This window comes from Lactuca serriola, chromosome 5 (assembly GCF_051521515.1).
Source record: "Lactuca serriola cultivar US96UC23 chromosome 5, Lser_US96UC23_V15, whole genome shotgun sequence".
In the NCBI taxonomy this organism is placed as follows: domain Eukaryota; kingdom Viridiplantae; phylum Streptophyta; class Magnoliopsida; order Asterales; family Asteraceae; genus Lactuca; species Lactuca serriola.
This window is the reverse complement of record NC_136412.1, coordinates 331,461,307-331,605,485: the sequence shown is the minus strand read 5'-3', so window position 1 is coordinate 331,605,485 and position 144,179 is coordinate 331,461,307. Positions and strand designations below refer to the sequence as shown.

At 36.5% G+C, this 144,179-nt stretch overlaps 1 protein-coding gene and 1 long non-coding RNA gene across 7 annotated transcripts; both read right to left on the bottom strand.

Moving 5' to 3' along the window:
* Positions 1-37,971: 37,971 nt before the first annotated feature.
* LOC145055216 (uncharacterized) lies at positions 37,972-39,345 on the bottom strand. Its single transcript, XM_079003517.1, has one exon. The coding sequence runs from the start codon at positions 39,033-39,035 to the stop codon at positions 38,235-38,237; it is 801 nt and encodes a 266-aa protein (XP_078859643.1). The 5' UTR covers positions 39,036-39,345; the 3' UTR covers positions 37,972-38,234.
* A 41,703-nt stretch (positions 39,346-81,048) lies between these two features.
* On the bottom strand, positions 81,049-110,374 carry LOC145055215 (uncharacterized). 6 transcript variants are annotated; one of them, XR_013685103.1, is made up of 5 exons: positions 110,196-110,374; positions 109,643-109,697; positions 109,454-109,520; positions 87,659-87,718; positions 86,771-86,972 (listed from the first exon to the last, which is right to left on the bottom strand). It is a non-coding gene; the product is annotated as an uncharacterized LOC145055215 (long non-coding RNA). The 6 variants fall into 6 exon arrangements; XR_013685102.1 differs by lacking the exons at positions 86,771-86,972; positions 87,659-87,718 and adding an exon at positions 81,049-81,278; XR_013685104.1 differs by lacking the exon at positions 87,659-87,718.
* Between the last annotated feature and the right edge of the window lie 33,805 nt (positions 110,375-144,179).

Genomic DNA, 144,179 nt, shown 5'->3' with positions numbered 1-144,179 from the left:
TGAGATAGTCGTCGAATTCAAGACTTAGGTACTCTCCTCCTCGATCGGATCGAAGCATCTTGATTTTCCTGCCCAATTGATTCTCCACTTCATGTTTGAACTCTTTGAACTTTTCAAACGTTTCTGACTTGTTCTTGATTAAGTAAATATACCCATATCTACTATAATCATCGGTGAAAGTCATGTAGAAGCGGTTCCCATACTTTGTGGTGGATCTAAAGGGCCCACACACGTCAGTGTGTATGAGATCCAATAAACCCTCACCCCTCTCACAAGTTCCAGTGAAGGGTGACTTGGTCATCTTTCCAAGTAAACAAGATTCGCACGTGTCATCTTCCCTAAGGTCGAATGACTCTAACACTCCATCCTTTTGGAGTTGGGCTATGCGCTTCTTGTTGACATGTCCAAGACGACAATGCCACAAGGATGCTCTATCCATACTATTAGAAGAATCCATACACAACACATCATTTCCTAGGTTATCTACAACCATAGCAGTTTCATAAATTCCATTACAAGGCATTGCTTCAAAATATAAAACACCATTTAGATAAGCATAAATCAAACCATTCTCATTATTAAACGAATATCTAAATCCTTGTCTAAATAAACCATGAAAAGAAATTATGTTTCTTGCCATATCTGGCGAGTAGCAACAATTATTTAAATCTAAATTCAATCCCTTACTAAGCACTAAAGAATACACTCCAGTCTTGGTAACAGGCGACGATCTTCTGTTCCCCATGATTAGATTTATTCTTCCAAGCTCCACATCCCTATTTTTTCCTAGTCCCTGCAAATTAGAACAAATGTGGTAACCACACCCTGTATCAAGAACCCAAGAAATAGCATGAGATGAATCATTAGATTTAATTGTGTATATATGATATGGGCATATTTAGTTATAAAATTCATGCATGATCTTAATATTTTATGTTAATTTTATCTTAAATAATGAACCAAAGGTGCTTAATGTTGGGTTTTGAGCATTCTAACACTCCTAAGTGTACATGCAACCCCAAATACCTTGGATCTATGTTTTCTCTATTATACATACAAATATGAACATCCAAGGTATTATCCTAATCTAGCATATAAAATAATGAATATAACAAGATATAATACATACCTCTTTCATGTAGAAAGTCTTTATGAAGCTTGAGTGCCAAGTGCCCCAAGTGTGACACCTCAAATGGTTCACACAACACCAAATACACTTGGAATAACTTGAGAGAATTCTACACTTCATGAAAATCGGCTAGCCCTCTCTAGAATGATACTAGTGGCCGATTTTGTCAAGACATAATCTAATACGAGTCAATTCACTATCCAACTTCTTACTAACTTCTATGGCAGACTCGTAGGCTCTATGAATAACTGTCATATCTGATTGAATCTAAGTTAGATAGGGTTCACAAATAGATAAATCAAAATTATTATCAGTTATCATGGATTTTACCTGCTGGATGATGCTTCTGCCTTATGGATCGTTTATTTCCATGTAGCAAAAGTTTGGCTCAGCATCGTCAGCGTCTTCTTCTGAACCTGAAGACCAGTAGCCTTCATCACACTCAATCCATTGTCTTGCCATAAGACACGTTTATCTTCCATATTTTCCTTCACTCTCATCACTCGAAGACCAGTACCCATCAACATTTCTTAACACTATTGCAACAAACGCCTTTTCGCTTCCAGCAAGTTCTTGTGCTCTATGAGGATAGTAAGCAGCATCTTTTACCTTTGGCTTTTGTGATGTTTCAACCAAAAATCCTTTGCAAAGTGGTTTCCAAGACCATATTTGTGACAAACAATCTTGGGTTTGACTTGTTTCAGAACTTCCTAAGGTTCCGAGGATTGATTCGAAATGTTGGGTCGGTATGCCGGTGAATTTTCTGTGGGTTTAGAGAAAGACTGGGGGTTTCTTTGATAAGGGGCTTGAAGTCGGTTTTGAAAAGGTTTTTGAATAGGATTCCATGGACGTTTGTACTTCATAGACAAAAGTGAACATTCTTGTTGCAAATGAAGTTCGGAATCAGCTAAATTGGGATCGAAGTTTTCTACAAATGACTAGTTCAGCACATGTGGAATAGTTGGAGTAGGAAATGTTGGTTGAGCAGTTGGAACACTTCTAAAAGGATATGAAACAGGTGGGTTCAAAATCAATGGGTTAACAGAACTTACAAAGGTGAGAGGACCTCCTGACAATTCTCTCAACGTTTGAGCAATGTTAGATTCATGGTCGTACAGTTCGTCAAATAGCTGATAAAGCTTCAAATTCTTCAGAGTCCATTAATCTTAAGACACGAAGTAATGTTTCCCCATCCTTTTCCGAGATTGTTGATGAACTTCATAATGTACTCGAGTGGAGTTCGGACTATTCCATGTGCAATCATGTTGTTCACAAAGATATTGTACCTATTTGATGTAGAGGCTACGGATTTACTTGGAGTTGTATTAAAAGAATCAAAGTTGTTAAAGACAGATGGAAAACGCTTATCCTTCTTGTTCTCAGAAACTTCGAACAAATCTTGAAGTGTGTCACAAATCTCGTTAGTAGATTTGCACAAATTAATGTGCTCAAAGAGAGAAGAGGGAACACCAAAGACCATTTCTGAGAATGCAGTCTGATCTACATGAAGCTTTCCGAGATCTGATGCGGTTAGAGGTGTTGGACGTTGATCTTCTTGACCCATGAGAGTAGCAACATCATCATTGACCATTTTTCTTACTAGAACATGAGGCCCTTCTTACACAGACCTCCATATCTCTTCACTTTTTTCTTTACCAAATAAAAATCTCTCCATTATAACTTTCCAGTGATCATACTCTTCAACAACTAGCAATGGGGCACACGTTGGGCAACCCACGCCATTTGCTATTTGCATTGGATACATTTGTTGAGTTGGATTAAGAGAAGCCATTGAAGTTAAAGTATTAAAGCCGAAGTGGTTTATAAAAGAAGTTTTATCCTGGACACAAAAATGATTGAGATACCAAGGTAATCTCAAATAAACTATAATCTGTTCTTATGGATTCAAAGGACAGACACTTAGGCTCTGATACCAATTAAGAGGGCAAGAACAATGCACGGACAAGGTTAGAAAACTCAAACCTTGTATTAAATTTTAAGATCAATGTCTGCTACTAATATTAAGAGTCCAGTCAAGTCTGGTAACCCAGTCTTGAATCAAAATGTAAGATCAACAAAGTATTCAAGAATGAACGAGTGGGTATAAACAAAGTAAAGATAATTTAATAACAATACGAATGAAAGAGAGAATGATTTGACTTGCAAAATACTTAGTATTGATGTGAAAAAGAATGTTCCTCAAGTCATACATTGCATGCAAAATAACTTCTACTTAAATAGAAAAGGAGAGATAAAAGACAAACAACAAGTCTGCATCACTTTGCAAGGCTACCAAGTCAAAAAGATGGCACACAAATTTTCTTGATCCTTTCCTATCAACTTTACAATACAACAAAGACTAAAAGACAATAAACATTAAATGTTGATGTAGACTCAAAATAGCACTAACTACAAGGAGCTTCTCGAACTTAGTCTTCACCTTGGAAGTTGCTTCTATTTCGGAGCACACCAGATCTCTGAATGAACTTGACTTCAGTTTAGGCTTGACATCGGATTGCTAGAGGTTCACTTTCATGTATCAACACAAGTGGGGTATGGGCACCAGCCCATACAAAGCCAAGCTAGCCAAGGGATTTGATTTAATGAAGATTCATAACCCACAAATAGATCAGCCCATCAGGATACACCGACCACGTACATTTGAAATCACCCTAGGAAACTGTAACTCCCGCAAAATCGGTTTCATATGAAGGAGAAATGAATCGTTCATAAATCATAAAAATAAGTGTGCCAAAACATATATATATATATATATATATATATATATATATATATATATATATATATGTGTGTGTGTGTGTGTGTGTGTGTGTATATATATATATATATATTATATTTTGAAAGTATACGACGGCATGATCCCAAAAATATAAATTTTGTACAAATCCGAGTTCATATGAAGGAGATACGGATTTTATAAGGTATAAAAATCAATCGTGTAGTTAAAAATTATTAACATCAAAAGGTACGAAGAGAATAGTTGACTTTTGGATAAAGTCACCAAAATGAAAGTCGTAGTATTCCTTAAGATAAAAAATTTCATAAGAGAAACACCAAAATCAGATTCCGTAGGAGAGAGAGTTATGATTTCTGCAAAGTCATTAAATCATATAAAAATAATGGCTAAAAATAATGTCCAAATTAGATGATGGAGTTTAAAAGAAAGTTGTAAATCTCATCGATAGCTTTCTGGGGATATATAGAACTTCAAAAACGGAGTCTGTATGAAGAAATTATTGAATATATAAAATCTACGATTTGCGCCCCGAGTGAAGTGTGCCAGGTGCACGACGGTGGTGAGACGCACGCTTCTAGAAGGTGAAAACGTGGACCACATGGAGGATGACACATGGCGCAGAGTGGATGGGGAGATGTAGCCTTAAAATGCGCGACGTGCATCCATTTTGCACACCATGCACCCCAAAAATGACTATAAATAGGAGGCCAACCCTCATTCCCTTCCTACACCTCCCAAGATCTTCTCTCTCAAGTTGCTTTTAATTTTAGCCCATTTTCCCTTAGTTTTAGTCTTCGGCGAAGCCCTGTGACCCCTGAAGTAGTAGAAGCTAGCGAGTAGAAACTCTGTCAATGCAATTTCCTAAATTTTGTCAGGATGAACCTCTGTAAGTTAATCTACACTCTAGTCCTTTCAGTCTAGCTTATATTTATTGTTAAAAGTTGTTATTATGAACCTATAAATAAGATTTATCAGTAATTCCATGTCATTATACTCATCAATCTACTTATGGGATAGGTGTCTAGAATGGTCATGTTGGCTTGGTTGTTGGATTTTAGAAAAGCTATTATGCCAAAATGATCCTACCTCCCAACATTCCTGCATGTATGATCCTTACTTGATAGATCTTGATGTAGACATTAGGATTAGTGAGAAATGTAGAGTATTATTATTATAGTCGTCGGGATTATGAAACTAAACTAAGACTTAGTGTTATACATTTAGGTCATTGAAAGTCCTAAGGCGAGGTTCTACCCAAATTCTGCGGAATCCACTGTATCAAGTGAATGCATAGTCCCTTTCATGAACATGATTTTAATACAAGTATTAATTAAAGTATTAAATATATGTTAACAAGTTTATGTGCAACTTATATGCTTATTGCCTAGTTTATGTGTTAGAAATATATTTAAGAATATATGACATGTGAACCAGATATGGTTCTATATATGATAAAAAGGTACATGTCTATTTTCGCATGATAACAACAATAGAAATATCATTAGGGAAACCGAAAAATTACTCTATGCTAAATATATATATATATATATATATATATATATATATATATATATATATATATATATATATATATACACACACACACACTAAGATAGGATAGTGTTATCTAGATAGAGTTGGTATTATAGGTGTGGTAGCTATGCCCGTTAATAATATAAGACTAATTCAGTTAAGTTCGATATTAGATAGTCTCATTTAGGACGTGTATGTAAGTTAGGAACAGATAGTAGAATTCTATTCCTTGATACTTTCAGGTGTTGATGTATGGTAGCTCCGTACGGGAGTATGACATAGTGTTCCCCTTAGGATGACTAGGTATGGTGGGTCCCGATAAGACAATTGTAATGGTATGTATGCATATTCTTGGATAACCAGAAATGGTAGCTCCTGATCAGACAAATGTAAATGTATGTCGGCATATTTCTAAACAGTTCATCAGGCAGGATAATTCCTCCTGGTAATGGTAGACTAGGATTCGTGAGGATCGATTGGGTGCGGGTAGGATTACGTATGAGGGTATGTAGATACACAAATTAGATGTACATCTATATTGTTTTGTAATTATTGGTTTTAAAAAATATTCTTGAAATATATATATATATATATATATATATATATATATATATATATATATATATATATATATATTATAACATTGTGGGATTGAAATCCTTATTTACTTACCAGGTTTCCCAACCTGGCCTACTCGATTTCTTTGTATTACAGGAAGCAGTACAAAGATATTGATATTCGGACTTGATGAGAAATTCAAGGAGATATAGACTATAGAATAATATATGATGTAAGGCCTATGTTTATGTTTATGTTTTGTATCATTTATGACATCCCAAGTTTTGAAAAGATATCAATATCGAACCTTTTTTTTTAAATGTCTACTGTTAATATTAACTCACGTTGAAATAATATTTTTGGGACCAGTTCCACAAGAAAAGAAATATTCTATTTTAAAATAAGCTTATATAAAAGTTTTTAAATGACCGTAAATTTGGGGATGTCACAGTTGGAATCAGATCATTAGTTTAAGCGAACTAGGAATTTTAGCGAATTTCAAGACTTAAACTTAGAATGTTAAGCAATGATCGTGAGGTGTGTGTCCATATTATTTTAGGTATTGTGCCTGAATTAACACAAGCACTAGCTTACCTTAAGATAAGATGCCTAATTTTCTTTTATATGCTAAATGATTTCTTAATTAGACTTAAGATATGTTGCTAACCTAGATATAGGAAATTTTATGTGTTCATGTTTCTAAATGTTTAATTACGGTATTAGAACTGACATATAATTTTTCAGAGTAATAAAGAGGATTACGCGTCTAAACCTTCTCTCTCTATATTCTCATCTCGGTACAGCGAACGTCTGCTTTGGTGTACAGAACGTCATGATAAGAACTTGTAGCAGACTGAGTCAATAAGAAGGCTTATGATAGTGAATGATACCTATCGGAAGATATGAATGATAGAACTTTTGGTGTAACTCTTGAAGTCGTCCCATCATTTGGCGTTTCCATCACCAACCAAGTAGAAGAAGAATCGTGGTTGAAGATACGCGAGGAAGAAACCCTATAAGAGTCTATTTGGACATGTGCTTATTTAGAAACATTAGTATGTGTTAAATTCTTGATGATTTTCGGAATAATACCTTAGTGTACTGCAAGACAAAACTTGGGATGATTTTGAGTAGGTGTGAAAGGTAGTAGAGGCCTATACTACCAAGAATAATAAATAGGAGATAAATTAGGAAGAGAGATTTTCCTACTCTGAACACCATATAAGCAAGCATATTTCATTGATTCAAAAATATATGAGATTACTATCTATCTATCTATCTATCTATATATATATATATATATATATATATATATGTGTGTGTGTGTGTATTATTGTTACTATACAATGACAATGAACTTATAGAAAACAAAATTGTACAATAAAGAAAACATTTAACAATTAATAGAGTACATGCATCCTATAAAGGATCTATGCCATACACCTTGATAACAATATATAATGAACAACTAAACCTAGCATAACCCTAGTGTAATTCGAAATTACTAAGTATAGAGTTACATACCTTTTGATTTATTGTAGTAAACAAATCACTTCAGTCTCCTTGTCATGTAGGTCTTGGAAATCTTAGCACCAAAAGGATGGTACATATAATGGCTCACACCCAAATCCTAAAACTATAAGACAAGAGGAGAGAGGGGAGAGGATATTTTTGGCCAGAGTATTCTCTAGGGAATCTTATGAACGAAAATCATAGGCCTTGGGGTCCTATTTACAGTTTAGGTAACTTAGGGACAAAGCAATAATTGAATGATTAAATAATAGATTTAATCTTAGTTCAAATCTTTTCCTTATTTACTACCAGGAGGCTTCTGGAAACCCTAGAATCTCTCCTAATTCCGTTCACCATCTATATGGGTTCTAGAATCTTTATTCCTTGCTCAATTGCGAACAATTACAATTCAAACCTTGAACCTTTAATTAATTCCAATTAGTCCCTAATTAATTTCAGATTAATTTTAATTAATAATTAAATAATTCTAATTGATTTCATATTAATTTATTAATCATAATACATTAACAAATCAATTTTCTACTTCCAATTAATATATTAATCATATAATATATTTGTTGGGTTATTTGCATAACATCAATCTTATGGTGTACATGCAACCCTAATTGCTTTGATCTAGGTTTTTCTAAGTGAGCATACAACATTGAATACCAAAGAAATAAACCCTAATTGACTAGCATACAAATCTGAAAAACACATATGATTAGGGTTAGAAAGTTTACCTTGATTGTTATGTAGCAATAAAAATCACAAACCTCCTTGATCTTGACTTCTGAAAGCTTAGTGCCCCTATTATGGCACCTCTAATGGAGTCACAAACACCATTAGAAACAAGGATGAACAAGAGAGAGAGGTGAGGCACCAAAACGTCCTAGATGCTCTTAGGAATGCTTAGCCACGTTTTTGGGAGCCTTAGCGATCCTTATAAAGTTGAGGCTACTAGGGTTTTCAACTTGGAAACCCTAATCCAGTTGCTTAGTCCTTAAGCAGCCCAAAGATCCTTCCAGAAGGCCCCTTAGACGATTTCTATATGGACTCCTATATAGAATTCGTCCATTGCTTCCTTATGGATCTTAAGCCCAACTCTGTAACTATCTTATAATTATAGTACCAGTCCCCTTAATTTAATTAATCTCTTTTGACCACAAAATTAATTCTAAATTAATTCTTAATCAATATTAATTAAACAATATGATTTCTCATTTAGTATATTATTCATATAATATATTAATAAATCATAATTAATCCTCTTTATTCATAATTCATCCTATCAGTTGCTATGGTGAAGGCAATTCAAAAGGATCATGCTCATAATCGGGTCAAGTATATACCAAAATAGTTATGGGCTTAGACACCTAATCCAACAATATTAACAAATTATTTCCTCATAATTTCCAATTAGTTTAACAATCATATAATAATCTAATAAATTATCCTCTCTCTATAAATGTCATTCTAACCAAGTGTTAATTATTAGGGCAATCCAAAAAGGACTTTGCTTCTAATTACAAGAATATACCAATTTAGTTACAAGCTTAGACACCTTAATCTAACAGTCAACCATTTGGATAAGTTTGTAACTACAATTGGAAGTATAGACCTTGAACAAAACAACAAATAGTGCTTTCCAAAGCCACTCCCAAACTCATATTCAAATTAAATGTTGGCCCTAAGATAAGTGATCAGCTATTCCTTCATTCTACAAGATATCGTGTGGACATAAGACATGGATTAGAATCAATCTCATAGCCCTAGATTCTATTTCTCAGTTTCTTGATTTATGACGACTGAATTCAGACTACTAACTGAAAACATCAATTTAGTTTGGGATCGGCCAAGCACTTCAGATGTCGGCAACAAATCATTGAGGGGCCCAAGGATATCACTTTTCATGTTAAGGAAAAAAGAAAAAATTACTTTGACTATATAGTCATACATTTTATTAACCAAATCATGCATGGAATTACACTTTATAACACCCATTTACGAGATGTGTTTGGGTAAAACTAATGCACAACTGATTCATAAACTACGAACTATATACATCCACTTAAGAATAGTAGATATTATCTTCTTAGAATTACTCGTGATAAAATCCATGAAGTAATCTCTAACTTTCAATTTATCAAATACTTGAAATTCCTATTTTCAAAATACTTATGAATATTGTAGCAATTCCAATTGCAATGTCTTAACCTAAATCGACAATATACAATCAATTCATGATAGTCTTAATTCAATACTTTCTTCCAAAAGTATGATTGAATGTGGAACCACATTTTGAATACTATTAAAATTACTCAAGGAAGTAAACATGCAAAGTGAAACTCAATAATAAATTGATTAACTAGAGTTTCAAACTTACTAAATATAAATAAGTCCTATTATTTAAGCACCATAGTAATTACAATATTATTCATTGTATAATGTTTCTAGTTAATCAACTAACCACTTGAATTAGATAACATCAGTCATGTCTATGTTATAAACATGCATACTATGCCTCTCTATGATCCTTCGTTTACGAATAGATCCAATAGACACTATTTCAATGATGCACATTTCACAATTCCAAATTCTTATCATTTAACTAAGATGTAGTGGAAATTTCATCTTTACATGCATTGTCTTTCTGTGATGTCAAGACTCTAAAATCACAGATACTGAACCTACGATATTACAGAATATTCCATTGGAACTTGTTATCATAACAATTTTGTGGTAATGAAGTCTCAAATTCAATATACACTTCTTGAATAGTTTCCTTGCATTAATGGTTCCAACTCACATGTAGATTCTATAAGATTCTCCCGTTATGGAAACATTTCCATATTCCAAATGACCAACATTCTGACCAAGAATCATCTCAACCCATAACGTGTCACTACGGTCCATCCTCACAAAAGCATACTCCCACTGTCCACAAGAAACCAATTCTTTGGAAAACCTTATAACGTTCTTGATAGTTGTTTGACAACTTCAGTCACATGCAATTCTAATCTTTTTCACACAATGCTAAAGGCATTTGAAAATTATAATAATAGAATATGCATATGTAATTGATCCTATATATGAATCATATGGGACTCAAACCATTATTACAAGGGTCTAATATATGTTCAATTCCTTGTTATAATATTTCCATATATAGAATCTCCAATGTTGAAACATTTCAACATGTTATTCATATATAACTTTGACTAAGTTAAACTATAAGTTCTAAGCCTCTAGACTCGAAATGAAGTATGAGTGCCCTCTCCCTTATGTCCACTAAAGCGAAACAGTTCCCAAATTTTGCAACTTGCAAAGTAGAGACATTGCTCCCTAGTATTGTTAACATGCAATACCATTCATGAACATGATTTTAATACAAGTATTAATTAAAGTATTAAATATATGTTAGAAATTTTATGTGCGAGTTATATGCTTATTGTATGGTTTATGTGTTAGAAATGTATTTAAGAATATATGACATGCAAACCAGATATGGTTCTATATAAGATAAAAAAAGTATACGTCTATTTTTGCATGATAACAATAATAGAAATATCATTAGGGAAATAGAAAAAACTATAGATTAATACTTAAATTACTCTATGATATATATATATATATATATATATATATATATATATATATATATATATATATATATGTATATACACACATACTAAGATAGGATAGTATTATCTAGACAAAGTTAGTATTAGAGGTTTAGTAGCTATGCACGCTAATAATATAAGACTAATTCAATTAAGTCTAATATCGGGTAGTCTCATTTATGACGTGTGTGTGTGTAATTTAGGAATGCAAAGTAGAATTCTATTCCTTGACACTTTAAGGTGTTGGCATACGATAGCTCCGTACGGGAGTACAATATAGTATTCCCTTTGGGATCGCCATATATGGTGGGTCCCGATCAGACAACTATAATGGTATGTTTGTATATTCTTGGATAACCATAAATGGTAGATCCTGATCAAACAACTGTAATGGTATGTATGCATATTTCTAAACGGTTCATCAGGAAAGATAATCCCTCCTGATAATCATAGACTAGGATCTGTAAAGATCGATTGGGTGCGGGTAGGATAATTAAGGAGGGTATGTAGATATCCAATTTGGATGCACATCGATATTGTTTGGTAATAGTTGGTTTAACAATATTACTAATATATATATATATATATATATATATATATATATATATATATATTGTAACACCTTTCTCGGGTATTATTTAATTTCCTAAGTTTTAGGGTTTTGATGATGGGACTCGACGAGTTGCGAGCCCCAACTTGTCGAGTAGAGAACATTTCAAGGACGCGGGATCTAAACCCTACTCGACGAGTCGGAAGGCCAAGTCGACGAGTAGGTATTGTAAAGGAAAAACCTTAATTTTAGGGTTTACACCCTATATAATCTCCTTAAGAACCTTGAGGTTGACCTTCCATCAGCCTCCAAAACCTAAGAACGTCTGTGCAAAGCCCTAATCCCCATTCTCTTCCATTTTGTGAGCAAGAGTAACTTGTGAAGCTTAAAAAGAAGGATATAGTGAGAAGAAGAAGATCCAGCAAACCAAGCCCTCATTCTTGAGCTTGACCATCTTGTGGACTGTGGTAAGCCTTCAAGATTCGATTTTTACCTTAGAGTATGGCTAGATCTTGAATTTACTCCTTATTCCCTATCATTTCTATTGATTGCATGCATGGGATTCATAAAGTTTTCAACTTTATGGATCTCCAGGGCAAAATAGTCCCAAGGTGGGCTAGATCCAGCTTTTGATCAAGCAAGGATTCCATGAAAAAGCTCTTAGAGCATATTTCCCCCCTTTTTGGCCATTTTGACTTAAAGATATGCATTGGAAGTGCATGTCCATAAAGCCTCCATCTTTGGAACGTTTTGAGGACGAGAAACTCCTCTGGAAAGGAGGGATTCCAGATCCCTAAAGTTTTGGGAATGCATGGCAAGACTTTTGAGCTCTCCAATCTTGGATAAGGACCTTGGAGCATTCGGAGTGGTTATAGAGGGTAAAGTTGGAAACTTTATCCCTCTGGACACCTTAGGGTTTCAGATCTAACCCCTGGAATCCCTGCATTTGGTGAATCGTCATAATAAGCAAACAGGGAGGGGGACTCGACGAGTGGCCCTAGCAACTCGACGAGTCGGATTAGGTTTCCTCGCCTTATGGATATCAAGTGAACTCGTCGAGTTGATGAAGCAACTCGGCGAGTTGGCTAGGGTTTGGTCAGATTTTCTGGACTCCGAAAGAACTCGACGAGTTGCTAGATACACTCGACGAGTTGGGGTCAACATGGATTGTTGACCTTGACTTTGACCAAGGTTGACCATAGTTGACTTTGAGGGTAATTATGGGATTATAAAAAGTTAATCTTATGATGATTATAGGAAGTTGAGTTGCAGCTGTGCGTTGGGAATTATTGGATCTTATCTTGTCAATACAGCATTCGTGAGAGGTGAGTCTTCTCACCATACCAATAGGTCTAAGGCACCAAGGCTGGCCCATTTTATGATATGTGGATTGTCGATTAACTATGTGTTATGTTAGCATGGCAATGTATGGAAGACCCCGAGGGGTTTCCGTGGCAGTAGGGTAAGACCACGTGGGGGTTCCCCTGGCATGTAGTATAAGACCTTGGAGGGTTTCCATGGCATCCTAGTATATTTTGCATGATTAGTTGTATGATATTTGCTTGGTAGAAAGACCATGTGGGGGTTCCCAGGGCAGAAAGGCCATGTGGGGGTTCCTATGGCAGGAAGACCATGTGGGGGTTCCTATGGCAGATAGTAAGACCACGTGAGGGTTCTAGTGGCACTAGGTGTAAGACCCTAGAGGGTTTCCATGGCTTCCATATATGTTTTATGCATGGCTTGTTTGATGATGTAGCTTTTATAGCTAATGTGATATATGTTATGTGGATTTGTGTGTGAGGTATGCTCTGGGGAACTCACTAAGCATTAGGTTACAGTTTGTGGATTTGTTTCAGGTACATCTGAGCCCAAGGGCAAGGGCAAGGCTTGGTGGCGCGACGTGCACTCTCTCAGACATTTTATGGGACACTCTGATGTTTTGAAATAAAATTTTAATTGATATGAACTTTGAAACCAATTGTAGTTGGATTTCGTGGTTATGGAAATATGTGTTTTGACTATTTAAAAATGAAAATTTCTTTTGAAAATTTGGGTCATTACATATATATATATATATATATATATATATATATATATATATATATATGTGTGTGTGTGTGTGTGTGTGTGTGTGTGTGTGTGTACTCACCAGGTTTCCCAACTTGACTTACTCGGATTCTTTGTATCACAGGAAGCAGTACAAAGATATTGATGTTCGGACTTGATGAGAGGTTCGAGGAGATATAGACTATAGAATATAAGTTGATGTAAGGCCTACGTTTATGCTTATGTTTTGTATCAGTTATGACATCCCAAGTTTTGAAAAGATATCAATATCGAACGTTTCTTCGAAAATGTTTAATGTTAATATTATCTCACAATGAAATAATATTTTTGGGCCCAATCACGCAACAAAATAAATATTTTGTTTTAAAATAAGCATAAATAAAAAGTGTTAAAATGACCATAAATTTGGGGATGTCACAGAAACACGGAAAAGGGAAGCTTATTTTATTAAAAGGGTCCTACCCTTGCAACCTTACGATCAAAGCAAGACCTGAAAGGAAAGATCATGAACTGGTCCAAACCTCAGTTATAAGAGGAAGCTCGATCTTTCTGAAAGAAGCAAACAGTTTCTAGCAATCTTACTTAAAATATGACCCTAGTATGACATCTAACTTAGGCATCAGAGAGCAATATCTATTTCCATTCCCCAGTAGGTATTTTTAATCTATTCTTTGTAGCGTGATATATAGAGTGCTCATTAGATGAAAGCTCACAGGGGTGGCGAGCTACGCACATAGAAACAGAACCCATGTTTTCGAAAATGTTGTACTCTGATTTTGGAATTGTTTTAAGTGAGTTTTTAGGATGTTACAAAAATTATACGGTATAAACATGACAAGTAAAATATGTGTTATGCGGCGTGTTCTAAAAGTACCATGCTAATCTATGATAACAAGAACACAAAGCGTATGCACATTACGTTAGATGACTCAGCTAAAGGGAATGTGACGCATACATAATAGCTACACGACACGTAAAATGAACATTCCAGAACACAATATAAGGATAAGGGGTCGGTACTGAGGTTCTATTTTACCATCTAAGCAGCTTCAGAGCTTCTCCATGGTGACTTTTAAGTCTTGAGCCTGAATTCTAGAAGCAAGTACCAATGGAATACAAGATTTGAGCTAGCTAAGTGAATCAAGGTACTTTCTTTGTTTTTTATTGATGTTTTAATGTTCATCCATGGTAGAGCTTAAGAGAATTACTTGAACTTAGTTGAAATGTTTAGAATTGCTTGTATTATCTTTTTTAAAGGTATTTTCTTATGATTCTAAGCTTCTTATGATAAATCAATTAATAAATTCTTGAATTGGATATTGATGGTCATAAACCATAACTGACTGTTTTTTTAGATATATGAAAGTGAGTTAATGTCTTTATGAATTAAGACATTTAGACAAGTTATTCATGGAGTATACTTAGTTCTGATGTTGTTAAAGAATCAACTAAGTTATGTGTAAGGATGGTGAACCCTAACTAAATGAATTGTTAAAATACTTGAGATTAAGCTCATGTCTTAATGACTTAAGACATATAGATAAGATATTCATGGAGCTTAATTAATCTTGAGACAAAAAGTTGAAACATAAAATTTATGTAATCAAGTGAATGATCATTTTTGGATATGGAATTAGATTAAACTCTTTATGGAACAAACTATGTTAATAAGACCTTAATATGCTATTTGAATAGGCTTTAGCAAAGAGATTTGGTCAGGACAATATTGGTTAAGAAACATCAAGTAAAAAACAATGATGATAGTTAGTTTTCACTAACTAGCAATGTGAGTGCATGTGGTTTTTCCAATGGCATACAACCCTTTTTATATACACAAACTAAGAAAATTTATGCACAGTACTCAAAATAAAATTATATAGTTAAAGATTTTAAAAAATAAATATTCCAAATAATAATGTTATTAACATCAACTAAGAATAACTAACTTTTGCACCAAGTTGACTTATAAAATTGTAATTATTTCGAATTATATTGTTATATAAACATCTATTAAAATTATATCATTCAATGGTTTGTACTCGTTGATTGCGTTTTACTAAAAACTAAACCTGGTTCTCGAGCAAGTATTTCTTTTAATTTCGATCACCATGTTTATTTAAAATACTAAACTTTGTTTGTAAAGTAACATAATTAATTTTTTTGTTGTATGTTATTTATAGTTATTATTATTATTCAGTAACTTAGTAACCATTCATTTTAAATTTTCATTTATTGATATTTGTAGTTAAATTGACATTACGATTTAGGTTTTACAATTAAAATATTTAAACAACTTTAACTATTTAAGAAAAATGATCTTTTAATATTTTTAAGTTTATTTGATATTTTAATTTAGGTTTTGAATTTAATATTATATTTAATTTAATAAAATAAGTATATTATATTATGATAATATTTTATATTTGATAATAAAATTAAATTGATAAATTAGATATTTTAGATTGAAAATTTAAGAGTTAAGGTTTCAAATGTTTTATATAATACATGCAATAATCGGATAGAGAAAAGTAAGGAAGAAAGCATACTAATGATGACACATGTGATGAGAGTTGCAAATACTCCTGCGTCCATCCACTAGTTTGCCTCTCAAGTGCCAATAGATTCTCTTTGCTTCTTCCAAATGTTAACAATTTCTGTATTGTGTTGTTTATTTCCTAACCACAAAATGAGTATAAAAGGGATGCATAGTTCAAAATACTTAATGTGATCATCAAGTTCCCACTGAAATTTCGCACCACATCTCCTTGGCAAAAATCTGAAAATTAATTCAAGAGATGGGGAAAAAAACCGAATGTATCTTATCTTCATCTCCCCTTTATCTACCGAATAAAGCTGATTTGAAAACAGATTGAGGAAATAATTAAAACCCATTTGAGTTCAAGTTGAACTTTGCCAGTTTCTAAAAGGAAGAAGCGAACCGAAGATCTCCATCAATTGGTTATTTAGAGTATAGTAAAGTGGTCGTTCTTTAACGCAGATAAAAGGGTATGGTCCTGGGAAAGCTACATGCAGATAATAGAGTAGATAGCTTTCTAAATCCTCACTCACGTAAGCTTCCATTAGTTATCGTACTTCCTTTTCTCACTATACCTTAGTGCATCCAATTTATTGTATTTGTGGAAGAAGACAAAGTGATTTAAGCACCACACAATTTATCATTTGAATATCCTTTTAGCTAGAAAAAGATTATTCAATCGTGCATGCATGTTGTATAATATTGATTGGTATCATGAATAGACTACGTCCAATTGAGGTAGTGGCAAACTGCACCATTGCTTTGTATATAGAAAATTAAGTTATTTCCAAAAAAATAACATCTTTTGGAACGTATATTTTTTATTTTAAATGGTAAATGGCTAATTTGATTCTATTTGTTAACATTATTGTTAATATTTCATGAAGTGTAAATTTTTTTTTAATGATTTTAGTTATTCTTAAACGACGATCATCTATTTTTTTATTTTGAATGACACGCCACCTAATGATGAATCTTGGATTTGAACAGGTTAACTCCAAATACAATGAGTTCATTTATTTTTTAATATTCTTCCCAAAATCATCTTAAATATTTACATCTGGAATTGTTAATTGTCAATTGTGTAAAAGGGTTTGTGATGAATATAGTTGTGATGGGGTTTAAAGTTATTGTATAATGCTAAATGAACACTTCGGCAAGTAAATACGATTAAGATAAAACTGCCAGTAATCCAAAAGTTTAATTTTGTTGTGACTTTGATTCAAAACTTTATGAAAATTCTTAGATTGATGGATTTGTCTTTATAAATTTGTTTTTTATTTTCTTTTTATTACAATAATTAAAAAACAAATATATACCTAAACCCGCTACCATTCTCTCTCTCTCTCTCTCTCTCTCTCTCTCTCTCTCTCTCTCTCTCTCTCTCTCTCTCTCTCTCTCAATACCAACTGCTACTTGATTTTCACAAAGAGAAATAGCACCACCACCACCGGTCGGGGATATAAACCCGCTACCATTGTCGCCAAGTAGAGATATGAGTGTCGTAGACTAGAGATATGAATGTCACAACCACATCGGTCAATACCACCTACAGTAGCTAGAAAGCCCTTGATTTTCCAGCGAAGACCCTCGATTTTCCGGCGGAGAAGACAAAATGAGATGCTATAAGTCGACCAGATCTTCAACGTCGATGATGGTGGCGTTGAAAACCCTTGGGGTTTTTATGTCTCTTGTGACAAAAATCAGGTCTGATTGAATAGGGTTTTATAGCGGTCGCGGTCACGGCTGGAATACAGTTTTCTGGCGACGATGATGTAAGTCAACCACAGAAGGCAACGACTCTAGGTTCCATATCTACACATGAAATCGATCTTACCGGAGAAGACGAACTGAGAAAGAAGATGATGGCTTTGGTGGTCGTTCGACGATAGATTGAGTCAGAGAAGGAGGACTCTGACGGTTTCTTACATTGAAGGGTTTTCAAAGCTGAAGAAGGACGACTCTCAAAGCTGAAGAAGGACGACTCTCGTGGTTTCTAGGTCGTTAGAGTTGGTTTGGATGACTGACAATGGTGATTGGTGGTTTATAAACCATGAATCAACGATTGACGGAGACAAATCCAACGAGTTAACATGTCTGATAACAGAATCTGGCGTAAATAGCGGTGATTTTGGGCAATGGCAGTGGTTTCTGACGATGGTGGCGGTTCCCAACAGTAATGGTCGTGTCGTTCTGATTTTTCCGATCGGTGGCTCTGTACTAGTCCAAACATTTTTAGACCAAAGTGGTAATTTTCAACATACCACAAAGACCATTCTTGCAGTTTTGTATACAATTAAACAAAACTAGTTTTGTTTAATCGAAATCAACTATCGAAAACAAATAAATAATGACGTAAAGATTGTAATCTTGTAAATATTTCCCAAATAGTATTTTATTATTTAAAAACATTAAAATTTTACAGACCCCTTTGTTTCCCTCGTGCATGTTATTCCTTCAATGTTTCCTTCAGCCACATTCTTCCCAGCTTATTGTTAGCCATCGAGTCGCCATCTTCCACCTCGCACTTCGTCTGTCGTGTTCCCTTGACGTAAGCATAATTTCTTCATTACTATATAAAAAAAGACATTTAATAATACTCATTGTGTGCCATAGAAAGGCTATAGATGACACACAAATGTATGTCATTAAAGCTCCAATCATAAATGAAGATGATATACATTTATGTGTCATACTTTTTCAACACATGTGTCGAAATATTTGAGTTTTTAATACATGACATACAATCTATGACAGTTTATGACACATAATTTGTATGTCATAAGTGATTATGTTATTTTTAGGTTTACTAGTTTTTAAAAATGACAATTAATGTCTCAAAATAAAAAAATAAAACATCATATATAGAAAAACAACTTGTTTCGTAGAATAACGTCATATGTCAAATACTTATTAATAAACATTTCAATTAAGTTAACAAAAAATATTGTAGACATGATATGTCAAATACTAACAAACATTTCAAGGTTGCAAAATGTATAGTTTTGTCAAAATATCACATGAGAATAAAGTTTGCCACAAACATCGACCATTCTTCGTGAATTCCACCAATATCAGCATTCACGTATTCATCTTTCGTGACCTTAACCTGAGAAAAAAAATTATTGTGGTGTAAAGAGAGAAGAGCATGCAAAACTAAGGAATATATATACTAACCATCAAGTTGACAAATAAACATAAAATGATCATTCTTTCAATTTTTGTGTACCATTATGCTTTTTTTAATAAAATTAATTTTTTTATAAGTTTAATAGATAAAAAGTATCCACATCCCCCATCCTACCCCTCCCCCCCCCCCCCAACACACGTGCCCCTAAAGTGGTATCTCTCTCTCTTCTCTTACTTATAAATAAACCCTAAAATAAAAAAAGTTGTTGGAGAACCTCCGATTTGCTACCGACAACCTCTTACCAACAATCGGAAAAGGTGTCGGATATCTATATCATCTAACCCTCCTACATCTATATCATCTAACCCTCCTACTCTAAATCCTCCTACATCTAACCCATTATCCCCTTACTATAAAATTCTTTTGAATAAACCCTATATCATGTCACCATCGTCTCCATGGTTGTGTTCGACAAATAGAAACCAGAAACGAGGACGGTTTAAGATCTTGTCACTCTAAAGCCATTGATCGTTGTTGCCTAGATCTCATCATCGTCGATCATTGTTGCCTACTTCTCTTCACCTTTAATCTTGATCGTCATCACAGTAAGGGTGTTTTTGGGTTGTATTGAGAGTTTTATGGGGTTTTAGTAATGGGGAATAGGGTCACCGAAGGTAGGAGAACAAGAGTTTCCCTCCCTATTTCAATTTCCAGGATGGTTAACTTTATGGTAACAATTAGGTAGGGTCCGGGTGAGAAGTAGGAGGCTTTAGAGTGACGAAATCTTGGTTGCGTTTAACTGTGTTTGATTTGCTTGTTTAATTTTTCTGGAATTGCTCTTTTCAGATCCTAAACCTTGAAAAATTTTGTATATATGGCATGTTTGATCATGTATGTGTGCACTTTGTTAATGTTAGAGAAAAAGCATGGTTGTGACGATTTTCCAAGAACAATGTGGGGCCCAATTGTTTTTAGAAATAGTATTAATAAGTGCAAATGAAATTGTAGTTCATCAAACGTAGGCAGTCATGTAGTCAGTTAATACCATATAGGGATAATGACCTGATAGGGTAAGATACTTTTTAAAATGTACACATTTAGTCCTTATTCTTTTTTTCTTGTAAAATAAACCCTTATACTTTATTAATATGTACACATTAGGTCCTTTTCACCGGATTCTACAAGTTTTGCTGACGTGGAAGGGTTTATTTTACAAAAAAGGAATAAGGACTAAATGTGTACATTTCAAAAAGTATCTTACCCTATCAAGTCATTTTCTCTTTCTTTTATTTTGTTGAAATGAAATACCAGGTGACATTCACATATCCACAACAAGATTTTTCCAACTTTTATTCATCATGAAAAAGAGGGAGAACCCCGATCTACGGCGACTCCTTTGTGTGTTCCTATACATCACTGGTAGCAAGGAGGAATGATGACAAAAACAACAAGGACGAAGGGGGAGGCAGGAGGAAGTAGAGACGGTAGTTGGCTGCGAGGAGCTACTCTGGTAGCCCCCTCGTCGATTCTTTCTTCTTTTTCTGGCAACATATCTCAAAGATGGAGGCAAAGAGAGACAAATCAGAGAAACACAATAGGTAAAGGGTGTTTGGCTGTTGTTCGACCGGAAGGAAGAGAGACGAGAAAAAGAAGGGTCGCCACCCTTTTCTTGTTGCTGGAGGATCACCCACCTCCGGTGACTAAGCTAATTAATTGCTATTTAGTGCCACTTGTGCTTCCACATCAGCAAAACCTGTAGAATCCGGTGAAAAGGATCTAATGTGTACATATTAATAAAGTATAAGGGTTTATTTTACAAAAAAAAAGAATAAGGACTAAATGTGTGTATTTCAAAAAGTATCTTAGCCTATCAAGTCATTTTCTCTAAAAGAAAATTTGTATATGACCGGTATATCGGGTATAACCGGTCACAAGGACTGCATTGTTACAAAAAATAAAGTATAAGAGTTTATTTTACAAGAAAAAAAGAATAAGGACTAAATGTGTACATTTCAAAAAGTATCTTACCCTATCAAGTCATTATCTCTACCATATAACTATTCACATGTTCTAAAAATATACATGTGGCATGATGTATTGGTTGTTAGATGTTAAAAGGACTAAAAGAGTATGTCATAATTCACATTATGTTCCCATAAAACCAAAAAATAAGTTCGGAGAACTAAAACCTAAAGGATTGATGGGCTACAACATCTTCCCTCTCACTTATTATTATTATTATTATTATTATTATTATTATATATATTATAATATTATATTTAAATTAAGTTATTAATCATGTTGATGTTGTGATGAAATATGCTTGTATTTGCCTAATATTATAATAAGGAAAAAAAAAATACAAGTCTATAAAAAGTAAAAACTAGAAAGTACGATTTTGCAATTCACCCTATAAAATGATATGATTCACTTGTTTTGTTAATTATCTAATTGTTGGGGTCCATTTTCTTTCTATAAAAAATCATGAGACTGCTGCCTTTTATATATTTATTTTGCATAGTGGAGTCTATTGAGACATGGCAATTACCTTCACATGATATCTTAATTTATAATAATTAGATCTACAATAAAGGTTGTTTACTATCTTTTAATAATTAAATCTGATAATACAGTTAATATGTTAGTACTTTTTGAAAGCACCATTCCTTAGTATAACACTTAAACGAAATTGTACACTAATATGATTGGAATGAACACGATTAAGACCATTATGTATCTAGTTGTTTCATAAAATTGAAAACGTGTAAACAAAGTGGCTTATTTTAATTTGGAATAGCCAACAATCAACATAAACATAGTGACTTGTGGGGTCGAACTGGTCCAACATGGTTCAACTGGAGCCGATAAGGGTTACGTAATTAATGGGACGAGAGAATCATTTTGGTAGTGTGGGCCATCGAAAGGTTTTGTGGGGGATCGAAATATGCATTTATTTTAGATAAAAGTGACAAACACTTGAGTGTAGACTTTTCCCATTCGCTTCAATTTCATCTTGATTCCCTTGGTCGGTCAATTACCTTCGAAAATTAATGTTCCTTCCTGTTTTTTTTAAGGGCCCATTCTACCAAAAAAATATTATTTTACTTTTATAAGTATTTTTTTATTATATATCTATTAGAGTAAATTATATAAATGGTCTTGATGTTATTATGAAAAATCACATTACTCCAATATTCATAATTTTGACGTAGGTACTCCTCATGATTTTCTTCTTCTTGCAATGTTGGTCCGTGTTAAATGATTAGACGACCCAAGACCATATTTTCTGAATATTTTTATAAATAAATGAGAACCGCAAAATTTGGTCCTTTATTTGGTAAAAAAAATTAGTGTTAAAAACTTAGGTACTCTTTTTTCTTTTGTAAAAAAAAAAAAAAAAAAAAAAACTTTCTTCATGTCTCTTATTGCTACACAGCGTAGCATCCGTATAACACTTTTTATCTTACAGTTATTTGTTTTTTAGAAGTCTTCGGAGTAAAAAACATATGTGTGTGTTCTGTTTAGGACAGCATTTGTATTGTCTCTTCCAACATTTTTTTTTCTTGTTGAAATTTTGATGAATCTTAATTATATGTTGCTGAAATTTTGTTAAATTCTTGTTTCATCTATTTTTCGTTTTTTTTTTATTCTTGTTGAATTATTTATTCGTTTTTTTATATTGAATAATGATAATTTTTGCTAAACCATCATTATTTTTTGTTGAAATATCATAAAATCTTGTTGAAATGTCATACATTATTAAATTTTCGGTATATCAAATCAATTTATTTTAATTTTTTAATATCTGCAGCTAGGGCTGTAAACGAACACGAACAAAGGTTTGTTCATGTTCGTTCGTTTAAATTAGCCGAACAAATGAACGAATACGAACGGATAAACGAACGAAGTTTTATTGTTCATGTTCGTTCGTTTAACAAATTGTCTTATTTTGTTTATGTTTGTGAACATGCTAAACGAACATAAACAAACGAACAAAGATAAACAAACACAATTGAACATATATGAACATAAACGAACTATAATATAGTAATGTAATAAAAAACAATTGAAGATATATGAACATAAAAAAAAAATATAAAATAAAAAAAAAAAAGCTTAAACAAACAAACATAAACGAACGTTCATGAACGTAAATGAACGAACGAGATCATTGTTCATGTTCGTTCATTTAACCAAACGAACGAGAATTGATGTTCATGTCCATTCATTTATTAAATAAAACGAATATAAACGAACTTCCCGCCGAACAGTTCATGAACGGTTCGTCGAACGTTCGGTTCGTTTACAGTCTTATCTGCAGTTAGGGGTGCAAACGAGTCAAGCTACTCGTGAGCTACTCGGGATCGGCTCGTTAAAAGCTCGACTCGAAACTGGTTTTAAACGAGCCCGAGCCGAGCTCGAGCTTAATATTAAGCTCGTTTATTAAACGAGCTCAAGCTCAAGCCTATGTCACTAAGCTTGATTAGGCTCGCAATCCTAAACGAGCCTTTATATAATATAATTTATTATTATTTTCGTATATTAAAATAAAAACATATTTGGGAAATTATGGATTTCGGGTATTAGTAAACGAGTTTCTTAACGAGCTTAAGTCGAGCTTAATCTTATTTAGGCACATCAAACGACAAACGAACCGAGCCCGAGCCCGAGCCAAACTTGTATAGTTCTTGACGAGCCCGAGCCGAGCTCAGTAAAAGAAAGCTCGAATCGAGCCGAGCTCAAGCTCGAGCCTCGTATAACTTAAACGAGCTCGAGCCGAGCCTGACCAGGCTCGGGCTTGGCTCGGCTCGTTTGCACCCCTATCTGCAGTAGCATACAGATGTCAAAAAACAAACACGCTTCTTATTACAATCTATAGGAGTTTGGTCCACATATTCTGTTGCAGAGGGTTGCAAAGATGGTCCGCAGACTTTATGAATTTTTTCTTCAAAAAAAAAAAAACAGACCGCACCTTAGAGTCCCTAAAGTTCAATTTTGCTTGGAACATTCTTATGGCCATGTTTCATCGAGGATCAAGTCCATGTCCAAAATTGAAACTACTAGGTTGTTTTTATAAAGAAAATTATCTGTTTATTTGTTTAATAAATTTAATAATTATGTAAGATATTGACCCAACCATCCCAATCCATCTCTATATCTCCCTCCCTATAAGGCTAAGGGGAGTGGTCACCACCAACCCACTAGAAAAATATAGTCACCTATAAGCCACGTCATCTCCACTATCTCTTCACCACCAAACTATTAGCATTTAGAGCATATTGTATGGGCAACTTGAAGTGGTGTTATAACAAGAAGCAACAAGAAGAGGGGGTGGTGTTCATGGTGTTATAACACCATGTTAAGAAGAGAGAGAGAGAGAGAGAGAGAGAGAGAGAGAGAGAGAATTTATGCAACCAATAGAAAATCACGTTTCATCTAATCATGGTCACAATAAAAAGCAACACAACTAGATACAACAAGATGGGGGTGGTGTTGATGCATCTTAACGGCATTGAGGATGCTCCACCTCAGCAACAACGAGATGCAACATGTCTCATACCTTCTACTCTTAGAAATGGTCATCACTCCACAAACGTTCTTCTTTATTTATGTAACCTTCAAAAAAGAAATGAAAATAAGGAATTTTTTATTTTTTATTCTAACCTTCAAAAAAGAAAGGGTCAAAAAAAAGTTTACCCAATTAAAATTTTGTGTCTTCATTCGTCTTCAACACACTTTAGCCTACTCCATAGTCAACCCACCAACCTCTGAGGTGGTGTTCACCAGTGGTTTAGTGTGCCACGTAGGAAACACACGATGGATTAGTGTCCATTTCGAATAGCAAGTGTAAACACCACCACCAAGAACCATTTCTATTTCTACGGATAAAACTCATTTTCCATCCCTTTCTTTTACTCTTTGAGAATATTCTTTTACTCTTTGAGAATATAAATAGATAAAATACTCTAAATTATGAGCTAGGAATTTCAACTATTCAAAATTACTCTATGAAATGCTTTATGTTCTACTACAACTGAAGTGTTTTGATAGATTAAATTTTATGGAAGCACTCGAAATATTAGTCAATGAAAGTGATCAAACAATCTATCTAAATTCAAAATATCTAGAGATTACCTCTAACCTTGTTTTCAACACTAGTTTAAAAAATGGGTTCAAATACGATCTATCACGAACACAAATAAACCAACGAAACCATTGTTCACGTTTGTGTTCGTACATTTAACTAAACGAACGAAAAATTATGTTACTGTTCGTTCATTTATTAGATAACCAAAGTAAACAAATTTTCTGCCAAACCGTTCATGAATAATTTAGTGGATGTTCGGTTGGTTTACAAACCTATATAGAAGGCGTTGTTTCTGTTTCTATGAATAAACTTAATGAATGAATAATGAGTAATGATGTCTTTGATAAAGTGGTGAATACATAATGTCTCTTTGTTTTTAAAACTAAGTAACTTGTCTGAGTTAGACTAAATGACTAATTTACCAAACGATTATCACAATATTCATTGGAAAATAAGAAATGAAAATAGGTAAAAAAAATTAGTGTCTGAATACTAAGCTAAGTTTTTTGGCTCGACCATTAATTCATTTTTTCCAAATTAAGTAAAAAGAAGATAACAATTATAGTTGTCCACATGTTTAACACTTCAAGTTCAATAAATCAAAAATAAACAACCCCTAAGCTTTCGTGGTGCTAACCAAGGTTGTAGAACTCGTTATTCGGTACCTATTCGGCCGACTACCGATTAGCGAGTACTCGGATTACTCGGGGAGTACTCGGATTTGGAAATTTGTGTAGAAATATTTTTAGGGAAATTATATATGTCAAAATCATAAGATAAAATCATAAGTTGACTGAAATATATAACAAAATTGGATACATGTGAATACACAAAAAATGAAAAACACATAATGGTCTCACTTTGTGAATAATTACTGAAAATATAAGATATATATGTAGCAATAATCACATGTGTGTGTGTTAAATAATAAATCATTAAGTATATTATACATATTAATCACCGATTTAACCGAATTTCACAACACTACTCAGTTCGTAAGGGGCTGATCGGGGAGTACTCGGAATTATGTAACTCGCCTCGGCAAGGGGGGGGGGGGGGGGGGGGGGGAGTAGCGAGTACTCGGATGAGTAATCGGCCAACTCGGCGAGTTTTACAACACTGGTGCTAACCAAGAAAGTTGGATAACCAAGTTTATATCTTTTAAATGATATTCGGATGAAGAACAAATTGTTTTAAGACAACAAAGATAAATATGTAGAAACCCCTATAATTATTAAATTTCCCCCCTTCACCACAAATAGGGTTGTAAACGAAACAAATGAACACGAACAAAAGCTTGTTTGTATATAGCCATCATTCCTCTTGCAAAAACATTAGATCAAATATTAAATTAGCCCTTCCATCGACTATAGAAGCATAAAGACTCTATTGTCATACCCCTTCAACTTAAAGTTGGTTTTCAATAAGGGATAAAAACAACAAAATGACCAAAAAGTAGTGCAAATTGGTTATGAATAACAAAATTCTAAAGAACAAACCAATGCTGATAAATAGTTAGCTTCCTCCAAAAGTAGTCCCCATGTCTAACAATTGAAGGCTTTCGACATACAGAACAATGTCATCTAGGTTAGAACCATCATTGATGTTCACTAGTCTTGATTGCACTCATATCTTAAGATTATAAACTTGGTACCCACGAGAGTAAGCGTTGAACATCAAATCACCATTGTTGGTCAGGTGAAGAACTCTCTTAAATACTCTTTCAACTAAATTTAATTTCAATTTAAAAACCACAGTCCAAGAAGCATCTCTCCTCATCCAAATCCGACTATAACCAACTTCAATAGAAATCATAGCTAGAGAACCTTGGATGCTTGTTAGTTCTCGTTTTTCCCAACTCGGTTCTAGCAATCCAATCATGCCAAAAACATGAGTGCTCAAATCGAGTGTCAGTATGTGACGAATGTCGACTAACTCCATTGATTCAGTACGATAATGTTGTATTATCCAATGAATGATTTACTATTTAGTCTTGTCAAGATTTCAACAATCAACCCTTAGCATACATAATTTGAGGTTGTGTAGTCTAATCTTGTGTTTTTCCAAAGAGATGAAAATTTAGTAGTACTCGTGGTGTAATCAAAACCATTGGTTAAATAGAACCAAGCCATTTTCTTAGATTAAAATCAAAGTATCAAACATACTCAATCAAGGTTTTCTAAAGAATCTCAAATCAAATAGCAATTTTCTTAATTTAAAATCAAACATAATCAATCAAGTTCCAACTTGGTTTGCTGTATACCTTATATAAAAAAGTAAATAAAAATATTTATCGATAACGCAATAGTATTCTACAATGTTGCTAAGATTAACAGTTGAAAACTAGATAAACATCTACTATTTTGACCAAATTCTATTGTCGTTGGATATAGTAGCTTTGGAGTTGGCAAAAAAACCTAGAATTCGTCCAATAGGATCTAGTCTATTTGCATAACCTGATTCAGGGAATGGATGCTACATATTTCTTTAAAGGCTTTATCAACTAAAACAACTCGATTTGTTTTTGTTTTAAATCATAATTTCCTTTTGATATTTTAATTCGTAATTAATACTTCTGTAAAAACACTATGCACTTTTGGTCATTCCGTCATTACACGGTTTACTATTGATATTTCTGGAAAAAATTGCCTCCACAAGATTACCGGTAAATCCGTGAAAATGATCAAATCTAAAAAAAATAAAAAATGCAAGGTTTTTGTAAGAAAAAATCAAAATTGATTCCGAAAAAAATAATAAAAAAAAAAAACCTAATATACAAGTTCTTTTAAGTTTTTTTACGATATTAACTCTTTTTATATGTTTTGTACCTTTTAAGTTTAAAATACTTTGGAAAAAAAAAATACACCTAACTGCAAACAATGGGTGGAACACTTAGATGTTGTTTGTTTTTCTTAAAAAACCTCTTCAAAACTCTTATTGATGCGCGGCGCAGCACACGCACAGCACTTTTTATCCCGCATCAGTTTGTTTTTCGGAAGTCTTCGGGGCTTAAAACCTCTGCCCGTGTGCTTCTTGAGGAAGCACTTGTTATACCTCTTCCCACCTCTTTCCACCCCTTCAAACCTAAACTAAAAAAATCCAACCCAAAAAACCATCGATGCTTTTTTTTTTCCAAAAATTGTAATGGTCCTCCATGAAGTATATTTAAATTTACATTTATGGTCCTTTACTTATATATTAAATTTTATTTTCATCCCTTTAACATTTAATACATTAAATTTATATCTCTTTAATTCTTTTCTCCCATTTAATTTACATAAGTTAATTAATTTTAATGTTGTTTTTTAAATAAGTGTCTAGAATTTTATTTTTTTATTTTCGTTTTAAATAAGTGTCTATTATTTTGTTTTAATGGTAATATAAAAAATGAAATGGAAAAACAAATTGTAATAAAACATATAACATATTATATTTTATGATTTCAATGTTTTAAGACTACAATTATTAAATTTTTTGTGTTTAAAAACAATTTTCGGTTTATTAAATTAGTTTATTTTAATTTTTTAATGTCTGCAGCAGTCTGCAGATGTTAATAAAAACAAACACGTTTCTTATTACAGTCTGCAGCCGTTTGGTCCACCTCTTCTGCTGCAGAGGTTTGCAGAGGTGGTCCGCAGACTTTTTGAATTTTTGCTTCGAAAAAACAAACAGCATCTTAATGAATCGGCAACAGTTAATCACCCTTCTCTCCTTCATTCATGTGATCCCATCGTCCCAACATAAAAGATTTAGTGAGATGGATTTTGAATCAACATCATTCGTAAGATTTGCAAAATCTATATAGGATAAGATCTTTGTGCAATTTGTAGCCAACATTTACCAAAAATCCATACGTAAATAATACTAGTAGTTTGGAAATTAAGAGCATTCAAAATCAAGCATCGCCGTTTAACAATGGCATAGCAAGATGATTATGTAATTACATCTCCCTTCTAAAGTTTCATATATTGGGTTGTTATATACCTAAGTTTAGATAAATCAACCATCAAAACCATGTAGGTTTATTTTTATATTATAACTCTTTACCATTTTATATATATATATATATATATATATATATATATATATATATATATATATATATATATATATATATATATATATATATATATATCCCAGTTTCATATATCTACATCGATCTATGCCGTTCTCTTGTAATATAGGAGTGTTACACAACGTTCCTGTTGTTTACAAATTATGTTTCGTAGCAGATAGCATCCGCAACAAAAAGAAAAAGATTGGAGGCAGCAAAATAGAGCATTAAACAAGGATTTAGATACCTATATGTTTTCTGAGGGGAACTAAATCATCTTTATAGGAACTTCATAAATTATTACTAATATAAATAAAGCAAGAAAGCATTTGAATATATATTGCACTAAAAATAATCCAACTGATCGATGTGGAGGTACGTAGATTCCTTTGAGAAGTAACCAGTTCAGTTACGTTTAAAAACTATTACAACGCTAAAAGTAGTCAAAGACACACAATTGAGGTTAGATTACGATATGAATGAGAAAAGCAAGGAGCAAATCAAATATATGAATAAAAAAGGTGAATTAATGATACTAACAAAAGTTTGTAAATGAAAAAAACCAAAGAGAAAATCAAGGCTTTAGAAGATTAGTCGAAATTAATGAGTTGGATAGTCATATTTGATTCAAAAGAACGTAAGTTTTGATATATTCACTTTTCCATATACTTGTAAACCTGACAAAATTTATACAAATAGCTAAACATTACGATCAGAAAAGGAGATATGTAATGATTTATTAGAAGTTGATGACAATCGACAGAAAAACACCGAACGATCGACAGATGAATTACCGCTGAACAATATGTGAAGGATGGACGTAAGTGGAGAGGTTTTGTGGGTTTGGGGTTTAGTTGTATTAATTATTAAATAGGTCATGTCATGATGAGGGTTCAGCCCATTACTCATTTATCTTTATGGGCCCAAGCCCGATTATGATCATCTACCTTTGCTTTTTCTAGTGTTTGGATTTGAGTTTAAATTAAGGTCCACAAAACCCAAACGGTTTCTAAAATAATCCAGAAAAATAAAGGTCCAAACTCCAAACCGGATATTTTACAAACCATTCACAAGAACCCGAACGGTTTTATCCGATCAGGCGGTTTTTGGAAAAATAGGGTATGGGTTTTTTGCATCGATAAATATATTGGCTTTTTACCGTTTTTTATGACCGTTAAAAACAGGAAGAATTCATAGAAAGGGTCATTTGGCCTTTTTTTCTAGCCATTATAAGCCCTAAAATTATCATATTCTCCTCTAAGTGTTGTTTCAGTACACCACAAAAAAACACTATTGGTTCTCCACGGATTCTTGACCTCTTTTATTGAAATTTAAAATTGAAAATGACATCCTTACAAACTTTCACTTCCGCTTCCGTCAATGTCGGTGTAACTTCTAGAAATCATACAAACAATGATACATGAAATCATACGAACAGTGATACATTAGAAATAAAACTCACAACCTATCAAAAAATAAATTTTGAATTCCAAAACACTTAAGTCCCCTTTTTATTTTATTTATAAAGTTATTTAAAAAGATGATCAATTTGTTTAGGTTGTTTGTTCCTAAAATATAAAACATTCCCTCTATTCTTGAAACTCCGGTTTATTAATTTTTAAGTAAATTTTTAAGTAAATAAGTAACTCAACAAGAAATTTGAAACCTGGATGTTTGTTCTAATTTTGATTATTGCACTATGAAATGTTTATCCAAGAAGGCTTGTAACAAACCACATGAAAAGTTTTATATTTTTATAATGCCATCAGAAACACAAGATTGAAGAATCACAAAAGATATGGTGCATGTGCAAAGTGGTGAAACAATCGAATACCGATCTGACGCGAACTATTATCAATCGGATTGGATGATGGTTTATTTATTTACAAAAATGATGGGGTATGAGAAGCAATTGTGAACTTTGTCATCCAAGAAACATTTCTATTCGACAATTTCAACAACTCACAGCATACAAACCATCAAAAGCTTCAACCGTGATATCTCAGAGGAAGGGTTGTTTGGTATGTCTTTTATTGGTCCGGTAAGAGGTTGTGTCTGACTGCAGTTAGATTTAGATTGTTTGATACCACACTTAGATATCTCTTACTTGGTAAGATTGTGGGTTACGTCTCACTCAGTCACTCAGTTAACAACAATCAAACAACCCCTAAGTCGGCTACTATTAAAAAAAGATGCAACTAAACTTTGAAGCAAAGTGAAAACCAAAATAATTGTAGGATTCTCAAAAAAACAATCATTTTGTTTGGCTTGTAACGTTTTGGAATCCCCAACCCTATGTAAATGTCAATTCATATGTAGTTGTTATGGCGCATTGGTTTAACCTCGAAAACTTGGATAATAATGAAACATGAAACAGAATAGTGTTAAAACTGATTGATTATCTACACTTGTGTGAATATATATATATATATATATATATATATATATATATATATGGTAGAGATCGGTTGAGAACTCAAAGTTTCCCGAAAACCCAAGAACTAAAAGTGGAGTGTTTGATCAAAAGTAATTCGTTAAGGACATACCAATCTCATTTAATGTTTAATTTTTTTGTGTTATTTAATATATTAATATAAATGTCTAAAAATTTACATCATAAATCAAATTTTCAGATTTTTTTAAAAATAGTATTTTTCGTTTTTTTTTAAATGCAGATTTTTTATTTTTTTATAGAAAATATGTATTTTACAAAAAAAATATTTTTTTGTAAAAAACTGTATTTTTTTCAAAAAAACTGCACTTTTTTCTAAGAAAACTACATTTTTTTCAAAAAAAAATTGCATTTTTTAATAAAAAAAACTGTAATTTTTTAAAAACAATAATTTAAGAAAAAAGTAATTAAAAAAAAAACTATAGCTTTTTTAACCAAACAATTAACATTTTAGGTGTGTATATGCATATTTCTTATACTATAATATTCATAAGTAAATCATTTAAATAAACCCATTTTTATTACTAAACTATAAACACAATAATACAAACATTTTATTTGATACAAAATAAAATATAAAAAAAAAAAATGCTAGAAATTTTCAAAGTGTTTTCATGTCTTCGTGTAAAGATTTCCATATTTTCTTCAATTCATCACTTTTCGCATCTTCAATATTTTCCACAAATTCTTCTAAATCTATAAGAAAATTAAAAAAAAATGATCAATGCAAGAACACTCACAAAAATGCATATGTATATAAATGTGAAATTTATAACACAGAACATGCATGTGTGAATAAAGACGTAATTCATGATTAACTTGTGATTTACAAGTGAATCACATTTAATTCATGTGTGATTCACTTGTGATTTACATGTGAATTACATGTGATTCACATGTAATTCATATGTGATTAATTTTTGATTTACATGTGAATCACGTGTAATTAATATGTGATTTACATGTGAATCACATATAATTCATGTATGGTTCACTTGTGATTTACATGTGAATTACATGTGATTCATTAATGTGTGATTCACATGTGAATCACATATAATTAATGTGTGATTCACATGTGAATCACATATGATTCATATGTGATGTGATTCACATTTAATTAATTCATATGTTCATTTGTGATGTAGAATGCATTTCCATGCTAAGTTTATATTTGAGTTCAATTAAAAAATCTAAGTTACTAGTTGGAATATGATATTTATTGGTTGAATTAAAGAATCTAAGTTACTTAACTCAAAACTCAAAAGGAAGACTACACTACATATGATGCATCTAGGCTCGTGGGCATAAAGATCGTGATTTTTATGTTTCCCTTCGGTAGCATTGTTGGGATAGACGTATTGTTGAGTTTTGGGTGAGTTGCACTCAGTTATGTTGAATCCAAGGAGTTTAAAAGGGATGCGAGGAGAGATCCTTGGATTTTCCAGCAGGGGTATGACCCTAGAGTATATGTGTAGTGGTATGCCAATCTAGGGTATTCCATCATGAGGATGACCGGACCCTATGATTAATTGGACTGGATGTGTTTGGTATTCCAACCAAAGGGTTGATTGGGCCAAACATGTGTAGGGATACGAGGGTATTCCATCCTAGGGATATGCGGACCCGTCGTGGGCATGCCTGATATTCCAGCCCGAGGTTGATTGAGCCAGGTGTGAGTGTTGGTTTCTGTGAGGCTATTGTTGTATGTACATTTGGGTATGAGTTGAAAGAGAGCAAGTGTTGTCAGAAGCAGAATATGACCCGTGGTTCTGTTTTCGGGTCGGAAACTCAGGTTCCCAGGGATGAGTAGTCCTTTTTGATAGCAATGGGAAGAGGTCAGGTGATGGTTAGTTTGGGCGGCCTATTTTGGAGACGGATCCAATCTAACCTTCCAAGTAAAAAGCATTCCAGAGAGGTGGGTACTTGATACTGGATGGGAATGAGTATGTATCTCTTCGAGTTGGATTTCCAGTGGGGTTAGCCTCCCCTGGGGTTCATCACGCTTTAGGGGCGTGAATGTGCCTTTCGGGATTTTAAGTAGCCAGAATTGGCAATTAGCGATTTCGAGGGCGAAATCAAATTTAAGTGGGGGAGAATTGTAATGCACCATTCTAAAAGTATTTATTTATGGATTCCCGAGATCAAGAGTAAGGGCGTTTCTGTCTTTTATGGGCAATGGGTTTCATTCGAGACGGTTTCAGACCGGGGTGTGTTGCTAGAAGCGTCGGGCTTCTCGCCACCTTTCTGTGGATATAAAGTTCGTCGGGAACGCACTTAGAATAAAGGAGTTATGACACTTTGAAGATATTGACAATTATGAGCCTTAATGGAAAAAGTTGTCGAGGAAGGCCGCGCATGCAACTTGGGACACGCGTGGGTACGCCCAACGTAACAGAGTAATGGTCGCGGGTGCAAGGACGCGTACGCCCAATGTACTAGAAGTACACCCAGAGTACGCTCAGAGTCATTAAACCCTAATTTTAGGGCCAGCCACTATACAAAGAACATAAGGGATCAACCCTAGCCTCCTTATCTACTCTTATCCTCAGAAAAAACCCGAGTAGCCGTTCCATCTCCATTGTTGGGTGTGTTTGGTCTTGTGGAGCTTAGTTTGGCAAAGAAAAGCTTAGAAGAAGAAAGAAGAGGTTGGCAAAGAAGGAACCTTGGTGGTTGGAGCTTGTAGATATGAGATAGCATCACCTTTTGCAACTATTTAAAGGTATAAAGCTTCTTGCTTGACATCTATTTTGTGTAGATCTAAGAGTTGTGAAGTTTTGACACCATTCTTGTCCCAAAAACCCCTAATATGATGCATGGTGTGTTTTGGTTAAGATAAGCTAACCTTTCAGATCATAGGAGAGGTCTTGAGTGAGAAAAATGAGGTCCTAATGGCTTTGGTTGTCCCATGTGTGAAGTAGGAATGCCTTAATGGGTTAAGACCTTGAGTTAAGAGCTTTATGGACGTCAAACAGGATAAAGTTTGAGACTTTATGAGTCCTAGGCCCTTTTTGTCACGAGATCTGGCATATGGACTTAAGTGCTTAAGCCATTAAGCACATGGAAGGATTTTTGGTATGGACGTGCGTACACCCCGCGTACCAGAGGAGTACGCCCCGCATACGCCCTCTGTTGGGTTTTCGAATTTGGACCGTGAAGTATTGGGTTGTTTATGGGCTAGCTGGGCTTGGGCCGTGACTGAACAGTATAGATGGAGTAATTTGGGCCCAATAATTGTTATGGACCTTGGATCTTGGCCCGATTAGAAGGATGGGCCCAATCCAGTAAATTGGGCCAATATTGGGCTTTGCATAAGGACTTGGTTTTGGGACTTGGCTCAATAAAAGGAAAATGGATTTAAGGAGTGGTGTGGGCACTTGGCCTAGAAAGTCATGTTGGATTCTAACTTGGTGATTATCATGTGATAGTTGGGATTTCCGGGGGTCAGCGGTCAGTGATTCACAGGATTTCGGCAGTTGCAAGGTGAGTTATCCTCATTATACCAAGGGTCTACGGCACCAAGGCCGGCCCTTTGAATTGTTATGTGAGTAATTGTTGTTGTGATATGTTAGTTTGGTATTCTGCTAGAATTAATGGATGATTATATGTTATTATGGCTTGTTAGATCGACATCCTGGTAGACTGGATGTGGCTATGCTTAGTGACCTGTAGTTGGTCGGACTGTCTGTATGCTGGTAGGAGATTACCTGTGATATGTGCGCATGTTTGAGTAGTTATAGAGGGTATTCCATCCCGGTAGGATGATAGGGCCCTAGTACGTAGTTTATGTGGACTATTATGTGATTATTTGGTAAGTGCACCTGTTTGTTAGTATGTTGGCATTCCAACCCGATGGTTGTGGTCCAGGAGTATTCCATCCAGGTAGGATGATTAGACTCACAGCATGTTGGCATTCCAACCCGATGGTTGTGGGCCAGGAGTATTCCATCCCGGTAGGATGATTGGACTCGTAGTAGGTTGACATTCCAACCCGACAGTTGAGGGCCTGGGGTATTCCATCTTGAGGGATGATTAGACCCATAGTAGTGGTTGTTGTAGGTGTAGGAGCATGGGCATTCCAACCCGATGGTTGTAAGCCGAGAGTATGCCATCCTGGTAGAATGATTGGACTCGTGGTATGTTGGTATTCCAACCCGACGGTTGAGGGCCAGGGGTATTTCAACCCGACGGTTGTATGGTTATGTGTGTATGAGTATTTTGGGGGAACTCAGTAAGCTTTCGAGCTTACGGTTTCAGTTTATTGTTTCAGGTACATCATGTGATCGTGGCAAGGCAAAGGCGTGATCGTACTGATCCTCATATTTCATGATTTTGTGATTTGGTCCTGGGGATACTCATACTTATTGTATTTTTCAATCTTATTTTATGATAAATCATCGCTTGAAATTAAAACAATAAAACACACAAGCCACAACAGAAGTAGACCAATTATGAAATTGAAGCACAACAAGTGAGCATTAGATTTCTTAGAAAATCGATTCTAATTTTTTAAATTAAAACAATCAATTAATCAATAATATAAAATCAAAGGCCAAAAGCGATTATGAAATTGAATGATGTTATTCGATTTTGAAACTTACAATTTTGATTTATGAATCAGATGATGCATTTATTTTGAATTTAGTTAATCAATAATCAAACACACACATCCTCAATGACTTAGCGAGTTCAAGAGAATGAGTAACGTCATATCGACTTCCGACTTAGATTTGTGTGAATCAAAAGGGGTAGTGACTTTGGCTTGGTAACCATACCTTTGAATTAATTTTGTTTTCGAGCCTGATTTACTAGTCTACTATAATGAATCGTATGTAAAAATTGGGTCTCATCCACGACATGGGTCATGTGCAATCACCCACCTTGCACACCCTCAAACCATGTGTTTTCAAAATAATTATTACACAAAACTACCAAATCTACTATATCTGTAGTTTTTTTTCTTTATAATTGAAAACATATTTCTAAATTCTATATTTTGAATTAGATATTTAACTAAATATTTTATTTAATTGTATGCTGCATTATTCCATTTATTGTGTTTTCTTTAATCAGTGAAATAATATTTAAATTAAAGTGGGAGGGAATTAATGAGAAAACAAACAAACACAAAACCCCACAAGTTTTCCTTTCGAAGAAGCAAAAGAACATGCTTCGTGGTTATCGCCATCATATACCGGTAAGTGTTGTTCAAAATCATTACCATACATGCCAACCACAAAATAATATCCACATTTTTATTAATATCTTATAAATATTATTTATAGAAATAAAACATTTATTTTGTCGCTAACTGTTTTCGGCAAACTCATACAAAATTTTATGATTATTTAATTATTTGTATTATACCAAAATTCCAATCGATTAAACCTGTAAGTGGGCAATATCATCAATTATAACTATTATTATCGATTAAGTGTATCCCACCAAACTGGTCCCTTATTATTATTACTAATGGTTTTAGTCAAAAGAATTGAAGATTTTAAAAGTTTGCTCTTACGTGAACTCATCAATCATAGGACAAACAGATAATTGTGTTTCTTCTATAATAACAATAATATTAATTGATAACATTATTTGTACAAGTAAAACTTAGGGATGGATTTTATAATTTACCCTGTATGAAATATACTTTTTTTTTAACGGAAATTCATTAAACTAACATAGTGCAACATGTATTTAAAGAAAATAATTAAAAAAAATGATAAAAATAACCATAAAATCCAGAATGAGACATTCAACAAAAATATTTTTTCTGATAAAAAATATATTTAAGACATAAAATAAAACATTTTAAAAAACGAAGATACTATATACTTTAAAATGAACATTTCGATGATTAGCAGAAATACTTCATTTAAAAAAAACTCAGGAATTTAGAAAATAGTCTAAGTTGGACATCTTAGAGAAAATGATCATTTCTCAAAAAGTGATTATTTTAAATAGCTCATTAATTTATTTTAAAGCATATGTAAAATTTATATGATCCGTAATCTGATTATTGAAGACTTGAAGTAATCACTTTGAAAACATCTAAGATCTAACTTAATAAACACAGATTCTCTAACTTGTACTTATACATACACGACAACACTAACTCACTAAGAACAAATAAATTAAAAAAAAAAAAAAAAAAAAAAAAAAAAAAAAAAAAAAAATCAAGAAAAAAGAAAGCATCACCCACTTCAAGAACCTGTAGCTGCATGCTCACTGTTTCATGTCAATTTCACTCATTGTTTGATGGCGAAGACGACAATGGAAGCACCTTTGAAGCAGCTGAAATTTGATGACTTTGTTGAATCTTTCCCTTACTTTCGACCAATTTTACAGAGCCATCTTTCTCCACCATTTTCGCAGAAGAATTCGCCTCTTTTTCAGACTCTAATTCCATCAATCTTCTCAAAAGCTTCTCCTCTGCATCTCTCAAGAACTTGAACGTGGGAGGTGGTGAAGATCCGACCTTGTTAATATCAATATCATAAAGCGGATTAAATCCATGGTGATGAAATTGAAAACTTTCCGGATTTAGCAACTGTGACGCCTTCAATGGCGGTGAAGCTTGTGGGGTATCGAAATGAACAAGAAGATCACTCAAACTTCTGGTTCTTGACCCTTTTCTACTCCTCTCTGATTCCAAATCCTCTTTGGTTTCTTCATTAATGGTGGTTAAAAACCTTGGAGGTCCATGGAGATTATGCAGCCTCATGAGTTCAAGATCGAAACTTTCTTCTTCAGAACCCATTAAAACCAGATCTTCCACCAAACCCATCTCTGGATCTTGTTGTTTTTCTTGGGTTTTTGTGGGTTCTGAAGAATTAAGGTTTTTCCAACAGGAAATGTAGGAGGAGAGGTGAGTAGGGGTATAATTGGAAGAACAAGAAGAAAAAGATAGCTTTAGATTTTGGTTTTCAATATCAATTCTTCTTTTCTTCCACCATAGAATATAGTAGAGCTCTGCAGCACAGCCTAAGAGAACACACCCGCATACAAAACTCAAACCAATTTCTAAACCACTAAAAGTTGCCATTTTTACCCTTTTGGGAAACTCAACATCAAATGTCCAAAAGATTGATTTTTTGTTTTGAAGTTCTTTTTGGAATTTTTGCAAGTTGGGAAAGCTTGTAATCAGACTCACTGGGATTGAAAGTCGGCAAAAAAAAGAAAGACAGTTGTTGAAATTACACACAAAGGGTCGAGATTTTCTTGAATTGAAGTACTACTAACTGGAATGAGAATGGAAGATTCTGCTTTTAAATAATTGAGAAATCCCCATTAATTAAATCAAGTGTGTGAAGTTTATAAAAAGCTAGACAACTTCGAAAAGTGCCAATGAAAATGATGGCTTTGTCACATGCGAAGAGAATGCCTAACAGGCGAACTCTACGGTTTTCCAGAGCTCGATTTAACAAATCCAAGGCCTTGCTGCTTTAGTGGTTTGTGGATATTGAATAGAAAGTGGTAAGCTGTTCTGAGTTTGTGGACTACAGCATGCCAAAATTTCATTAGAAAATGGCATCCAACTAAACAGATGTTTTTTATGATTTTTAAATGTAGCTTTTTTTTTTGAAAGGATATATTAAAAAAAACAAGATGCAAGATACAATAGTTTTAAATACATTTAAACAAGGAAGAACTAAACTAATTCGACCAATCTAACGAGACCAGATTTGATCTATGTTTAACCTAGTTGAAAGTAAAAGTTTGAATGTTATCCGTTGTTTTTATAGGAGCTAGTTGTTCTCACCTTTTTAAACAACGATTCATTCCTCTCCTTCCAGATGTGTCACAAAGAAGCTAATCTCAAGAGATTCGACCTTCTGTTTTGACTCGGGGATTGCAGCATCACACGAAGATCATTCAGGTTGCAAGTTTTTTTTTTTTTTTTAATAAAAATAAGTTATCTTATAGATTTTTATCATAATTTAATGTTTGATAAGACAATAAAAATAATTTATTGTAGTTTATAAAGTACATTATAGACTAACATAAGTAAAATTGTGTTTTAGCCGTAACATTCCCATAGGCTTCATTCTATTATATAGGTACAAATACATAGATAAAAATAACGATAAATCTTAAATGATTGGATCTTATTTGTACAACAAATCTAATTATAAGTTATCATAATCTATCTAAGTGTTGGGAGGGTTTGTGGTGGGGATCTGGATACCAACTTGGATCGTGATATCACTTTTCAAACTGATATTTCTATCATATGTCTGGGTTACAAGAAATTCAGCCTTGGATAATCCAAGTGGATTCTAGACACAGAAAACGCAAGCCAATATTTTTTAGGGTTTGACCGAATATGAAGTGATTGACTTTTAGGGTTTGACCGAATGAAAATTTCGGGTTGTCACATCATCCCCCAGTTAAAGGGAATTTCGTCCCGAAATTAAAGTCTAAACAAATAAAGTAGTTACAAATAACTAAGCAAAAAGATGAGGATATTTCAGTTTCATCTGATCCTCACGCTCCCAAGTGAATTCCGGTCCTCGCTTGGCGTTTCAGCGAACCTTCACAATCGGGATGCAGCTTTGCTTCATTTGTTTGACCTCTCGGTCCATGATCTCTACTGGTTCCTCCACGAAGTTGAGGCTCTTGTTGATTTCGATCTCGTCGAGTGGAATAACAAGAGTCTCGTCGGACAAACACTTTTTCAAGTTCAATACGTGGAAGGTAGAATGTACGTTACTGAGCTCGCGCGGTAAGTTAAGCTTGTAAGCTACAGGACTGATTCTTGCGAGAATCTCGAAAGGCCCTATGTACCTTGGATTTAGCTTTCCACGCTTTTCGAAGCGTATCACGCCCTTCCAGGGTGAGACCTTCAATAGAACACGGTCACCCACCTGGAATTCCAACGGTTTCATACGTTTATCAGCGTAGCTTTTCTGTCGGTCTCTAGAGGCTTTCAATCGTTCACGAATCAGAACGATCTTCTCCGTCGTTTCCCATATGATTTCCAGACCTGTGAGAGTGCTTTCAGGGACTCGTCCTTTAGCTAACTGGGTATCACCCAACTCAGCCCAGCACAGAGGAGATCTGCACTTTCGGCCATAGAGGGCCTCGAATGGAGCAGCCTTTATGCTCGTGTGATAACTGTTGTTGTAGGAAAATTCGACAATGGGTAAATGAGTATCCCATGCTTTCCCGAAGTCTATCACACAGGCTCGCAACATATCTTCCAAGGTTTGGATAGTTCTCTCACTTTGCCCGTCGGTCTGCGGATGGTAGGCTGTACTCATGTCCAGCCTAGTTCCTAGGGAACTTTGTAATGACTGCCAGAACCTCGAAGTGAATCTACCGAGATAATGGATAAGGGAACACCGTGCAGTCTTATAATCTCCCTAATGTAAGTTCTTGTAAGTTTCTCCATCTTGTCTGTTTCTTTGATCGGCAGGAAGTGTGCAGACTTGGTCAGTCTATCGACGATGACCCATATGGAATCAAGCCCACCCATCGTCTTGGGTAACTTGGTTATGAAATTCATAGTTATCCGTTCCTACTTCCATTCCGGTATCTCCGGTTGTTGTAGTAGACCGGAGGGTTTCTGGTATTCGACCTTGACCTTTGCGCAAGTAAGGCATTTACTCACAAAGGTAACAATCTCTGCTTTCATGTTAGGCCACCGGTATAACTTTTTGAGGTCCAGATACATCTTATCTGATCCCGGGTGCACGGAATAACGAGTGTTGTGCGCCTCGTTCATGACCAAGTCTCTGAAACCACCTAGTTTTGGGGTCCAGATCCGGTCCATGAAATAATAAGCTCCGCCACCCTTAACCTCCAAGTTCTTATCCATCCATCTTAGGGATTCAACCGCCACATTTTCAAGCTTCAAAGCATCAAGCTGAGCTGCCTTAATTTGTGTGGACAAGTGTGAATGGATAGTCATAGTCAATGATTTGACTCTACGACCAGAATATTCCTTCCGACTCAGGGCGTCTGCTACTACGTTGGCTTTACCCGGATGATAATGAATTTCGCATTCGTAATCACTGAGTAGCTCGACCCACCGTCATTGTCTCATGTTGAGCTCCTTCTGGTCGAAGATGTGTTGTAAGCTCTTGTGATCTGTAAAGATAGTGCTTTTCATCCCGTACAAGTAATGTCTCCAGATCTTCAGAGCAAACACAACTGCTCCTAGTTCAAGATCGTGGTTCGTGTAGTTGACCTCATGTGTCTTTAGCTGTCTCGAGGCATACGCGATGACCTTACCTCGCTGCATCAGAACACATCCGAGTCCTTGATTCGATGCATCACAATAGACAACGAAGTCTTCTATTCATTCGGGAAGGGATAGTATTGGTGCGGTGCACAAGGCTCGTTTGAGCGTTTGAAACGCTCTCTCCTGTTTCTCTTCCCAGTCAAAGGCCACTCCCTTTTGGGTCAGTGTTGTAAGAGGTTTCGCTATGCGAGAGAAGTTCTGAATGAACCTGCGATAATAGCCAGCGAGGCCCAGAAATTGATGGATTTCTGTAGGCGTCTTTGGTGCTGACCAGTTCTCAATGGCCCTGATTTTGGAAGGGTCCACGTGTATACCTTCTTCGCTAACCACGTGCCCTAAGAATTCGACTCGTCGGATCCATAATTCGCATTTCAAGAACTTCGCGTAGAGCTTCTTTGAACGTAATGTTTCGAGGACTTGTCGCAGATGTTGACTATGCTCCTCCTTACTTCGAGAGTAGATAAGTATGTCATCGATGAAGACGATGACGAACTGATCTAACTAAGGACGACACACCATGTTCATTAAGTCCATGAATACAGCTGGTGCGTTTGTCAATCTGAACGGCATCACTACGAATTCGTAGTGTCCATAATGAGTTCGAAAGGCTGTCTTTGGGACATCCTCCCCTAGCACTCGTAGTTGGTGATATCCGGATCTCAAGTCGATTTTTGAAAAGAAGTTCGCCCCTTGGAGTTGGTCAAACAAATCGTCAATCCGAGGCAAAGGATAACGATTTTTGATTGTCAACTTGTTGCGCTCCCTGTAGTCGATGCACATACGAAACGATCCGTCTTTCTTCTTGACGAACAAGACTGGAGCTCCCCAGGGTGAGAAGCTTGGTCTTATAAAGCCCTTGGTGAGCAGTTCGTTAAGTTGACAGGACAATTCTTGCATCTCTGCAGGTGCTAGATGATAGGGCGATTTGGCTACGAGGGTAGCCCCTGGAACTAAGTCGATTCGGAACTCGACTTGACATTGCGGAGGTAATCCTGGAAGTTCTTCTGGAAAGATGTCAGGAAAGTTGCGTACTACTGGAATGTTCTGAATGTCCTTCGTTTCTTGGCTCACATCGACTACATGAGCAAGGAATGATGTACATTCCTTTCGTAAGAATTTCCGAGCTTGGATGCTCGAGATGATACGAAGGTTCGTGCCGGGTTTGTCACCATAAACTATTAAGGTTTCACTAGACGGTAGATTTAGGCGAACAACCTTTTCGTAACACATGATATCGGCACGATGACGACTCAACCAATCCATGCCAATAATGACGTCGAAACTTTTAATTGAGACTGGCATAAGATCGATAGAAAAAGAATGGTTATCTAAAGTTAGGGTACACCCTATGAATATACAGTTAGTGCTCTCTGTCTTCCCATTAGCCATTTCTACAGTGAACGTTTCATTAAGTGCTCGTGATTTTTGCTTAAGTAAATGAGCAAATTTTTGGTTCACGAAACTCCTCTCCGCTCCATTATCAAATAGAATGCATGCATAAGCGTTATCTAGGAGTAACGTACCAGTGACCACTGTGGGGTCAGCAACCGCTTCCTTATGGCCTATGGCCAGAACTCTTGCCGCTCCACCGGCAATCCCTGCCTTTGGGCAGTTCCTTTTGTAGTGGCCTACTTCGCCACATCTGTAGCAAGCTTGGCCCACTCCTGCATCGGGGACTTGGTTGATTGGTTTCGCCGGAGCTTTACAGAAACGGGCAGTGTGCCCCTTCCTGTTGCAGTTCATACATTGCATTTCCCAGCAGGCGCCTACGTGATGGAAGTTGCATTTGTTGCACTTGGGCAAACTTCCAGAATACTGCTTTACCGGAGCAGCAGTGGCAGGTGCTATCGCAGCATGCACTGCCACGACCTGCTGCTTTTTGGCAACCTTAGATTTCTTCTTGTCATCCCAGAACTTCCGCTTGGAGTCAGCGGTTCTTGCAGGTTCTGAGACGGCCAAGGTAGTTGTTGTTGCGGTCGGGGTACGAACCCCATGGTCTATGAGCCGCTGTGCCAATCGCTTGGCACTATCAAATGTACTGGGGTGTGATGCCAAGACATTTCCCTGGTACGGTGGCACCAGTCCCCATATGTAACGCTCAATCTTCTTTCCCTCTGTATGAACCATGTTGGGACAGAGAGCCACCAGTTCGCAGAATCTGGCGGTATAAGCGGTTACGTTGGAGCCCTTCATGGTTAGGCTCCATAGCTCTTCCTCCAGCTTTTGGATCTCGCCCCTTGGGCAGTACTCCTCAATCATGAGGTCTTTCAAAGTATCCCAGCCCATAGCATTAGCCACTATAAGAGATAGTGACTTAACATGGTCTTTCCATCATGTTAAGGCTTTGGTTTCAAAGGTACAAGCAGCGTACTTCACCTTGCTCTCTTCAGAACAAGAGCAGATTTTGAAAATCAATTTGGTTTTCTCGAACCATTGCGAGAGGGCAATGACTCCGCCAGTCCCCTTAAAGGACAAGGGCTTACAGTTCGTGAAGTCCTTATAGGAGCACTCTCTAGAGCGCACAGGAGCTTCAACCTGAACAGACTGAACAGGGGTTCCTCCTCCAACGGAACCAGATGATTGATACTGAGCCATAGTTGTGGCCACAACTGCAGCTACAGCAGCATTTAAGGCTGCAGTGTCGAACTGAGGAGTAGGTGGTTGAGGAGGTAGAGGAGGTGGTGTTTCGTTATTGAGGTTTCTCCGCGGATTTCTGCGAGGCGGCATCTTTGATCTATACTTTATGAAGATGAAAATATTGATAAGAATTTAACGGACGAATTAATGAGAATGACTCATGGACTAACTCTCTATAGCCCAACGATATGATTGAATGGAAATCTAGAACTAATAGATGATCACATTTGGATAATAATCCCCATAAGATTAGGTACCTGTCAATATTACTGGAATTACAGATGTAACAAGTTCGGGAAAAATGGCCAACAGAAATTGGCCTTACATCAACCAAAATGGGAAAATTTTGACAGAATTACAACCTAGCTAAGACCTAACAGGCCTACGATTTACAAAGATAAGGAATTAGACCAGAGTTTTACATAACTAGTTTATATCCAAAAGAGAGAAGTTGAAGAGAATCTATCAGCGACGAGAACTACTAGAGTGAGTTCTTAATCCCGATAGAAGACGTTCTATGTCCCTCATGCGCCTGTCAGCTCTTGCTTGTTGAGCTCGAAGTTCTCTGACTTCAGCTCGCGTTTCAGTGAGTTCCCTCTGAAGAGCTACATTGCGAACTAGATCCCTTTCATGAGCAGACTCTAGCTGGAGAGTGTGGACAGTGTTAACACCAGTGTTGGCATTAATATCCAAGATTCAATTGATAGATGATTGACCCAGTATCGTGTTCCGAGACATCCTACTAACCATGATGGGTAGGACTCTGTCAGCAGAACCTCCATCAGTGAGGTTGTAGAAACTTCTGTCTCCATTGTAGGGAATGGGTTGACCCTGTTCATGGCTCCAGTTATTCAAGTTTGTTGCCCACAGAGGTGTGGGTCCTTGAAATGCAGGTCGGGGGTTGTTATTCGGAGCTTGACCTACTTGAGGTAGGTTGTTGACTTCTGGCTCGGAGTCAGATCCATCCGAGAAGCCTTCAGCTTGATGATCATCCAAAGGGATTTGATGTTCATCATCAGACTCTGCTTCAAGCCATCCCGCATTGCCGTTGGGTGGAAAGTACGGGTCGTCATGATGATGAAATCCAGCCATGATATCTATGCGAGAAAAGGGGTAAGGAAATAATTAATAGACGAGCTAACTAGATAATTATAAGGTGATCTCTATCAGTTACCCCAATACTTGACTTGGGCTTACAAATAAAGACCTTTAGTTCTCAGGTAAATAATCATAGTAACACCGAATACTCTTATAGTATTTTTAAGTTTAATGTTATGTTCTACCGTTCTTATTGTGGTAGTGTTGGTAAGTTTTTAGACTTGTTGCAACCTCACAACCATCCTTAGGCACATGCTAGTCACTTCTCGGATAATGTAGTTAATTAGGCTACATCTTCCCAGGGTTGACCACATGTCTCTAAGTCTACTTGTGTTACCCAACAATCGTAATACTTTTGTACTGTCTTAGTGACATTGATTTTAGTATGAACGCAGGTATGTATACTTAATTAAATATATTAAATATTTAAAGTATAATCTCTTAGTCAGAGTATTTTAATCCCGCTTGTGTTTATAGTTCGTATATCTTTTATGGGTTGATACACTCAATTCACTATAAACAATGCTCTGATACCAATCTGTCTCACCCTAAAACCATGAATGGCGGAAACATTCTGGGGCGGAGAACATCATGTATAGTATCACAACAATTATAACGACCATAAAAATTCAACCAATTTTAACTTTTCAAAAACAACCCATTTTCTTAATGTTATTACAAAAGGTTTTCAATACAATTATTATCAGAGTCTTCCCAGAATCAGATCATAAAACATAATCACGAGGAGCGGTACGATCACGCCTTTGCCTTGCCACAGTCTCCTGAAGAACCTGAAAGCATTAAACCATACCTGTAAGCCTGAAAGCTTAGTGAGATACCCCCAGAATACCAACCACATATACCATACTCGCATATCATGCCATATCATATCAGAACACAGAACAGCCATCCACTTCGGGTCTACTGTGTGACTGGTCCGCCGCACCGGCCAACAGTCCACCTGGTCCACCCTCCGAGTCTAGCCATATACACCGAGTCTGCAGTGTGATTGGTCCGCCCGCTCCGAGCCTTCAATCCACCTGGTCCACTCTTTGAGTCTACAGTATGACTGGTCCGCACGCACCGGGCCTTTAGTCGGCCTGGTCCACTCTCCGAGCCTCGGCACGTCTGGTCCGCCGTCTTGCGGCCTACAGCCTATCCGGACCGCTCGCTGGGCCTTCGGGACAACCGGTTCGCCCTAGGTATCTTGGCCTACAGCACAAAGCAGGACCCGCCTCAACCCAACCCCAGTCCAAATAACCATGTGCACATAAACATACAATCATATAACAAATCACAGTCAACAAGCCGATCTAGCAGATCACATAACATATCATCATCCTAACCAGGATACCGACCTAACCGGTCACTAGCATAGCATCATCCTACATAACAGGATACCGACCTTAACCAGGTCTCTAACATATACCATCCTAGCTACCAGGATGCAAACATATCAAATCAATAACATAACAACAAATACCCGGATCTCAATCCGATAAAGGGCCGACCTTGGTGCCTTAGACCCCGTTGATATAGTGAGGATAAGTCACCTTGCCACTGCCGAAACTCTGAACTGAAGAAGCAGATTCTCAAATCACCAGATAAAAGATGTAATTTGGCTTAATGATTCCCGTAGGAGTATATTGATGTATATATAAGAGTTACAGTTTATAGATCCTTAAACATAGGATCTTGAATATAACAGATAATATGATAACAACTAAACATTATCTATTCATATCTATCTAATCTTATCGGCTTCATTCTGTTTACATTCCCCCTCAATCTTGACTGGTACAAGGTTAAGATTGTATTTCATTTGCTCGAGTTTAGCACGTGTAACCGGCTTGGTAAAACCATCTGCAATCTGATCATTAGAAGATATAAACCTTACATCCAAAGCTCCTCTAGCTACCTTTTCTCTTACAAAATGGAAATCAACTTCAATGTGCTTGGTTCTAGCATGAAAAACTGGGTTTGCTGTAAGATAAGTAGCTCCCAAGTTGTCACACCACAACACCGGTGGTCTAGACTGACATACCCCAAGTTCTTTAAGTAATGATTGTACCCATGTTACTTCAGCTGTGCCATTAGCCAATGCTTTATACTCTGCTTCTGTACTAGAACGAGACACTGTAGGTTGCTTGCATGAGATCCACGAAATCAAGTTTGGACCAAAGAACACTGCAAATCCTCCCGTGGACCTACGATAATCTGGGCAGCCTGCCCGATCTGCATCTGTAAATACACTTAACAATTTTGAATTGGACTTCTTGATGTGTAACCCAGTATTCATCGAACCTTTTATGTATCTGAGTATACGTTTAACCGCTTCCTAATGCATATTAGTGGGTTTTGATAGATATTGACAAACTTTATTCACCGCAAATGATACGTCGGGTCTCGTTAAAGCTAGGTATTGTAATCCTCCAACCATGCTGCGGTACTTAAACGCATCATCTTCATTTAGTAGCTTTCCAGAATTTTGTGCAAGCTTATCAGTGACAGACATAGGAGTTGAGACACTCTTACAATTCTCCATGTGAGCTCTATGAATAAGATCAGATGCATACTCGTGTTGTACAAGAGTTATTCCCCCTGAATTGTGAGTGACTTCAATTCCTAAGAAATAGTTAAGACGACCAAGATCCTTGATAGGAAATGTTGATGAGAGATTCAACTGATCAATAATTGCTTGAGAGGTACCGGTGATGACAATGTCGTCAACATACACCAACATATAAATAGTGTGATTGCCATGATGAAAAACAAAAAGAGAAGAGTCAGCCGTTGATGAACGAAATCCAAGTTGGTGCAATTTGTGACTAAGTCTCGAGACCCAGGAACGCGGAGACTGTTTTAAACCATAAATCGATTTCCTCAACTTGCACACATAATTAGGATAATGAAGGTCTTCAAACCCGGGGGTTGTTTCATGTAGACAACTTCATGTAGGAGACCATGGAGGAATGCATTATTAACATCAATTTGGCGAAGATGCCAATTTTTCGACACAGCGAGAGAGAGAACCAATCGAGCAGTGGTCGGTTTGACGACTGGACTGAAAGTATCATGGTAGTCAATACCATATTGTTGTGTAAAACCCCGAGCAACTAGTCGCGCCTTGTGTTTGTCAAGAGAACCATCAGGATTTTATTTAGTTTTGAATATCCATTTACTTCCCACTATGTTGACATGAGGAGGTTTAGGCACCAAGTCCCACGTGTGATTTTTCTGAAGTGCAGCAAACTCGACCTCCATGGCCTGTCTCTACTGAGGGTCAAGTAAGGCAGCTTTGTGAGAAGTTGGGATAGCCAGGAAGGCTCGCCGATTCGGATTGTAAACAATGGTGCCATCCGTAAAACGTTTCGGACACACAGTGCCTGTCTTTTCTCGAGTAACAATCCCTGGTTGTGAAGAGGGCTGAGCAACAGGAGGCGACGCTGGAGGATGAGACGGCGGAGACGGCTGAGAAGACGTTGTAATGTCGGGTTTATCATGGATAACCTGTGTAACAGGAGTATGAGATGGAGTTGTGACCATGGTAGGAGTTGACTGAACAACCGATGTTGGTGGCACATTCAAGGGTGAGATCCTTGGAATTGGGATGACAGCAGCAGTACATGTGGCTGAGCTGGGAGATTTTGAACTGAACCTGTAGCTGCATGAGAAGAGTTAGCTAATAGTAGAGATAGGTCATATCGTTTCATGTGGTCATTCACAAGGCTAGGTTCGGTTTGTGGGTACGAAACACCTTGAGCTGTGGAAGAAGGTGTTGACTCGATGACGGGTGTGGCAAACGGAAACCTAGACTCATCAAAGACTACATCCCTTGAAATATAAACACGACCAGTTCGTTTATCTAGACACTTGTACCCTTTGTGCATGGATCTGTACCCTAAAAAGACACATAGAGTAGATCGAAAAGCAAGCTTATGAGCATTATATTTACGGAGACTTGGCCAACATGCACAGCCAAAAGTACGCAAAAATGAATAGTCAGGAACAATGTTAAGGAGGCGTGTAATGGGAGTAGAGTTTTTAATGGTACGACTGGGCATTCGATTGATTAAGTAACACGTTGTCAAGAATGCTTCATCCCAATATCGAAGAGGAATGGAAGAATGAGCTAACAGAGCCAAGCCTGTTTCAACAATGTGACGATGTTTGCGTTCAGCCATGCCATTTTTTTGCGATGTATGTGGGCATGATACACGATGAGCAATTCCACATTTTTGAAAATACTGGTGAAGTTTATGATACTCACCACCCCAATCAGATTTAATGGTGCGAATTTTGGCATTAAGAAGGCGTTCAACATGAGTTTGAAAAGTGTAAAAAACTTGTTCAACATCAGATTTACATTTAATAAGATAAATCCATGTGTAACAACTATAATCATCCACAAAACTAACATAATATTTAAAACCACCACTAGACACTTGAGTTGGACCCCAAACATCGGTATGAACAAGCTCAAGTGGGGAAGAAGTGACATGAACAGAATTATTGTAAGCAAGTTGATGACTCTTAGCACGTTGACACGCATCACAAATTGTAGACTCACTACAAGAAAAATCGAATTTATTGGATTTTAAAATAGACTTAACAGTTGCTGAGGTAGGATGACCAAAGCGTTGATGCCACTGAGAAGACGAAACTTTATTGCTTGAACCAACATATCGAGGAGTATGACGAATTGGCACCGGGAAGAGACCTCGTTTGCTTTTACCGATTAGAAGTGTTTTCTTCGTGTGGATGTCCTTAAAAAAGAAAACATTAGGAAATATTTCAATAAATACATTGTTATCATTAACATGTTTAGCAGTTGTCACACCCCAAAACCAAGAACGGCGGAAACGTTCTGGGGCGGAGGACGTCATGTAAGGTAATCACAACACAGTAAATGTAAATAGGCAAACAACATCATCCATTGCATTAAATATATAAATTTAATACATGCGCGTTCTGTACAGTTTTAGACACCAAAAATATAACGTAAATCAAAATAATAAAATGATGAGTCTTGAGTACGCTCCATCATCTCAAAAGTTGGCATCGGTACCTGTCTACTGATGACCTGAGAATACAAGTTATTTTGAAAGAGTTTATCAGCATTAAGCTGGTGAGTTCATAAGTATTTTAGTGTCAATGTTCGTTGTCAAAAACGTTTGAACCTGCCTCAATGTATAAGTTTGTAAAAATGTAAGTAAATGTTTAAAAGTGTTTGCAAAAGTTTGAATCTCTCAGAAAATCCTATATTTTCTATAAAAGTAACCTTCTACCGAGGCTTAAATGTTTTGTAAACTCGTCTGTTGTAAAAGTGTGTAATTACCCAAGTATAACTATCATTTGATAAAATATAGTTCATACATTAATGCTTAAGTGAGATTATCACCAAAATATGTAATGGGTAAATCATTGTAGTACTGTAGTTTTGTATAATAAGAACTACTGTTGTACTAATTACTACTACCTTAAATCGGATTTATATTAAGGTATAATGTGATAATTGCACCATACTATCGACTGATAACAACGACATAAAGAACGGTCGTAATAACAGAATGACGTTTGGCACCCGCAGACCTACAGGTCCGGCTGTAGCTAGCAGCAAGGTGTAGGATAGTCAATCCAATATAGATCTATACGCAAACTCAACGCTCTCCCTCCAAGAGAATTCTGGCTACAACTCGGGCCATGACATTTAAGGCATGCTCCGATACAGTGGATCACATTTGTTATCGTATTCTTGCATATGTGATGAAGTGTTTCTTGTTCTAGTATAGTTGTATATGTTCTCGTAGTATAGTTGTATATATTCTCTTCCTAGTATAGACTCATGAATGAACTGACTCATTGATCTAGCAGTTGTAATAGTATAGTTCTGTGTTACCCCGATGGTAACTTGTTAACGGTGCGTCTAGTACGTATGATTATGAAAGTACTTTTATGTCTATATATGTATATTTGATATGTAATTAACATGGAAACGACCTTCGGATGGTCACCCAAAATCCCACCAGACCACATCCAAATCGAGGAAAAGGAAATAGGGTGGATGGCCTTCCTAAGCCCTTTAAACATTATTTATACGTCTATACATGTATGGGCATGCAATTTATAATATAAAAACATAAATAAGTATTTATAAGACATTTGAAACATAAGTATTATTTTTAAAGAAAGATTGACTTGATGTCAATCTATAAAACAATTTGAAGGCGTAGATTTGATTAAAACAGATTAAGTATAAGGAACATTTGTTTAAATCACAGTTGTAGTGTAAATTCGAAAAGTAAATGGGTTTGGAAAATATTTAGAAGTAAAACAGTTTGATAGATAGTTTGAATAGTGATAAAATCACTGATTTCCCTAGTTATTAATCACATGTGATTAGTGCAATCACATGTGATTGAAACAATAACTATAAGTATTTAACTTGTATTCCCCCCCCCCCCTTTGAAAGCATATAAAAGCATTTAGAATATTTAACAGGTTGATTAAGGGGTATGAAACTCACATGATTGATTGAAGAAAGCGAGATGGAAAACCGGGCAGAGTTTCGTCTCGGAAAACGGATTTTTCTTGGGATTCTCGGGAATCTCGGGAGTAAAATCGACCCTCGGGACTTGAGCAAAAAGACCAGAGCTTCGGGTTATAACGGGCACGGAAAACGAGGCAAGGTTGTGAGAGAGAGAAGAGAAATGAGCAACATTTTTAGAAAGCCTCGCATCCTATTTATAGGAAGGCTGAACTGCCTCCGTACGCGGGGCGTACGCTCGTACGCAACGCGTACGCGTACGTCATGCATGACCGAAGCCTCGACTGCCTCGGTTCGGATGGGACGGGTTGCTGGGTACGCGGGTCGGATGGGACGGCGGGTCGGACGGGACAGCGGGTCGGACGGGTCGGAGCATCGGACGGGTCGGACGGTTTAGAATTCTTCGGATAGTGCGACGTGGACGATCCGAGACCCTCGATCTCAGTACGCGGGGCGTACGAAGGTACGCAGGGCGTACTTCGGTCCAATCCGATGACTCCCCTTCGGATATTACCGGGAATTTATAATTAAATTTATATTTATTATAAATAAACTTCAAAAATTCATATCTCCCTCATACAAACTCCGTTTTTGACGTTCTTTATATCCACGCGAAGGTGAGACCATGATCTACGACTTTCGTTTAGATTCCGTTGGCAAATTCCGAAATTATTTTTATTATTTATTTATTAAAATGACGTGATTAAGGAATTTCTTCAAAAATTCATAACTTCCTCATCCGAAGTCAGATTTGGACGTTCTTTTTATGTACGCAAACCTTGATATGATTCCTACTACTTTATTTAATCCGAACAAGATTTTAGGAAGGTTACATTTTGACCTAAATTTGATCGGTTTTACATTACGTTGACTCGAAATATCGGGTTGTCACATCATCCCCCCGTTAGAAGGAATTTCGTCCCGAAATTAGAATTTTAAGCAAGTTAGAAATTACAAATAACTAAGCAAAAAGGTGAGGGTATTTCAGTTTCATCTGATCCTCACGTTCCCAAGTGAATTCCGGTCCTCGCTTGGCATTCCAGCGAACCTTCACGATAGGGATACGGCTTTGCTTTGTCTGCTTGACCTCACGGTCCATGATCTCTATAGGTTCTTCCACGAAGTTGAGGCTCTCGTTGATTTCGATCTCGTCGAGTGGGATTACAAGAGTCTCGTCGGATAGACACTTTTTCAAGTTAGATACGTGGAATGTAGAATGTACGTTACGAAGTGCGTCTGGTAGTTCGAGTTTGTAAGCTACGGGGCCGACTCTTGCAAGAATCTCGAAAGGCCCTATGTACCTCGGATTAAGCTTTCCACGCTTGCCGAAGCGTATCAAGCCCTTCCAGGGTGAGACTTTGAGGAGGACTCGGTCTCCCACCTGAAATTCCAAAGGTTTCATTCATTTATCAGCGTAGCTCTTCTGTCGGTCTCTAGAGGCTTTCAATCGTTCACGGATCTGAACGATTTTCTCTGTTGTTTCCCGAATGATCTTCGGACCGGTGAGAGTACTGTCGGAAGTTTGCCCCTGGCTAATTGGGTATCACCCACCTCAGCCCAGCACAGAGGGGATCTGCACTTACGGCCGTAGAGAGCTTCAAATGGAGCAGCCTTGATGCTCGTGTGATAACTGTTATTATAGGAAAACTCGATAAGGGGTAAATGAGTATCCCATGCCTTCCCAAAGTCAATCACGCAGGCTCGCAACATATCTTCTAGAGTTTGGATGGTCCTCTCACTCTGTCCGTCGGTCTGAGGATGGTAGGCTGTGCTCATGTCCAGCCTTGTTCCTAGGGAATGTTGTAGTGATTGCCAAAATCTTGAGGTGAACCTACTATCTCTATCGGAGATAATGGACATAGGTACACCATGTAGCCGTACGATTTCCCTAATGTATGTTCTCGTAAGTTTCTCCATCTTGTCGGTTTCTTTGATAGGCAGGAAGTGTGCAGACTTGGTCAATCTATCAACGATGACCCATATGGTGTCAAGTCCACCCGTTGTCTTGGGCAACTTGGTTATGAAATCCATAGTGATCTGCTCCCACTTCCATTCCGGGATCTCTGGTTGTTGCAATAAACCAGAGGGCTTCTGGTACTCGACCTTAACCTTTGCGCAAGTAAGGCATTTACTTACGAAGGTAGCAATCTCTGCTTTCATATTAGGCCACCAATATAGCTTCTTAAGATCCAGATACATCTTATCTGAACCTGGGTGGACGGAATACCGAGTGTTGTGCGCCTCGGTCATGACCAAGTCTCGGAAACCACCATGTTTCGGTGTCCAGATCCGGTTCATGAAATATAAAGCTCCGTCACCCCTGGCTTCTAAATTCTTGTCCATTCCTCTAAGGGATTCATTCGACACATTTTCAGGTTTCATGGCCTCAAGTTGAGCCGCCTGAATTTGCTTAGTCAGGTGTGAATGGATGGTTATCGATAACGACTTGACTTTGCGACCAGAATATTCCTTCCGACTTAGGGCGTCTGCTACTACGTTGGCTTTACCTGGATGATAACGAATATCGCATTCGTAATCACTGAGTAGTTCGACCCATCGTCGTTGTCTCATGTTGAGCTCCTTCTGATCGAAAATGTGTTGTAAACTCTTGTGGTCGGTAAAGATAGTGCTCTTCGTTCCATACAAGTAATGTCTCCAGATCTTCAGAGCAAACACTACTGCTCCTAGTTCAAGATCGTGGGTCGTGTAGTTAACCTCGTGTGTCTTCAATTGTCTCGAGGCGTAGGCGATGACCTTACCTCGCTGCATCAGAACACATCCGAGCCCTTGATTCGATGCATCGCAATAAACTACGAAGTCTTCTATTCCTTCTGGAAGGGATAGTATTGGTGCGGTGCACAAGGCTCGTTTGAGCGTTTGGAACGCTCTTTCTTGTTTCTCTTCCCAGTCAAAGGCCACGCCTTTCTGGGTTAGGGTTGTAAGAGGCTTCGCTATTTGTGAGAAGTTCTGAATGAACCTGCGGTAGTAGCCAGCGAGACCTAGAAATTGACGAATTTCTGTAGGCGTCTTCGGTGCTGACCAGTTCTCAATGGCCTTAATTTTGGATGGGTCCACGTGGATTCCCTCTTCGCTTACCACGTGTCCTAAGAATTCGACTCTTCGGATCCAAAATTCACATTTCGAGAACTTCGCATAAAGTTTCTCTTTTCGTAATGTCCCTAGAACTTGTCGTAGGTGATCGCCATGTTCTTTCTTACTTCGGGAGTAGATTAGGATGTCGTCAATGAAAACGATGACGAACTGATCCAAGTAGGGTCGGCATACTCTATTCATCAGATCCATGAAGACTGCGGGCGCATTGGTCAATCCGAATGGCATCACCACGAACTCGTAATGTCCGTAACGAGTTCGGAAGGCGGTCTTCGGCACATCCTCCTCTAGCACTCGTAACTGGTGATATCCGGATCTCAGATCAATCTTAGAAAAATAGTTCGCCCCTTGCAGTTGGTCGAATAGATCATCTATGCGTGGTAGAGGATAACGATTCTTGACCGTCAGTTTGTTGAGTTCTCTGTAGTCAATACACATACGGAAAGATCCGTCCTTCTTCTTAACGAACAAGACCGGTGCTCCCCAAGGTGAGAAACTTGGCCTTATAAAGCCCTTGCTGAGCAGTTCGTTAAGTTGACCAGAGAGTTCCTGCATCTCAGCTGGTGCTAAACGGTAGGGCGACTTGGCTACTGGGGTAGCTCCTGGGACTAAGTCGATTCTGAACTCGACTTGTCGTTGCGGAGGTAACCTGGGTAGTTCTTCTGGGAAAATGTCGGGGAAGTCGCTCACTACTGGGAGGTTCTTTAGTTCTTTCGTTTCTAGGTTCGTGTCGACGACGTGAGCAAGGAATGCGTGGTATTCCTTACGCAGGTATTTCTGTGCTTGAATACTTGATATGATGCGAAGACTTGCACCGGGTTTGTCGCCATAGACTATAAGAGTTTCGTTAGACGGAAGGTTTAGACGGACTGCTTTCTCGAAGCACATGATGTCTGCACGATGAAGGCTTAACCAGTCCATGCCAATGATGACGTCGAAACTTTTTATTGAGACTGGCATGAGGTCGATTGGAAATGAATGGTTATCTAGAGTTAGGGTACAACCTAAGTATATGCTACTCGTATTTTCAGTTTTTCCATTAGCCATTTCTACTGTGAATAGTTCTTTGAGTGCGTGCGGTGGTTGATTAAGCATGCGAGCAAATTTATGGTTTACGAAGCTTCACTCCGCTCCACTATCGAACAGAATGCATGCATAGGAGTTATCGAGGAGGAACGTACCGGTCACCACTGTCGGGTCAGCAACTGCTTCCCCGTGGCCAATAGCTAGTACCCTCCCTGCTCCTCCCGCATTCCTCGCTTTGGGGCAGTCCCTCTTAAAGTGGCCTGCTTCACCACATCCATAGCAGGTTGGGCTCGCGCCAGAGCCAGGGACTTGGTTGATAGGTTGTGCCGGGAACTTACAGAATCGGACGGTGTGTCCTTTCCTGTTGCAGTTAGAGCACTGCAATTCACGGCAGGGGCCGTTGTGGTGGTAGCTGCATTTGTTGCACTTGGGCGAACTTCCAGCATACCGACTCACCGGAGCAGTAGTAGTAGCAGTAGGGGTTACTGCGGCATGAATTGCCACCAATTGCTGCTTTTTGGCAGCCTGCTGCTTCTTCCTTTCATCCCAGAACTTCCGCTTAGCATCGGCGGGTTTGGAGGGTTCCGGGATGGCTAGGGTGGTTGTGGTTGCAGGGGTTTTGACTCCATGGTCAATGAGTCGTTGTGCCAATCGTTTGGCACTGTCGAAGGTAGCGGGGTTTGACGCTAACACATTCCCCTGATACGGAGGCACTAGCCCCCATATGTACCTCTCGATCTTCTTCCCCTTAGTAGGAACCATATTGGGGCAGAGGGCCACCAGCTCGCTGAAGCGGGCAGTATAAGCGACCACATTGGTGCCCTTCATTGACAGGTTCCAGAGTTCCTGCTCCAGTTTCTGGATCTCGCCCCTCGGGCAGTATTCCTCAGTCATGAGGTCTTTCATTGTTTCCCAGCCCATGTCGTTGGCTACGACGAGAGTTAGGGCTTTGACGTGGCCATTCCACCACGTTAGGGCTTTACCCTCAAAGGCGCATGCGACATATTTCACTTTGCACGCAGCAGGGCATGAACAGATTTCGAAGACTGATTCAGTCTTCTCGAACCATTGTGAGAGAGCAATGACTCCGCCGGTGCCATAGAAAGGCTTCGGCTTGCAGTTTGTAAAATCCTTGTAAGAGCACTCCCTTGAGCGCACAGGGATTTCGATCGGAATAGATTCCACAGGGGTTCCACCTCTGCTGGCATCAGAAGAGTGATACTGAGCCATGGCAGTTGCCACTGCTGCAGCTACGACAGCATTCAGGGCTACAGTATCGATGACCGGAGGCGGAGGTGGTGGTGGAGGTGCAGGATTATTCCTATTCCTGGGAGACTTGCGAGGAGGCATCCTTCAGCTAAAAGTTTATAAAGATAAGAAAGATGGTAAGAATCAATTTGTAAGCAACGTGAGAGTGACACATGGACTAACTAAACATAGTCCAACAGTTGAAAGAGTGCTTGAAACCACAATAAGAAATATTAGAAGGAAGGCATAAGTGTATAGATTTTTCCCAGATAGATAGATCTCAAAAATACTGGCATTACTGATGTAATAAGTTCAGGGAAAATCGACCTAACAGTAGGTCATACATCATACCATATAGAAAAGTTTGACAGTTCTTAGATTTCAAACTTGAGTACGGAAGTTAGAAACATTTTACACGCAAGTGCTACTTGGAGCACAGATGTTAAAGGCTATCCTTTAATTAAAAGACGGAGATGTACTAGACATCAACCAACGGCGATGGGAAAGTCTCGGGCGAGTACTGCGGTCGGATACTTGACGAAACACCTTTTGAATGGGTCGATCCTGAGTCCCTTGACGAGCTCGAAGTTCCAATATTTCAGCTCGTGAGGCAGCCAACTGTTACTGCAGGGTTTTATTTGTCCTCCGGGTCCGTTCCATGTCTTCTTCAAGACGGCGGATGCTGACTGTGTTGATACCTGAGTCGGCATCAATCTCTATGACCCGGTCGACGGCTGCTCCACCTTGCTCGACAATACGAGCTATTCTGCGGATACTGACAAGCAGAGCCCGGTCAGTAGAGCCACCATCGCTGACGTTGTAAAAGGTTCGGTCCCCAAAGTATTGTAAGGGTTGACCCTGATCATTACTCCAGCGGTTCAGGTTGTTGACTTTAGGCTCGGAGTCGGATCCATCTGAAAAACCTTCTGCAAGGTGATCATCCAAAGGGATTGGATGATCAACTTCGGGCTCTTCATCGATCCACCCGGCATTGCCTTCATTAGGAAGGTACGGGTCGCCATGATGGATATCTAGCCATCAAGATCTACGCGAGAATAGAGGTATAAGAATATAGTATACGTGTAACCAGTAGCGCAAAATACTCCTATAGTATTTTAAGTTTAAGTTCTATTGATCTTCTTGTGGTATTGTTGGTAAGTTTTTTTTTTTTTTTTTTTTGACTTGTTAACCTATCACAACCATTCTAAGGCATGTGCTAATCACTCCTAGGATCAGCATAGTTGATCAGGCTATGCCGTTCCCAGGACTGACCATACATCCCCGAGCTCACTTGTGATATTTAACAATCGTAATACTTTTGTTCTTGTCATTGTGACACTTATTTTAGTATGAATGCAGACTAGTATACTTAGTTAAATATTTTATTATTTAAAGTATAGACTCTTGGTCAGAGTTAAATCCCTAATGGGTTTATAGTTTAGTATATCTTTTATGGGTTGATATACTCAATTCACTATAAACAATGCTCTGATACCAATCTGTCACACCCCAAAACCAAGAACGGCGGAAACGTTCTGGGGCGGAGGACGTCATGTAAGGTAATCACAACACAGTAAATGTAAATAGGCAAACAACATCATCCATTGCATTAAATATATAAATTTAATACATGCGTGTTCTGTACAGTTTTAGACACCAAAAATATAACGTAAATCAAAATAATAAAATGATGAGTCTTGAGTACGCTCCATCATCTCAAAAGCTGGCATCGGTACCTGTCTACTGATGACCTGAGAATACAAGTTATTTTGAAAGAGTTTATCAGCATTAAGCTGGTGAGTTCATAAGTATTTTAGTGTCACTGTTCGTTGTCAAAAACGTTTGAACCTGCCTCAATGTATAAGTTTGTAAAAATGTAAGTAAATGTTTAAAAGTGTTTGCAAAAGTTTGAATCTCTCAGAAAATCCTATATTTTCTATAAAAGTAACCTTCTACCGAGGCTTAAATGTTTTGTAAACTCGTCTGTTGTAAAAGTGTGTAATTACCCAAGTATAACTATCATTTGATAAAATATAGTTCATACATTAATGCTTAAGTGAGATTATCACCAAAATATGTAATGGGTAATCATTGTAGTACTGTAGTTTTGTATAATAAGAACTACTGTTGTACTAATTACTACTACCTTAAACCGGATTTATATTAAGGTATAATGTGATAATTGCACCATACTATCGACTGATAACAACGACATAAAGAACGGTCGTAATAACGGAATGACGTTTGGCACCCGCAGACCTACAGGTCCGGCTGTAGCTAGCAGCAAGGTGTAGGATAGTCAATCCAGTATAGATCTATACGCAAACTCAACGCTCTCCCTCCAAGAGAATTCTGGCTACAACTCGGGCCATGACATTTAAGGCATGCTCCGATACAGTGGATCACATTTGTTATCGTATTCTTGCATATGTGATGAAGTGTTTCTTGTTCTAGTATAGTTGTATATGTTCTCGTAGTATAGTTGTATATATTCTCTTCCTAGTATAGACTCATGAATGAACTGACTCATTGATCTAGCAGTTGTAATAGTATAGTTCTGTGTTACCCCGATGGTAACTTGTTAACGGTGCGTCTAGTACGTATGATTATGGAAGTACTTTTATGTCTATATATGTATATTTGATATGTAATTAACATGGAAACGACCTTCGGATGGTCACCCAAAATCCCACCAGACCACATCCAAATCGAGGAAAAGGAAATAGGGTGGATGGCCTTCCTAAGCCCTTTAAACATTATTTATACGTCTATACATGTATGGGCATGCAATTTATAATATAAAAACATAAATAAGTATTTATAAGACATTTGAAACATAAGTATTATTTTTAAAGAAAGATTGACTTGATGTCAATCTATAAAACAATTTGAAGGTGTAGATTTGATTAAAACAGATTAAGTATAAGGAACATTTGTTTAAATCACAGTTGCAGTGTAAATTCGAAAAGTAAATGGGTTTGGAAAATATTTAGAAGTAAAACAGTTTGATAGATAGTTTGAATAGTGATAAAATCACTGATTTCCCTAGTTATTAATCACATGTGATTAGTGCAATCACATGTGATTGAAACAATAACTATAAGTATTTAACTTGTATTCCCCCCCTTTGAAAGCATATAAAAGCATTTAGAATATTTAACAGGTTGATTAAGGGGTATGAAACTCACATGATTGATTGAAGAAAGCGAGATGGAAAACCGGACAGAGTTTCGTCTCGGAAAACGGATTTTTCTCGGGATTCTCGGGAATCTCGGGAGTAAAATCGACCCTCGGGACTTGAGCAAAAAGACCAGAGCTTCGGGTTATAACGGGCACGGAAAACGAGGCAAGGTTGTGAGAGAGAGAAGAGAAATGAGCAACATTTTTAGAAAGCCTCGCATCCTATTTATAGGAAGGCTGAACTGCCTCCGTACGCGGGGCGTACGCTCGTACGCAGCGCGTACACGTACGTCATGCATGACCGAAGCCTCGACTGCCTCGGTTCGGATGGGACGGGTTGCTGGGTACGCGGGTCGGATGGGACGGCGGGTCGGACGGGACAGCGGGTCGGACGGGTCGGACGGTTTAGAATTCTTCGGATAGTGCGACGTGGACGATCCGAGACCCTCGATCTCAGTACGCGGGGCGTACGAAGGTACGCAGGGCGTACTTCGGTCCAATCCGATGACTCCCCTTCGGATATTACCGGGAATTTATAATTAAATTTATATTTATTATAAATAAACTTCAAAAATTCATATCTCCCTCATACGAACTCCGTTTTTGACGTTCTTTATATCCACGCGAATGTGAGACCATGATCTACGACTTTCGTTTAGATTCCGTTGGCAAATTCCGAAATTATTTTTATTATTTATTTATTAAAATGACGTGATTAAGGAATTTCTTCAAAAATTCATAACTTCCTCATCCGAAGTCAGATTTGGACGTTCTTTTTATGTACGCAAACCTTGATATGATTCCTACTACTTTATTTAATCCGAACAAGATTTTAGGAAGGTTACATTTTGACCTAAATTTGATCGGTTTTACATTACGTTGACTCGAAATATCGGGTTGTCACAGCAGTGGAATGAAGATGTTTGTTAATGTAAGGGACACGAAGAACATCTTTAAGAATAAGAGGTCAACCTAAACTATTAATTTTAGAATGACCAACATGAGAGATATGCAAACCTGTGCCATTAGCAACTTGCACTTGATCTTTTCCATGGTATCTTTTTGGAATGGACAGCCGATCCAAGTCATTTGTTAGATGATCCGTAGCACCTGTATCAAGATACCAATTTTGATCATTGGTGTAGTGGCCATGATAGTTTCCATGGATAGCATTGTTTGCACTTCGATAGTCTTCATTCTGGTATGCATGATTAAACCGGTTTCTGCAATTCAAAGCTATATGGCCTGGAATGCCACATACTTGACAGCGTGGGCCCCCACCATATCTTCCTCGACCACGCCCTCTGCCTCGATTCTCATTGTTGCGGAAATTTGATCGAGAATTGCCACTGTTTGGACCATTATAACCATTGTTGGTTTGATTTTTGCGAGGGTTGGTAGTCTCCTGTTTCGTAACAGTGTTTGCGAAAGAAGAAAAATCATTGGGTCCATTTATTGCAGTTGTTTGAGCTTCATGTGCAATAAGGTATGAGTAGAATTCAGACAGCTTTACTTCCTGACTATTATTCAAGACTGTAATAGCTGTGAATAGATCTCCATGGCCTGGACCCAAGTCGGCTAGAATATAGCCAATAACCTCTTCATCAGACATGGGATGACCGATATTGGCCATAGTGTCAGCCAATCCGATCATCTTTTGGTAGTATTCAGATGCACTCATATCACCCTTTTTTGTATTTGAGAGTTGGGTTTGAATCTGAATAGAATTACCTCTGTGTTGAGCCGCAAACATGGTTTGCAACGAGGTCCATAGCTGGTTGGAGGTATCTGTGCAGCACGTAAGCTGTGATAGCACATCTTCAGTCATGGAAGATAGTAAAGCGCCAAGAATTGCTTGGTCTTGAGTGATCCATGCATCATAGGCTGGATTGTCTTCAACTTTCGCAGCCTCTCCTGTTCCAACAGTGATCTTGGCTGTTGGGGTGGCTATGGTTCCATCGAGATAACCAAACAATTTTACTCCACGTAGGATTGGAACAACTTGGGCTTTCCACCGCAGGAAATTTGTACGGGTAAGTTTGCAAGGCACTGTAGTAGCAATTTTGGAAGAATTTATGAAGGTAGTACCAGATGCGGAAGCCATGATGAACCTGATATGAGACGTAAGAGAAGAAATTGAGAAGGAGTAGAATACGAGAAGAGAAATTCACAGCCCTAGGAGTTGGGCTCTGATACCAAGATAAAAGATGTAATTTGGCTTAATGATTCCCGTAGCAGTATATTGATGTATATATATAAGAGTTACAGTTTATAGATCCTTAAACATAGGATCTTGAATATAACAGATAATATGATAACAACTAAACATTATCTCTTCATATCTATCTAATCTTATCGGCTTCATTCTGTTTACATCACCGACTCACCGAAAATCCCGAACTAGCCAACATAGCAAAATAATCATTAGGCTAAGCACAATACCCTTCCAAGGGTAAATTGACCAATTTACCCTTAACTCAATCCGGCCCAACACTGGATAAGCTCTCAAGCCCACTGATGGCCCAAAGACCAAAAGTCCGAAGCAAAGCCCACTATTGACCCAATTTACTAAATTGGGCCCACCTCACCAAATGGGCCTAGACCCATGGTCCATAATAATTAATGGGTCCACAATACTCCATCCATAATGTCCATTCACGGACCAAAATCCAGCAGCCCAATAACAGCCCAATCCCTAAGGCCCAAAATGAAAACCCAACAGAGGGAGTATGCTGGGCGTACCCTCCTTGGTACGCTGGGCGTACACGCTGATTCGCAATTGAGGATTGGGGCACTGACTCGCTACGCGGGGCGTACTCCTCTGTTACGCGGGGCGTAACTTCGCTGCTCATCAAGTCTACATAACTTCTTAATGGCTTAAGCTCTTAAGCCCAAACTTCAGATCCTTAGGCCAAATATGCCTAAGATTCATAAAGTCTCAAACTTTATCACTTGGGACATTAATAAAGCTCTTAATCCAAGGTCTTAATCCATTAAGACCTACTTATCTCACACATGGAACAACCACAATCCTTGGGACCTCATTTTTCTCACTCAAGACCTCTCCTAAGGTCTGAAAGGACAGATAATCTCGACCAACTCAAAACATGCATCAAGATGAGGACTTATGGGACAAGAATGATGTCAAAACTTCACAACACTTAGATCTATGCAATATAAATGTCAAGCAAGAAGCTTTATACCTCATATAGGCTCCAAAGGATGATATATTTCCAGATCTATAAGCTCCATCCACTCAACTCCTTCTTTGACAACTTCCTCTTTCTTCTTCTAGCCTTTCTTTTGCCAAAAAAGCTTTCCAAGGCCAAACACGCCCAACAATGGAGGTGGAACGACTATCTAGGGTTTCTGAGGTTAAGAGAGAGCTTATGGAGGCTAGGGTATGAACCAACATGTTCCTTATATAGTGGTTGACCCTAATTTTAGGGTTTTAGAACTCTAAGAGTATGCTGGGCGTACCTCTAGTACGTTGGGCGTACTCGACCCTGCACCCGCGTCCATTTACTCACTTACGTTGGGCGTACTCGGCGTGTCCCAAATTTTCATATTTAGCCTTCTTTTCCCACTTTTCCCATAAAAGGACCAAAATACTCTTCTTCTTAAATCCCGGGAACTCATAAATAAGTACTTTTAGGAATGGGGGGTTACAATTCTCCCCCACTTAAATTAGGCTTCGCCCTCGAAGCCTGCGGCAACTCGACTCCAGAACTTCTCCCGCAACGCACCACCTGGCATTAACCAAACCAGGTTCCTGAAGACACACACATCGCAATCCGAAACTCAACTTTCCCTTTTCTTGCGGTGTTCTGACCACCGCCTCAAGCCGGCCACCAACTTCACCCTTTGATAACCACACTTATCAGATACTACACTTATCAACCGAGTACCACTCCATGGCACTTTTCTCGATCCTGATCACAACAATCACTTGACTCTTACGAGCTAGATATAACCCTGCACCACCGAGTTCCCGATCCGAGTCCCACTCTATCCATTCCATGCTGACAGAATGACACATTCTTCAGCGTCAGAGCAACTCCCAAGAGTTCTCCTCTTGCGATCGCATGCACATGCTGAACTAGCTCTAGCACCCTCGGGTTGGGAAAACCCGTCACACTTACGACACCTCCAAACATCCCCCAGGATGAATCACCACTACATACACAATTCCTTGATCGGAATCAAACTGGGAATCCAAGACTCCATCCCTGCATCCCTTCTGAGCCTCTTGGCTCTACCCCCGCGGAATTCCTTCCGCAACCTCAGCAGACATCCCATCCGGACGTGATTCCATACAACTGCCGCAATCACGCTGCTCAATGACCATAATTGGATCACTCCGATCATAACTTTGCACTGCCGCTTTCACTTCCGTGAATTTACACTCCCTCTCGGAGCTACATTCCTCTCTCTTTCTTTACCAAGGAAATCCACTTGGCCGCCTTGTCACTACGACAAGTGCCACGGTGCTCGCCCACCGCTACACCACTCCCCTATAGCATAACCGCTATCCATGCAACACACATGCTCTGAATCTGCTTGCAAGGACTCTCGAGTCCATGCACTAACTCCATTAATCGAGATCAATACCCGGGGCCAGACCTTCTAATGTTATCACATCGCGACATACTCGTTCCAAATCCCCAAACAGATCTATCAACACATGCAGAGTCTTCAGCATGACTGGACTACCTTACCAGGCCTTCAACCAATCTGGACCAGTCTCAGAACCTTCAGCAGATCTGGACCGCCCTCCAGGGCCTTCAGTCTGGCTGGACCGTCCTCCGAGCCTTCGGCCTGACTGGTATGCCTACCGGCCTTCAGTCTATCCAGACCGCTCAACTAGCATTCATCATTCCGAGTTATCCTTCCGGGAGACTCCCCCATGCATACTGTTCTAGCCCTCTAGGGGTTCCGAACTCTATCTCCATCCTACATACTCAATCCCGGCCTGATCCCAGGCCCTCCAGAATCGAATACCCTTGGTATGTATCCCGCCCCGCATGCCTGCCACCTACTCATACCAGCCCACGCTCTTGGCTGACAGAGACACTACTGAATCCCAAGCAGCTAAACAACCTCACATGCTCATCGATCTTCCGAAGAATTTTCCCATTCTCCCCCACTTATAGCACTGACTATCAATCACCGGTCGCCATCACCGACCTCCCTCAACAACCTTACACAACACAACACTTACACGCGAACTGATTCCCACTAGCACGAGCAACCTTCACAAAATCACATAACAACACTGATCATCCCGAGCTCGAAAGAAACTCGATCTTCAGCTAACCACTCCTCAGAATGCAGATGCTACCCGACATTCAAACCAGACGCCAGATTTCCACTAATAACCCTCATGAATGATAACCAACGAAATTCTGAATACTAAACCCATAACCATACCATAAACCTCAAAGAACAACGAATACCATACCGAAAACCACACAACGAGACTAGAAGATAAACAATACTCCACAATAATCACAAGATAACAAGACATCAAGAAAGAAACATACTCGCAGCTGCATCTGGCACTTCTCTGACCTCCTCTGTTGTAAGCTGAAAAGCACGACCCTGAGCCCTTGGGGGCTCCGCTCCACCCTGACCCCCACCCGTGATCCTCAAAGTGGCCGGTGCTGGAGCCTGCACCGGTCCTGCAGCAAGCTGTGGATAGTTGACCCTCAAGTGCCCAACCTAATGACAATGATAACAAATCCTCAAATCCCGAACCAGGGCTGAATGCCGACAATCCCTCGCATAGTGCCCCTCTTTTCCGCACTTGCGACATGCACCACCGGACCTACAAACTCCAGTGTAACCTTTCCCACACTTCCCACAAGTGTGGCTGCTCTGATCTCCCACCCTAGAATCAACGGTCTTGGACCGTTTCGGCACCGGCTGCGACTGTACCGGAGCCTGCCTCAGCTCTCGCAACTGCAACTCAATCTCCAACTCACGCCGCCTGACGGCCTCCTGCAACTCCAACAAGGTCTAGCACCTCTGCGTAGACACAAACTGTCTGATATCCTTCTTGAGCATACTCAGATATCGGGACATCTGATCCTGCTCCGAAGCGAACTCAGGGCAAAATATCGCCCTCTCAGTGAACATCCTGGTGATCTCCGTCACCGACTCCGAATCCTGCTTCAGCTCAAGGAACTCCTGAGCCAATCTCTCCCTCTCAACCCGCGGAACATAACGAGTGTTGAACATCTCTCTGAACTGATCCCATGAAACCGCAGCCCTCTGCGCATCCGAATATGACCTCGTGGTCAATCTCCACCAATCCTTCGCCCCGAGCCTCAACAGGTTCAGAGCACACCTCACCCTCTGATCAGCAGGGCATGAACACGTGAAGAAACACCCCTCCACGTCCGACAACCATCTCATAGCAACAATCGGGTCCTACATCCCATCGAAGGTAGGAGGCTTCGTATTATCAAAGTCCTGATACTGAAAACTTCGACTGGCTCCTCCCCCTGCCGCTGCTACAGCCGTTGTAGCCGCCGCGACAGCCATCTCAGTGAGAGCCGCATAGCGCTCATCAAAATACTCAACCATGGCGGTCTTGATCAACCCAAACAGTTCCGAAAGCTCGGCCCAGAACAACGCAGCAACCTCATCATGCAGGATCTCACGAATCCTAGCATCCAACTCATCTGTGCTCATTTGACCAATAACCTCGGGCGGTACCGCCCACCCTGACCGCCCTCTCCGGCTCCTGATCCTAACCCGGATCCGCTCCCAGCATGCCTCTTGACCACCATACTGAAAAACACCACAAAATCTCAGACACTTCCCACTATCCCAGGAACCAACTCTCAACCCAACCCTAGAGGTCATGGTTTCCCTGATACGCGTCTGGGTCCTGTGCTTTTAGTAGTACGGGCCCATACTACCTTCCACACCTACCCATATTTGTATGAAGTACTACCACAACACCCTAGTGAAAAACATACATAACAAACGCTCAATCCTCACTCCTAGAGGAACACCGAACGACCATAAAAATTCAACCAATTTTAACTTTTCAAAAACAACCCATTTTCTTAATGTTATTACAAAAAGGTTTTCAATACAATTATTATCAGAGTTTTCCCAGAATCACATCATAAAACATAATCATGAAGAGCGGTACGATCACGCCTTTGCCTTGCCACGGTCTCCTGAATAACCTGAAAACATTAAACCACACCTGTAAGCCCGAAAGCTTAGTGAGATACCCCCAGAATACCAACCACATATACCATACTCGCATATCATGGCATATCATATCAGAACACAGAACAGCCATACACTTCGGGTCTACTGTGTGACTGGTCCGCCCGCTCCGGGCCTTCAATTCACTCGGTCCACTCTCTGAGTCTACAGTATGACTGGTACGTGCGCACCGGGCCTTCAGTCGGCCTGGTGCACCCTCCGAGCCTCAATCCACCTGTATTATGTTTGTTTCTCATCGCTATGTATTATGACTCATGAATGAACTGACTCTTTGTATGATTCATTGTTCTTGTATTAGTATTAGTAAAACCCTAAACTACGCCTATTGTAGTTTACTAGTAATATAACTTGTACGTATGAATATGGAAGTATACCCTTGCTACCCAAGGGTATTGAATTTGACTGGAAGGACCTTTTATGACTATATATGTATACATGATATATAAATAATATTTAAACGACCTTCGGACGGACACCCGATATCCCACCAGACCACATCTCAAGCGCGAAAAGGAAATAGGGCGGGCAAGCTTTCCTAAGCCTTTTAAACATTGCTTATATAACTATACATACATGGACATGTAATTGATAATAAGTATAACAGAGTTTAAGTAAAAGTATTTGATAAGTAAAAGAGTTTGATAAACAGTTTGAAGCAAAACAGTTTGATAAACAGTTTGAACAGTAAGAAAAATCATTGGTTTTGTAGTTATTAATCACATGTGATTGATGTAATAACTATAAGTACTCAACTTGTATTCCCCTCCCCCCATAAAAGCATTTAAAACATTTAAAAGTATTTCAAAGGTTAGTTAAATGGGTATGAACTCACTTGCAGTGAGTGGATTGGATTGAAGTGTCGGATACGGTGCTAGGTGACAAATGGAGACTTGTACACACGCACAAGCCTAGTTATCATATAATGAACATATATAGAACTAATTAGCCAATTTATAACTAATAAATTAAGTTGGGACACTCTAGAACATGAAAACACTTTGTTTCAAGTGTTAAAGATCACAAGGGTTGCATCCAAGTGTTTGTAGGGCAAAGTTAGAGTGTTTGGAGTTCAAGGGTAAACTCCTCTGGAGTTTACGGTTTTAATGACCATTACCCAAGGAGTATACGGCAGTAAACTCAAGGGTTTACGGTCTTAAACTCTACATTTTATGACCATATGTTGTTTTGAGGTTTTACAAGTCCTTTGAAGCATTTCTACTTGGTGGTTAGGCCTTTGAAAGGATCTAGGGCACCATTTCACTACGGTCCCTTTACCATTTTCCTTTGAGTTTACTACCTTAAACTCATGAGTTTACTACCTTAAACCCATAAGTTTATGGTATTTGGGGTTTTCAAGTCCTTAGCTCAATCATGGCAATAGTCTAGGTTAGATTTAGACATAAGGAATAACCATGGGACTTTTATACACCTTTTGGGGTGTTTACGGTTTTGGGAGATCCCCAAACCGTAAACACATAAAAATGTAAGGTTTTTGGTGCTTTTTGTGTGATAAACTCATCAAGGATGAATCTAGATAAGTCCCTTAGGCATTGTGAAGCATCTAGGCACCCTAAGGCACCACTTTGCACCATATTTGGTGTTTACGGTTTTAGGAGCCTCCCAAAACCGTGAACACCTTGATCTTGGTGTTCTTGGGACTTTTCTTTGATGCTAACATGTAATACAAGCTTAATAAGACTCAAGGATGGAAGTACTTACTATAAGGAAGCTTGAAATGAGCTAAAAGTCCAAGAACACTTAGTGTGTGTTCTTGGTGTTTTTGGAAATCTAATCAAAACACAAAAATGGATGGATGAAAAGATGTACAATCACTAGATTAAGTGTTATACCAACTTGAAATGGCTAGAACACTTACAAGTTTGAAGATCTTGAATTAAATCTTGGATGATACTTGAGGGTGTTTTGAGTTTACTCTTTTAGGGTGAAAATGAAAAGTGTTGCGCTTTGGGGAGTAAACTCATGCTTAAGGCATGAGTTTACGTTTTTTGGGGGTAGTTTATGACCCAAACATAAAAGTTTGGTCGTGAACTTCTAAGCTACGTGGCATTCGCGGTTTAGAAAATTCGAGACCCGAGACGGCACATCCGTTCACCCGTTCGTTTTAAAGATTTATTATTAAAATAAGAAAATGAACTTATTTTTCCTAAAAACAAGTAAAAGTGAACATGACTTATAATATGAAGTGATTGACTTTTAGGGTTTGACCGAATGAAAATTCTGGGTTGTCACAACATAAGCCAATATGCTAGAGAATTCTGTGAAAGTATGATGAAAAACGAGAGCTTAAGATTGTAACCCACTTCTGAAGAGGAAGAGTTGTTTATATATTAAATGAGATTAGGGTTTCATTAGGGTTGGGCCGTCATTAGTTGCTATGGAAGCAAGTCATAACAATCCGGATTTAATGAGGATTTAGGGTTACCAAAACTAACGAGTTTCGTTAGTTTTACCATAATCACCCTTAAGAAATTGAATTTTCCACTATGTTTCGAGCCAGGGGATCTACCCCTTGGACCCCGCTAGGGGTGGGGCGCTGCCCCTTTGGAAACCCTGGACCCAAGGACGCTGCCCCCGGACCCCCGACTAGTCGTCGAACAGACTTCTAATTCGATCTTATACATGCGTGCACTCCACACAATCTCGTACATATATTAGAATACAAATTATGAAGCCCCTTAGCTCACATGTTAGTTCCAGTTACTTAAAATGACATGGTGACACTAAAATCACCAACATTAAGTACCATGTTTACATTCCCTCCAGTCTTAACCGCGATTAGGTCCAAATTGTATCTCAGACAATCTAACATGTTCCAAGTTGCTGGCTTTATGAATCCATCTGATACCTACCATTACTAGAGGCTATAAAACGAACATCAAGAGCGCCCATTACAACTCTCTCTGACAAAATTGGAATTCACTTCTATATGTATCGTACGTGCATGAAACACATAATTGACTGTTAGATAAGTAGCTCCTAGATTATCACACCATAATACTGGTGGTTGTAACTATTGACCTCCCAATTCTTTAAGAAAAGATTGCACCCATGTTGCTTCTGTTGTACCATTTGCAAGATCCTTGTATTCAACTTCTGTACTTTATCTTGATACGATGGGTTCCTTGCAAGAACTCCAAGAAATCAAATTTGGCCCTAGAAATACAGTAAAACCTCCGGTAGACCTGCGATAATCTAGACATCCAGCACAATCAACATTTGTATATAGACTTAGAAGTGTAGTGTTAGATCGTTGAATACCTTTATTATGGCTTCAAAAAAATGTTTACAAACTTACAAATTCAAAAGGGAAAATTAGGTTAAAAAACAGAGGAATACTTGTTGATCAGTTATTGTTGGAAACTAAGGACGTCGTTGTTACATCCCCAAAATTTCAGAACGAATTAAATGTAACATCCCGAGAATTTAGTAGGTATTCCTGAACCCTCTTCTATCATTACCTTGTCATTTATGGTGCTTGGGGTTGGAAGTGAAGAGCCAAGATAAGTTTAAGGATCAAGTTTGCAAACTTGGGCCAAAAAGGAGTACGTTGCGCGTACATAAGAGTACGCTAAGCGTATTAAGGTTTGCCTTAGTACGATGGGCGTACACTTGAGTACGCTGGGTGTACAACTCGTCTCTCTCAAACCCTAGCCTCCCCTTTGTGTGTTAAGCTCATTTTGGTGTGTTCTTGAGTGCCTTAAGAGGAAACCATTGCATCAAAGAGTTGAAGGAAGAAACCAAGCTAGTAAATCTGAAGTTAGCTCGTGCACAAGAAGCCCCAAGAAGCTCTAGAAGGTATAAAGTTCCAAACTTTATGTTTATATGATTAGATCTCTCCATTTTGCTTTAAAAGACCCATTTCTTGTCCCAAAAATCACAAGGTGGTGCATGTTGTGTTTTGAACGAAAAGGACTGTCCTTCTGGACTCTTGAAGGGACCTTGAGTGATAAAAATAAGGTCCCATTAGCTGAAGGTGTCCCATGCATGGAAGGATAAGGTCTTAATGGATTAAGACCAAGCATTTAGAACTTTATGGATGTCCAAAGTGATAAAGTTCACGACTTTATGGATCCTAGGCATGATAGATCTCTGGATCTGAAGTTTGGGCTTAAGTGCTTAAGCCATTAAGCACTTAACAAGGTTTTGGCAAACTGTCCAGTATACCCAGTGTAAATCCAGTACGGCCAGCGTACTGGGTCAACCACCCCGATGGTGGTCAACGTCTGGATGAGTACGCCCCACGTACCAGAGGAGTACGCCCCGCGTACGTCCTCTGTTGGGCCATTGGCAAATGGGCTTCAGGTTTTGGGCTATTTATGGACTAACTGGATTTGGGCCTTTGCTGAACTTTGTAAATAAGATGTTTTGGGCCAATTGGCGGTAGTGGATCATGGGGTTAGGCCCAATAAGGAGGTTGGGCCCAATTTAGTAAATTGGGCCAATATTGGATTTATGTATATGGACTGTCAAGTTAAGGACTTGGTGTTGGGTTTTGGCCCAACAAAAGGGAATGGACTTAATGAGTTATGAGGACACTTAGTCAAGGGAGTAATGTTAGGTATTAACCTGGTATTTATTATTATGTGACAATTCGGGATTCCCGGTGAGACAGCAGCCAGAGATTTGTAGTATTTCAGCACTACTTGCGAGGTGAGTTACCTCACTATACTAAAGGGTCGAAGGCACCAAGGTCGGCCCATGGGATATGATTTCCTACAAGTTGATAGTATGTTGAGTATGAGTTAGTGTTGCATTCTAGTTGTTATGCCAATTAGGTAGATATGTAGGACTACCTATAGTATTACGTGATTATCTGTATGCGTCTTAGTTATGTTATATGTCGACATATTATGTGGGGTGGGTTGAGGTGATATTGCTCCGTGCAGTAACCAACAAACCCGGGAGCATTCCAGATACGAGCTGAGGGCCAGGTGGGGTATGTCAGACTCGTATTGTGGGATCAGGAGCATTCCAGATACGAGCTGAGGGAGACTCGTACTATGGACTCGGTGGCAATCCAGATGTGAGCTATGGGCCCGGAAGGCAATCTAGACTCACATTGTGGGCCCATGGGTAATCCAGTCTGTAGAGTTGTGGACCCAGCACATGCTGTTATTTGTATATGTGTTATGTGAAGTGTATTGATATTTTGGGGGGAACTCACTAAGCCTCTTGCTTACAATTTCAGTTTATTGTTTCAGGTACATCAGGGGATCACAGCAAGGCGAAGGCATGATCGTACAGCTCCTCATGTTTTGTTTATGTTTCTGGGAAAACTCTGATATTAGACTATTCTGAAAATGAATTTGTAATAACTGCTGGTTTTAAATGTTTTGAAAAGTTTTAAATTGGCGTGAATTTTGCAGGTGTTACATTAAAACTTTTTATTTACGCTTTAAGTTATTGTGTTGCGGAAAATCTAAGTTTAATTAAAACATTTTTGAGATAACATAAGTTATTTCATTATATTAAAAATACCAATGATGTCACCATTAATATCCAAACATACGTTACAACATAAATAAGAAGGTCCTAAAATACTAATATAGGTTCATCTCTTATTTTACTCAGCATCATAATTAGTTTCCAGCATCCTTAGTTTCGTTACTTGTGAATTGTGATACATCTAAATTGAGTGGGTCAGGTTTAGGAAACCTAGTGAGATGCATTGGTTTTCAAGCTCGTAATATTTTAATGATAATAATTCATAATAACATTCTTGCAAAAAAAAACATTTGCCAAATAATATAGATGTATATAATCTGATGTAAGATCATCTACCTTGCTCAATCGATTTTCACAAATCCTAATCCGACAGCCATCTAAAAGAATCACCTTACCTGATTAATCATCTGAGCAACTGTTTGACTACACATTAGCAACGTAATTCAATAGACCGCCTAGACTAGTCAAGTATTGTCATCCACTCTGATCGATGACCAAAACGTACCTGTCGGTTGTTTGATCTGGACCAACCATTTCTCGTCATCCAAAAAGAGGAGGACTACTACACTTCACATTGATCTCACACTCTACCCCAGGATGAGACCTATTCGACATTCTGCTTAATTTGAGCTAGGCATCCTTTATAAGCCTTATTTTCATAGCTAAACAAGGCTATAGTTAAAGTCATTCTACTTCCAATACAAATCCTAATCAAGCAGTACTATTATTGTTATACAAATAACACATAGTATAATTATTACAATTAGCATTTAATAAATACTTTTATTAAATTATGCACTTGAAAGTAACTATACACTCACCTGACAAGGGTGGGTGGTTTGAGGTTAGGGCAGCGCTTCACCTATCACCTTATCCTTTCAATAAACCTAGATTTATATAGTGCTAAGTCTTAGTTTAGTTTCACATTTCTTGTGACTATAATAATGATAGTCTAGATTCCTCAAGAATACCGATGTCTATATCAAGATCTATCAAGTAAGGAATAACCAGGTAGGATCATATCAGAGATAGGGCCTGTTTGGTATACAAAGTATACTTTTTGGAAATCTCACTTTAAACACCTCACTAAATCCAGCCTAGACATCACTCCCGTAAGTAGACTTGACAGCGTTTATGTTAGGATTTTCTTCTTGTTCTGATTCGGTACCAGGTTCATTTACTTTGGCTACTTTAAAGTATTGATCAAAAAGTTGTGGCTCTTTTTGATATAGTTCTTCGCATTCTTCAGTTTCCAAGGATGAAAGTTGAATGAGTTTTTGGTCAAGTTTATCATAGTCTTCATACTGAAGATTAAAGAAATATTTCTCGAGTTGCTCGGAGACTTTTTCTTTCATTTTTTCTCCTTCCTAAAGATATCAATCTTCTAGGAGTCTTTTGAGCTACCTAAGTCTGTCTTTTGAGCCACACGCCGGAATACATACAGACTGGGGAATTACATAAACCTTATGTAAGGTCGATAAAGTAACATGCAAGAAGTTCAGAAATGAAACAAGTGCACGACTTAGTTTTGCCACCTTCAATGACGAAGCCAATCAAACCAAAAAACCTCTTCTAAAGCCGAAAGTCCAGAAGATCAAAGAAGAACACAGATACCAAAGAGCTGATATCCCAAATGACGTCGAATATGAAGTCAACAACCCTGCAATCTCCTTTGAAGATTTCAGAACAATCTGGAGTAAAGCTAGAGCGGAAAGACCAAAAGATTTTATCCACAAAAGATTTTTCACAACAGATAAGAAAACCAAAAGTCTTTACAACTTCCTTGAAGGAGCAGATCCAAGATTAATCCAACAAGCCTTTTTGGCAGGATTAATAGACAACATCTATCCAAGCTGCAATTTGCAAGAATTAAAGTTCTTCCCAACCAGTATGATAGAAACCATTAAGAATTTCCGAAAGAAAGTTCTCAAAGCAAGAGATGATCCAATTTACATTAGAGTCATCTCCTCTCTTCCAGATCAATCAGTATCATGATTTGGAATCAATAATAAATCTTATTTATAGGTTCATAATAACGTTTAGAAAATGTTACACTTGAATTAAGATAAGTGCATGCAACTTAACTTATAGAGTTTTCTAATGAGAGTTGGTAATTGCGCAGGGTTAAGTGCAACCTGAGAACTTCTATTTCTCTGGCTCTTTGATATTGCGGGGCCTCGCTAAAGTAGTTGAGAACTAGAAAGTATAGGGACTAGGGGGTGGAAGAGATTCCAGAGGATTGGGGCAGAAAGGAGTGAAGAAATAGGCTGAAAACGACTCCAATGTATAGTTGGGAAAAGGGGCATGTCGTGCACCTTGTCTAGGCATGTCATGCATCTGGTCAGGGGTGTTGGCGTGGTTCTAGTCAGAGGTTGTCACGTGTCAAATTTTGGGTGGGTTGTTAGTGTTCATCGCACACTGTGTCGGCACATGCGATTTTTTTCAAATATTAATATATTCTTTCTACGGGCTCCGTTTTTGACAGTCTTTATATCCACATGTAGCTATCGATAAGCACTACAACTTTCATTTAGAATCCATTAGATAATTCTCAATTTATTTTTAAAGTTATATTTTTAACATGCTTAGACTGTTAAAGTCCACATAAAAATCATAAGTCTCTCTTACGACCTCTGTTCTAGACTGTTTTTAAATCGATGGATTCCTATTCACGAGATCTTCGATTGTCGTTTAGATTGTTTTTCCTAACAATCGTCTAATTTTAATTTTCGTTTCTGTGTCACACACTGTTACGCTGAAACTTCAAAAATTATAATTTGCTCACACGAATTCAGATTTAGGCGTTTTTTATATGCACAAATTTGCTTTTTTTATTACTACAATTTTTTGATCATTTATCTTAAATAATATTTTATTTTTAATTTCTATTTTAGCCTTTTTTCATTTAAGCTTCAAATTAGCGTTTTACATAAATATTATATACATGTAATATCTATATAATTCACATACACACACACACACACACACACACACACATATATATATATATATATATATATATAACTCTCTTTCATTAATTCATAGAGGTTCCAATCGGCGAACAACATATATACAGACTCATAACTATGCTTAGCGAGAAATGCGGACGTTACAATCATTAATGGTTTTGCAATAGTATGGAATCCTAATGTTAAAGCTGACAAAGATGAAATGAATCTCAAGAGTGGATCCATTATTGATACTCATGTGTTGATGAAGAGTAATGGCACTACTCATAATATTTTCCTATATATAGGCACGTGAAGATTATTTTAGACCATAAATTGCCTTCTTTAATTTGCACACATATTGAGGTCGTTGAGAATCTTCAAATCCTGGTGGTTACTGCATATATACTTCTTTATTTAATAACCCATGAAGAAAGGCATTGGTGACATCAATCTCTTGAAGATACCAACCTCGAGAAACTGCCAATAAGAGAATTCAAACGCTAGCAGGTTTCACGAATGGGCTGAGAGTTTCTTGATAATCAATATTATATTGTTGAATGGAACCATAAGCCATTAGACGTGCCTTAAGCTTTTCAATAGTACCGTATAGATGTCTTTAAGATTGAAAATTGTAATATCATGAAGTTGAGGTATTTCCATTTTTAACCCTAAGTATGAGAACTATTTACATTTTAGCCCTTGTGTGAGAAATTGTTACACAATGTCCCAAAGTGGCATTTTTGTAATTTTTTGGGCGGAGCTCGCGTACGTTGGGCGTACGTGCCGCCAGAACCTCAAACCATAACATCTCTGGTTTGGACCCTATACAAACATCATTAACTCACCAAGGCTCATTCCCTCATCAGCCTCCATCCCTCATTTCGTCCATAGCAAACCCAAATCTCTTGTGTGTTCATTTGAAGCTTGAAAGTGTGGGTTTTGTTGTCTTTGAAGCCGAGTAAAGATTAAAGAACCACCTTGGATGATCAATATCACTTAGATCCTGAAACACCTCACCTCCAAGTTTCATTTTGAGGTATAAAGTTCTGAACTTGATGATCATACCCCTAGATCTAGATATTTTAGATGTTTATGCTTATTAGCCCCATAATCTTGGTCCATTTGGGTATGAGCCACCCTGACCAAATGAGTTGTCCTTTGTACGTTTTTGGGTAGTTTTAGTGATAAAATGTGATCTTGGACCTCCTTCCCTCCACACAAGTATTGAAATGTCTTAATGGGATAAGAAGTTAGGGTTTTAGCTTTGAGGCCTTGTCTAGCCATGGAGGGTCATAAAGGTGGAAACTTTATGACTAATAGCATTGTTTTAAGCCTAGATCTGTGTTTGGAAGGAAGAGTATTAATGGATTAAGCCCGTCAAAAAGGGAAAAGTTGGCTGCGGAGTACGTTGGGCGTACTTCAGAGTACATTGTGCGTACTCCCTTAAGCCCTCGATGCTGGATAATGAGTACATTGGGCATAATAGTTGAGACATCGGGACAACTCAGCTTGAGTCAAATCGGTTTACTTTTTGACTCTTTGACCTTGAACAGGGTTTGACTAAGTCTGACCTAAGGGTATTGTGGGTATTTTTAGTGGTATTTGAGATTGGTCATTATTTGATGATTAGGTGACCGGTTGAACTAACATTTAGATTTATATCCTGTTCAACGCTCTTTTCAGAATGAGAGGTGAGTTTCCTCACTATACTTGTGGGTCGAAGGCACCGATGCCTGCCCACTAAGTTATGAATGCCTGCCCACTAAGTTATGTATACTGGTTTTGAGGATGTTGGTATGTTATATTAATCTTATAGAACTAAGTCCTAGTATATAGGATGTAGTTATGAGGTCATGATTTGTAGATCCGCCTGTGAGTCTATTGATTGATTATATGATTATCTGTTCATTGAATATATGTTATATGTCGACATAATATGGTTGGTTTGAGACCTAAGCAGTTATCGCGGTTGAAATTTCAATAGCGGTCACATGCCGCTATTTGAAATCGCGGTTATCGTGGTGGTATAGCAGTGGTATAGCGGTTTCTTAATTTTATGTATATTTTATATTATATATTTATAAAAACTTTATATATTAGATTATGAATACTATATAGAATTAATATCATAAAAATCATATAAAAACATAACATATTCTATATATAATATTCTAATATACTAATATGGAAACTAGAAAGTGTCAAAATGTCATCGCAGCTTAAGTCATTCGTGGTTTCTAGGTACTGAAAAAGATGAGAAAGGGAAGTTGTCATTTGTTGCTTTGTAGTTTGTAATTAATTATATTCATTATTTGGACTTATTAAGAAAAAAAGTTTAGTGAACTAGTTAAAAAAAATAAAGATTTAATATTGAAATAACACACAATCGTTTTTTTTCTTTGTCAATGTAGCCCAATATGTACGAAAATGTAAAAGCAGTTGTAACGCCGCTATAGCGCTGATGAGATTCGCGGTAAATAGCGGTCAATATCGCCGCTAATAGCGTCACCGCTATTCGTAAACGCTCTTTCAAAATAGCGGTTCAGTAACACCGCAAAAACGTTATAGCGCTGCTATAGCACCGCTATAACGCGCTATTTATAGCATAGGTTGAGACTGTACTTCATTGTGCGGTTATTTATCAAACCCGAGGCAATCCAATCGGGAGGTTATGGGCTAGGGAAATCCAACCGGGAGCTTGTGAGGCAAGATAATCCAATCGGGAGGTTGTGGAACTAGTACATTATATATACAACACAATCCAACCGGAAGTTGTGGGCCAGGTCAAGCCAATTGGGAGATTGTGGACCCAACATGCATTATATATATATATATATATATATATATATATATATATATATATATATATATATATATATATATATATGTTTAGTTGTGTTATGTGGTACTTTAGGGGAACTCACTAAGCTTTGGCTTATAGTTTCAGTTTATTGTTTCAGGTACTTCAAATGATCGTGGCAAGGCAAAGGTGTGATCGTACGCATCCTTCGAAGATACATTTTGGGAGATTTTATGATGTTCTGATCTTGGGGACTATTTGTATTTGACATTTGATTTGATATAGTTATGGGTTGAAAGCAATGGTTTCTTTTAAATTAACTTGAAAAAATTTATCATGATTTTTAGATGTTACAAAAACCTATTTATAACTAACCAAATTAACACCAAGTGGTCAAGGAACAAGAGCCTATGTGTTATCTTCCTGGAGTGCATCAAATTCAGCCTCCCTGGATTTATAACATGCTAGCTTAGAGAGGGCTTGCCGATACGAAGTTATTAACAACAAAAAAGTGCATCTATTAGGATCATAGGAGATGGTTCCATCATTGAAATTTTGAGGAAAAAAATTCATGCACAAACATGCATTGTGATGACTGATGGAGACGGAGTGGATACATTTGGGGAGACGTCATTAACGAAAGCAGATGTGGCATCACCTACAACATCTGTTGTGGTGTCATCATTAGTAGTGGTTCTTGTGGTATGAGTGGGTACAACTTTGTTTGTGGTTATGGTTGTCGCATCAGTAGAATTGATTTCAAAGTCTTGCTGATTTGGTCCAGGAATCACCTGTATTGGTTGTTTTGCATATAAGCCACCATTGCTAGTTGTGTCAAAAATTCGAATAGGTGCTAACGGTCTACACGTGCATTAGAATTGTTAGACAATAACATAGATAAGTCATAATTTCTCATATGATCATTAAAATTTTTAGTTCAAATTGAGAAAACGACATAACTTTGGATGTAGAAGATGGTAAGGTGTAGGAGGATGAGCTTGCAAATGGGAATAGAGATTCATCAAAAATTACATCTCGTGATATATAGACACGTCTGATACTTTTATCTAAACATTTGTACTCGTTATTCATTGAGCTGTAACCAAGAAAGATACACAATTTTGATCGGAACTCAAGATTATGAGAATTATATTTTTTAAGACTTGGCCAACAAGCACAACCAAAATTGCCCAGAAAGGAGTAACCATGTTTTATTTTTAGAAGACGTGTGATGGGTGTTTAGTTGTCTATAGTACGACTGGGCATGCGATTTATGAGGTAGTAGGCAGTTAAGAAGGCTTCATCCCAAAATCTAAACGGGGGGGGGGGGGGGGGGGGGGGGGGAGGGGATATGCTGATGTTTCCATTCAACCATTATATTATGTTGAGATGTATGAGGACAAGACACACGATGTGAAGTTCCTGTATGTTGAAAGTATTAGTGGAGTTTGTGGTATTCACCTGTGACATCCCCTATTTTCTAGAACCGAAAAAAAAATCTTTATGCTTTTAAAATTCATAACATCTTTATTTTTGGAAATTCTCAGTATATTACAATTCTTTTGAGTACAAATATTTGTCTCAAAATTTATAAAAACTCAAGGGATGTCATAATCGATACACGACATATATTACAACGTAAAGAACTAACGGTCCTGAATATTATTGCAAGTCTTCTCTTCAATCACTCAACATCATATTCAAGTCTTCAACAGTCTTAACACCGCTACCTGTGATGCATATAAATTAACTGGGTCAGGTTAGGAAACCTTGTGAGATACATAGATTTTTCAATCCCAAAATATTTTAATGATAATTAATCATATATCTTGAACCTTCAAAATCAATTGCTATCATCACACACACACACACACACACACATATATATATATATATATATATATATATATATATATATATATATATATATATATATACATATACATATCATATCGATAAGACAATCTACCTCGTCCCGTTGATCCTTACATTTTAATCATATACACAGATCTTACGAGATCTAATCAAATGGATCACTATAAATGACAAATTAACTATATTGCTTTGGGGATTCCCTGGTATCCAACAAGGATCAATTAAGACAATAAATGAGAGGAATGGAGTACCTGAATGAACCAATGTTAATTAACACCACAAGACAGTTAAGTCAGGGGTAGTCATCTATATTCCGATAGATGACTTAGATATGCCTAGCAGTAGTCTGACCCTAAGGTATTATTGAACAAAGTTCTACCCTCATATTCATCCTTTCCAACTATCTAGAAAAGAAGGGGGATACTAATATAGTACTCTGGTATGCTCCTTTACCTCAACACGTAATAGTATCAAAAAGGAATTTGTACATAATCGTATTTATTGAACATCATAGTATCCTGGTACGAGTAGCACCCATACCCTGACACATAATGGTACCTGGTGGTTGTCGAGGCCAACAAAATAAATACCCTAAATATTACACACTAAAACAGTGTATAGTGGCAAAGGGATCGTATCCGCGGAGATTGCATCAATTCTTTGAAGTCTAATTATGCTATTCCAAAGCCTCCAATGATGTTCCAATGCCTCATTAGCCTTCCTTAACTCGAATCCTCACCCAAAGATTAAGTCCAAAGAAAAATAAATAGAATGGATAAAACCGCGGACCTGATCACCGATAGTCAACATGGTCAGAATTGATCTTGCTATTATCTCATTACTTTTTCATCCGATGACAATGGGACCATGAACCACAGCTAGGACAACTCTTATAGGTGAGTAAGGAGGGATGGTCAGTCGCAACCCTAATGGAAGATGCAAACAATGAAGAACATTTGTAGTAGGGAGAAAGCAAGTTGACGGGCTCGTACGGAGCTCTACTTTTTTAAGTGCACACTCTTATTACGAAAGTTGTGTGATCTCACGTTTGGGTTTTATCGCTCGGGAACCGTTGTAGGAATCAGTTCACTTAGTGTTGACCCAAACCTCCCGTAGTATCTGACTCAACAGTCTCTCTAACATCACCAATTTGCGAAAAGAAACAACTCGATCTATATACAATAAGACAAACCTAAATAAATGAATATTAAACGTCGGGTGACCAAAATGTAGGAAAATTTGTTCAGTAATTGAACCAGTCACCTATCTAATATTATTATAGTCTTTTTTTTTAACTAGAATGTAATGCACTAACATATTGAATTTTTGCTTTTATCAAGAAAACTTTTTGACTCAAAACTTGGTTCCCAAAATTATGTAAGTGGAACCGAGGGATTAACAATAATAATCTAAATGGTCTAAGTGTGAAAATGACAATGTGTGGAGCGTAAATATGCAAGCTCTTTTTCAAATTTGTGATTGTTCAAAAATAAAGAAAATGCCTAAATATGGGTTAAAAGACTCTCTAAAATCTTAAGTAAATCGCAAAAAAGAATATGGTGATGTAAAGAGACCGGATATGGATTCTACTTGGGGACAATCACCAGTGCTTCATTCTAACGGTTCAAATATGATCAAGTGTGATCCTCTCGGCGGCATGGATCGCAGGGTTAAGACATCCATTGTTATAGTATATCCTACAGTTATTAGTATTGCATGCATAATTTTTCATGGAACTACCTGGCCATGATCACTTACCCCTTTAAGCTTCCAGCATCTGATCCTAATTATGAAGTCCCAAGTTGCAGCTAGTGAGAATAAACAGATAAAAAAAATGCATAAATGCTAATGCCCTAAGCTAAATGTCATGTAAAAATAAAAAGTGAAAAAAAAGAAAATAAAATCTTTTTGGAGTTTTATAAAAAAAATGAATGCAAATTAAGGCTAAAATGTTATGCAACCTAAGTTACAATGCATGAGAAAGCAAAAAGAAAAAAAAGGAATACCCCACTCCAAGCTTAGAAATAAGCATTGTCCTCAATGTTTGGGGCAAGGCGAAAGTACCTAAACTGAGGGATCAGGAGGAGGATATGGGTATTGGAGGTAAGGGTAGGTAAGGTTGAGGTGGATAAGGGTGAGTGGGTGGAGGGTATGGATAGGGAGGAGGAAGTGGTATGTTCTCAAAGTGGTTTTGTGATTGGTGCCACCCCCACATGTGGTGCATTTGCTGAGACATGATTTGGCTAGAGACACAAAGAGCCTCGAATCGTTCGGCAAAATTAGGGGGAGCGGGTAATATGCGGGAGGTGTTTGGGGATGGGCTTGTCGTGGACCATGGATGGGCTCATCGCCAGGCTCGTCATCCACATGCATCCTGTCATCATCTTGAGCCTAGAGCGCATCCTCATTGACTGACGGAATGATGGTCCTCGCGAGTCTCCACTGAGTGCGATCGTGGAAGGTGAAGTTGGAGACTTGGGGGTCGGGAAGAATAAGATATCCGACCCCTTAAGGACAATACCATGTAAAACTGCTCATGTTCCTACGACGATGTGATGCATGTTTGGGAGAACCCGCTCAGCCAAGAGAATTTTGTTGTCGACGGGCGTATAGTCGTCCGGAATCTCAATGTCAAGACCACGAGCTAAAAGGGTGACAAATCTTCCAATGCAAATATCACCAGTTGTTTTGGTTCTCATGAGTGCACATTTGTGGAAAAAGAACGAGGCAAAATCTGAGATCGGTGGGGGTTTTAACGGCGCGTTATGCACCAAAGGAAGAAGAGCCCATTTTTTGTAACTTGGTCGGCTTCTTTGCGGGAAAAAACAGTGCACACCAAGATACGATGGGCAATGCGAAGGCACGAATGAATGATGGAGGTTGATTTATCGCGACCGGCGCATGAAAAGATCCCCCCGGTGATTTCCGTCCAAAAAGTGTCGTGGTTGAACTCAACAGGCAAGGTATAAAAACTGTGAACGTGTTCGAGGATGGTAAGCTCAAAATGTCATTTATCGTTGCAAAATCAATGTACGCCCAGTCCCCCATAAGTTGGAATGCAACTTTTTTTCTCTCACTGTCTAACCCGCAATCGGCTAAGAACTCTCTAGTAGGGAGCTCGTAAGTGTGTGCTATGAGTTCGAGAAGGTTTTTACATCCGATGTTACGGAACAATTGAGTGACCTCCTCAAGAATTCCTAATGAAATGAGCATGGGTTTACACACAAATTTGGTGGAGGCAACCTTCCTACGCAAACTCTTCTTGTAATTTTCAGTCATCTTTGCGTCTCGAAACCTTGGAATGTCGGGTTTATAATTTTGAGCTCTAGCAGGGGCCTTGCCTCGGGCGGCAGCCGGGCGTTTTTTAGATGTGGACATGATCAACCTACAAGAAAATTAACAACCACACGGACCAACAATACCAACAAATAATATTTCAATGCAAATCACCAATCGACTCCTTGTGGACTTCTAAAATTGTTCAACAATCAAAGCAAGAAATAATTCGTAGACTCATTTGGTGCAATAGCATATAAATTGTTGTTCTAGAATATGCATATTGGTCGATTAAAGTCGAGAAAAGAATGTACCCGTTGACTTTTGAAAGTCGAAAATTTTACGCGCAAAAATTCGTGATTTAAAAATCTTGCAACACTCCACCCCAAGCTTGAAGCTTTGCTCAATTCCCCATGAGAAGTAATTTACTGCGAAAATCCGAGAAATCCGGCAATGGGTCGAGATTCTGGCAAAATTTTCCGTCGAGTTTTGAGGAATATTTTAAGTATGGTTTGTAGCCTCGACCAAAACGAAGACAATGGTGGTGTCAGAATTGCGAGAAGTGGACGGAAAATGCCCAGAAAGTAGCGAAATGGTGGAGGTGGCGCCCGAAATTCAGGCAACAGATCGGAGCGGTTTTTGGGTGAGGTTTGTAGAGCTCGAAAAATGGGAGAGAATGCGGTGGTTTCACATAATTCCGACAAGCGGTTTGATGGGAAATCAAGTATTTGTGTTATAAGTGGGAGGTGTTTTAATGGAGTTTAAGGTAAAGAAGAACTGGGGAAGAAAGGGTCGACTGGGGCATCAGTGGGTTTAATTCATGGTCAAAGCTGGTCAAAACACGGGTCAATGAAAGTCAACACCTCACACGGACGTTTTTCGGAGTACACACAGTCCGCGTGAGATGCCCTGAAATGGTCCATTTGTCCATTCCCTCGTGCGGTCGTTTCCATTGATAACACACAATCTGTTTGTATAACCCATGCGGACTAACCCCAACCACACACAGACCGCGTAAAACGTTCTGTGACCATCCAAAATTAAAGAATGACGCGGTCGAATTTTTGCCCACACACTGTCCATGTTTATAAACCACGTGGACGGCTCTTCGAGTACACGCAGACCGCGTGTCTTGCAAAAACTTTCTAAGCTCTTTTGACATATGGGGCTTAAAATTCAACACTCTCTTGGCTTCAAGGAAGAAGATGAAAGGTGAAATGCAAAAAAGAATTTATCTAAAGCGTTTATGCGGAATTAGAAAATATGAAAACATTAAGTTTTTCAAAAATGCCCTTCTTTAACGTCTTTGGCGAGACATCCTTCCAGCTTGATTCAACACTCGGGACATCCAAATGGATGATTTCAAGGGCATTCGCATTAAAACGAATGGCTTCAAACGATGCCCGTTGACTTTGAAAATTTGTCCCGTTTCTTCACTTTATATTTCAACCGCTCCGTGTTCAAAGACTTTTAGCACAACAAATGGACATATCCATCTTGACCTCAATTTTCTGGGAAATAACTTCAATTGTGAATGGTAAAGCAAAACCCTATGACCCGGTTCAAAATGCTTTCGGGTGATGGACTTGTCGTGGAAGAGCTTCATTTTTTCCTTGTAAATTCTTGAGTTTTCATAAGAGTCATTTCTCAACTCTTCTAACTCTTGAAGTTGAAGCTTCCTTTGTGTTCCCACCTCATCAATATTAAAATTGCATTGCTTTACCACCCAAAAAGCACGGTGCTCCAATTCCACGGGAAGATGATCAAGTGATGACGTCGATAATCAAGTGTTGGCTGAAATACTTAGTGGATCTAGTGAGATTAAAGGATCCAAATGAATTTTCTATTAATCAACACAAGGGGGATTGGTGAAGACTATAAGGTGTCTTGGGTTAGAAGACTAAAATCGACTCATAGCGTATCATTCTTAGCAATTTAGGAAACCCAATTACTTAATGCTGAGAACATTGTTGTTTTGGCATGTTGGGGTTCAGATGATTTTAATTGAATCAACTCATTGGTGAGACCTAATGGTTTATGTCACACCCCGCTAAAGCGGAAACGCAAGATATGACAGCGATAACGGTTTCATTGCAAAAAATAAATATACATCACCATAGCAGTATTTAAAAGTTTACAACCCATAGCTTAAAAAGAAACAAAGTACAAGTTTTCCAAAACAACATTGTTCAAAATATAACTTCATACTAGCTTCAACACGATGCAGCATGCTCTATGATGATGAATCTTTACATCCACTTACTAATTATTTCCTGAAAAAGCATGTAAAACGAGCGTCAACTATGAAAATAGTTGGTGAGTACACAAGTTTATAAAATCGAGCTTGAAATAAGGCTTTTCGTAAATACAAGTACATTGCTTTAATGATAAACAAAGTTGATTGCTATTAATGAATACAAGTTTATTGTTATAACAAGCAACGAGTTTGTATGTATATGAGCAAACAATGAGTCTCAACCAAACCTATGACTGAAGCCCTATCGAGATCTATGTTTATCGTTCCATAGATGAATAAGGTATCATGCACTCCAGCAATAGGGCGAGTGAGGAGTTGTCAATTCCTAATAGCGCTATCCATAATGACCATTGGCTCAAAGAGTTAATGGTTAGAGATAAGGGAAGGGTCTTAGTACGATAAGTTCTCATGTTCCGTGTTGCATAGACATACATAAAGAAACATAGCAATACAATAGCAATCATGTTTGATACAAATCAATTTAAATACAACATGCAAATTATAGTTTTTCTGGACATGCTTTTCCACCCCAAAACATTTAAAAATCGAAAATAGGGGAATGGTGAATACTCACAATGTGCAAAATATAACAGTCAAGTTTATAGGAGTCAATTAAATACAACGAACATAAATAGTTTAGGACATGCTTTTCCACCCCAAAACATATAAAAACCGAAAATAGGGGAGTGCGTGAATACTCACAATGTTTCGTGTAGGTACAAGTAGTGCCTCGGGATGCACCAATATCTTACTACCGGGACCCTATGACATCAAACACACACTAGTGAGTTTCCATGTCGTAATTTAATGCTAATATACTAAACTCTACACATAGTGAAATGCCAATTTATGTTTTAGTATTGGATTTTATATTAATTAGTTACACTTTTTCAAAGTTTTAAGTCTTTATAACAACATAAATTCACGAAAAATAGCATTCAAAGGATAAAAAATTTCAAAATTTTTATTTAACTGTTATTACACAATACTAAGCTGAGAATAATATAAAAATGGATTTCCAAGCTGTTTAATTATATTTTATGATTTTTGAGCATTTATTCCAATAAAAATTGAAATAAATATAAACCAATTTCCAAAATTATCCAAACTTTTTTATTTGACTGTTATTATACATAACTAGGCTGGGAAAAATATAAAAGATATTTTTCAGTGGGTATTTCTATTTTTCCTTGTTTTATTCCTTTAAATAATCATTAATTGAAGAAATAATATTAAACAGTTAAAATAAATTACCAAAAACTTTTCTAACATCATTTACAGTGTAATTAATCTGGAAAAAATACCAAAAGTGGTTTTCATATTGTATAATCCGGTTTTGGGTATTTATGTGTATTTCAGTGTATTTAACCTTAGAAAATAGGAGACAAATAGTTTACAGTAGAGAAAAATCATCAAAATTTGTATGTAACCTCCTACTGTACAACATGGTGTTCTGGTAAATTTTCATGAATTTTGGATAATCAGAACTATTTTTCCTATTTTTAGGCCATTATAATTACCAAAAATCAAGAAAAATAGTAAGGCATGATCAAAAAAATTTTGAAATTTTTTTTCTGAGTCACCCACCACAGGTAAGGGCTGCGAAAATTGTTAGATACAATTTTCACACTCTCTAAAGTGGTTTTGTGATTTATTATACCCAAACAAAAAGAAAATCGGAAATCATACCAAACAACAACAAAAATTGATGAAATTTAGTGAGGGGTCATTATTCACCATAGGGGTCATCCATGAATCTATTCCGGATTTATAGACCTCTGGAAGTATTTTATGTGATTTATGTCCTTGGTTTCTTGCAATAATTTTAATAAATCAAAGAAATGATAAAAGCTCTAGAAATTTTCCAGATTATCATATGCATGTGAGGGCTTTCAAAAGGAAAAATGTTCAAATTTTATTCAGAAGGGAAAATAGGGGTATTGAACCCAAACAAGTTAAGAAATGTTGCACATTATAGTGCATGAGATGTAAATGTGGCTGAAATTCATGAATTTGAGTAGCACATTCTGTGGGGTTTTAAGCCACGAAATTTCAGCCATCGTTCACTGGATATGTTAAGTTTCTAAATTATTTTTCCCCAGATTTATGGTTGGGTTTAAGGCCACTGGTCACGCAAGGCAAAAATGGTGATCACAGAAAAAGAGCTGTTCGCGCAACCATTTTGTAAAAATTGCCAAAAATCCGATATTTAATATTTTACAGTGAGACCAGTTGGGTTTGAAAGTTAACTCGTGAAACTATCCAATACAAAAAGAATATCAGGATTTGGATAAGTAATGACCGAGTTATGGCCGTTCAAAGCTGAACAAAGTAGTCTGGCAGATTGCATGTCTTCCCTGTTTGCTTTGAGTGCATTCTTAGGGCGTTTTGACAAGAACAACATGCATGCTTCTGTTAAGGTCCGATTTATAGCACATGCATGGAGTGAATGAGCATCCAAGATGTACTAGAAATGGTTTAAATGCTTTTGGTCATGCAAGAACACAAAAGAAACGGAGAAGAAGATGTAATACTCGGTTTTGAAGTCACATGAACACATGTGCATCTTTTTCACTCCTTGCATGGGTTTGATCCCAGATTTTCACCATCTCAAACACATGCATTGTGTTATGGTGAGAATCTACAAACCACAAGGGAAAAAGTAAGGATTTCTAGCCATGGAAGGGCATAGAATCCGAAGAGTAGAGAAGAACCATGAAGAAAAGGAAGTAAAATCATGAAACTATCAGGGAGGATTGTGTTGTTTACCTTGGTTTTGATCTTGAGAGAAGCAAGAACACTTCAAGGCCTTCTCTATTTCGAAATTATGGCAGAGAATGAATATTTTCTGATGTGTAGGAGTGGTCTTGGAAGTGGGAGAGTTTTTTGGAGAAGGAGTGAAGAGAGAAGTGGAAGAGTGTAGGGAATGATCTTAATGATTGAATTTTTGGGAAGATGAAAGCATGGGGGAGAGGGGGTGCCGGATTTTTGAGGGTATTAAAGTGCCCTCTCTCTCTCTCTCCTAATTCAAATTAAATAATTTCCCTCTTCAATTTTATAAAACCATAATTTTTATAAAAATGATTTTTTATGTAATTCTCTATTTGTTTAAAGATCTTGTTTTTATCTATTAAATTATGATTAATGTATGATAATTTAAATTTCTATTTCATTGGTATAATCCATAATTTGATTAATAAAAATTTGATATTAGGAAGCTTATAGCCAAATTTTATAAAGTTTTTAAGCTTTAAGATTTATAAATTTGGATTTTTGGCTCTTTAGGGTTTTTGGAATATTGTTTGATATTCACCATCATATTGAAATATAATTAGAATATTTTAATTTATTTTTAGGGTTTTACACCCTTTTTCAATTGTAACAAAGTTTGAAGTTTCATTCTAATTATAGTATTGGCATTTCCTATTGTAGTTAAGCAACTTACTAGAATCGTAAGTGTCAAGTATATTAGTCCTAGATCTTAGTTGGATCCTAGTTTATGCAAGATTTTGACCTAATCTTTACTACTAGGCCATGGCATGTTGTGCATGAATGGTTTTTATAAAGATGCATGAGTCCGAGAATGACCTGAATTGAAAGTTGTCACAGTTATGTGGGTTAGATCTGATCCCACATCGGCTGGGAAGGAGAACTAAACATTCCTTATAAGGGGTGTGGATACCTTCTCTAACACAACGCGTTTTAAAGTCGTGAGGGCAGTAGATCCCATAAGAACTCTGCAGTTAAGCGTGCTCGGGCAGGAGTAGTACCAGGATGGGTGACCCCCTGGGAAGTCCTCTTGTCGAGTGGCCCAAAGCGGACAATATTGTGATACGTGCCAGAGGGGGATGTTACAAATGGTATCAGAGCTAAACTTATAGAGAACATCGGTTTTTCTTTAAGAAAACACAACCTATAACTAAAACTTACAAAGAAATTCTTTTTACATCAAACATATTACTAGTATAATTAGGTCGGGAGTTGTATCATTGGACCTCGATTAAACATAGCCTGATCATCTATGTTTAATTAAGGAAAGATTTATACAAAGCCTGAGCTAATTATAATGGGAATATGTTCAACAAAATTTTTGAGAAAACTTTATTTCAAAAATTCAAAAGGTTAATTTTGGTGTGTATAAGCATTGCATATTATAGGCATGCATTGTCATTTATTTCATATCTCATTGAAACTATGTCTCAGTCCACTATGTCAACATCGTCATCTTCCCGCGCTACCGCCTCAGCCGACGAGTCCGGCTACGTCACTATTATCCCTCGACGTAATCCCCCCGCCTCGGTAGAAGAAGACCCATCGGAGGACATGGAAGATACAGGAAACTTGGTGGAGATCAGCAATGACAACGCCCCGAGTCAACGACGCGAGGCATCACCTGCATCCGTGTTGCCACAGCCACCACTTTATGGACTTCGCATTCAGAGGACGGCGAGGAAGAGTGTTCCTATTCCAGGAAGGATAGCCACCAACACAGCAGGACTTTGAACGACAGGACCTAGCGGGGTAGGACCCAGCGTTGCAGGACCGAGAGCACCCCCACCACAGCGAGTCATAGGGATACCTGTCAGGCAGCCAAGTATGACCCCGGAGGAGTCCCGGAGATTGCAGTCGATGGCAGCGGCCTACGCCACAGTCTCGCTGTGATAGCTGGACATCAGGAGGTATTGGATGAAGTGATGACAAGGATGGAAATCATGTTTCAGCATTCGATGGAGGCTGCTGACACTGCTAGTGCTGCTAGACAAGAGGCAGGTCATGCGATGACCGCATATTATGTGCTTGGAGGGCTATTACTGATTGTGGTGTTGATGTTTCTTGTTGGGATAGCGATTGGCATTTGGTTCTGATTTCAGTATTTTATTTTATTTTGTCATGAAATGAAAACACATGTTGGGTGTCTTTTGGGAAAAACATTTAAAACTTTATGTTGGGATTGATGTATTGATTTGGTTTTAAGATTATTTCAAATGGTAATGAAGAATTTTATTTTATGTTTGAAAACTTTTACAATGAGGTCAAACCCAAGAATTTATTTAGTCAATGGTTTAATAAAAAAAAAAGAATTTTCTTTTTTCTTTCCTTTCTCAAATCTATATGCATAGTATTAATGCAACCCATTAATTTGACAACACTTATCGTTTTCAAAATAGTAGTGAACTAAATATTATACATTATTTTATGTATTTATACGTATTTCTACTCTTGTGTCATAGAACCATGTCAGGAAGGCCTAATCGCGGGCGCCCACAGAACAAAACACCCGATGTTGCTCAAGTTGTAGCCCAACAACTCATGGAAGCAATCCCAAACATTGTTACTCAAGTAACTGCAGGACATAATGCTAACCAAGGAAGTAGTGGAGGAAACCGGGGAAACAATGAAAGAGAATGCAACTACAAGTCCTTTATGACCTGTAAACCTAAGGAGTTCCATGGAAAGGAAGGTGCGGTCGGGTTGCTGAAATGGATTGACAGCATGGAGTCGGTCCTTCACATTAGCAAATGCCTCGAGCGCAACAAAGTTGAGTATGCATCTTGCCTACTCCAAGATAGGGCATTGACCTGGTGGAATACCCTAGTGCAAACCCGAGGCTGTACAGCGGCATATCAACTAACTTGGGAAGACCTAAAGAAGTTGCTGATAGAGGAGTATTGTCCCAAGGATGAACTTCAGGAGCTTGAATCTGAATTCTGGAAGACCTCTTCGTGTTTCTCTTCCCAGAGAAATTTTCTGTCCTTTTGGGTCAAAGATGTTAATGGTGGAGCAATCCTAGAGAAATTTTCAATGAAACGTCTGTAGTACCCAGCTAATCCTAGGAACTGTCGTATTTCTGTCGGGGTTTTGGGGGCTTCCCATTTCTTGATTGCCTTGATCTTAGCTGGATCTACATGAATTCCTCTTTCGCCGATCACATGACCAAGAAAATGTACTTCCCGAATCCAAAATTCACACTTAGTGAACTTGGCATACAATTTATGCTCCTTCAACAGCTCCAACACTAGCTTCAGATGTCTATTGTGATCTTCTTTGGTTTGCGAGTAAACAAGTATGTCATCGATAAATACAATTACAAACTTGTCTAGGTATGGTCTACAGACCCTATTCATCAAATCCATGAAAACAGCGGGTGCGTTTATTAGTCCAAAAGGCATGACTAAGAACTCATAATGTCCATAACGGGTTCTAAATGCTATTTTGTGAATGTCCCCTTCGTGAATTCTTAGTTGATGATACCCTGACCGAAGGTCGATTTTTGAGAAGTAGGAAACGCCCTGCAATTGATCGAACAAGTCATCTATTCGAGGGAGGGGATATCGATTCTTGATTGTCAACTTGTTCAGTTCTCTGTAATCAATACACATTTGGAACGACCCGTCTTTCTTTTTGACGAATAACACTGGGGCTCCCCAAGGTGAAGAGCTTGGTCGAATAAACCCTTTGTCTAGAAGTTCTTGAAGTTGTCTGGATAGTTCTTGCATCTTGGATGGTGCAAGGCGATATGGTGCTTTTGCTACCGGTGCCGCTCCGGGAATTCAGTCTATCCGAAATTCGACCTGTCTGTGAGGGGGTAAACCGGGCAATTCCTCCGGAAACACTTCGGGATAATTTTGAACCACTGGAATCTCCTTGAGTTGCTTAGCTTCAGGTTCTCTTTCTAGCACGTGGGCCATGAATGCAATACAATTCTTCTTCAGGTACTTGTGAATCTTCATGCTTGATACTATGTTTAAACTTCTTCCTGGCTTCTCACCGTGTATGATAAGGGTTTCTCCATTAGGGAGAGGTACTCTAATGACTTTCTCGTAACAACCAATGTCCGCTCTATTTTTGGATAACCAATCCATTCCTACTATCACATCAAAACTACCTAGCTCTATAGGAATTAGGTCAATGCTAAAGAGTTTATCAGCTAAATTCAAAGTACAACCAGGAATTATATCATTAGCCCTAATTTCATACCCATCAGCAAGTTCAATAGCATAAACATTCCTCATCTTTCTCAATTTCAAGCCAATTAATGGTCTAAATGCTAAAGAAACAAAACTCCTATCTGCTCCCGCATCGAATATTACTGATGCAAAATGGTTGTTCAGGAGAAACGTACCTGTTATCACTTCAGGGTTCTGACGAGCTTCTTCTGCACCAATCACAAAGGCTACACCTCTTGGCCGTCCAACTTGATTTCCTTGGAAGTTTTGCCTGGCTTGGCCTTGTCCATTGCTACGAGGCCCTTTGTTCAGTTTGGGACATGCCCTACGGAGATGATCAATCAGTACTCCCGCACTCGTAACATGCCCTTTTTCCCTCCTTATTCAGCTTAAAATACTTCGAGTAATGGCCTGTTTGTTTACAGTTTTAGCACACTGGGCACGCTCCCTTGTGATGGAAGTTACACTTATTGCACTTCGGAAGCGGTCCTGAGTACTGCTTTCTCTCCTGCACTTCCATGACTTCCTGTTCTTGAGTTTTCAATGGTTCTTGCTCCTAGGCTCTTACCATAAAGTTTCTTGAGACTTTCAGCTTCCTCCCTGACTTGCCTCCATACTTCTTCTCTCCCTGATCTGTTGGCTTCCTCTTGCTACTAGAGTTTTCCTTTGTCGATGCACCCATCCTTATCACATCATTGGTTAGTCGATTTGCTAGACTTACTGCACTCTGAATAGTAGATGGATTTGCTGAGGTAACCATTCCCCTAATTTCTGGTGCCAGACCCCAGATGTAACGATCTATCCGTTTCTCCTCAGGAGTAACCATGTGAGGTACCAGTTTTGCTAGCTCATGAAATCGGACTGTGTACTTCTCTATTTGTGTTCCAACCATAGAATGGTTCCAGAATTCAGATTCAAGCTCCTGAAGTTCATCCTTGGGACAATACTCCTCTATCAGCAGCTTCTTTAGGTCTTCCCAAGTTAGTTGATATGCTGCTGTACGGCCTCGGGTTTGCACTAGGGTATTCCACCAGGTCAATGCCCTATCTTGGAGTAGGCAAGATGCATACTCAACTTTGTTGCGCTCGAGGCATTTGCTAATGTGAAGGACCGACTCCATGCTGTCAATCCATTTCAGCAACCCGACCGCACCTTCCTTTCCATGGAACTCCTTAGGTTTACAGGTCATAAAGGACTTGTAGTTGCATTCTCTTTCATTGTTTCCCCGGTTTCCTCCACTACTTCCTTGGTTAGCATTATGTCCTGCAGTTACTTGAGTAACAATGTTTGGGATTGCTTCCATGAGTTGTTGGGCTACAACTTGAGCAACATCGGGTGTTTTGTTCTGTGGGCGCCCGCGATTAGGCCTTCCTGACATGGTTCTATGACACAAGAGTAGAAATACGTATAAATACATAAAATAATGTATAATATTTAGTTCACTACTATTTTGAAAACGATAAGTGTTGTCAAATTAATGGGTTGCATTAATACTATGCATATAGATTTGAGAAAGGAAAGAAAAAAGAAAATTCTTTTTTTTTTATTAAACCATTGACTAAATAAATTCTTGGGTTTGACCTCATTGTAAAAGTTTTCAAACATAAAATAAAATTCTTCATTACCATTTGAAATAATCTTAAAACCAAATCAATACATCAATCCCAACATAAAGTTTTAAATGTTTTTCCCAAAAGACACCCAACATGTGTTTTCATTTCATGACAAAATAAAATAAAATACTGAAATCAGAACCAAATGCCAATCGCTATCCCAACAAGAAACATCAACACCACAATCAGTAATAGCCCTCCAAGCACATAATATGCGGTCATCGCATGACCTGCCTCTTGTCTAGCAGCACTAGCAGTGTCAGCAGCCTCCATCGAATGCTGAAACATGATTTCCATCCTTGTCATCACTTCATCCAATACCTCCTGATGTCCAGCTATCACAGCGAGACTGTGGCGTAGGCCGCTGCCATCGACTGCAATCTCCGGGACTCCTCCGGGGTCATACTTGGCTGCCTGACAGGTATCCCTATGACTCGCTGTGGTGGGGGTGCTCTCGGTCCTGCAACGCTGGGTCCTACCCCGCTAGGTCCTGTCGTTCAAAGTCCTGCTGTGTTGGTGGCTATCCTTCCTGGAATAGGAACACTCTTCCTCGCCGTCCTCTGAATGCGAAGTCCATAAAGTGGTGGCTGTGGCAACACGGATGCAGGTGATGCCTCGCGTCGTTGACTCGGGGCGTTGTCATTGCTGATCTCCACCAAGTTTCCTGTATCTTCCATGTCCTCCGATGGGTCTTCTTCTACCGAGGCGGGGGGATTACGTCGAGGGATAATAGTGACGTAGCCGGACTCGTCGGCTGAGGCGGTAGCGCGGGAAGATGACGATGTTGACATAGTGGACTGAGACATAGTTTCAATGAGATATGAAATAAATGACAATGCATGCCTATAATATGCAATGCTTATACACACCAAAATTAACCTTTTGAATTTTTGAAATAAAGTTTTCTCAAAAATTTTGTTGAACATATTCCCATTATAATTAGCTCAGGCTTTGTATAAATCTTTCCTTAATTAAACATAGATGATCAGGCTATGTTTAATCGAGGTCCAATGATACAACTCCCGACCTAATTATACTAGTAATATGTTTGATGTAAAAAGAATTTCTTTGTAAGTTTTAGTTATAGGTTGTGTTTTCTTAAAGAAAAACCGATGTTCTCTATAAGTTTAGCTCTGATACCATTTGTAACATCCCCCTCTGGCACGTATCACAATATTGTCCGCTTTGGGCCACTCGACAAGAGGACTTCCCAGGGGGTCACCCATCCTGGTACTACTCCTGCCCGAGCACGCTTAACTGCAGAGTTCTTATGGGATCTACTGCCCTCACGACTTTAAAACGCGTTGTGTTAGAGAAGGTATCCACACCCCTTATAAGGAATGTTTAGTTCTCCTTCCCAGCCGATGTGGGATCAGATCTAACCCACATAACTGTGACAACTTTCAATTCAGGTCATTCTCGGACTCATGCATCTTTATAAAAACCATTCATGCACAACATGCCATGGCCTAGTAGTAAAGATTAGGTCAAAATCTTGCATAAACTAGGATCCAACTAAGATCTAGGACTAATATACTTGACACTTACGATTCTAGTAAGTTGCTTAACTACAATAGGAAATGCCAATACTATAATTAGAATGAAACTTCAAACTTTGTTACAATTGAAAAAGGGTGTAAAACCCTAAAAATAAATTAAAATATTCTAATTATATTTCAATATGATGGTGAATATCAAACAATATTCCAAAAACCCTAAAGAGCCAAAAATCCAAATTTATAAATCTTAAAGCTTAAAAACTTTATAAAATTTGGCTATAAGCTTCCTAATATCAAATTTTTATTAATCAAATTATGGATTATACCAATGAAATAGAAATTTAAATTATCATACATTAATCATAATTTAATAGATAAAAACAAGATCTTTAAACAAATAGAGAATTACATAAAAAATCATTTTTATAAAAATTATGGTTTTATAAAATTGAAGAGGGAAATTATTTAATTTGAATTAGGAGAGAGAGAGAGAGGGCACTTTAATACCCTCAAAAATCCGGCACCCCCTCTCCCCCATGCTTTCATCTTCCCAAAAATTCAATCATTAAGATCATTCCCTACACTCTTCCACTTCTCTCTTCACTCCTTCTCCAAAAAACTCTCCCACTTCCAAGACCACTCCTACACATCAGAAAATATTCATTCTCTGCCATAATTTCGAAATAGAGAAGGCCTTGAAGTGTTCTTGCTTCTCTCAAGATCAAAACCAAGGTAAACAACACAATCCTCCCTGATAGTTTCATGATTTTACTTCCTTTTCTTCATGGTTCTTCTCTACTCTTCGGATTCTATGCCCTTCCATGGCTAGAAATCCTTACTTTTTCCCTTGTGGTTTGTAGATTCTCACCATAACACAATGCATGTGTTTGAGATGGTGAAAATCTGGGATCAAACCCATGCAAGGAGTGAAAAAGATGCACATGTGTTCATGTGACTTCAAAACCGAGTATTACATCTTCTTCTCCGTTTCTTTTGTGTTCTTGCATGACCAAAAGCATTTAAACCATTTCTAGTACATCTTGGATGCTCATTCACTCCATGTATGTGCTATAAATCGGACCTTAACAGAAGCATGCATGTTGTTCTTGTCAAAACGCCCTAAGAATGCACTCAAAGCAAACAGGGAAGACATGCAATCTGCCAGACTACTTTGTTCAGCTTTGAACGGCCATAACTCGGTCATTACTTATCCAAATCCTGATATTCTTTTTGTATTGGATAGTTTCACGAGTTAACTTTCAAACCCAACTGGTCTCACTGTAAAATATTAAATATCGGATTTTTGGCAATTTTTACAAAATGGTTGCGCGAACAGCTCTTTTTCTGTGATCACCATTTTTGCCTTGCGTGACCAGTGGCCTTAAACCCAACCATAAATCTGGGGAAAAATAATTTAGAAACTTAACATATCCAGTGAACGATGGCTGAAATTTCGTGGCTTAAAACCCCACAGAATGTGCTACTCAAATTCATGAATTTCAGCCACATTTACATCTCATGCACTATAATGTGCAACATTTCTTAACTTGTTTGGGTTCAATACCCCTATTTTCCCTTCTGAATAAAATTTGAACATTTTTCCTTTTGAAAGCCCTCACATGCATGTGATAATCTGGAAAATTTCTAGAGCTTTTATCATTTCTTTGATTTATTAAAATTATTGCAAGAAACCAAGGACATAAATCACATAAAATACTTCCAGAGGTCTATAAATCCGGAATAGATTCATGGATGACCCCTATGGTGAATAATGACCCCTCACTAAATTTCATCAATTTTTGTTGTTGTTTGGTATGATTTCCGATTTTCTTTTTGTTTGGGTATAATAAATCACAAAACCACTTTAGAGAGTGTGAAAATTGTATCTAACAATTTTCGCAGCCCTTACCTGTGGTGGGTGACTCAGAAAAAAAATTTCAAAATTTTTTTGATCATGCCTTACTATTTTTCTTGATTTTTGGTAATTATAATGGCCTAAAAATAGGAAAAATAGTTCTGATTATCCAAAATTCATGAAAATTTACCAGAACACCATGTTGTACAGTAGGAGGTTACATACAAATTTTGATGATTTTTCTCTACTGTAAACTATTTGTCTCCTATTTTCTAAGGTTAAATACACTGAAATACACATAAATACCCAAAACCGGATTATACAATATGAAAACCACTTTTGGTATTTTTTCCAGATTAATTACACTGTAAATGATGTTAGAAAAGTTTTTGGTAATTTATTTTAACTGTTTAATATTATTTCTTCAATTAATGATTATTTAAAGGAATAAAACAAGGAAAAATAGAAATACCCACTGAAAAATATCTTTTATATTTTTCCCAGCCTAGTTATGTATAATAACAGTCAAATAAAAAAGTTTGGATAATTTTGGAAATTGGTTTATATTTATTTCAATTTTTATTGGAATAAATGCTCAAAAATCATAAAATATAATTAAACAGCTTGGAAATCCATTTTTATATTATTCTCAGCTTAGTATTGTGTAATAACAGTTAAATAAAAATTTTGAAATTTTTTATCCTTTGAATGCTATTTTTCGTGAATTTATGTTGTTATAAAGACTTAAAACTTTGAAAAAGTGTAACTAATTAATATAAAATCCAATACTAAAACATAAATTGGCATTTCACTATGTGTAGAGTTTAGTATATTAGCATTAAATTACGACATGGAAACTCACTAGTGTGTGTTTGATGTCATAGGGTCCCGGTAGTAAGATATTGGTGCATCCCGAGGCACTACTTGTACCTACACGAAACATTGTGAGTATTCACGCACTCCCCTATTTTCGGTTTTTATATGTTTTGGGGTGGAAAAGCATGTCCTAAACTATTTATGTTCGTTGTATTTAATTGACTCGTATAAACTTGACTGTTATATTTTGCACATTATCAGTATTCACCATTCCCCTATTTTCGGTTTTTAAATGTTTTGGGGGTGGAAAAGCATGTCCTAAACTATTTATGTTCGTTGTATTTAATTGACTCATATAAACTTGACTGTTATATTTTGCACATTGTGAGTATTCACGCACTCTCCTATTTTCAGTTTTTATGTTTTGGGGTGGAAAAGCATGTCCAGAAAAACTATAATTTGCATGTTGTATTTAAATTGATTTGTATCAAACATGATTGCTATTGTATTGCTATGTTTCTTTATGTATGTCTATGCAACACGGAACATGAGAACTTATCGTACTAAGGCCCTTCCCTTATTTCTAACCATTAACTCTTTGAGCCAATGGTCATTATGGATAGCGCTATTAGGAATTGACAACTCCTCACTCGCCCTATTGCTTGAGTGCATGATACCATATTCATCTATGGAACGATAAACATAGATCTCGATAGGGCTTCAGTCATAGGTTTGGTTGAGACTCATTGTTTGCTCATATACATACAAACTCGTTTCTCGTTATAGCAATAAACTTGTATTCATTAATAGCAATCAACTTTGTTTATCATTAAAGCAATGTACTTGTATTTACGAAAAGCCTTATTTCAAGCTCGATTTTATAAACTTGTGAACTCACCAACTATTTTCATAGTTGACGCTCGTTTTACATGCTTTTTCAGGAAATAATTAGTAAGTGGATGTAAAGATTCATCATCATAGAACATGCTGCATCGTGTTGAACATCGTGTTGAAGCTATTATGAAGTTATATTTTGAACAATGGTGTTTTGGAAAACTTGTACTTTCTTTCTTTTTAAGCTATGGGTTGTAAACTTTTAAATACTGCTATGGTGATTTATCGCTGTCATATCTTGCATTTCCGCTTTAGCGGGGTGTGACAAAAGTGGTATCAGAGCCAGGTTACGGGTCGATGTGTTCGACGGGGACGTCAAACCCTATAAAGGGGGTGAAAGTGGGTTAGATCTGATCCTACATCGGCTGGGAAGGAGAACTAAGCATTCCTTATAAGGGGTGTGGATACCTTCCCTAACACAACGCGTTTTAAAGCCGTGAGGGCAGCAGATCCCATAAGAACTCTGCAGTTAAGCGTGCTCGGGCGGGAGTAGTACCAGGATGGGTGACCCCCTGGGAAGTCCTCGTGCCGAGTGGCCCAAAACGGACAATATTGTGATACGTGCCAGAGGGGGATGTTACAGTTTACTTAACGTTTTGGACAGAAACATGTTCACTTCTAATGAGGTTATTTCCACTAGACACTAGTTAATTAACATAGGACTCCGGAATGGCATTCGAGATACCTGTGATCTTTGCTAATGTGTATGGGCCTCAATCTACATCTGATAAAGCAACATTGTGGAAGGTGTTAATTGACGGTAATAAATAAATAAATAAATAAATAAATAAAAACTCGAAGTCTGGTATTTGGATTGCGATGGGAGACTTCAATGTCATGCGGATAAAATAGGAGAGAATCAACTTGATTTTAAGCTCAAGAAATGGTAGACTTTAATAATTTCATACATTAGACAGGGCTTAGAGAAATCAAAATGAGGGGTTATCGGTTCACATGCTTCCGCAATGCAGATCTTAAACTCATTAAACTTGAGCGATTTCTCGTTTATCCCACTTTTCTCAACCTTAACCCTCATGTTTCAGTTAACAACTCTTCCTAGAGAACTTTCGGACCACTATCTTTTTCTCAAGTCCTCCTCTCGTCATGATTTTGGCCTGTCTCCATTCGGGTTCTTCAATTCCTGGATGTTGAGGGATAGGTTCAAGAAGGGTTTTATATCCAATGGAATAATTCTGTTGGATATCGTACACCTAATATGTATTTGGCAGCCAAGCTCAAACATATCTAGATAGAAACAATGTAGAGCTACTGGCTAGTCAAAGGAGGAGAAAGAACTCTTGCAATTCAAGAAATTGATGGACCATCTTGATTTTGAAGCTAAATCAAGACTGTTAACTGATAAAGAAATTGAGACTAGAATTACAGGATACAAATCGATCATTGAGATGGAAAAAAAATAAAATTCTTGATATCAAACAAAAATCCCGGATCAAATGGTTGGTTGATAGGGACGAAAACACGAGATTCTTTCACGAGCACATAAAAAAAAGCGTAAAACATAAGGTATTTTCATTTTTTGTAGATAAAACTTGATCCAATTGCCAACTCTTTTTAACAAGCAAGTGTGAACGGATATTCTTCTAACAAGAGGTGTCGTATCCCAGATCTTGAATCATAGGTCGCAGTTCCCAATCCATGATCTATTCACAAACGGTGATGAGAAACCCTATTGAGCTCAGACCTCATATGTCGGCTTAGAACCCTATCCCTTCCACTCAAATCATCGATTACAACACCACAGATTAGTGAAACCAAGGCTACTACAAATATTAGGGCAATGATTGGCTTTAAGATTGACGTCAATAATCAAGTGTTGGCTGAAATACTTAATGAATTTTCTATCAATCAACACAAGGGGGATTGGTGAAGACTATAAGGTGACATTAAAGGGTTAGAAGATTAAAATCGACTCATAGGGTATCATTGTTGTTTTGGCATGTTGGGGTTCAGATGATTTTAATTGAATCACCTCACAAGAAAAACCACTTTAAACAACATAATTTTATAAAAATCGAAACCCTAGAGTTTATGCCAAGGTTAAAAATCGGGTTTTTCAACTAAATCAACTGACATAATTTTATAAAAATCAACTGACAAGGCTTTGTGGCGGATGTCGTGATGGGAGACATTAAGCACTTTCTTTTTAATTGTACCATCACATAGTGATCAGTGTACACAAGGGTAAATGTAATGACCTAATGATTTTGAAACTATTTAGGACATCTCCAACAGGAAAAAAAAAAAAAAAAAAAAAAGTCAAGTCTTCATTGGTCAAAAATTGGACGATCACACCAAATTTGTTGGTTTTCAAGATGTCTGTCTTAGACATAAGCACCCAATGTGTTTTTCATGTTGGCTCAATCTTCATAAAGAAAGACAATGAAGGCAAAATGTGTGTGATGTATAACTGATGATCACCATACCGAAAACAAAATGGTTGATGATCGACAACCACAATTTCCATCACCCATTATATTGTGTAATGTATGTGATGTATTAGATGAAATATAGAGGAAATTTCCTTCAACAATGAATTATGTCGCATTAGTACTTCCTTGTTCAAGTTAATCTACAAAGTTTATTCGTTCCTCGTTTACGTCTATGTGTTACGAACATTGGTCTATTGGTTCCTCATACTCACCCATGATAAACAAACTATGCTTAGTCATTTCATCGTTTAAGTCCATGAATGATAAAATATACCTTGATGGTTCCTGATTTAAGTCTGAACAACTATATTTGTGAGAAGCTTAACTATTCACTTTTGAGACGTCCACAATTATTTTCCTTAATTGAAGGTTCATTAATCAAATTTTTTTGATGGATCCATCTTTTTTAAATAATTGTAATTGATATGATATGATTGACTGTTGAATATTTTTTTAAACCTTTACATATGATGATCAACACTAAGATCACCATATTCATAGAGATATAGAAGACTCCAAATCAAGCTTTCTCCAAAAAGAATAACATACAAAATATCATAAATTGATTATAACATACATCGCAAGCTTGTGAGCACAAGGTAATCCAAAACATGTTCGCAATTGACGTCGACAATTCTCGAGGGTTGTTGCAAATCTTTAAAGTCACGCCTTCAAATACTAACAATTCTTCGAATGGACAATTATATTTTTTTGTTTGTACATCTTTATTTTTAGATATACCACCATAATCACAACCAAAATACTATTTCAGAGATAAAGTCATTAATTATTACCATGGTTGCAGAAATCGCTAATCGGTGGGCTACCAATTAAGGATTAATTGGCTAAGCAAAGATTAATCGGGAATCATTGATTATTAAGAAAATTATTCAAAAATTTATAAATCTAACTTTAATCCTCCAAAATAAGCGATTAATCGGCAAATCAGGTCTGATTATGTCCGATTAGATCGACTTTGACCTGGATTGACCAAACTAGAATAGGTCCGATTAATTCCGACTTTGACATGCATTGACCAAGCCCGATTATAGTGACCAGTTAGCAATAAATATCATCATTGGAGGTCCAATTAGCGATAATCAGTCAATTTCTGCAACACAGGTTATTAGCTTTTATCATTTAGTGACGATGACGTAACCTTAAGAACATGTCAGATTCTACACCAAAGTCATTAAATCTCCACGAGATCTAAAGACCTAACAATGGAGAGAGAAAAACTCATGTTAACATTGTTTTGTCATTAAATCTCCACCAGATCTAAAGTCATTAAATCTCTACCATCTATAGATCTCGTGTCGTCACTAAACGATCAAAAAATATAATTGTCATTCGAATTGGTAGGAAAGTATTTGAAAGCACATGATGTTTGATGTTTGGACGTTGAGGTTTTGTAACAACTCTAGAGAATTGTGGATGTCAATTGTAGACATGTTTTGGACTACCATATGCTTACAAACTTTATGTCGATATAGGTCTGGTTAATCACTTTATGATGTTTTCTATGTTGACTACAGTTTTGCCTATTCTAGATTCGATTGATTTGGAGCCTTCTATATATCATAAGCAAAAGTTTAAAGAAATATTCAACAATCAACCAAATCATATCAAATATAATTATTTAAGAATGATGGAAGAGATAAGGGATTAAAAAAAAGTGATCAATGAACCTTTAGTTAAAAAAAAACCACGTGCGCCTAAAAGCAAAATGTGTTCAGCATCAAAGTCAAGCTCCTCATAGATACAGTTGTTCAAACTTAAAACAGGAACCTCCAAGGTATAATTCATTATTCATGGACTTGAACGATGAACCGACTGGGCATAGTTCATTTTTCATGGGTTCGTACGAGAAATCAATAGACCAATGTTGATACTACATAGACTTAAACGAAGAGCCAATATGCCAATGATCTTACTAAATTAACTTGAACAAGAAAATTCTAATGGGACATAGTTCATTGTTGGAGGAAAATTTCATTTATGTTTCATCCAGACATCACATATACAAATTGTAATGGGTAATGAAAATTGTGGTTGTCAATCAATAACCGCTGGTCTTGGCTATGGTGAAGATCATCAGCATTACTCTAGTTTTCACATACTTGTAAAAAAAATAGATGCAAATAACAATACAGCAAGTGTTCCCTTTACACGGTTCCTACATCTTTCAAGGGCACTTAAAATTAGAAATTACAATTAAATTATTTAGCACTCACTGAATCAGTCAGAGTTACAAATGTTTTAGACTAAAGAAAGCTTTATAATTTTTTGACTAAATGAAAGCTTTATAATTTTTTTTTCTCTTTGGAAAGTTCCTAAAGAGTTTCAAAATCATTAGGTGCTTACATTTACGTGTGTACACCAATCACTATGTAATTGTATAATTTGAGGGAGAGTACACAATACCTCCCGTTGCGGCATTATGGATTCGCAACAAAGCCCATCAGCAATATATATATATATATATATATATATATATATATATATATATATAAGTCGCGACTAGAATTTTACAAGTAACACAAACTTAGTGAAAGATATTTTATGATTAGTTGTTGCTTATTTATCTTATACAAAAAATAAGTTCAATAATGTTAGTGAAATAATAATAATGTAATAACTAACTAATAAAGTTAGTGAAATAATTAGATTATCATAAAGTAATAAATAAAAGTTAGTCAAATGATTAGGTTGTATAATAAGTTATAGACTAAGATGTATTAGATTAGAGTGGAGTGTCCTTAAGAACAGTACACATAAAAGGGAAAAACAAGGGTCACTCGTAATATGGGCCTAAAATGGGCCGTCTTTTGGGTGAGACAATATATCTTTAAGACCTATGATTAGTAAAGGGAAAACTAGAGTCGGTCATAATATGGGCCTCTGAATTACACTCTAATGCCCTAGGTAGAATATAGAGACTCCAGAAGTGTTTGAGAGTATGTTAAGTCTTACTAACAACTTCCATGTAGGTGTTATTTATATTGTTGTTTTTAGGGATAAAATCTTCCTTTTTGTCTTGAAAAAGTGTTGGTATGATGTGGCTTTGGCAGGTTGTCTGATTTGGTCTATTTAGAGGGTCGATAATCCGATGTTGGTTACAACACTCATGCCAATATTAGGTGTTTGCCTAGGATTGGCCATATGTTGGAAACATTTTAACATGGACTCTTGGAGTCCAATCATTTGATGGGGTACACTACTATATGTGATGTTTTATAAAATCTCACAAGTACCCTTTCAATTTGTATTACAAATGTGTTTTGAGGTAGTAATTCAAGTAGCTAGGGCAGAAAAATGAAAAATGACTGGTCAATTGCAAAACCTGCAAAAGTGTTTTGAATGTTAATTAAAGTTTTAAAATTCAATTTAAATAACACTATGATTTCATTTTCTTGGTCTCCGGTTAATATTAATTAAAATACTGATATATTTTTTCTTTTATTATACAACAATACCAATAACAAAACCTATGTCCATCCCAGATAATATGCTACATGTTAGATGTTAGTCCATACTGAAGAAATAAATTATTAATTAAATAAATATTGGTTAGTGACTAAAAGAAAAATCATACTCATATAATACAGCTGAAAATCCTTAGGCACAAGAACGTGAGCAAATACTAGGTTCGTATTTTTAATTGTTCAAGATCCTAGGAATTTCAAAATATGGAATATCTTGCATATTTATATTCACTTCATCCTCAAAATGGATAAATATGACAAAAATAGTGGCTATTAATAGTTAGAAGCAACTAGGGTTGAGTCGAGTGCAGTTATTTGTCAAAACCAAACAGCAAACCACAAATGCACTTATATTACTTTTGTGAAACTAAATGGTGAAATATATTAAAATCACAATATCTTAATAGGACAAAATGAGAAGTATAAAGCTATTTGGTAACCATAAGAAAAAAAAAATGTCTTAATAGGTTAGATATTCAAAGTGCGATGTCTAACTATAATAGATAATAGAAGTACAACACTATAATTGAAACTATAATATTATAATTGGTTAGATTTTCAAAAAATAATCTCATAATACAAAAAATATAGCATATATTATTATAAACTACAATGTCTTAATCAGAAAAAAGTGAAAGTGTAATCCCACAATTGGTAATATATTTAAAGTTGATATTTTTGCCTGCTGCAAGGAAAAAAAAAGTAAAAGTACGTCTTAACAAGATGGATTTTCAAATAATATTAATAATAAATAATTTTAACTATTATGCTGAACTAAAATAAAGATACATATTAAAAACATAACATCTTAATAGGAAGAATAATGAGAAGCATAACGCTATTTGGTTACCAAAAGTAAACACGTTAAGGTTCCAAAGTGTAATGTATTAATAAGAAAAACAAAAATAATACATTAGATTTATGAAGTGTATAAAAAAACAGATCTACAATGTCTAAAAAGGGATTTTCAAAGTGAAATCTTAAAATGAAAAAATGAGATATTATTTGGTAACTAAAACCAAATAAGATTAGATTTTCAAAGTAATTAGTAGGTCGGTTTTTTAAAATGGAATGTCTGAACTAAATACAGTTGAAAGTAAAATGTCTTATTAAATTGTGTAATGCAATAGTTAATAACAAAAAAAAGATTATGTTGAAAGTGTAATGATACAACTGGCAACCAAAATGGAAAAAATTTCAAAAATTAATGTCTTGATAGGTTGGATAATAATAGTATATATATATATATATATATATATATATATATATATATATATATATATATATATATATATATATATGTTAACTAGTTAATAAAATCAAACAGGTTTAGTTTTATTCAAACAAATATACAATGACTTAATAGGACAAATTATAGTCTTCTTAGTATAATGCCACAATTGGTAACAAAAATTAAAGTTGATCTTTTTAAACTACAATAATAAAAAAAAGAAAAAACAAAAGTACTTCTTGAAAAGTTGCATTCAAAGAATATATTAGAATTGAAAAAAAATAATGTTGCAAATGGTTAGATTTTCAAAGTATGTTTTAATGAGATAAATAATATAAGTATAATGTTTTCATAAAAAAAAAATTGTAAGTATAATGATATAACCACTAACAAAAAAAACAGTATAGATTTTTATAATACAGTCTTATTATAAGTTAGATTCTATAATTGCAAAAGTCTTAACAAGAAAACAATCAACATTACAATGTCTTAATAGGTTAGATTTTGAAAGTATAAAGATACAATTGAAAATATAATTTTACGCAAAGAATAAAAGTACAATGTGTTAATAGAAAAAAAATATATAAATTTAAGACCATAATTGGCACTAAAAATCAACAAAGTGTAAATTTGTAATGTACAATGTCATAACAGGAAAAAAATATAAGGAAAATGTCTAATTAGGAAAAAAAACAATAGGAATTGTAATGTGTTAATAAGAAAATATAGAAGAAAGTACAATGTCATAATTGGTAAACAAAAACAACTTTATATTTTCCAAGTACATGTCTAATAGGAAAAAAAAACTAAAATTTATAAATATGAAAGAATAGATACATACCACCATTAATGGTGACAAAATCAAACAAGTTCAGATTTTTGAAACAGATTAGATTTAAAGTACAATCTCTTAAAGGAAAAAAAAAAACTGAAGTACAACTCAACAAAAATCGAAAGTATAATTCTTCAATTGGTTAGATTTTCAAACTACAATGTCTTTAAAAAAAGAAAATAATTGAAAGTATAATGCTACAACTGATAACCAAAATCAAACAAATTTCAATGTACAATGTTTGAACAGGTTAGTTTTGACTTGTTAGTGTTGAAAATATAATGTTAAAATTTGAAACAAATTAATGGAAAAAATCAATGTCTTAATAGGTTAGTTTTGACTTGTTAAGAAAAAAAGAGTATAATGCTACTTGTGACAAGATTTTCAAAGTAGAGTGTCTTAATAGAAAATAAATTATAGAACATCTTAGCAAGAAAGAGTTTGGAAGTATAATGCCCTAAATGAGACAATGATTCAATAAAAAATTAATGAAATCTTAACATGAAAAAACTAGAAGAAAAATATCTTAATATGTTAGATGGTGAGACTATAAGAATTAAACAATGCAATTGAAGTTAGAATACTATAGTCGACAAGGTTTTCAAAATATAATGTTGTATGCTATAATCGGGTAACCAAAATCAAAAAGTTTCAAATTTCAAAGGACAATATCTTAATAGGCTAAATCTTCATGTACTCTTTATAAGGAAAAAGATAAAAAGTAGAATTTCTTAATAGGTTAATTCTTGAAAACATAACCCTATAATTAAAGGTATAATGCTAAAATTACAAGTAGAATACCTTAATAAAACGAAACTAGTGAGAGTTTAATGCCATGAAAGTTAAGCGTAATAAAGTATAGTTTAGCTTCTTACCTTTGCATCTGCATCGTATAATGGTGAGCTTTTTTTCCAGATTTCTAGGTGCTCCTGTTAAGTTATTCTATCAAATAGCCACAAAAAGAGGATTTGTTAGATGATAATAGCTGAAAAAGGTAGAAATACATAAATGTGGCAGATTATGTGTTGTTATTAGCCAATATTAATCAAGTAAGCAAACCTAACATGTTTAAAACATGAGTAGATCCAAGATTTTGACCAAAAGTTCTTTTATCAGTAACTGCAAAGCAATGGAAGAGAAACAAGAAACACAATAAACATTAAGCAAGATATTAAAGAAAACAATGGATCACATACACACAAAAAGAAAATGGATTTCACTAGAACAAAACCATCTAAACACAACAGACACGCTATATTAGATTTTACAGCAAAACTCCCAATGAAAGGAAAAAGAAGAAAATCCCCAACGAAAAGATCAACAAAGCTAGAGTCTGTACTTTCCTTCCCTTTTAAGATGCAATGAAACTAGTTCAGTTACTTAACCCCAGAAACTCAGTTTTTTTACAGAAATAAAAACGCCATCGAAATAATGGAGAGACGAAGACAAGGTAAAACAAGAAACCCTAATGAGAAGAGAGAGAGAGAGAGAGAGAGAGAGAGAGAGAGAGAGAGAGAGAGAGAGAACTAAGAAAACAGCAATTAACTTTCGATTTTTCTCGTCCCTACATCAATTTTAAACTTACAGCATCTTACTACAGAAACCCCTTAAACTTACATCAATCTTGATGATTCGTGGATTAAAGACATATAGTGGGTCTCCTGCCAAGGATTGGGACTGGGGGTGTTTGGGTCTCCGGGGAGAGGAGTTACAGAGATCGCTCTTAGCCTCCGGCAACCGGCGGTGTTTGGTTCTGTGAGAGCGGACGATTGAAATATATCATGCAACACCGACCCAACCCTTTCGACTTTCTAACGGTTATTTATTTATTTACTTTTATATTTAAAACTTTTCCATAATTAAGACTTCACCCATTAAATCATCTATTTATTAATCTATCAATTAGGGTTTGATTTCTATTTTTTATAAAATAATATATTTATTTACTAAATACTTACACATTTATATAACATCCGGTTCTCGAGTTCAATTTAACGAAACAAATGAAAGGAAATAGATGGAAATGATAATAAAATAAAAGAAATCGGTGTTCCCAAAGGAAGTGGAAAGAAGTGGATGGAAATAAACTTTCCCTCCTAACCTTTCTTCCAATTTGGGAGGATTTGCAAAGAAATAACAAAATGATTCATTTTTCTTCTGTTTCTCTCCAACTCGGAAACAAAAAAAAAATTGTTTTCCTTTCCTTTCCTTTCTCTTCTTTTGTTAAACTCGGGAACGAAGTGTAAGAGATGGCAACACCAATCATAGAACCAAGGCCCCTCTTAGCCATATATCTCCTCATCACACACCGATTCGTTTATGCAATGATGAGAGAATGGAACGATAAATTAAAGGATATACTTTTATTGGGGACGTAAAGTCATTAGATCACCTTGGTCACCTACCGGCGTTGCTATCCATCCACTATGACAAAGGTGTGAAGATCAGGTATGTGGGAGGTATGATGTTCATTATCGAATTTGGTTCCTCGGTCTTGGACAATGAATTTTTGGAGAATAAAAATAACTAGAAGGACATATTTAACTATAAATTTAAACGTGTGGCATGTGTAAGAAACCAGGGCCGGTCCAAACATATATGGGGCCCAGGGCGAAAGGTAAAAAAGGGTCCTTCACAAACAAATATAATAAAGATTAAAAAATATCATTTATTCTTCGGTATTGATGTGTTCAATTAACAATAACAAAGCAAGCCAAATTGTTTATCTTTTGAGTTAATTTGAGTTTGAAACAACTTTACGTCCTAAAAATCATTTAGGTAATAATTATATATATATATATATATATATATATATATATATATATATATATACACACACACACACTACATAGCCCATAACTTTTGGGCCCCCTGGAGACGTGGGCCCTGGGGGGTCGCCCGAGTTACCACCATCTGGACCGTCCCTACTTTAAGAAACATTGGGTTGCCTATCAGGTGCGACTTTAACTACTCCGCCATTGTTAGGAAATTTGGGAAATTCATAATTCCTTTCGACCACATTACAAAAAGAATGGATCTCTCGGTGGTAAAATAAGTATCCTCACAGAAGCAAACAAAAAACTAAATAAAGAAATTAAGGTTGAGGTCGGTGGTAGAATTTTTGAGGGTAGGTTGGTTGAATATGAAGACGAATTGTGGTTCCCTTTCAAGTTTGACAATGTTAAGCTTCCTTTTTAGTCGGAATCATATGACAATTTGATTGTGCAAGGACTGTGGTGGAAACAGACGAAGATCAAGGTGGCCCGGAAGAAGATGAAGATGGTATATCCGACACTTGGATGAACAAGGTGGTAGAAGGAGAAACTGTCGACAACGGGAATGTTGTGCAAAAAGACAAGGATCAAAAAGTCTATAATGGAAAATGTGATGGTGTCGGAGACGACTTTCATGCCGACGACCAGAATGTAGAAACTGTACCGGTGATTCCTTCCTAATCGTCTCCAGAGATCTTGGAATCTCAACGACTTCGCGCGTGCCTTAATAGTGGGGAAGAGGAACCGAATCATGAAAAAAAACGAGGTAATTAATGTAATTGGGAACATTAATTGTACCCATAATGAATGTGGTCGGATCATGGGTAATCCAACTAAACCTACGGGCTGTGAATTGGGTCAATCGATGTTGGGCTCCACTGGGCCCACCGTCGTCCCCTCAAACTTAGCTCAATCTGGGTGCTTCGACCCTTTTCCTTATAATTCGTCAACCCCCATCCAACAGCCCACTCTTCAGGGGTGTTTGGATAGGGAAAAAATAGGTTGCTTATTGCTTATTGCTTAATCCAACCGCAATAAGCAAATTTAAGTGTTTTGATAGGAGTCTATAAAATTAGTTTATTGCGATAGGAATAAGCAAAATAAGTTGATTTTAATAAGCAAGGGGGAATGCTTATTGCTTATTAGTCATTTTACTCATATAAGTTGTTTTGTTTGTCAAACACTTACAATGTTTATTGCTTATTGCTTATTCCCACCACAATAAGCTAATCCAAACACATTTAAAAAAAATGCTTATTCCCACTTCAATAAGCAAATAGTAATAAGCTAATAAGCTAAAAACTATTTATCCAAACACCCCCTTCATAAGACAAGCAAGTGTGAACGGATATTCCTCTAACAAAAGGTGTTGTATCCAAGATCTTTATGTGTTGAATCATATGTCGCAGTTCCCAGTCCATGCTCTATTCACAACGGTGATGAGATCCCTATTGAGCTCATACCTCATATGTCGGCTCGGAACCCTATCCCTCCCACTCAAATCATTGATTACAACACCACATCGAAGATTAGTGAAATAACGGCTACCGTAGATATTGGAGCAATGATTGGCTTTGAGATTGACGCCGATAATCAAGTGTTGATGCCGATAATCAAGTGTTGGCTGAAATACTTGGTGAATCTAGTGAGATTAAAGGGTCCAAATGAATTTTCTATCAATCAACACAAGGGGAATTGGTGAAGGCTATAAGGTGTCTTGGGTTAGAAGACTGAAATCGACTCATAGGGTATCATTCTTAGCAATTTAGGAAACCCAATTACTTGATGTTGAGAACATTGTTGTTTTGGCATGTTGGGGTTTAGATGATTTTGGTGCAAACTGAATCAACTCATTGGGGAGATCTGGTGGTTTACTTAACGTTTTGGAGAAAGACATGTTTACTTCTAAACCTTAAACATGTTCACTTCTAATGAGTTTATTTCATCTAGACACTACCTAATTAACATACGACTCTAGAATGGCATTTGAGTACCTATGATCTTTGCTAATGTGTATGGGCCTAAATCTACATCTGATAAAGCGGCATTACAGAAGGAGTTAATTGACATAAAAAAAAAAAAAAAAAAAAAAAAAAAAAAAAAAAAATCTAAGCATGGTATTTAGATTGTGATGGGAGACTTCAATGTCATGCGAAGAAGATACGAGAGATTCAACTCGATTTTATGCTCAAGAACCGGTAGAGACTTTAATAATTTCATACATGAGGTAGGGCTTAGAGACATCAAAATGAGGGGTTATCGGTTGACCTACTTCCGCAATGCAGATTTTAAACTCAGTAAACTTGATCGGTTCCTCGTTTATCCCAGTTTTCTCAACCTTAACCCTCATGTTTCAGTTACAACTCTTCCTAGAGAACTTTCGGACCACTGTATCCCTCTCTCGTCATGATTTTGGCCCGTCTCCATTATGGTTCTTCAATTCCTAGATGTTGAGGGATGGGTTCAAGAAGGTTTTATATCCAATGGAATAATTCTGTTGGATACGGTACACCCAATATGTATTTGGCATCCAAGTTCAAACATATCAAGGTTGGATTGAAACAATGTAGAGCTACTGGCTAGTCAAAGGAGGAGGAAGAACTCTTGCAATCAGTGGCGGATTCAGGATCAAAGTAGAGGGGTATCCCCAATACGTAAAGGGGTATCCACGATAAAAAAAAATTGCATAATACACAATAAGAAAAATATTTTCGGAAAAAATTGCACTACTAAATTTTTTTAGGGGTATCCCGGGCTACCCCGGGACACATAGTAGATTCGTATATGCTTGCAATTCAAGAAATTGATGGACCATCTTGATTTTGAAGCTGAATTAAGACTGTTAACTGATAAAGAAATTGAGACTAGAATTACAGGATACAAATCGATCATTGAGATGTAAAAATACAAAATTCTTGATATCAAACAAAAATCTCAGATCAAATGGGTGGTTGACGGAGACGAAAACACGAGATTCCTTCACGAGCACATAACACAAAAGCATAAAACATAAGGTATTTTCATTTTTGTAGATAAATTCAAAGAAAAGTGGCCTATTAGAACAAAACTGGTCAGTTGATACTTCAAAAAAAATCTCACTATACGACATGAAATCATTGGAACCGTCCATCTCTGTGGACGAAATCAAGACAACAGTTTTGGCATGTTGAAACGAAAAAGGCCCCTATGCCAGATGGCTTTACGTTTAAATTCATTAATAAGTATTGGGAGATTCTTCTTGGTGACATAGCAGCGATTGTAAAGTACTTCGAAAAGCATGGAAAATTAGACTCCCTGTATAACACCTCTTTTATCTCATTAGTACCTAAAATCAAGGACCATCTTATGATAAGCAATTTTCATACCGATTAGTCTTATCAGGTGCATTTATAAAATTATTTCCAAAAGCCTATCACTCAGAATTAAAAAGTTCATTGGCCACTATATTGATGAAGTGGCCACTATTGATGAAATCATTGGAATCCTACTGTGCGGCGAAGGTAGGAACATACTTGATGGGCCCCTCATGGTAAACGAAATTTCCTCGTGGGCAAAGAAAACCAAAAATAAGATCCTTCTATTCAAGGTGGATTTTGATAAGGCATTCGACTCAATCAATTAGAAATTCCTTGACACGAGTCTTATGAACATGGGGTTCGGTAACAAAATGCGATCGTGGTTAAAAGGTTGTCTTGTTTCCTCCAAATCTTCTAAATTTGTTAATGGAATACCAGCTGAAGAATTCTCGATTTCCAAAGAGGTTAAACAGGGAGACCCACTATCTCTATTCCCTTTCATAGCAACAATGGAAGGCCTAAGTGTTGCGATGAGATCTGTATGTGATCAAGGTGTTTTTCATGGCATAAAAATGCCACACGAAGGCCCATTGATATCTCATATGTTATATGCAGATGATGTTGGATTAGTGTCTAAGTCCATAACTATTTTGGTATGTACTTGACCCGATTATGAGCATGGTCCTTTTGAGTTGCCTTCACCATAGCAATATGTATGATAAATTAAGGAGAGAAAGGATTAATTATGATTTATTAATATATTATGAGAATAGTATATTAAAGGAGAAATCATATTATTTAATTAATATTAGTCAAGAATTAATTAAGAGTTAATTTTGTGGCTAAAAGAGATTAATTAAACTTAGGGGACCGGAATTGTAATTATAAGATAATTGCAATTAGGCTATGGATCACCTTGGAATATATGTTGGACGAAATCTATGGGAAGCCCATATGATTTTCATCCAAGGCTTGTTCCAGAAGGGGTTCATGGGCTGCTTAGGGCTCAAGCAGTCAAATTAGGGTTTCCTTATTAGATAACCCTAATTGCCTACCTATTTAATGGCCCCTTGAGACCCAAAAACGTGAAATATACTTATGAAGGGTTTCCTGGACGTTTTTGGAGTTCCCATTCTCTTCCTTCTTCATCTAGTTGCTTAGTGGTGTTTGTGACTCCATTAGAGGTGCAACACTTAAGGCACTAAGCTTTCTGAAGCCAATCAAATGAAGGAATAGATTGTTATTGCTACATAACAATCAAAGGTATTTTTCTAAACCCTAATTTCAGTTATAGTTTATTAGATCTAGGGTTTATAGCTTTGGATAATCAATTACACGTTTATTAGACAAACTAGATCCAAAGCTATTAGGGTTTGCATGTACACCATATGAATGATGTAGTGCTCAAAACCCATCAGATGATGCCTTATTTGTTCGGGAATGATTGAAACAAAATATCAACAACTTAGCCAGAATTATCCATTGCTTCCACACCTCATCGGGGTTAAGAGTTAACATCAACAAATCAATAGTCTTTGGTGTTGTAGTCGAGACACATGAGGTATCAAACTGGGTCAGACCTCTTGGATATGAACCTTCGTCCCTCCCTTTCACTTATCTTTAGAATCCTAGTTGGAGCCAATATGAATCTGAAAAAAAAATTGGAAACCATTCATTGACAGATTCCAAGCTAAACTATCAAAGTGGAAGTCTAAAACTCTCTTATTCGGATGTAGGTTGACACTCGTCCAATCAGTTTTAGGAAATCTTCTAACCTACTATCGCTCCTTATTCGTGAGCCACGGGGGAGTTATTGAAACACTAGAAAAAGATTCAAAAAAAAAGTTCATTTGTGGTGGTTTGGACAAAAAGAAGACAATCCACTTGATCTCATGGGACAAGGTGACCGCATCCAAAGATTTTGTAAGGTTAGGAGTCGGCACAATCAAATCCTTAAACATATCTCTTATAATGAAAGGGTGGTGGAAATTAAGAACTACACCAGATCTGTTATGGGTTGAAGTCATCACTAGCTTGCATATTCTTCAGTCTAAACCTGATTATTGTTACTCAAAGAAAACTTTAGTATGGGTGTGGAATAATATTGTAGGAGTCAGTAAGGATCTCAAAAAAAAATCCCAGTCACCATTGTTCTTTCCAAACAATCAGTCCCTAATAGGGTTATCCGGAGATGTGGATTAACCCCCGATGGGTCATTCACGATGATAGGCCTTAGACAAAGATGGGATTATTGTCCTCTTCTCACCAATGTTAAATTTTATTGGTTCAAAGCAATCCCCCTGAAGGTTACATAAAGTTTTGGTTTACATTTAATTAAATTAAAAGTATAATTAATTAAATTAGACCACCTAGTATTTTAAAAGTTTAAAATACACCCTATACTATATATATATATATATATATATATGACATTAAAAGTCTAATATTATATATGTATAAGTAAATAGTCAGTCTTACTGATAGTAGGCCTCATTCACAAAGCTGGTCTATAAGGGGTGTTTAAGGAAATCGCCTATAAAATGACGATTGAATGGGTATCCACTCTTACCCACTGCCAGTGTTCTAAAAGGCGCGGCGTCGCCATTACGAAAAGCTTCATAACATTGCTGTTAGGCGTGACGCGTGGCAAGGCGTGATATGGCGTGCCATGGCGCGTTATGGCGTGTTATGGCGCGTGTTTTTTCGTTTGAGACACGTTTTTTTGCTCTTTTTTATACCTTTTCTAATCGGACATACATGTATCGTGTTTTTTATTAACTTTCTTTTATTAGTTGTTGATATAACACTTCTAAAAACTAGGTATATTTGATATAAATTTATATTTGTGCGGTAATATAATTATAAATTAATACAAAATCGCCGCCTTACATCACTCCTTGAAAAACGCCATGGCTCTCCATAACTCGTTAAGCTTGAGGCTTGGCCTTGCCGCCACGCCACACCTCACGCCTTTTAGAACCTTGCCCACCGCACTCTTGACTAGTGGAGGGTCGTTAGCCGAACGGGTAGGATAGGACAGAAACCTTCCATTATAAGTATAATGAAGTACAAAGTAAATACATGCTTTTACAAATTCCCAAAATCATAGTTACTTTAAGCAAAATGTGAAATTATATGCTAATCCATGGAATGACACTTTGTACCCTTGCCGAGACGTTAGTGGAGCGTGTGTGGTTAACCGAACACTAATTTGGGTTTGGCATTGGTAGCGAGGGGTGACTCGATGTTTATCATAGATCAATGGAGCGTGTGTGGATAACCGACACATTGATTAGGTGATAGTAGCATTGAGTGCACCGCATGATTCACATGGTTATTCACACCTTGCTTGTGATCCTCGGCATCCGAGTCGCAAACTGTAGGGCATAATCGAGATTAAACATGCCATTGAAAAGTTCAATGAATCTCAAAAGATATAGGAGTTTCAATTAATTTAAAACTTAAATATCTTTTTCGTTTTTCATGGTGGAAATTGGTAAATCGTCATTTATCTACCTTCAAATATTCTTCAACTAGATTACGACATCCCTCTTCTAGGTTGTAGAGTATTGTGTTGGATCCTAGCCTTGATGTTTCATTTGGGTGTTACATCAAGGATTCTAATCAACTTGACTTGAATTTCTCCCGTTTTGTAGATGTCTGAATCTAACAATGGTCTTCCCAAATCCCATGGAACAAGTTTTCCAAATGAAGATGATATTCCACGATATGATCGAGGAACCAAAGATCATGCTTCATTTCCTCCACCTCCTCCAATTATTCTCCCTGGCCCACAAGTTCGAAGGCTTGAAAAGTTCAAGCTAACTCAAGCCCTTTTGACAAGTAAACACGAAGATGGGAAACTTGTGTGTGCACACGTCTTAGAGATGAAGTCACACATTGACAGGTTAACGATGTTGGGTGTCGAGATTTCAGGTGAGTTGGTTGTTGACTAGGTTCTTCAGTCACTTCCTGAATCATATAGTGAGTTCGTTAGAGAGTACTATATGATGGACCACGACGTGAGCCTCATTGATCTCACCTATTTGCTTCTAGCTGCTGAATCGGCAATGATTTGGCGTGCTGGTCAAGAAAATTTGTCTGGTGAATCAAACTCCCAAACTTCAATGGACACTGGCAACATTGGAAGTCCAGAAAGGACTAAGAATGAGATTGTCCCATGTGATGTGCCAAAGGAGTCCATTTGCTTTTATTGCCAAGAGAAGAGCCATTGGAGACGAAGCTGCCCTAACTACCTGAGAGATCTAAGAGATGGGGGAGTCAAGGCATATGGCTCTACTTCAGATAAAATCCATTATCTAACTCTTTTGAGTTCCTATTTCAGATTCTTAATTCATGATGTGATAAGATTACATTTTAATGTATTGTAGGATCGAAGAAAAGAGAGGAAGCTTAAGGGAAGAAGTGAGTTAAATCTAATCGTGAAGAAAATGGATTTCGATCGCATTGTTTGAAGATTGGATTTTTGAGCTACTACTTGGAGTTAGAATAGATTGATTAGGAATATGTAATAGCATAGTTTTTCAGTTGAATTGCATTATAAGGACAAAGTTTTTCCGCAATAAAATAAAATTTGTTTTTTATCTTATTTATTTATCCTTGCAATGGCATGTATGAAAAAATTGATGTTTGAATATTTCTACTATTAGCAATAATGGATTTGATTCTTAATTGTGTTATTTGTAGAAATGTAGAGAATTTACCAAATAGGGAGAGTTTCTCATCGCCCAAGTTTCAATTGGACAGAAACTTGGAATCAGGCAACCTGCATTGTGTGATGAATGGAAAACTTTCATATTTGGAAATTAGACTAATTCCTTGACAAAGAGTCAAGTGAAGGGCTAGGGATCCCCTAGACTTGGTTGTGTGCTGCTCAAGTTCACCACAAAGAGAGATAGAGTATTCGTCATGATTTACTAAAGTTTAGTAAATATGGTTATACTTATAAGATTAAGTATAATTCTGAGTTGATTGAAAGAGTTTCAATCAATAGCAAAACGAATAAGAAGAATCAAGTAGGCAGAAAGATAAAAGTTTCTCCATTCTAAGAAGAAAGGAGAATACCTTTTATCGTGTTTTATAATAAGTCTTAATGATTAAGAACCATATCTCAATTGATCCTCTAAGTGAATCTTAGTGCATTTGTATGGCTAAGAAGAGGAATCGAGAATTGTGGAAATGGTTAAATCAAGAAGCCAATCATACTGTGTTCCAATATCGAGTCTTAAACTTAAGATTGCGACATTCAGTGACTCATCTTTAGTACATTTGTAACACTTATCAAATGCAGAATAAGGAGAGTTTTCTTGTTTTGTACATTTGAACTTGGTAAGTTGTGATGTCTTGAAGACCAACTATAACCAATTAAGTGAAGTGTTAGTCTTGATAGGTTTTCGCATAACTCTTGAATATTTGTTTTGTCAAGGAAAGTTCCTTGACAAGAGAATCATATATGTCAAGAAGTCAGTGAGAGTCTCAATTGTCTTGAAAAGTTCAAGAACTAATCAAGAATAAACCAATAGTTAATCACTAGCACACAACTTGAGGTTGGCGACCTATCATGTTGACATAATTTTGTTTCTGTGCCATTCCAGATTAAGTCAACTATGCAATATGAGTTCTATGAGTTCTCAATTAGATTGCATAAAGGCAAGGCACCCTGATCAATGGAAAGTACATTGATAAGGAAATGGTGAGCTGCTTAACAACCTGGAAGCAATGGTGGGCATTCATGCTTCCATAAGGCAAGAAATCATGATTGAACAAGTTCAATCCATATGAGTTGGATTTGTCACAAACATTGTCTTATGATTGTTGTTATGATAAATTCACATGGATAGGAACACATACACTTTAAAATCTAAGTGTCATAAGGTTTCTCTCCATCATGAAAATGATTGTGAGGAAATGCTTTCACTAAGAGAGATTTTAAGAAGATTGAAATTGTGAAAATTATATTCTCAAATTCGATTATGATTACGGGATCCCTTTTCATGGTTCGAATTGTGAGATTTGGCAATTGGTCTGAACATTTGGGACTCAGTAACATAAGTTCTAAATTTCTTTAGACACACATGTGAGCTTTCTAAGGCAAAGGTGTATGAGGTTAAGAAGCTTAGATAAAGGCTTATCAAAGCATCAGGTATTTAGAAATATGAACTTAAGGAATTCAATAAGCATTGTTTTCTGGAAGTTCAGATGTTTTTTGAATATATGTCAAAGCTAGTGGGAGCATAAGTGTTATGCTTGTATGGTAATAATCATCGTGTTAGTGGGAGCATGTTATGCTTGTATGGTAATAATCATCGTGTTAGTGGGAGCATGATTATTATTTCAAGTATTGCAAGTTAGCAATATTAATTATAGAAAACAAAGATTCACTTTGCCAAGTTGTAGGGGTTGAAAAGTTGTTTTGCTATAATTAAGGGAGAGAATATTATACTTCATTTCAAATCTAAAGGCTTAGATTGTGGAATTTTAATCAAATTTAGTCAAATATATATGAATGTTGTGTTGGAATGGTTCAACATGAGGAAATTCTATATATGGAAAGGATAATTGTATTCTCAAAATTTGGTTATGATTACGACATCCCTTGTCATAATCAAAATTGTGAGAACATGGCAATTAGCCAATTAGAAATATTATAGCAGAATACTGGTAAAGTATCACGTCTTCATGTGAGACGTTATCAATCGTGTTCTATACGCTTTGGGTATAGGATCGATTGCATATGCCATAATATTCGACCGTTCTAATTTTCCAAATACCTGGGGCATTAAGAGGGAAAAGGATTGGAACCAAGTTTAATTTGAATAAAATAATTAAACAACTATCAAAGGACGATCTGAGGTTCGCTAAGGATTTGTTGCTTGTGAGTAGTTGGAAGTATAGTATTAGATGGACCATGTTGACACTATTTTGAACAAATAATATTCTATTTGGAATGAGTTGTCGTATGGCAAATATGTAAATGTTTCCATATTGGGAGTTGGATATTGAGAGTCTATGTCTAGATTAAAAACTTTTATGCAAGAAGGATGTTCAAAGGAATGTACTTTGAATGTGTTACTTCGCGTCTATGGAATTGTCTTGTAACAATTTCCGATAGAATACCTTGGAATTTCATTAGCCGAGTCTTGGTGACTTTTGTGCTATGACATTATGAAAGGATCATTGCATAAAATATTAGAATCTAACATATTCTATTAGTGGCAAGAATGTTGTGTTCTTACACTAATGATAAGGATTGAGAATTGTGAAATGAGTTTCATTGGAAAGGTTTTCAATTGATCTATTTCACAAAGTAAGGATCCTAGGTAACATAGTGTGCATGCTCGGAGCATGGGACAACTATTATTGTAATTCAAGTAATAAGTTGATTATCGGAAACATTAAATAGTGAATAATTAGTAGTCAATATGGTGTTTAAGTAAAAGTGTTTTATTTACGCTCAAAAGTTTTGGGGCCGTATAGGATTATGTATTATTGTTGTGTTTCATTTTGCATGTTTTGACTTCCAGAATAACTGGGTTATTCGAACCTCCACAGTCGGTCATACGTTGGAAGTAGGTATGAAGGAAGAGTGTCATGAATCTGTCTGTAGATTGTCTAAAGTGTTTAGACATAGCACAAGTTTGTTGCAAAGTTCATGAGTGCTTTGATAAGATTAAAGTATTGGATTAAACCCACGGTCACTTGAATCACTTCATGGATTTATCACGGGTGATTAGTGAGATGATAACATTGTATATTCTTGAAACCGAGACGTGTGAGGTGCTATTTGCTGGTCGGTTGCACATTGGTGATAAGTAAACACACCAGTAAATGGGTGTTATAAAACATATTGTTGTGTGTAGTTTGATGAGTAAGGGAAACTGAGCATTTGAGTCAAAGTTTATCCATTCCTCTTACCCAAAGTGGGATAAAAGCAATATATGTGGGCCCCTCGATGATTTAGTGATGACACCCTAAGCACTTGGCCAAGCCGGGAGTAAGTTGATGTGTTCAATTGTAGTCTGTTGTCAGTCGTCATAAATCAGATGTTGGGAAACAATACATAGACAAAGAGAATGATTTAAATCCATGTCTCGTGTCTATACGATATCTTGAGAATGGAGGAATATATAATCCCTTATCTAAAGGACATGCTATCTGATAAGATCAGAGTTGACGGCGGCTTTTGAAAGCTACGATTGTTGATCAGGTTCTGAAGTTATACAAAATAGTTATTAGACTTATCCAAGTGGGAGACTGTTGGATTAGTGTCTAAGTCCATAACTATTTTGGTATGTACTTGACCCGAGAATGAGCATGGTCCTTTTGGGTTGCCTTCACCATAGCAATATGTAGGATGAATTAAGGAGAGAAATGATTAATTATGGTTTATTAATATATTATGAGAATAATATATTAAAGGAGAAATCATATTATTTAATTAATATTAGTCAAGAATTAATTAAGAATTAATTTTGTGGCAAAAAGAGATTAACTAAACTTAGGGGACTGGAATTGTAATTATAAGATAATTGCAATTGGGCTATGGATCACCTTGGAATATAGGTTGGACGAAGCCCATATGATTTTCGTCCAAGGCATGGGGTTGCTTAGGGCTTAAGCAGTCAAATTAGGGTTTCCTTGTTAGATAACCCTAATTGCCTACCTATTTAAAGGCCCCTTGAGACCCAAAATCGTGAAATATATTTATGAAGGGTTTCCTGGACGTTTTTGGAGTTCCCATTCTCTTCCTTCTTCATCTAGTTTCTTAGTGGTGTTTGTGACTCCATTAGAGGTGCAACACTTGAGGCACTAAGCTTTCTGAAGCCAATCAAATGAAGGAATAGATTGTTATTGCTACATAACAATCAAAGGTATTTTTCTAAACCCTAATTTCAGTTATAGTTTATTAGATCTAGGGTTTATAGCTTTGGATAATCAATTACACGTTTATTAGACAAACTAGATCCAAAGCTATTAGGGTTTGCATGTACACCATATGAATGATGTAGTGCTCAAAACCCATCAGATGATGCCTTATTTGTTCGGGAATGATTGAAACAAAATATCAAAAACTTAGCCAGAATTATCCATTGCTTCCACACCTCATCGGGGTTAAGAGTTAACATCAACAAATCAATAGTCTTTGGTGTTGTAATCGAGACACATGAGGTATCAAACTGGGTCAGACCTCTTGGATATGAACCTTCGTCCCTCCCTTTCACTTATCTTTAGAATCCTAGTTGGAGCCAATATGAATCTGAAAAAAAATTGGAAACCATTCATTGACAGATTCCAAGCTAAACTATCAAAGTGGAAGTCTAAAACTCTCTTATTCGGATGTAGGTTGACACTCGTCCAATCAGTTTTAGGAAATCTTCTAACCTACTATCGCTCCTTATTCGTGAGCCACGGGGGAGTTATTGAAACACTAGAAAAAGATTCAAAAAAAAGTTCATTTGTGGTGGTTTGGACAAAAAGAAGACAATCCACTTGATCTCATGGGACAAGGTGACCGCATCCAAAGATTTTGTAAGGTTAGGAGTCGGCACAATCAAATCCTTAAACATATCTCTTATAATGAAAGGGTGGTGGAAATTAAGAACTACACCAGATCTGTTATGGGTTGAAGTCATCACTAGCTTGCATATTCTTCAGTCTAAACCTGATTATTGTTACTCAAAGAAAACTTTAGTATGGGTGTGGAATAATATTGTAGGAGTCAGTAAGGATCTCAAAAAAAAATCCCAGTCACCACTGTTCTTTCCAAACAATCAGTCCCTAATAGAGTCATCCGGAGATGTGGATTAACCCCCGATGGGTCATTCACGATGATAGACCTTAGACAAAGATGGGATTATTGTCCTCTTCTCACCAATGTTAAATTTTATTGGTTCAAAGCAATCCCCCTGAAGGTTACATGCTTCATATGGAGAGCAAAATGGGAAGAATCCCAACTGCAACGGAGCTTTCAAAAAGAGGGGTATATATGGAATCTTTGACATGTTGAATGTGTGATGAACTAGAAGAATGCGTTGGTCATATTCTAGTAAGATACTCTTATACAAATAAGTTAATGGAATGGATATTACGATGGTGTAACATTCATATGGAAGATTTTCATATGGAGTTTGATGTCTTAGTTTTTGCTGCAAGATAGGGATCATGTCTAAAGAAGAGAAAGTTATTATTGGGAATTTGTTGCGGTACACTATGGAGCATATGGAAAGCAATGTAGTATATAATCTTTAAAAACAATGGGATACAGCCTGTTAAAGTTATAGAAATCACCAAATCAATGACTTTCTTGTTGGTGAAAAACAGGAGTAACAAGAAAGAATTAATCTGGGCAGAATGGTCTCAATGTCCCTTTTTGTGATGTATAATCTACATTTTGTTTCTTTCTTTTCTTATTGTAAACTTTGCATTAGGCTTGCCTCTCGCTTGTGGCTTGCTTCTTTTTCTCCTATTTTTTATTAATATTAATCTTATTGGCCGGTTCCAAAAAAAAAAACTTACACTTTTATATGATTGTTTTAGCTTGGAATTTAATAATGTAAAGTTTTAACATGTACATAATTGATGTTGATTTCGTCTAAATATGGTATATAACTAAATGTATCTTTTATTTTCTTCTAAGGGCGTGTTCGGCACAGAGCGTTTGGGAGCTTCTAGCTTCTAGCATTTGACAAAACGTTCCGTTTAAAACAAAAAGCCTCGTTTGGCACTACAAGATTCTAGCATTTAGTTTAATCAAAACGCTCAAAATCCAAAAGTTACTTCATGTAGCGTTTAACAAAACACTACAAGATACAAGCTACCTGCTACAAGTTACCCGCTACCAGCTAGTTTTGCCAAACACGCCCTAAATCTATAGATTATGATTTGTTTTTCTTCCTCTTAAGTCCCGAATTCATAAATTATATTGAATAGATAGTAATATATGTGTGGATAAAATATTGTTGATAACAATATTGTTGTGTTATGATCGAATACATTGTTTGAATCTGAATAATGATTACTTTTATGTTGAAAAATGTCTACTTTGTCCATACTTAAGTAAATATTGTTGATAAAAATATTGTTGCTTTATGATCGAATACATTGTTTGAATCTGAATAATGATTACTTTTATGTTGAAAAATGTCTACTTTTTCCATACTTAAGTAAAACTAGTAAAGAGGCCCGCGTGTTGCACGAGTCAATTTTTTTGTTGACGTTTGGTGGGTCATATACACGAAAATCGAACACGTTGTAAGGTCGTCCTAATAAACTTCTTTAAATCCATACCACAAACACAAATTTTAGTGAATGCAGTTAAAGATATATTAAAGTATGATGACAAAATATTGAAAAAGTAATTTCAGTTCATGTTACATTTGCAATACTTTACCACTACCTAATGTGTGCATATTTGACATTATATGTATGTTGCATAAGATAATCGGTTGAATTCTTACAATTGCAACCGAGAGGGATTTGGAACTACTAAATTTTAACTGACATTATACGCATCAGACCAGTTCATCTTAATAAAATATCAGCCTCCATGATAATTAATGGTTGTTCAATACCCAATATCCAATTACATATTGCTTCCCTAATCTTGTTAGCAGCATATGTTGTGGATTTGATCTCCCAACATCATCCATAATATCTGATTAATCTTTCTTGATCTGAAACATCAAAGTAAGATACTATTCAGTCACAATAGTATGTAGTAATGTACTACAAAGAAAAGTCAAGTGACCTAAGTTATTAGAAAAATCAAATAATTAGTTGGGTGCTTATTTTAGTGAATTGATTAGGTGGTATAATAACGTATAGACTAAGATGCATAAGATTAGAGTGGGGACCATGACATAAAATATGGCTTAGAGTGGACGTCCTTTTGGGTGTGACTATAACACCCATCTTCTATAATGTATCCTAGAATAGATCAGTGAATGACATAAAGGAGTCAAAGAATTTTTAAGAAAACCATATGTCATGACGTGACGCATAGAGTGTCACGGCGTGGCATGCAAGTTGAAGAACGCTTTTCTCGGATGGGCACTATGACTTGACATGAAAGGTGTTAGGACGTGGCGACTGTTTCGGTCCAAGCCCATGATTTTAGGGTTTCCTCCGCATTTAAGCCTCTAACCTCATAATTACGGCATCATTTTCAGACTCCATCTCCACCCCCCCCCCCTCCAAAAAAAACCTTGAAGCAAACTCCATTCCATTTTCCTCCATATTTGAGCTTACTTTTGGTGATTTGGTACATTTGGAAGGAAGAAGAAGACCCTTGTGGTGTAGAGAACCTTTTGGCAAGCTTAGATATTTCATTTGAGCAACTTCTAAACCTCCATGAGTTTCCTTTTCTTGATCTTGTTGGTTAGCCTCTTCTAACTCTAGATTATTATGCTTCTTCTTCTTCATGTTCATGATGTTTTGTGTGGTTAGATTCAATAAAGTTGGAAACTTATTGGTCATCGAGGTCCCTAGATGGTTAGATGTTTCAGATTTGAAGAGTTGTGTAGTTTTGATCTCATGCATGGGGGTTTTGACCTTATTTCTACCATTTTAACCTAGATAAGAGAGAGAGAGAGAGAGAGAGAGAACGAGAATAAGAGAAAGAGAAAGAGAGAGACGTGCATTGGACATGTATGTCCATAAAGTTTGGATTTTTATGAGCCATTGGAGTCCCTAAAAGCTTTCTAGAAAGTCGTAGTTGAAGGCTTAATGGATTAATGACTCAATCTATTGAGTTGTTCTCAGCCACTATTCACGACGTGACATGAAGGGTTCCATGGCATGGCAATGAGGGACTCATCAACTGTTTTGTCTAGAGTGAGACACGATGTGACTATTGGGTGCCACGATGTGGGGATCAAATTATTTATGGTTGAGCTATTGGATTGGGACTGAGTTTGTTAGCCATGACGTGGCCATGGACTAGCTATGGCATGGAGGTCAGCTGATGATGATTTTAACTGTTGAGTTTGTCTTTGACCGTTAACTTTTGACATAGTTGACTTTTGGTCAATTGGATAGTTTTAGAAGGTGAAATAAGATTTTACCGTGTGTGGTTTATCACTATTTAATATTAAACTTATAAATTCATAACAAAAGTCAATCGCACAAAGTCTCAAATTTCATAAACACATTAGAACCAAATGCATATCAAAGCTATCATTGCAAAGATCCAGAGTTTAGATTTTCCTCTGCTTCGGTGAGTTGTCAATGTCATTTTTACGATCATAGGTGTAGCTTTTAAGGTGGTTTTTCTCGACCTCACACTCAAGTGGGCCTTGAGATGTAAGACTCAAAAAGCCTTTTTAAACCACATATGGGCAACCTCCTAGTTACATTAATGTAATCCTTGATTTCTAAATCATGTTTTTTTACTTAAAAAATCTTTGTATGGTCTTAAACAAGCATTGCAATGATTGATTTAAATGTTTAAGTACTTTTCCGAAGCAACTTAGTTTCAAATGCAGTCAAGTGGATACCTCTTTTCATTTTCAATAATGTACCACTCTTCTCTACTTGCTTGTATGCATGGATGACATAATTTTTTGGGCAACGATTAAAGATTACTAAGGTTTTATTTTTTTTAATAGGTAAAGCATCTGCAGATTGTAGACCACATCTGTAAAGGAAGATGTAGACTAAACAACAACAGTCTGCAAGAAAAAGATTTTGTTTTTTGAAGTCTGTAGATTGCTAAAACTGAATTTTAAATAAATTGATTTTTTTAGTTGAAAATTTTTTTCGATAATTTTAGTTTTACAACACTGAAAATTTATTCATACATCCACCTTAACGAAGTTTGTTTTAAATTCATTCATTCCATATTTTGTATTAACTATTAAATAATTTCAAATAAAAAATGAACCATACATTATTGGTTAGTTGCACTACTATATGCTTTAACCTTGTCTTTAATCATCAACACGCAAATGGTTATTTTGAAGCGACACATTGAGTAAAAAGAATCGTCACTCAAACCTTTTTTTTCATATAATTTTACACATTGTCTAAGGATGATGAATGATGGTTAATGAACATAAGTTGACACAGATGTCTAATGTTGATGATTAATGCCTGGTGGGTAAGGAGTTTAATTAATATTTTATGACAACTGTATTTTCTGAAAGCAATCAATTATTAATTTACTCAATTCTCATGGTTTAAGGAATGTGTCAGTTCATTTAACCATAAGGATATTGAATCCTGGTATTACTCACTAAGCATCTCCAATGTCTAACCTATATATTTTGACATGTATTCATATGAAAGTAATGGCTAAGGATATTAGAGGTCAAAGTTAAACTTGGTCCCTAATTGGTGTATTCAGATGAAAGTAATGGTTAAAGATATTAGAGGTCACAGTCTTAAGGATTGGCCTTCACGACGTCAAAAAAACCCCAAAAATAACCTAAAGTCAAACTTGGTCAAAAAGTCAGCGGTCAAAGTCAACAGTATGAAGTTCTACAGCCAGCCGCCACATCATGACCAAGCTTTTGTCATGTTGTGGTGGCCTTAAGACAAAATAGTCACGGTGACTGCCCTTTTCTCACGTCGTGAATGCCAATCCTTCATGTCACGAGAACTGCTTTGGCCTTCTTAATGCATTAAGTTTTTAATTGTTAAGGTCACTCAACCCTACTTTCTAGAAGGATTTCATACTCCTCGTGCATCATAAAAATCGGTTCTTTATGTAAATGAGTGTAACGCCCGATGATTCCAAGGTATTAATTAATTATTTAATCATTTATTTATTGTTTTAATCATGAAAGTTGTTGTTGGGCTTAGAAGACTTGGGCTTCCATGAATAGGCTTGTTGAGGCAGTACGCTGGGCGTAAGCCTGGTGTACGTGGGGCCTAAGTGAATCATCAAGGACCGCAGAGGCATGCACGTACGCTTAGCGTACGAAGTGGTACGTGCAACGTATGTGGTCAAATCCCAAAAATCCTAATTTTAGGGTGCAAGCCCTATATAATGTCATTAAGTCCCATGTGTTAGCCTCCTTATCAGTCTCTTATGTCCAAAAACCCTAAAATTGAGTCCTATATTCCATTGTTGAGTGTGTGAGCTTTTGGAAAGCTTTTGGTGTTCATCTTGTGCATTTTGAAGGAGTTGAAGAAGCTAGAAGTTTCTTAGCCTGAAGAGGAGGTCTTGGATCCATAAAGTCTACCCATTTTGCAAGAAGTTTGAGGTATCAAGTTCTTATCTTGATTGTTAAATGTTTAGATCTTATTTTTGGTTAAATACTTATGTTTTTAGACATGGTTTGGATGGATGTTGGGATTAGGATGTCCCAAAAGCTTATTCCTCGGATCCAAGGTCTTCATGGACTCCTTTGGCATAAAGGTGCCAACCTTATGGAGTTAGGGGATTCATGCATCCATTAAGTCCTTCATTAGGTCCTTTTTGAGCTTTTAAGCTTCTTATGGTCATGCATGGATGTAAATTTAGCAACTTTGCATGGCATTACAGCTTAGAGAGGTCAAATCTACATGCTGGAGCAATGTCTTAACGAATTAGGAGCTTAATCTCAACGTTGGTTGAATTGGTTGAGTACACTGGGCATACAAGCCCTCGATGTAGTACGCTTTAGCGTACCAGCTGAGTATGCCTAGTATACTTAGTCTGTTGACTTTTCGCTAAGGGACTTTCGGTTGGGCCTTATTTTGGACTTGGCAGGTTAGTGTTAGTTTGGTAGTTTTTGGGCCAAGTATGTTATTGGGCCTTGGGCTAAGGCCTATGTGAAGGATTTGGGTCCAATTAGAAATTGGGCCATATTTTGGGCCTTGAAGGATTGTTTAACTTTTGGGTCCATTAGATTGTGGTTATGGGCTTCATTCTTGGGCGAAGCTAGGGTATGGGTAAAATGGTCTTCTTACCTCAAGTAGAGATTGTTGGTTATAACGTAGATGCAAAATGTTAATTAGTTTTTATGTGGCAATTGATAGCTCGGGGAGCTGTAGGGCCAGAAGTCAGGGATCATTCGTTTCATTCAGCTTTTCGAGGTGAGTTTCCTCACCTGGTTTAGTGGGTCTAAGGCACCAAGGCCGACCCTTGATTGATTATGTTGATATACTCGTTGTCTGTGTGATACTTGTATGTGTTGTGTATGTATGGTTATTGGGCGGGGCCCGTATTGCGTGTGTGGGTGGGGCCCGTATCTCATTGGGTGGGGACCGTTATGCGAGTGTGGGCGAGGCCCGTTATGCGAGTGTGGGCGGGGCCCATATCTCTTTATGTGGGACCCGCTATGTGATATGTTGGTATCTGGTATCTTAGGAACTCACTAAGCTTTGTGCTTACGGTTTTTAGTTTGTGTTTTAGGTACTTCCAGTTCCAAGAGGAAGAGCTCGGGTTGACTACATCGTACACACCACATGTACTCTGTTTATGGGACATACTCTGACTTTTATGATGTTCGACATACTTATTTTATTGGGTTGTATGAATAATGTTTTAGAATACTATTTTTACATAAATCAAAAATTGAAATATTTGGGTCGTAACTTTTTGATGTTTCAATGTATACCAATGCATGTCTCTTCCATTCAAGGACAAAAGGATGGAAGAAATTAACTCAAACTTGTGCATGAGACCAAATATACCATAAAACTCTATATTTGGAACATATATCACTAAAAGGACCCCAAGGATCCATAAAGTTGCCAACTTTATGGAACCTAACCATTCAAACTCTCACAATCATGGAAAAAAGGGACAAGAAACCTAGATCTAGAGGCACTAAACATAAATCTTGGATCTTGAGGACTTACAAAAGTCCAGAATAAGAGCAAGGATGATAAGAGGAGGTTAGCTTGCTAGATCTATACACCACGAGCTTCACCTTATCCTTCAAACCACCAAAATACCACCTAAAACTCTCAAATAACAAAATAGAGGCTATGGTTTATGTTGAGGGTGAAAGGAAAGTGATCGAGGGTGAGGGTGTGCAAAATCTAGCCTCGCTTCCCTTAAATAGGGGCACAAACACCATAATTAGGGTTGTTGCATGCAAGGTTGTCATGTTGTGACCAACATGTTGTCACGTCGTGACACCCAGTGAGATACACATTTTCCTTGGGTAGCGCCACGTCGTGTCACACATGCTCACGTTGTTTAAGACTTAAATTGACAAACACCAAAGTGATGATTACCTGGAACTTGGTGTTACAATTTTCTGGATAAGATGTTATAATTCTCAAAGCTTACTGTTGATCCCCAAAAGAAAATCATGCTCGGACAAGCACAACCCTTTATAAACTTTGAGGGACCATAACATCCAAATGAACAACAATTAGGATGAAGAGAGAATAATATGATTATGTTGTGTATTATTATTAATCATGTCCCATTTTATATACAATTAGGTCACGATTCTTTAGGGATACTCATTTATGCATGGTTGAAAGACTCGCTAGGAACATGCAAAACATATATAAGTACTCACGATGAAACCATCGATGATCGCAAAATTTCGTAAATAATATTAAGGAAAAGATACGAATTAAGAAAAATAACACATTACATGAAGTCATAAATGACTACATTAATTATAGAATTGTAATATTAACGTAGGTTTAAGCTTTATGTTTGTCTTCTTCATACGTTAACTAAGAATCACATTGCACATATCAGACATGTGCCATAGAGGGGGGGGGGGGGTAAACTCTTATATGGATGGAAATAGTATCCACATGACTATTTAACGATATAAATTTATGATTGCGTGCGTGTATGGTTGAATTCTACATCAGAAAAAAAAAAAAAAAAAAACAAATAACTATTACTCACAAGGAGAACGTCGATTCAAGAATCATAATTAGGGTTTATTAGTTGAGGACCGAAAAAACACGAAGAATGATTTAATAGCATTAAAGTTTGTTGATTTATTTTATGTTAGTTTAAGGATCCTCGCCATTTGATTTCTTGAGAAACTTATGGTTATTTTAGTTTAGTCTCGGAAAAAGTAATTTATGATATCTAAAAATATGATCATGTGACTAACTCTAAAAACTAATTTTTTTCACATTCATCTACACAATCTAAAATGTTATAAATTAACAGTTCAATCCAACTAACTCAATCTTTTATGAAATAAATATAATTTATAATAAGTTAGTATTGTATTGAAAATCTAGTTGATAGTTTTATGAAAAAAAATAAACAATTTAATTTATTTTAAAACAAACAAACATTTTTTTTCCTATAGAGTACAAAAAATATGTAAAAGTATATTAATATTTGTCTTTGTTTGTAAAAAAATTATAAATTTTGATATAATATTCTTTTTAACTAATTTAAAATACAAATGAATATTATATAAAAAAAATGTAAAATATCAAATTGGGAGACTCCAAAATACAGTTAACATTAGTGGGTGAAAGGCACCGTTTGATACTTTTGTTTTGTTTTGATATTTTTAATTTCAAATTTTACTGTTTTATTTTTTAATAGGCTAGTGATTTGTACGAATGAAGATATTGTTACGCCTACTTCAACTATAAAACACTTAAATTATTATTTTTATATAGATATTGTTAGGCCTACTTCAACTATAAAACACTTAAATTATTATTTTTATATAAAAAAGGGGGGTTTAATCGGACCACACATTTGATTTTCAATGGCTATGAATTTTTGCTTGTATATTTGTCTGTGTGAGTGAAACTATCTCACGCATAAATAGCCACTTTTTCAGCTTTATTTTTGTGTTATGAAATGAGTGGAGTTAGTCTTGAGACAGTATCATATATATTCATTATTTAGTCAAGTAAGACCTTCCATGTCGCCACTTTCAATCCCATTTCAAAATGTTGTGGCACCACAAGTTGTGTAGAGATCTTTTAACGTTTTAGCGATCGGAGGCAAAATAATTATTTTAATGTCACGTAATAAAATGGGTTATATAACTTTATTAATTTATATTATCAAATTATCAAATATTTATACTGCATTATTCCTTTATCATATTAACTATATTTATTTGTTAGACTCCTAAATCATATCATGTTCTTAATATATATATATATATATATATATATATATATATATATATATATATATATATATATATATATATATAGAGAGAGAGAGAGAGAGAGAGAGAGAGAGATAAATGATTAAATGAGAACACTTAAAAGTTTGAGAACGCAAGAACAAATATATTCATTTGTGATTTCATGTATTCATTTGTGGAGAAATGATAAATTTTTACGCACAATCAACATGAATATATTTTTTTTTTCTCTTCAATTGAAATTAAAGGCGTAAAAAATTATCATTCATCCACAAATGAATAGACTTTGTTCTCGGGTTCTCAACATTTTTGGTGTTCTCATTTGATCCTACTATATATATATATATATATATATATATATATATATATATATATATATATATATATATAAGATCGGGTGAGAACTCGAAAAATGGTTAGGACCACGTTTCAGACTCATTATGGACATTACAAGTTTGAGGTGATGTCATTTGGGCTCACCAATGCGTCTGCAGTGTTTATGGATGTGATGAATCGGGATGCTCGATCGATTAGTTATTGTGTTCATTGATGAATCTTGGTGTATTCCTAGACTAGAGAACAACACAATGCCAAGGGTTTTGATGCTATATGGGTTATCGTGGATCAAGTCACCAATGGTGCCCACTTTTTGGCCATCCAGGAGAGCTCTTCGGCCGAAAGAGTTGGCCGATGTGTATGTTCGGGAGATTGCTGCTCGTCATGGGGTTCTGGTCTCCATTATATCAAACTGAGATGTTCGGTTCACTTCCCGATTCAGGCTGAAGTTCCACGAGGAACTGGGCATGAAGCTACATTTCAACACTGCTTATCATCCGCAGATCGATGGTCAGAGTGAGCGGACCATCCAGACAAATGAGGATATGTTGCAGGCCTGTGTTATAGATTTTGGTGGCAGTTTAGATTCCTACCTACCTCTTGTGGAGTTCTCCTACAACAACAACTATCACTTCGGCATTGGTGCCCCGCCTTTTGAGCTCCTGTATGGTCGAAGGTGTCATACCCCAGTTTGTTGGGGGGAGAATTGTCACAGATTCATGGGAAGGACTGAGGTAGTCCTTCAGACCACGAAGTTATTCAGTAGATCAGGCAGAGACTATCGACATCTCAAAGTCGGCAAAATAGTTATGTCGACCAACGCAGATCAGAGTTGGAATTTCAGGTCGGCGATATGGGGCTACTGAAGGTCTCACCCTGGAAGGGTATGATACGCTTCAGGAAGAGGGGGAAATTGGGTCCCCGGTATATTGGACCATTCTGAGTGATCGCCAGGGTAGGCAGGGTGGACTACCGATTGGATTTGTCGAGTGAGCTCAGCCAAATACACAACAATTTCCATGTTTCGCAGTTGCGGAACTCACTAAGCGTTGGCTTTAGTTTTGTTTCAGGTCAGAGGACCGTGGCAAGGCGAATGTGTGACCATACACATCCTTGGTCACATGATTGATTGGATCTCTGAAGAATATGTTTTTGAATAGTGTTTTGAAAACAATGATTAGGTAAACACTTATTTTCAGTAATTGGGTTGTTTTAAAAAGTTTAAACTTATTGTGATTTTGAGACGTTACACAATTACCAAGGTATTTATCAGATTCCTACTACTCTTCTTCAATTGAAAGTTGAGGAAGGAAATTTAAACCCTATGATGATGAAGCCATCTGTCGGAGCAATCAATGCAGCTGCTAGCACACACAAGATAAATGTCGATGATCAAATTTCCTCGATTACTACTATCGGCTGAGAACATTCTTCACCAGGTTTTTACATCTCCTCCGTTTTTTCATCCAACATACTAATTTTTTGATTTATTCATGTTCTTTGTCTTTAAAGTTCAACAATCCTCTTAAATTCAAGTTATATATAAGTTTTGTGCCCTTAAAGTTGGAACGATGTCTGTTAGATGGGAATTGTTTGGTCTCATTGCTCTCATCTAGTTCTTTCCTGTTGGATCTCTATGTTAAGTTCAATCGTTGATATAGATACTAGCCTCCAAACACAAGTTTTTCTAAATAAATCATGAATGAGTGGATTGCCACCAATTACTGATAAGTTGGAGATATTCCTAAGTTGTATGGTATTTACCTATTTATTATCATTTTTACCATTCTAATGCTTTTAAAACTATGAAACTATTCTTTCTTTCTTTACTTAAATTATGATGTTGTCATAAACAAATAAGATTTTTTTTTATCAATCCCAACAATTTTGTCATGTTTATGTCATACAGAGTCTCTTCAAATTAGGTGATCCGCTGAGAAATCAAATGATTATTTTAGAGCTTGTAATGAGAAGGAGACTGAAAGATATAACTTTCATGAAACAGACCTAAATTTTGTTGGTTGTGGTACGTAACTATCTTATTTATGATTTTGGTTTGGAACAAATTTATATAGTTTGGTATGGAAAATGTAAATGAAAAAAATATAGTATTTCCTTGATGCTCTTCGTTAGAAAAGAAATTTTGAATACTTAAAGAAGTTTTGTATAAAAGATTTGACAAACAACAACCTCAATGAAAGTCTTAGAACCTTCATTTTTGCAAAATGCATGCCACAAACTCTTTTATGATTCAACATATTTATGATCCATAATTTAAAATTATAATTCAAAATGATATCATCCAAAAATATTAAGATCCAAAATTATGATCCAAACTATTATGAACCAAAATTGTTCTTAACCGAAATCTATAGTAAAAGACTTTATTTGGTTTTGAAATATTTGATCTAAAAATATTATAATTCAAAATCTATAAAATATTATAATTTAAAATCGTATGATTCAAAATTTGTTTTGATCCAAAATCTTATTATGAAACAATAATTGATTTAATAAAAACTTTACATGATTCAGATTATTATGATACAAAATAAAACAATCTCAAATATTATTGATCCAAACCTTGTGTATTATTATTGATCACAACCTTGTGTGAAAGTCTACAAAAACTTAATTTTGTTGGAAATGTTATAACTTAAATTATATGATTCAAAAAGTCAAGATTCAAAATTATGGATGATAAAATATTATTATTTAAAAATGATATGATTTCTAATTTATTATTATTTTAAGATGATATTATCCAAAATTTAAAAATAATAGATTTCATAAAAAAAAGAAACAAATGAGTAAATATGTTATAGATTAATGAAAAATTGAATAAATAAAGTGTAAATGCGAAAAAAACATCTATCAATTCAAAGTTTGTGAAACAAATATTAAATATTAAAAAATAAGTGTCGAAATATTTTATTTTATTTAATATTAAATTTTTGAAGGAAAAAAAATCTATCTATCTATATCTATATCTATCTATATCTATCTATATCTATATCTATATCTATATCTATCTATATCTATATCATACATACTTATAAAGCTAGCATTTTTTCCTAAATCTCATGCATTTGAATAAAAATTTGCCAACACCTCATGCATTTGAAACCCCCACACCCTTTCACCTTCAAACTAATTAATCACACATAATTTCATTCCAAGAAAATCACACTCTATAAGTTCAACACCTCATGCATTTGAAACCCCCACACTCTTTCACCTTCATTATATACATGTAGTTATATTGGTATATTTTTCTTACAAAAGTCATCATTTGGTTGAAGATATTATGATCAAAAGTTTTCATATAGTTGAAGCATTCACGATCCAAATATGATGATTTGAAGAAATAGGTTATGTCGCATCGATGGTAATTGTAATATGAAGTTTTTTTTATTCATTCTTTATATTCAATTTCTCATTTGATCTTTATATGTGATTTGTATGTAATACTCAATCATGAATGTGACTCTCCAAACATCAATGTTTTGCTTGGAATATCTTTCTCATACTTCTTTTTCAAGAAAAACATTTTGACTGCTGGTTAGTGAAGAATTGACATCAAGTTTCTATGGTTGAATGGTGTTAAATAAATAAAGAAGATTCAGAAAACGGATATAGGTTTTTTTTAGCAAAGTAAAGGAATATTAGTTTTTTCTTTTGATTTAAACGTATATTTATGTAACATTTTTATTTATACATTCAACCACCTAATGTTCTTATTTATTTGATTGTAGTTTTTCTATTTTGATTATGTTTATTTTCTATTATTTTTTGTTGGGTTATCCTACACAATATATTTACAAGACAATATTTAAAAGTTAACCTAATTTTTAATATTTGATATGTAATTATGATAAATTATCATAATATGTTCTTCAAACGAAAATAATTTATCCATATTACTACGACAATAATTACATATGACATTTACGAAAATATATTATATGTGATTTGTTTAACATATATATCCACCTATGTATGTTATAAATTTATAATTAAATATCTTTATGTTTAATAATTGAAGGGATTAAAATGATGCATCAAAACCAATTATTAAGACGAATATAATAATAATAATAATAATAATAATAATAATAATAATAATAATAAATACACATTTCCAAGTATCGTATTCATTTGAAACTCACACTACAACTCAAAAGTTTTATAATTTATGTATATTTATTAGTTACAACTCAAGAGTTTTTTACTTATGACTATTAATCACTAATAACTATTTATTTTCCTTTGTTTTATAATGTTGTAAAGTTTTGCTCATTAAAAACATTAATGTATTTGAAGAGATTTGTGATTTAAATATGAAAAGTTAATATAAATGTTATAATAAATGCTTTAGTGTTTTTATGTTATTAAAAGTTGTAGTGTTTATTTTTCATATTTTTATTATTCGTTGTATATATATCTTTTTAATACAAATGTTATAATAGATGTTTTTGTATTTTTATGTTACTAAAAGTTGTAGCTCATATTTTTGTTCATACATTTTGTTACCCGTTATATAGAGATTATCATACGTTTGATATATAATTTACACGCATAAAAAAATAAATGAACACAACGCCCTAATTTTGCAAGCACAAATCTAACATACCAAAAATTATGTCAAAATTTTTTATTTTTATATAAATTTTTTCATAAAAACACCAATTAGACAATCATTGTTCACAAACCAAGTCGATAAAATATCAGAGTATTAATCATCACTCAAAACATATGATAACAAGATGATGTGTGCAATCACGTCTTCGTCTTGCCCCTATTATCAAAAGTACCTGAAACATTGAAATTAACAACTGTAAGCTAAAACTTAATGAGTTCTCCCAAAATACTGTTGGGTTTTGAGCAATCTAACACTTCCTAAGTGTGCATGCAACCCTAATAAACCTTGGATCTATGTTTTCTTCTAAAATACATGCAAATAATAACTTCCAAGGTTTCTTCCTAACTAGCATAGCATAAGGATTATGAATGATAAAAGTACTAGTAGAAATACATACATTTTGATGATGGTTGATTGTTTGGAGTTTGAGAGCCAAGCACCAATAGTGTGAATGCCTCAAATGGAATCACAAATCACCACAAACACTTGGAAAACTTTGAGAGAGTAGTATACTTTCTTGTGGAATCGGCCACCACTAAGTCTCACACTCCTAGAGTCACATTTCTTGCATCATATGCTTCTTTATATAGTGTGCATGGTTAGGGTGAAACCCTAATAACCCATGTCTTTTCCTTTCCAAGGATCCATGGGTTAAAAGCTCCATGGATCATCCATGGACTTCCATATTAGCTTAGCCCATTAACAAATGAGTATTAGCCCACACTATATAAAACATAATAGCCCATAATTTAATCAGTCTTCTTTTTAATCTCTAAATTAATTCATAATTAGTTTAAGACTAAAACTAATTAAATAACATGACTTCATATTAATATATTATAACTTATAATATATTAATAAATCGTAAGTATACAATTCTCATAAAATTATCCATAAATCGTTTGGGTGAAGTGCAACCCAAATGGACCATGCCAGGCCGGGTCAAGTATGTACCAAATAAGTTATGGACTTAGACACCTTATCCAACAGACTCCCACTTGGATAAGTCTAATAACTATATTTGTGTATGTTACTTCAGGAACCAACCAACAATCGTAGCTCTCGAAAACTCTGTTGAACTATGAAGCGCCATTTTAGATAAGTGATCATATAATCCTCTGTTCTCATGATATCAGTCGGACAAATACATGGAACAACGTCGTACTTATTGTCCAGCAGTTTGTTTCCCGATTTTCGATTTGTTTGACAAAGAACTTAATCGAACACATCAATTTAGTTCTGACCGGCCGGTACATAGGTCACAACAAAATCATCGAGGGGCCCAGATATCGCTTCTATTTCTAGAAGGAACAGATAAACTTTGACTCATATGCTTGTTCTACTACTTGTTGAATTGTACACAAAGGAACGTTTTATAACATCAAGTTACTGATGCGTTTACGTGCAATCAATGCACAACCAACTCATAGGTAACAACTCATATCTCTAGGTTTGAAGATTTATATGATATTACCGTCTCACGATCACTCGAGATAAATTCCATGAAGTGATACAAGTGAGCGTGGGTTTATTCCAATACTCATAACTTATGAGCACTAATGAATGTTGTAGCAACCATTGCTATGACTAAACCCATTTAGCCATCTACAAACTCGATTCATGACAGTCTTGATTCATACCTACTTCCAACATATGAATGACTGTGGAGTGTTTAAATAACTTAGTCATTCGGAAAGAATAACCTAGCTATTTTGGAAGTCAAAACATGCAAAGTGAAACACAATAATAATCGAATCCAATATGGTATAAGAACCCTTTTGAATATAAATAGAACCACCTTTTATTTATCACCATATTGATTACACATTATTCATTGTATAATGTTTCAAACAATCAACTTAAGACTTGAATAAAAAACAACAGTCGTCCCATGCTCCTAGCATGTACACTTTGTTTTTCTAAACAATAGTTATGCCATACTCCAAGTATGCACATTATGTTTGTCTATGATCCTTACATTGTGATGTAGATCAATTGAACATGATTCCAATGATACTCATTTCACAATCCCAAATCCTTATTGTAAATGTGAGAATCCCCGATTCCTATCATTTACCAAAAAAACTGTTAGATTTTAAACTTTTATGCAATGTTCCTCTTGTAATGATTATGCACAAAGTCACCAAAACCTTGTCACCAGTCATTACAGAGTATTCCAAAGAAGGTCAACTTCTATGGAACGGAAGTCTCATATTCAAAGTACATTGCTTTGAACATCCTTCTTGCATTAAGGTTTTCTAATCTTACATAGATTGAATAACTTCCACCTATGGAGACATTTCCATAGTCCCATTTTGACTATCACTTCCGAACAAGAGTTACTTCTTTTTAGAATATGTCAATATGATCCTTTCCGACAACTTACATCATACTTCCAACTTTCCCTGAGCAACCAATCTTTGGCGAACCTCAGATTGTCCTCGACAATTGCTTAATCACTTTAGTCATATCCAGTTCTAGACTTTTCCCTTCTCAATGCCTTAAGCATTTGGAAAATTTAGAAAAGATGAATATTATAGCACATGCAATCGATCCTATATCTGAAGCATATGGGACATGATTCATGATGTTTGACATAAAGACATGATACTAGACCAGTCTTTTGCTACAATATTTTTTATTTTTTATTTGTCATGTTTTCAAAATTTAACTATGAAGAGGGATGCCGTAATCATAATCGAATTTTAAAAATGCAATATATATAGAATTTCTTCAAGTTGAACCATTCCAACATAAAATTCATACATATATATTCTTGACTAAAGATGATTAAAATCTCAATCTAAGCTTTAGAATTGAAACGAAGTATAATTTCCTCTCCCTTAATTATAGCAAAACAACTTTTCAACCCCTGCAACTTCACGAATTGAAACTTTGTTTTATATAATTAACATTGCTAACTTGCAATATTAAACGCAATAATCATGCTCCCACTAACATGATGATTATTAGCAAAACACTTATGCTCCCACTAGCTCTGACATATTTCCAGAAATCTGCTGGACTTCTGAAATTTAGATTCATACACCCTTTCTTAGATAGATCACATGTGTGTCTAAGCAATTTCAAGAACTATGAAAAGGGATGTCGTAATCATAGTCTCAATTTCTTAGACCTTTGCCATTTCTCACAAGTCCATGTTAGTGTGCCGGTTAACCACACACGCTCCACTAACGACTTTTGAAAACGCAAATAACACAATTGATATCTACGTAAAATCTACTTAGTGAAAGCGTTTCCTCACCATCATTTTCATGAATCGGAGAGAAACCTTATGACACTTAGATTTTATAGTGTATGAGTTCCTATCCATGTGAATTTGTCAAAACCATAATCACAAGATAAGGTTAGTGACAAATTCAGCCTTACATGGATTAAACTTGTTCAATCTTAGTTTCTTGTCACCTTGGTAGCACAAGGCCCACCAATGCTTCCAAGTTGAACTCTGATAACTCACATGCAAATTCAACTTATTTGAAGTAGGTACAGAAACAAGAATTATGTCAACACGATAGGTTGCAAACCTTAAGTTGTGTGCTAGTGATAAATTACAGATTTTACTCTTGATTAAATCTTGAAACTCTTTCAGGATCTTTAAGGCTCCCACTGTCCCCTTGACGTATAAGTTTCCCCAGTCAAGAACCATTCCTTAACAAAACAAATATTCAAGGAATAGTGCGGATTCTTATCAAGACTAACACTTCACATAATTGGTCTTAGTTGGTCTTTGTCTCATCCAAGACATCACAACTTACCAATCTCAAATGTACAAGGGTAGAAACATTTTACACTACATTTGATAAGTGTTTTAAACCTTACTTTATGTCACTCAATGTTACAATCTTGGAGTATGACTCTAAGAATTGTTTTGGAACGAAGTATGACTCATCTTCTCGATCTTAACCAATCCAACAATTCATGACCTCTCTTCTTAGCCATAACAATGCACTAAGACGTCCTTAGAGTATGAATTTGTGATATGGTTTCATAATCATTAAGATGATCATGAAATACGATACTAAAGTACTCTCCCATCCTTTCAGATTTGAGAAACTTTTATCTTTCTGCCTAATTTGATTCTTCTCATTTGTTTTGTCATACATTGTAACCTTTCCAATGTTACAGAATTATACTTAACCTTATAAGTATAATCATATTTACTAATCTTTAGTAAATCATGACAAATCAATATTTGTGGTGGACCTTGACCAGCGCACACCCAGTGTACCTAATTCCTTAGTCCTTCAATTGACTCACATATACATGTGATCAAAGAATTAGTCTTAATTTTCAAAGATGAAAATTCTCATTCATCATACAATACAACTTGTATGATTCCAAGTTTCTGTCCAATTGAAACTTGGGTGATGAATAACTTTCTTCATTTGGTAAATTCAGACACTACCACAAATGAAAGAATCAAATCCACTTTCCAATATTGCTATTACTAGAAACATATAAGCAACAATTTTCCACAGATGCCATTGTAAGGATATTTTTAAAATAAATAAAATTAAAACCCTTTTTTTTCTTTTATTTTAAAACTTTTCGGAAAAACTTATCCTTACAATCCACATGAAAACCTTGTTGTTATCTATTCATAAACAATATATTATAACTCTTAAGCAACAGCTCAAAATTCTGATTCCCGAACCATGCGATCGAAACCCACATTTGCAATCAGAATCAACATATACTTACTTTAAGCTTCCTATCTTTTCTTTGATTCTTAAAAACATCAGCATGTGACCCATTCACATTATGTAATAAGAATCTCCAAATAGGAACTTAATAGAGTTAGACAGTGGACTTTACCCGAAGTAGAGTCAAACCTCTTGACTTGATCAACCTTATGACCTTTCAGGTGAATAGGACAACTTCGCAACCAATGCCCCTTCCTTTGGCAACAAAACACATGGACCCTTTGGTAATGGCACATGAGACTATCTCAGAATTTGCCTTTCTCGAGTGCATGAACCAACTCGCCGAGTTGGATGAATTTTGTCTTGGACTCGTCGATTCCCTTCATGGACTCGGCGAGTCTGCTGTGCAGACAACACATAAACTTCGATTTTCAGCAATCTGCATCAAGTATTCAAGAAAACAAGCCTAGGCTCTGATACCACTGTTGGGTTTTGAGCAATCTAACACGTCCTAAGTGTGCATGCAACCCTAATAAACCTTGGATCTATGTTTTCTTCTAAAATACATGCAAATAATAACTTCCAAGGTTTCTTCCTAACTAGCATAACATAAGGATTATGAATGATAAAAGTACTAGTAGAAATACATACCTTTTGATGATGGTTGATTGTTTGGAGTTTGAGAGCCAAGCACCAATAGTGTGAATGCCTCAAATGGAATCACAAATCACCACAAACACTTGGAAAACTTTGAGAGAGTAGTATACTTTCTTGTGGAATCGGCCACCACTAAGTCTCACACTCCTAGAGTCACATTTCTTGCATCATATGCTTCTTTAT

Bases quoted from the DNA above. Each gene is read 5' to 3' on its own strand.
- LOC145055216 (XM_079003517.1), bottom strand. From the start codon at position 39,035: ATGGCAACTTTTAGTGGTTTAGAAATTGGTTTGAGTTTTGTATGCGGG.